The 144,179-nt window shown below is 39.5% G+C and overlaps 2 protein-coding genes across 12 annotated transcripts; one reads left to right on the forward strand and one right to left on the reverse strand.

Annotated features, from left to right (window-relative positions):
• Positions 7,976-77,366, forward strand: FN1 (fibronectin 1). 11 transcript variants are annotated; one of them, XM_005676508.3, is made up of 46 exons: positions 7,976-8,356; positions 9,273-9,401; positions 10,350-10,487; positions 11,957-12,088; positions 13,308-13,445; positions 16,154-16,312; positions 18,592-18,783; positions 19,657-19,836; positions 20,451-20,627; positions 21,692-21,844; positions 23,224-23,352; positions 24,374-24,517; positions 29,514-29,635; positions 32,465-32,645; positions 33,111-33,287; positions 34,076-34,204; positions 34,298-34,387; positions 35,181-35,375; positions 36,100-36,372; positions 37,621-37,887; positions 42,870-42,964; positions 44,478-44,646; positions 45,349-45,435; positions 47,597-47,788; positions 49,053-49,325; positions 50,433-50,615; positions 52,956-53,045; positions 55,040-55,309; positions 56,027-56,143; positions 57,255-57,419; positions 57,944-58,099; positions 58,760-58,873; positions 59,640-59,909; positions 61,102-61,289; positions 62,133-62,220; positions 63,095-63,271; positions 64,061-64,150; positions 64,377-64,556; positions 65,652-65,741; positions 66,693-67,159; positions 68,242-68,380; positions 71,053-71,217; positions 73,046-73,171; positions 73,688-73,794; positions 76,174-76,284; positions 76,605-77,366. In XM_005676508.3, the coding sequence occupies exons 1-46, from the start codon at positions 8,206-8,208 to the stop codon at positions 76,674-76,676; spliced, it is 7,437 nt and encodes a 2,478-aa protein (XP_005676565.2). In that variant the 5' UTR covers positions 7,976-8,205; the 3' UTR covers positions 76,677-77,366. The 11 variants fall into 11 exon arrangements, with proteins under 11 accessions (XP_005676565.2, XP_017915274.1, XP_017915299.1 ...); XM_018059785.1 differs by having other exon boundaries at positions 66,768-67,159; XM_018059810.1 differs by having other exon boundaries at positions 67,053-67,159.
• ATIC (5-aminoimidazole-4-carboxamide ribonucleotide formyltransferase/IMP cyclohydrolase) lies at positions 86,329-113,452 on the reverse strand. The gene is made up of 16 exons (XM_018059855.1): positions 113,293-113,452; positions 112,843-112,969; positions 111,265-111,341; positions 110,507-110,573; positions 105,446-105,534; positions 104,611-104,762; positions 104,123-104,279; positions 101,155-101,280; positions 100,220-100,327; positions 99,358-99,443; positions 98,277-98,366; positions 96,862-96,990; positions 90,233-90,325; positions 88,617-88,799; positions 87,495-87,650; positions 86,329-87,171 (listed from the first exon to the last, which is right to left on the reverse strand). Exons 1-16 carry the CDS (start codon positions 113,309-113,311, stop codon positions 87,052-87,054), a joined length of 1,779 nt encoding a protein of 592 aa, XP_017915344.1. The 5' UTR covers positions 113,312-113,452; the 3' UTR covers positions 86,329-87,051.

Consider the following 144,179-nt stretch of genomic DNA (forward strand, 5'->3'; position numbering starts at 1 on the left):
GCATATTCAGGGTTGATTTCTTTTAGGACTGATTCCAGCTTGTAATTCATCCAGTCTGGCATTTTGCATGATGTACTCTGCACATAAGTTAAATAAGCAGGATGACAATATACAGTCATATCATACCTCCTTCCCAATTTTGAACCAGTCAGTTGTTCCATATAAGGTTCTTACTGTTGCTTCTTGATACACATACAGTTTTCTCTGGGGACAGGTAAGGTTTTCTGATTTTCTCATTCTTTTAGGAATGTTCCACAGTTTGTTGTGACCCACACATGAAAAAATGCATTAAGTATTTAGTACTGAGTCTGGCTCAGAGAAAGTGTTTAATAAAGTCTGGCAGTTTAAATGAACTTCTCGTAATTCTCTTCAGATACTCATATCTTTATGAACTTGTTCACCACGTGCTTAAGCTTGCCTTAGTTTTTCATGTTTACTATGAAACATTACTATTACTATGAAAACATAGCAATAATTTGAAATATCCATTTCATCTCAGTAAAATTTTCACAACTAATGAGAGAATATATTAAATTTATCAAGAAAATGGTTCAGCACAAATTTAGGAATAGTTATACTTATACTTATTATAATTAGACTTAAATTCAGAGTTAAATTGAAGAAAGTAGGAAAAACCACTAGACCATTCAGGTATGACCTAAATCAAATTCCTTATGATTATATAGTTGGAAATGAGAAATAGATTTAAGGGACTAGATCTGATAGACAGAGTGCCTGATGAACTATGGAATGAGGTTCATGACACTGTACAGGTGACAGGGATCAAGACCATCCCCATGGAAAAGAAATGCAAAAAAGCAAAATGGCTGTCTGGGGAGGCCTTACAAATAGCTGTGAAAAGAAGAGAGGCAAAAAGCAAAGGAGAAAAAGAAAGATATAAGCATCTGAATGCAGAGTTCCAAAGAATAGCAAGAAGAGATAAGAAAGCCTTCTTCAGTGATCAATGCAAAGAAATAGAGGAAAAGAACAGAACGGGAAAGACTAGGGATCTCTTCAAGAAAATTAGAGATACCAAGGGAACATTTCATGCAAAGGTGGGCTCGATAAAGGACAGAAATGGTCTGGACCTAACAGAAGCAGAAGATATTAAGAGGAGGTGGCAAGATTACACAGAAGAACTGTACAAAAAAGATCTTCACGACCCAGATAATCATGATGGTGTGATCACTCATCTAGAGCCAGATATCCTGGAACGTGAAGTCAAGTGGGCCTTAGAAAGCATCACTACGAACAAAGCTAGTGGAGGTGATAGAATTCCAGTGGAGCTATTTCAAATCCTAAAAGATGATGCTGTGAAAGTGCTGCACTCAATATGCCAGCACATTTGGAAAACTCAGCAGTGGCCACAGGACTGGAAAAGGTTAGTTTTCATTCCAATCCCAAAGAAAGGCAATGCCAAAGAATGCTCAAACTACCACACAATTGCACTCATCTCACATGCTAGCAAAGTCATGCTCAAAATTGTCCAAGCCAGGCTTCAGCAATACGTGAATCGTGAACTCCCTGACGTTCAAGCTGGTTTTAGAAAAGGCAGAGGAACCAGAGATCAAATTGCCAACATCCACTGGATCATGGAAAAAGCAAGAGAGTTTCAGAAAAACATCTATTTCTGCTTTATTGACTATGCCAAAGCCTTTGACTGTGTGGATCACAATAAACTGTGGAGAATTCTGAAAGAGATCGGAATACCAGACCACCTGACCTGCCCTTTGAGAAATCTGTGTGCAGGTCAGGAAGCAACAGTTAGAACTGGACATGGAACAACAGACTGGTTTCAAATAGGAAAAGGAGTACGTCAAGGCTGTATATTGTCACCCTGCTTATTTAACTTCTATGCAGAGTATATCATGAGAAACGCTGGACTGGAATAAACACAAGCTGGAATCAAGATTGCTGGGAAAAATATCAATCATCTCAGATATGCAGATGGCACCTCCCTTATGGTAGAAAGTGAAGAGGAACTAAAAAGCCTCTTGATGAAAGTGAAAGAGGAGAGTGAAAAAGTTGGCCTAAAGCTCAACATTCAGAAAATGAAGATCATGGCATCTGGTCCCATCACCTCATGGGATGGGGAAACAGTGGAAACAGTGTCAGACTTTATTTTGGGGGGCTCCCAAATCACTGCAGATGGTGACTGCAGCCATGAAATTAAAAGACACTTACTCCTTGGAAGAAAAGTTATGACCAACCTATATAGTATATTCAAAAGCAGAGACACTACTTTGCCGACTAAGGTCTATCTAGTCAAGGCTACGGTTTTTCCAGTGGTCATGTATGGATGTGCGAGTTGGACTGTGAAGAAGGCTGAGCACTGCAGTATTGATGCTTTTGAACTGTGGTGTTGGAGAAGACTCTTGAGAGTCCCTTGGACTGCAAGGAGATCCAACCAGTCCATTCTGAAGGAGATGAGCCCTGGGATTTCTTTGGACGGAATGATGCTAAAGCTGAGGCTCCAGTACTTTGGCCACCTCATGCGAAGAGTTGACTCATTGGAAAAGACTCTGATGCTGGGAGGGATTGGGGGCAGGAGGAGAAGGGGACAACCCAGGATGAGATGGCTGGATGGCATCACTGACTTGATGGGTGCGAGTCTGAGTGAACTCCCGGAGTTGGTGATGGACAGGGAGGCCTGGCGTGCTGGGATTCATGGGGTCGCAAAGAGTCGGACACGACTGAGCGACTGAACTGAACTGATTATTATACTTCTATTGCTGTAATTCAGGTGAATAAGTCCTTAATATTTTATAGCTAATTTAATCCATAGAAAGAGTGTCTATTGACCACCTATATCACAAAAGTCTATTGTTGGTATAAAAATTTATCCAAGAGATAACGTTTATGGTTGTTTTTAAGCATCTGAGGCAACTTTCAAAATTAGCTGCACAAAGCTTCCCTGGTGGTAGAGTGGTTAAGAATACATCTTGCAAGGCAAGGGATGCTGATTTAATCCCTGGTCTGGGAAGATACCACATGCCACGAAGCAGCTAAGGTGTGTGCCACAACTACTGAGCCCATGTGCTACAACTACTGAAGCCGGTGCACTTAGAGCCTGTGCTCCACAGCAAGGGAAGCCAACGCAACGAGGAGCCCACACACCACCATGCAGAGTAGCCCCCGCTTGCCGCAACCAGAGAAAGCCCATGTGCAGCAATGCAGACCCACTAGGGCCAAAGAATAAATGAATGAATGAATGAATAAACAAAATTAGCTTCATTTAAGATGCTTAGGAGACTTCCCCGGGTGGCGCTAGTGGTAAAGAACCTGCCTGCCAATGCAGGAGACAAGAGGTGCAGGTTGATCCCTGGATCGGGAAGATCCCCTGGAGGAGGGCATGGCAGTAGTCTTGCCTGGAGAATCTCATGGACAGAGAAGCCTGGTGGGCTACAGTCCATAGGGGTGCAAAGAGTTGGACACAACTGAAGTGACTTAGCATGCAAGATACTTAAAGTATGTGAATGTAAGAAAGATAAAAAATAATTTAAATACCGAAAATCTTTCTAAAATTTTTTTCAGCCTTTCAAAACAAATCTTTAAAGCCACCTACATAAAATAAAGCAGAACTGAAATAAGGAGCAACAGCACACAAAAATAAATATTTTCCAAGAAGCTGCTACCTATCCTGGAAAGCTGAAATGTTCTGCAATAGAGTTCTGGGTGAGTGGTCTAGCTACCCAGTAGTTGGCTCCATGCTACTGATTGAATAAGACACCTTTGCAAAGCCTTTTGGGAGGTACATCACTCTAGTGAGAAAAAGGGCGCTCCTGTTAAGCAACAAAGGGCACTGATTAAGGCTGTTAAAAGTGCTGATTAAATAATAAAGTAACTTAAAATACAAACAAAATGCTAAGTGAAAACCGACTAGGTTTCAAGGCATAAATTAATGTCCTTATCAAGTATTCCACGTCCCACCCCCCCACCCCCCAAGCCCACCAGTTGCAAGGCCCTGTCAGTTCTAGACAAACTGTCCAGACATTCCACCCATGGGGCTGCCCATGGGGCAGTTTATTTTTCCTTCTCACACCTGTGCTTAATGAGCAGTTTTGCAAACTCAACTGTTTTCAAGGGAAGATGTGAAGGACTTATGCCCCCAAAAATAAAATCAAGGTAAGAAACAAAACTACTGTAATTTGTCTCCAGTCAACCTACCCGGAGAAGACTGTGAAACAGTAAAAGACACTACAGGCTCTTAAGGCAGAAAATTCCAAAGGTCACCTAATCAATGGCCTCCCCTCTAACAGAACTGAAAGAGATTAAGACCAGGATAAAAGGCAAAGGTTTTCGGGAAAAACAGCCCACCTTCATTTAAACGTAACCCTTGGGGTCAAGAAGTTATTTCTTATCGGGGATAAGACTTTGGTTTTCAGCAGGAAAGGGATTTGACTAGGAAGGGCATTGTCTGCCCTGTGCGTGTTCCTGTTAAAGAAAAGTCATTTCCACTTAGGGAAACACTGCCTTTTAAAACTATTCCTTAAATTGCTTTAATTTCAGTCTTCTCTAAATGACTGGCTCTGATCAATTCCTTTTGTGCTTAACCATAATGTTCAGCTCAAATGAAGTCAATTCACTTCAGATTTCCATAATTGCCCATGTTCCTCATTAGCCTTCTTCAATAATAAAACATCCAAATGATACCCCCAACACACAAATATTTGTGTTCCTTTATGTTACTGACCATTTAATTTGACCTAAGTTCTGAAAATCTTATCTCTACAGCAAGTCCAAGAAGAAGCCAAGCACAGTTGTCAATGAATATATGCCCTGTCTCTACCACACACATTGACATCACACAAGTACTAGGTTTGGTAAGAGGCTACTTAATGGCAAATTTCCTGTTAGAAAAACGAAGAAATGAGGCTACCCTGTATATGCTGCTGCCACTTGAGTGCATGTCCTTGAACAAAATCAGAAGATGGTACAAGTAAAAATGATTAAAGATATCCTATGCTTTAATCGATACTTTAAAAACAACTTTGTTGGGGTATAATTTATATACCAGGGCTTCCCAGGTGACTCAGTGGTAGAGTCCACCTGCCAATGCAGGAGATGAGGGTTTGATCACTGGGTCGGGAAGAATCCCTGAGGAAGGAAAAGGCAATTCACTCCAGTGTTCTTGCCTGGGAAATCCTATGGACAGAGGAGCCTGGAAGGCGCCAGTATAATGGGTCACGAAAGAGTCAGACATGACTTAGCAACAAAACAATAACAGTCAACTCACATATCATAAAATTCACCCATTTTAAGTTTACAACGTGGTGAATTTCAGTAACTTCATCAAGTTGTGCAGCCATCACTACATTCTAGTTTTAGAACATTCCTTTCCATCACCCCTTCAAGATTCCTTATGCTCATTTACAGCTAATTCCCATTCCCAACCCAGTGCCAGCCACCTACCAATCTACTTTCTATCTCTTTTGTCACATTTCCCTCTCCAATTTGAGATGAGAAAAAGAAATCCAAAGATATGTTCAATAAATAGGAGGACACTGTTTGCTGAAGAAGCGATCCTTGTCAAAATAAACTTCAGAATTCTTACAGGAGTGCAAGAGAACCTTGGACACCAGGCATGGATAGTTTGAGCAGGGTTAGAATGGAGAGATTCAATTATCTCTCCAGTTAGAGATAACAGACTTACACAATTACAAGGAACTTTGATAATGAAAGAATACTACAGCAAGCCTTGCTGTCTTAACTAAGAAAATGCTTCTGTCTCCAAAGTTGAAAAAAAAAAAAATCCACTTTTAAGTAAAAGGGTAAACTGTCATGATTTCTATAACAGTCAGAATATTGTATATTTTTGCTTGTAAGACTTTACAAATATACCATATCCTTAAGCAAATTATATTTCAACAGACTCAAATATCAGTTTCTTCTGAAATGTAAGTCACTTAGGCTATTTCCTGCAAGCTCTCATGTGTATATTATTCTTATGTATTTTGAGTACAGTAAATATGTCAAACTATTATGGTTTTGGTTGGCAAAATACTTTTTAACCACCGATTTCCTTCCCCCAGAATCTGTATATTTTAAGAAAGCATTAGCTTCAAGTTTATCTTATTTACATCCTGATTTCCAGGTACCCTTCCCTCTGGAAGGAACATCAGCTTCCCAGAAACTTATGAAGAATTTTACAGGGGCCCTTTTATGTGTGAAAGAGAAAACTGGTTTGTCAAGTGATGATGAGAAATTGAAAAAACAAACAAACAAACAAAAAAACTCTAACCCAGACAGGACTCTAAATTTGGGGAAATTTGTGGCACTCTTTCAACTTGCAAAATTGGTCACAAAGATGCCTTAGGAAGTTATTTTACACTTCTTGCAGGAAACTGATATTTGCTGTGTTTTTTCCTCTTTAAATCCCTGTGTTAATGAAAAGAAATGTTAGTTTTGTGCCTTTGATGTTGGGCATTTTATAGACCAGAGTTCGAATTACCCATGGCAGTTACCAAAGGCAGAACTTTTTCTTTAAGTATGTGCAGAAAAAGACAAACCTGCTTGCAGCCTTCATAGATTCTCAAAACCAATGCGAGGTCTGCACTACTAACAAAACTAGCGAGGCAAAACTTTGAGTTTAGATCTTTCAGGAGTTGCTGAAGAAAGTTGAGGACTCCTTTTGAAGATCTTTAAAAACCAAGTGTGACTTGTGTTTCTCTGTAAAAAGAACTGATGTGATGAGTTGCTAAATGCTAGCGACTTCTCAGATTCCCTTTCTACCCATGCATTTAGAGGGAAAGACTGGGAAATCTTAAATGGGAACTTTCCACATTTCTTAGAGTATTACTTACTTGAAAAATAAAAAAAAAGTCTGGCAGCGGGGCTGGGGGAGGGGAATTCTATGATGAAACCGATGTCTACCAAATGAAAATGCCAAATAAACGCAAGGAAGCTACCGTAAGAAGGAAAGACTGGAAATGGTCTTTTCTCAACTTTTAATGACTCAACGATCTCTGTTCTGTGTAACGGTGAACATGGGCAAGGACATGACGATCTTTCTCTCTCCAAGGTCGGTCCAACTTTCCAGTTTTCAGCGGTATCAGGCATCCCATCCCCAGGACAAGAAGACTTTCTTGCATATTTGGGCGGGGTGGGGGGCGGGGGCGGGAAGCAAACGGCTGCTCTGTCCTTTCCAACGAAACCTCGTTCACCGAGTTTCCGTCTAGATCCGCCCCGCGGAATCCCTGGTACTTAGTAGAAGCTCATTAAAGGGATCCTTTCTCCCTTCCGCCCTCCGTCGCCTTCCTCCCTTCCCACCCCCTACCCTCAGTTAAAACGTCCTCAGAACCAGCAGGTACTGCGTTTAGAAAGGCAGAAGACTTGAACAGGAAGCTGTGAAGGCAAAGTGAGTCCCCAGTCATTGCACAGACCCAAGAGAGGGAACCGCAGGAAAGCCAGCCGCTCCCCGGGACGGCAGTCTACATTCCGACGGCTGCAAGGTGGTGGCTGCTTTATGGTTTTTCCTCCCCGTCGAAGTACACTCCAGTGAGCGGAGGTTTCTTCCCCCCACCCCCATCGGTGACGCAATCTGAACTCTTCCCCCCCCTCCGCCTCACCCCAATAAAATATTTAAAAAGGGAAGCGGGGGTGGGGAGGGAGGATGGACTTGCGACCCCTTGGCTACACGGCACTCCAGCCCCTCCCTTTCCTCCCAGTCTACCCATTTCCAGACGCTTCCCATCCCTCCCCTTCTACCCCCCAAAAGTTTGACGACCGCAAAGGAAACCGAAAAAAGTTCTCTTGTCCCAATCCTGGCGGGCGATCAGCATCTCTTTTGTTCAAGGCGAACCCACAGTTCCCCTGACGTCACCCGGAGCCTGGGCCAATGGGCGCGCGGTCGGCGGCGGCTGCGGCCGGAGGAGGGTGGGAGGGGGTCCGGCCGGTCCCTCCTCCCCGGCGCCCAGGGCCTCGCGGGGGGCGGGAAGGGACCGTCCCATATAAACCCTGGTTCTCTGGGCTCGGCCGCTCGCGCCGGCTGCGCTTTGCACGGGGAAGAGGGGCACCCCTAATCGCGAGCGGGGGCGAGGGGACCTGCAGCCACAACTTCTTTCGTCCTCTCCTTCCCTCTGTCCCTCTACCCTGCCCTTTCCCCATCCTCCAGCCCTGACTCTCTTGGTGGTACTGGAAGGGGACTCCGTCCGCAGGTTGCGAAGGGAGCCAAACTTAAGTGGCAAGTTGCCTCACCGTCTCAAGATGCTCGGGGGTCCGGGGCCCGGGCTGCTGCTGCTGCTGGCCGTCCTGTCCCTGGGGACAGCGGTACCCTCCGCGGGAGCCTCGAAGAGCAGGAGACAGGCGCAGCAGATCGTTCAGCCCCAGTCCCCGCTGACTGTCAGTCAGAGCAAACGTGAGTACTGACCGTGGGCTGGAACAGGCTGCCTCAGGACGGGGCCAGAAAGCCAACCAAAGTTGTGAGTGAAGTTTTGTGCGCGCGCGCGCGTGGAGTGTGTGTACTCCTGAATGAGAGGGGGACATAAAAGACTGGCTTTGAGCAAGCTGGTTTTGTGGGCTTAGGTAAATAAGGCGCTGGAAGGCGGAGCTCAGCGATGTCCAGCAGGGCTGGTACAGACTCAGGTCATCCTCCTTTGAATTAACCAGAACTCGTCTTTAAAGAGAAAAATGATGCACCCCTTTAAAATTTTATTTTTGGGATTAGTGTGGTCCTTACGCTTATTTTCTTTGTTGCTAAGTAATCGGTTAAATACTGTCAAAATGGGGATGAGGGGAGAGTAGCTGAATAATTATGCTGTTCCAACTTTGAATGAGATGTAATTGCTTCAAAATGCTTTCTCAGGATGCTTCTCCAAGAACAGAGATTGGAATTCCTCTTCCAGTTTCTCAAAGACACACCCTCCCTTTTCCTTGGCTAATGGAAACTGCTTAGCATTACCCTTCTTGACTTATTACCCCCAAAGAGCGCTGAAATTCCTTGCACGTTTTAAAATGTAATTCCCAGTTATCTGCTTTTCAAAATGTTTCCATTCCTTTGGTGCAGACCCCTGGCCAGATGGAAATGACATCATTGTATAACATTTAACTAAGTCAAAAGAAAAACAAAAGGAATACCTAAATATCTACATGTGCAAATGTGTGGTTAACTCGTTAGATATCTAGTTGCTTTTAATTCTTCTGATGCTTTGATGATTAACTTTTTTCCTGTTCGTTTGTTGCTTAGGCTTATCAATTTAGTTGTGCAAGAAAATTCCATACTTTGGAAAAAGGAAGGATCCAAATTTAATGACTTTTTTCTTCATTTCTTACAGCTGGTTGTTATGACAATGGAAAGCACTATCAGATAAACCAACAGTGGGAGCGCACCTACCTGGGCAGTGCCTTGGTCTGTACCTGTTATGGAGGGAGCCGGGGCTTTAATTGTGAGAGCAAGCCTGAACGTAAGTGATGGGGAGCCTGCCTAGTTCTTAGTATCTTCTGATTATTATAGTTATTAGAATCTAATAGAGAAGTAGTGCTTGTTGATTAAATTTAGGATTAGTAGTAAAATTACATATCCCATTTCCCTAATAAAATTATCTTTAAAAATGTTTAATAACTGTTTATATTTGCTTTTCAAATTATATTGTTCTATTTACTTTTCAAACAAAAGAACAAATATATCCCAAAGTAGTTTCTAGGGTCTTCTTTCTGTTTTACTTTCCCAAAACATGAATGATATGTGTTCTTTCTCCCTTCAAAAAGAAAGAATTGCTTATAAAATTCTAATTTATTAGAAAGTAATTCCAAATCTTAGACTGTAAGAGTATGGGGCAGAAAGCACTTTGGGCAGTACATTGTCAAGCGATTTGTCAGCTGCATTTCAACGTAAAACCACTGACCACTTCAAAGTTCTCATTCCTTTATGACCCTTGATCTATTTCTTATAAATTATGGCAACTCCTGCAGAGAACCACTGATGAGACTAAAATGGAAATAGTAGGATTAACAAGGGCCAGTGCTGGGGTGGGGGTGGGAGCTCTTCAGACTGTTTATTTTTAAGTGGACCTTGGTTTGATTCTCTGAGCCAGAGAGAGGAATCTAAAGTCCTTCCTTCACAATCTAGCTGGTTCTAAGGTTGTGCTTTATAGCTTTTTCCTAAGCGCCTGAGAATCCTTTCCAATGGAAATTCATCACCAGAAAATTAGAAAACTTGTCAAAGGTTGAAAACTGAGGCTTTGTTAGACCCTAGGGTAAAATTGAGATCTGCTACTTCAGGTTTTAAAAACTTTCCACTTGTCCCTTGCTACTCACAGAATAGAAACGTAGGTTTTCCCTTGGATGAGAGTAGTGGAATAGAAAAGTTTTTCCCTATGTAAGGTTCATATGGACTTTCCTTCTTCCCTCAGCTGAAGAGACTTGCTTTGACAAGTATACTGGGAACACCTACCGGGTGGGCGACACTTATGAGCGCCCGAAGGACTCCATGATCTGGGACTGTACCTGCATCGGGGCTGGGCGAGGGAGAATAAGCTGCACCATTGCAAGTAAGAACGGCCTCTGTCCAGGAACGCTGAGATAACACAGTGTGAACTTTTCCATTCCCATCTCTGTCATTTTCTGTTACCCATGACTGGATATTCCTAATGTGGGGATTTATCCCAGGTGAGCAGACACCCTTCTATGGCCACACAGCTGATTCCTGTGCCTCTGAAAGGTGGCTCTGAGCACAGATGGAGGCAGTGTTCAGTCTGTTTGCATTTATAAGAGAGAGAGAGTGTGTGTGTGTGTGTGTGTACACATACGTACGTAGCCTAACCAGGCAAATCTCTTGGGTTCCATCCCATTCTTAGAGGAGTTGCCCATTTTATGTTATCTGGGCATCTTCAAGCCAGACTGCTCATGTGGTGATCCGCAGTGATCGGAAAGATGGTCACGAAGAATGAATTAGCCGTTGTGTGCTCTTCTAATCTTGTTAGCAGTGTACACACTGCTTGGATCTCACAGAAACAGTCTGGTTTCTTTGTAACCAATAGTTTATAACCAGGAAGCAGAGCTCTCTATTCCTAGGAATAATGTGGAATGAATTTTCCAAGGTACTTAGGGATCTGGACTTACTCTCAGCAATTCTAGTTTAGCTAAGTCAAACTTTCCAGTATGATTCATTGGGTTACCAATAGCTTCTATTAACACAGCACTTAGTGTATTTTAATCCATCGTTGTATAAGTCTCTTAAAGGCTCAGTCTAAAAGACAAATCAGACTTCCCTGGCGGTCTAGTGGTAAAGACTCTGAGCTTCCACTGCAGGGGGTGGAGGTTCAATCTCTGGTCAGGGAAGTAAGTGGCACCCCCGCCAAAAAGCATGATGTACAGCCTTCTGGAAAAGACAAATCAGTCTCTTGTGAATAAGCCCAATCAGCCTGTCCTATATTTAATGTTAGAATTTATCCAAGATTATCGGTATATGTTAAGAGTCAGTGTTCTATAGTGTTTACATACCGTTTACACAGTGGACAGTTTAACCTTTGTATGTGCCCTTGTGTTTAACCAGATTTCCACACTTGCGATGTATACATCTATTTGCTTTCCATCAAAAAGACATTTCTATCCTAGGGTGAAGTACGGACTCTCCACATCCTGAAAGCTGGAATTCTAGGTCTAGTGTGCCTTTTGCATTGAATTAGTCTCAGGCTAAACCCACTATGTGTGTGTGGAGGCCATGCCTGGCAGCCTTTCTTTTCTGCTTTAGAACTCAATTTCCTGTGATCTCTCTGGGGATCCAGGATTTATGACTCCTTTCTTTGCTATTCAGATTTCCTCTGTGGTTTCCCATTGTGCTTAAACCAGACATTCAATTGAAGGACCCCAAATGACCAGACCTGTTAACTTTTCCCCTGTCCCCGATGGGAACGCTGCTCTCTTTGGCCAGCCGAAGGGGTTGGAATATGAGACTTTTTCTGCTTTAAAACTATTTTCTGTCCCACTGTCTGTAACATTTGCTTTTTATCTTGAACAGACCGCTGCCATGAAGGGGGGCAGTCCTACAAGATTGGTGACACCTGGAGGAGACCACACGAGACTGGTGGTTACATGTTAGAGTGTGTGTGTCTGGGTAACGGGAAAGGAGAATGGACCTGCAAGCCCATAGGTGTGTGACTTGGGGATAAATGGGGGTGGGATACACAGTCAAAATGTTGGGTTGAGTCAAAATTGACATGACAAGATACCTGTCTTCCAATAAAAAAGATAAGAGACTGAGAATTCTATTTAAAATAATGAAATGTTGTGTAATCCATAGTCTTCTTTAAGGAATCGGTTCAAATTCCCAACCGTGTATAGAAGTCTTAGGGATTCCCAGGTGGCGCCCTGGTAAAGAATCCGCATGACAGTGTAGGAGATGCAAGAGATCTGGGTTCCGTTCCTGGATCTGGAAGTAGGAAACGGCAACTCAAACAGTATCCATTATCCTTGCCTGGAAAATTCTGGGAACAGAGAACGCTGGTAGACTGCATACCGTGCATGGGCTGGCAAAAAGTCGGCCGTGACTGACTATACACGTATCAATGGAAGTCTTAATTTTTTTTCAAAGCTTAAGATAGAGTTGAAAGATTTAGGAAGAAGTCATTTGTTTTCTCTAAGATCTGTTCTCAGATTTCTCCTTGGTCAAGATGTAAGTTTTTTTAAAGGAAAAAAAAAAATGAGACTTTTAACATCTTTCTTTATTGGAACACGGCAGATAGAAACACCGCGTGTTTGTATGTGGTGTGTGTTCTATCATCTCTTGCTCATTTTTTGTCAAAAATTGCTGTTTCCTTTGGTGTCAATGTTTAGCTGAACTCTATAGATAGAAATCTAAGAGTTTCTGGCTATAAATTTTATTCTGATTGATCTCTAAGACAGAGGTTTTTATTTTCTTTGTGTTGCCTCTATTTTTACAGAAATCCAGATTTTAAATAGCTTTCTTGTCATTTTATGCAGGCATTCATAATTGGTCATTTTTAATTAAGATTGGAATTTTGCATATTTAGTCTCACTATTCAAGAGATTCATAGATCCACAGGAGGCACATAGATCCTTTTTGCTCAAAATACTGGTGTGAGGAACGGTGCTAGCTGAAGATGTACAACCCGTGTACTTGTTAGGAGAACAGAATTTCTGCCTGCCAACTTGGCTAGAGCTTCCTTTCACTTTGGTTACTTGCTCTGTGCTTAGTTACAGGGCGTGCCTTTCTATTTGAACAGAGTGCCACTTAAAAAAATGTGGTTGGGTTTTTGCTTACACAATATACTTTAAATTACAGGGAGACAGCACAGTTTGAAATAACTTCTTTCTTTTTCTTTCTGTTTTTCCTTCCAATTTCCCCGCAGCTGAGAAATGTTTTGATCAGGCTGCTGGTACTTCCTACGTTGTCGGGGAGACCTGGGAAAAGCCTTATCAGGGCTGGATGATGGTGGACTGTACTTGCCTGGGAGAAGGCAGTGGACGTATCACTTGCACCTCCAGAAGTACGTTTTAGATCTGTATGTTAAAGATGAAGTCAGGCATTGTTCTCTGGATTCCTAGAGAGAATTGTCATATGATATCACGTACAACATCCATTCCATCAGCATGCTAACCTTTGGATGTCTAGAAAAATTTTGTAACCAACTTATTCTACTGCTTCAAAGAAGACTAAATTAAAATAAAACAGCTTATTTCAATAAGGTCCTAGGTTATCAGCTACTGAGAAAAAAACTTAATGTTCATTTCAGTGCCAAATGTGTCGCAGACCTGAAGATAAGTTGCCAGTGTTTCATCTACGTGATCGCTGAGATATTTTCTAAGTAGCAAGGAAATCTTTAAAATAACAGGCACATGCATCTTTGGGCATGTGAGTGCTCTTGACAAAGAGAGGAGCAAAGCTCTAAAGTTTTGGGTTTCCATCTATGCTTGACATTTAAGTAAGGCACATACATTAGCAAAATTGATGAAAATAAAAGGTACTTATCCCATATGTTAAATTATGTTTAACCCCAATTCTGAGGTCAAGGACAGTGTCTCTGTAGGTTTATAAGTGCTGTGAAGAAGCTAAACTTTGAAAGTTTCTGAAAGAAACACTGGTATCTCTGTAGCTCCTTCTAAGATTGCCCCGAGGCCTTACTTTTTGCCTTAGGGATTCAATGCTCCTTTTTTGAAGTGTCAAACTATAAAGTTTGTGGAAGCAATACAGCTATCAACTATCAGTGTTATATGTTTAAAATCAAATTAAATATTTTGAACATGTCTTATCTAGCTGGAAGTTTTAACCATCTCATCATGTTCACCATCCAAATTTGAATTCTTTCAAACAAAAAATAATCTCTTTTAAATAGTGATAGCAATTTAAACTAAATGTTTTTGAGCATCTTACCAGTTCTCTTACATTTAACATTTTATTACGATTATCAGACTTCCAAGACCTCGGCGGCAGTGTTTTAGTTTAAGACAAGTTAGATGTTTGACTCAAACTCTTATCTATTATTTAAAGCCCTTCTAATAACAAGTTGGGAAAAGCTTCTCAAAGAAAAGTCATTTCTTCCATGAAATTTTTTAAGTCCCTACTTCATTCAGGATGGTGTAGGGATGCAAAAATGAACTGGACATTAGCCAACTCGTCAAAGAGAACTTAGTAAGTAGGTCAGGATGATGAGAAAGGCTTATATATATCATCTTCTACAAAGCACAGAATTAAACACTTTGAGACAGATACTGAAATAGTACTATGGAGGTTCAGGGGAAGACAACACTTGGTTGGAGATTTGGGAAAAAGTGTCACCAGCAATGCTATCTTTATTCAGACTTCTGCTGTGGTGGGAGATCAATATGTGTCTGTATGTGTCTGAACTTAACATCAACTAATTATTTTTTATCTAACCCAGTGTAGTTCTGTTTCACAAACCAATCAAATCCTCTCACATTGCAGCATATGGGCAAAGCTGGATTATAATTAAAACAGTTTATTTGCCAGATAATCATAGACTGATGGTAATTTAGTTACAAATTATTATTTTATTTTCTTGTCTGTCTAATCCCGTGGACAGAGGAGCCTAGTGGGCTACAGTCCATAGGGTCATAAGAGTCAGATGTGACTAAATGAACATTAAACAAACATTATTTTATATTAATAATCTCACTTTCCCATCAAAGAGTTAACACCATGAGCAATTCAAAAGATGCCATTTTATTAGTAATGTTAAAATAGGTTTGTGTTTGGTAGGGGGTGGGGTGGGACCAGGGGAGAGAATATTTTAGTCAGAGAAGTTGGTGGTGCCTTGAATTGTTTTACATAACAAATGAAAAAACAGATGCTGCTTTCTTTTAATAGTTCCTTTGGGGCAGTTGGTTGAGATCCTATGAGACCTACTTGCCTCCCTATTGTTTCTAGTTTTCTAAAGAAAAACCCTTATGATAAGGCAGGTTGTGAATAGTCATGACTCAAAGCCAGGAGAGCCAGAGGATACAGAGGGAAGACTAGAAAGCAGAGGGGATGAATTTAATCAAATAAACAATGTGAAAAAGTGTAATGAATGAAAGATTTTCATCAAATTTAATGAACTGAATGACTAAATGAAAATTTAATGAGTGAAAAATAGCATTCTGGCAAACAGATGAGTGGAAATAGACTACATCGTATAGCTTCCTTCACACTGTTTTAAATGCAATCACATCTTTCAGAAGTTTACCACCCATGGCACCACAGCTGAATATAAAGGTATCATCCAAAAACAGCTTACCAAACTTGAAGTACTGTATTCTCCTTTCTTTTTTTAAACTTATTGGAGTATAGTTAACAGTATTGTGTTAGTTTTGGGTGTACAGCAAAGTGAATCAGTTTTAGATTGTTTATTTAGATCATTTAGCTCAGTCGAAAGAATCTGCCTTCATTGCAGAAGACACAGGTTTGATTCCTGGTTTGGGGAGATTGGAGAAGGGTATGGCTGTCCCCTCTATTATTCTTGCTTGGAGAATCCCATGGACAGAAGAGCCTGGCAGGCTACAGTCCTTGCGGTCGCAAGAGTTGGACGCAACATAGCGACTAAACCACCACCATTACAGGCTTATTACAGAGTACTGAGTGGAGTTCCCTGTGCTGTATGCTAGGTCCTTATTAGAAACAACTCTGTTGTTATTTTAGGTTTGCATCAAGCCCAAGCTCAAACTGATTTACATGTTTTAACGCTTCTTTCTGCCACAGACAGATGCAACGATCAGGACACTAGGACATCCTATAGAATTGGGGATACCTGGAGCAAGAAGGACAACCGGGGGAACCTGCTCCAGTGCATCTGCACGGGCAACGGCCGTGGCGAGTGGAAGTGTGAGAGGCATACCTCCCTGCAGACCACATCTGCAGGTGAGGCACGGGGCCCCAGGGACCCAAACGGGGCACCTTGCACAAAGCATTCCGCAAAACCATCTTTCCCTTGGTGTGCCCTTGAAGGATGATGTGGCTATGAAGCTGAGTTCCTTTGCAGACTGTTAGTTAAAACTTTGTTTACTATCAAGTTTTCTAAACTTAAATAAAATGAAACTAAAATGGATCTGGGGGGGGGGCGGAAACTAATTTTAGTTCCAAGAGGTTAAACTGATGGCCAAGAAATATTACTAATATCATGAAACCTACATGATTTATATACAAAGATATCAATAAATATATTGAGATCTGTAGATCAGTACACATGTGGATATTCATATACATACCCTTGTGTATGTATGTTGAATATCTAAAGTACATTTTAATGGAAATGAGAAAATTTGCTGAGTTACATGATCCCTTGATTCTTCTGCTGGGAAAAGTGGGGAAAAGTACATTTGTTCTTTTTCAGAATGGCATATATCTCCTTACCCTGACATTCTATTCTTTTTGTTGTGGAAACAATCCTTTATGTGTGGTTTCCATGCTCCAGCAAACTCTGTTGCATTCCATAAAATAATGCACAGTCATTTTCTTCATGTATTGGCTTTCACATTTGAAAAATTCAGAGGAGTCCTAGACATGGGAAGGAATGACATAATATTTAAGCTTTTTTAAAAAAATAGGTTTTAATTATTTCTAGTATAAGACTAGGATCTTTGCATTATAGCTTGTTTTGTAAGAATCCAAAGAAAGAAAGGGTGGTCAAGAATGTGTACTTCTGTTGTTATCCTTGCTCTGTTTTATCAAGTTTTCACTATACAGTGCACTAGCCTTATGGTTTAGTCTTTCATCTAGGTCATTTAGCAAAAAGTATTAATTACTTACTTGGATTTTCCTCCTTTTGATGAGTTTTCATCTTGCCATGAGCACTTAGGAAGGAGAACAAGATTGGACTTGATAACATTTTTTGAGTTATTTGATTACTTTCAGTAAAATTGCTGCTAACCTAAAAAAGAAACAATTACTAATCTCAGCCTACTGAAGCAGTTTAAATTAAAAAGAGTAGAGGTTAATTAGGAGTAAGCATTCAATGATTGCTATCTATTTTTATTAGTATTACTAATATTAATACTGAAATGGCTCTGTTCAAAAAAGTTTGAGAGCCATGGAGTTAAACCAATAAAAACTTTCTTCTACAGGAGCTTAATATTCCTTTGCGTTGTGACTCTCCCAAGTGGGGTGTATGAAAACAGATGCCATGTTCCCCCGATATGTGTGACCTTGGGACCATTGTCTATGAAGTATTTGGGTTCCAATGTTGCTCAGAAAGGAAAGCTGTCTTAAGGGGCCTGTCTTAGAGAGATGCTAAATTCAGTCTACCAGCATTCTAGCTTCAGTTCTAATTCTGTTCCTCCTTGGGCCTGACCCCCAAGAGAACAGATTTCTATGTTTAAAGAAAAGATCAGCATATTCTGTTGTCTTACTCTGAAATGAAAGCTGTCTTAAGAGGATTGATTGATTTTAGGGAAAAAACCATGACAGAGTTCCCAAATAATCTTTGGAGAAATGAAATGTAGGAGGAGGAGGGGTAGTGAATAGAAAATCCAATATGGCTGCCCAGGGCACGGTCTGAGGAGCTCAGAGTTACGTCGATGGCGAGAGGTCTGCTGCAGAGCTGCAGAGACTTCTCAAAATAATATCAGGAAGAGAGATGCCCAGATATATTGGGCTAGTGGGAGCTGCTAAGAGATGGTGAGACAGACCATTACCGGCCAAGGGAAAAGCCTGGGGACAGCTCAGGGTACAGGAAGGGATAATGAGAAGATCAGTGCAGATGAGGCATAGAACAAAGGATAAAGTGATCTGAACTGAATGAAATGGAAAGAATGAAGTCAGCTGATCAGGTGTAGAGGACTGTAAAGTCATGGGCTTTGGCTTGCTGAAATGAGTAAGCAGTCGTTGGAGGTACCTGCTCTGTGGAGTGGCAGAGTGATGTTGGTGATTTGGAAATACACTCTTGGTGATTTGGAAATACACTCTTGGCACCTCCAGGTAAGCTGGAAGGAAGAGAACACTGGGTAGCCTCTTGTGGTTTATTTCTTAGGCTGAGTGCCAAAGCTAATGCAAAGAGGGAGGGGCATTTCTTTCCAATCCCAGCTCAGTAACAAGACGGATTGTAGAGTCATCTGGATGAGACCTTGAAGATCCCAGAAAACTTCTCCAGGAAGTAGTTTTCCCTTAACCAGCTCTGTGACTTTTCTTTCTCATGTCCTCAGGATCTGGCTCCTTCACTGATATCCGACCAGCCATCTACCAGCCCCAGCCTCATCCTCAGCCGCCTCCGTATGGTCACTGTGTCACAGACAGCGGTGTGGTTTACTCTGTGGGGATGCAGTGGCTGAAGACACAAGGGAATAAGCAAATGCTGTGCACTTGCCTGGGCAACGGAGTCAGCTGCCAAGAGACAGGTCTGTGTTATCTTTTTTAAAAAGAGGACCGATAAGTTTCTTATTATTTAGACTTTGAAAGGCAATACATTCATTTACCAAAAAATGTAAAACAATAAAACAAGAAACGTTTATAACCTTACCAGCCTATGATAACAGCCATGGTTGGCGTTTGATATATATTTTTTCAGTCTTTTTAATCTATGTGTTTTCTTTCCTGTAGTGAGTATTAAGCTACTGTGTATTTTTATCTGTCTAAAATGTTAAAAGAGGTTACTTTCTGAGTAAACGAATCCATCCCTATTTAGTACTCTAAATCCCAAAGTTCTGAACCTTTGTGATGTAAACTTCTTTCAACAACCTGATGAAACTCTTCTAGGGTATAAAAGTGGTGATAATTGTAGCAATAATAATTGGTGCACTTGACTTTTCCCCTAGTACAGCCTCTTGTGTTAATTCTGACAGCACCAACAGAACCATATATACCCCTCCAGGATCACTTGAGCAGCATCCTTAATTAACCTGTAGTAATATATTGGGTTGGCCAAAAGTTCATTTGAGTTTTTCAGTAACACCTTAGAGAAAAACCCGCATGAACTTTTTGGCCAACCTGATAGCTTTGCAAATGGGAAACAGGCATGGCGGCTGAGGTGGTAACAATGGATGTCAGAAGAAGAACTCAGGTGTTGTTCTACCCACAAAAAACATGTGGCTTTCTGAGTAAGGTATTTTGATAACAGTATGATCTGGTCAATACTTATAGCTGGTCATATTCATAGTATTTTTCCCCCCTTTGAGGACACAAGGTCAGCCTCAGTTAAGCTGAAAATAAGGAACAATAGTGGGAGACAAGTGCAACTATGTTTACTGAGACCCTTTTGGTTATGCTTGTAGCTATAACCCAGACTTACGGTGGCAACTCCAACGGAGAGCCGTGCGTCCTCCCGTTCACCTACAATGGCAGGACTTTCTACTCCTGCACGACCGAAGGGCGGCAGGATGGACACCTCTGGTGCAGCACAACTTCCAATTATGAGCAAGACCAGAAATATTCTTTCTGTACAGACCATACTGGTGAGTATCCCAGGGGGAAACACAAGTGAGAAAACCCCATTTCTCATGCTCTGTTTTTATTGGCTGGCAAGCTGGGCATTCCTTTCAAGGCTACACTTGAGAAGTACTACCTTTGTGTCATCTGGACCCAGGGGACATGGGACTAACTTCACAGTTAAAGATACTCCCAAGTTTCCCAGTCGTCTTGGGAAATGACACCAAAGGAAAAGCCCTCCAGTGCATTTATTTTTGACACATTGGGATCGTTAAGTGATTAAAGATGCTTGTATGGGAAAATCAGTAGGCAATCCCACAGGCTGAAGACTACATAGGAGGCAGGCCTGAGTGCTCTTGCTTTTGTTTTGGCTAAAACCATGATTTATTCAAAGCGACCATTTAATCTTTTTCTTTTTGGCTGGAAAAATGAGAGCAAAAATTGGATTTCAATCTGCTTGAGAGGTGAAGGTGAATACACTAAGTAGGCTTAGAACTGTATTATTAGACATCTTTTATTCTGAGACACACTCTGAATTAGTTGCAGAAACTTGGCTAGTTTAGTCGCAGTAATTCCTCACTGTACATTGGAAAGCTCGGTTGTAATCTTTTTCTTCTGACATGTGTGTTGTTTTGGACAGTTTTGGTTCAGACTCGAGGTGGAAATTCCAATGGTGCCTTGTGCCACTTTCCCTTCCTGTACAACAACCACAACTACACGGACTGTACTTCTGAGGGCAGGAGGGACAACATGAAATGGTGTGGAACCACACAGAACTATGACGCTGACCAGAAGTTTGGATTCTGCCCCATGGCTGGTAAGACGAAGCCCTTGTAGGCAGCTGTCTTGGTGTAAGACAGGCTTACTTCTGTTTCACGCATTAAGGCTTAATTTTTAGACAGCAGAAAACTTCATGATCTATATGTAATCAAATATTTAAGAATTATAGAATTGTTCATATGATTTATAAGAATTATACAATTATTTAAAAGTATAAGAATTATAGAATTGTTTATATGATTTAAAAATCCCACTGTTATAAAGTCCAAAACATGTAAATACAATAAAAATACTTTTTAAAAGTCTGGAAATACACTTTTTTTTTAAACAGATGTGTCTTTTGTAAAAAGCACACAACTGAGTGGCTTAAAACATTGACATGACTGCTGCAGGTACAGACCTGCAGTATTTGCATACAGCTTTAGAATAAGGTCTATCACTTATTAAACAACAAAATGACCCAGACTCTGTATTTTCCAATCAATAGGGATATTGTTTTAAAAGGCTGTGCTCCAGTTTGTGTGAATGAAGAAAGGAGAACCAATACCTTTTGTTTTCAAATTTCGAGAGCCACTAGACTACAGTTGACTTTCTGAGAGTAGAATTAAGAATCCATGTGCTGCTGTCAAGTGTGAATATGAGGCAATGAAACATCAGAAGGAAACTATTAATACTTAGGCTTACTTTCATTCCTCTCATTTCAGCAAAAGAAAATTTGGATTTAGAAGGAAAACACGTATTAACTTACAATTCTATACCCATACACATTGTTTCCCTTTGATCTAGAATAAACTGAAACTAGAAAATGTTATGGGACAGTAGTCAAATCCAGACTTCTAGAACATTATAAACCCCTTGAATGGGTAGGCATAATTGTGGTTTACATCCCTTAACCATACTGTAATTTTTCCTTAAAACAAACCTCATCTTCAGACTATGTTTTCTCTCTCTGGTAGTCAGAGCTCAGTGAATTTTTGAGGCACAGAAGACTTCCTTCCAAGAGAGTTCTTAGGATCACCAAACCAGCCTGATGATATAGCATACATTTTATCCCTTGTGATCATTTATGCAGTAATGCATTTCCCTTCTGTTTCCAAACAGCCCACGAGGAAATCTGTACAACCAATGAAGGGGTCATGTATCGCATTGGAGACCAGTGGGACAAACAGCATGATATGGGCCACATGATGAGATGCACATGTGTTGGAAATGGTCGGGGAGAATGGACGTGTGTCGCCTACTCTCAGCTCCGAGGTATGCTCACTTGTTAATGAAAATAGTTGAGAGGACAGAGAATACAGAGAAGCAGACTTCTTCGTGAAAATTTGTGCTTTACCAAAAGCAGGAGAAGAAGTATGCAATGCCACTCCATTAGTCTACTGTGTTGGATAGATTTTGCATGTTAGACAGCCAGTTAAGAAAATCTGGTAGAGCATTTCTAAGATTCTGAAACATTCGCAGGATGTAAATACTTAGGCTGAGCCAAAAAGATGACTTCAAAGAACAGAAAATGATCACTTGATATCACTTGATCCTTTTAGCTTAAGGAAATGGCAGCCCACTCCAGTACTATTGCCTGGAAAATCCCATGTATGGGAAAATCCCATGTATAGCCTGGTAGGCTACAGTCCACGGGATCGCAAAGAATCAGACACAACTGAGCGACTCTACTTTCTTTCTTTATGCTGTTGGATTCTTGTCTAGGAAAGACTGGGCAATTTTTGTAAAGAAAAGAGACCGTGCTATTCTAAAATTAGATCTTGGCAGAGTTCCTTTAATTCAAGGAGAAAAAGACATAGAGACCAATTTCTTTTGTTCACTCTAGTTTTTCCCCTTTGGACCCTGGTGTATGATATAAGGGTTGTTGATCTATTAAAACTATTTCAGTGTTTCTATTTCTTTGGTTTGAAAAATAAGACTTAGGTAGAGCTCTGGGCTGATAAATAGTCCGTGTAGCCTCTGTGTTGACATTGGCCTGGACTCATTCTCCTTTTACGGGGCCCGATGGATGACACAATCCAGGTCTAATACATATGATGTTGCGGAGCTGAAAAGGACACTCGGAAGGCATCCAGACCAACTCCTCATTTTACAGAGGAAGGAACTGAGGCCCAGAGAGGGAAGTAATTTCTTAGGATTGCAGCAAGTTAACAACAGAGTTGGCCTGATTTTGTTGTTGTTGTTAACTTTTCAAATGTCACTTATGGTATTCTATTTACACATTCCAAGAATCTCCCTAGCCCTGCTATTCTAGAGATGAGACCATTGCATCATGCTGGGTATCCTATTAGAATGTTTAATCTGCCTCCTATTTATTGTAACAAGCAGAGATCTAAAGGTCATTTTGAACCCAGCAAGAACTTGTTCTGAAAGTTAAAATGTGTTGTATATACTTAGATCTCTAATCTGTACAATTTTATAACAGAGAAATGTTTTGTTTTTTTTTTTGCAAGAAGTATAGTACTGACTAAGCTTTGGAAAAAAAAGTTTGTTCTATGCCAGTAGAAAAGTTATTTTAGTGAAAGATGTTGCTAATTAAGTGGAAGGAATTGTATGCTTCGAAAAGTATAGCTTCTTTTATTTCATCAGTGAAACAGAAAAATTCTCCACCCATCCCACTGTTTCCTAAACAGATCAGTGCATCGTCGATGGCATCACTTACAACGTGAATGACACATTCCACAAACGTCACGAAGAGGGACACATGCTGAATTGTACCTGTTTCGGTCAGGGCCGGGGTCGGTGGAAGTGCGATCCTGTTGGTAAGTAGCCTCGTGTCCCTAGCTGGATTTGAACACTGAGTATAGCTAGCAAGTTTCAGATAAGGAGAGTTCTTTGATATTACTTGATTGAAACTGGCTCTAGACTTTGATCATGGCCTGCAGAGAGCTTGGCAAAGTCTTTTCTCTAATCATGGACCAATATCTAAACTTGAGGGTGGTAATCATTTATTTTTGCTGAATTTGGTAACACATGAAGGTTTACTTTAATTGAAACAAATTTGTTTTTTGGTTCTGAGTCATAAAGATAATTCATGTCTGAAAGAGAACTTTCCTTTGCTGACTGTGCAATAATGTGGACAAATGATTATGCCAATAAATATCTCCCTCCCAAATTCCTTATTTTTCTTGGCTGCTCTTTTAATAGATCTAAGCAAATAGTGAGGGTTGGGCCTTAAAAGAGCTGTGTTACCAGCTTTGAGGTAATCCATTAATATTCCTTTACTCAAAGAGACATGTTGCTCACCCAGAAAACAAACCGATCAGATGAGTATTTTTGACCTACGATTGCCAAAGCTGTGAGAGGCCTGAGAGACTTTCTTAGAAGCTGCTCAGCAAGTTATTAACTAGTTGAAATTTATCTCAGTTCATTTATATGTAAAATTAAATCATCCACATTTTGAAGACATGTATAAAGTGATATTTCATCTTTGCTCTTCAAATGGTAAACTGTTTGCATTAAGATGGGTAAAATATAAAATTAATTTATTTTTCTCAAATTAAGATTCAGATTGTCAATATATACTGAAATCTAAATCTTAACATTTTTATTTAGAAATGTTATTCTTTTAGAAAGCTCATTATTCCTCCCAATGGGTACTTGTTGATCATTAACTGTCCAGTAAGGCACAAGATATGAATAAAACATTTTTGAACTGCTATATTTGTAAGGACAGTTGCAAGTTTTTGTTAAAACTAAGAATCTGTGCACTAGCACACCAAATTTAAATTTGTCACTTTAAGTTTTCAAGACTGCTTAATATTTTATTTGTGTATGTTTTAGATCAATGTCAGGATTCAGAAACCCGCACGTTTTATCAAATTGGAGACTCATGGGAGAAGTATTTGCAGGGGGTCAGATACCAGTGCTACTGCTATGGCCGCGGCATTGGGGAGTGGGCCTGCCAGCCCTTACAGACCTACCCAGGTAAGTAGCTTTATTCCACTGTGTGATAAAATACACGGTAACATCAGTGTTTATTAACACTCTGAAGCCTAAATTGGTATCTCCTCCTTTTCCTATCTTTTTCTCATTTCACTAATCATTAATCGAATATTTTTTACTTAAATGGTTTTCCTTTTTTCTCAGTCAAGTAGGAGTAGAAGGCTGTGGAAAAGTGCCTGCATATAAATTTGTTTCTTAACATTGTAGAACATTCCATTAGGTTAAAACACTGGCTAAATTTCATTTCTGATCTGTACCTGTAAATAGAAACCATGGAGTAACTGATGCTGGGAGTAAATGTCAGGATTTTATGTTATGTTTCTTAACAGAAAGATTGCATGGAGAAATTGCATGAAATGTATACACATTCATTCATGTGTATCATACAGATGATATGTATTCATTCCGTGTTTCATCCAGGCCCTCTTTTTGTCAGAATGTTCATGTGTTTGATCTTTTGGAGTCTGGAACAAAATATCCTGGGTCCAGAGTTGAGTAACTTGGTCAGTTCTCTGCCCATGCTGTTCAAATACTCCAAAATGTTTATTGCTGGAGTTCTTTCAGGTCATGGGACATAATGCCTAGCTGGAAGTGTTATTCATTTCTTAAAAAATTGAATTTAATTTTTGCTGAATGATGAGTCAACAGTAAGATGGGTTGAATTCTGAAACTAATTTTTAGGCATTGTGGACTTCCCTGGTAGCCCAGCGACTAAGATTCTGCCCTTCCACTGCAGTGGGCATGGGTTTGATTCCTAGACAGAGAAGTTCCACTTGCCTTGTGGTGTGACCAAAAAACAAAATTAATTTTTAGGCATCAGTTACTTGAGCAATTACTGAGATCAAAGTCTCTTGACTCTCTGCTAAGTTAAGGTGTGGCCTATATTCAGAAATAGAAAGAGAGATTGTCGGGACATTAGAACCTGCCTATGACAGAAATCAGGATTCAGTTAACTAAGTCCCTTTTTAATGTGATAAGAGATTTACTGTCATAAAGAAGAAGGTATGGAACAACTTGGCCAAAAACAGTGTTTGCCAAGACATGGGTCCAGGTTTGTACATGCTGCTAAGTAAATACAAGTCAAGCTTCATTCATTATTTCCTCATCTGTAAAACGGGGAGAGTTTAGCTGATTACCTTTAAGTTCCGTAAACTAATAATTTATGATCCTGAAAACCATTCATATATACCCTTTCTGAACTTAGAAGAGACTCTCCTCTCCCCTGGCTTCAGAGGCTGTCTGGGCTGCTGAAGATGACTTTGCTTAACAGGTTCTCAGCACAGATTGATCTGGCTCTTAAACTGTATTTTGTGGTAGATTTGTGTATAGGAATCACTTAAAATAATTTTTTTTTTCTTCAATAATTTTTAAAGCTCTGCAGAATTACCGTAAGTTCAGAAGGTATTTAACTGAAGCTTTTTTCTTTAACGATACAACCAAAAGATAGACATTTCTAAAAACTCTCTTACTGTCTATTTATGGTTCTTACTGGTGTGGTGGTCTTGAAAGTGATTTCCTTCTCGGTGAATTAGAGAGAACTTTTTTCGCTATCTCTTTTAAAGTAAGCCTGTTCACATAACAACGTGCTGGAAGCCTGTAGGTTGACACGCCAGAGATGAAATCTAAATGGGAGGGAATCCTCCTGTGTTGGATTTTTATGTGTTGACCTTGTTTCTACTCTTCATAACAGAAGAGCCCATTGAGTGTAGAGGCGATTTCAGCGGAGAGGGGATTGGCCTCAGTACACAGTCTGGGTCTTATCTGTGTATTTGGTTTACTCAGTGGTTCCTGCCTGGCTTGTGGGGCTTTCAGAGTGTGGGCAGGATGACGGAACAACAGTTCACCAGTCTGTTGTCTCTGAGCCTTGCCCTGTTTGTTCCTCCTACAGAGGATTCAGTAGAGTTGTTCAAACTAACAGAAGATAAGAGGCATTTGGTTTGTCAATAAACAACCAGGAAAGCACAGATCTCAGCAAACTAAATAAACAAAAAAAGGGCTGAGTTGCAAATGCATCAATGTTTAACTTCTCCAGGGTCACCATTACTGGAAATTATTCATTTGGGCCTTATTTCAAACTGGTTTTGAAAGTATAGACATTTTGTCATATCTCCTCATAACTATTTCATAGTTAGTATGATTATATTGAATAAGAGAGGGAGTCAAGTTTTCACAATGGTGTGAGTCATTGCTCAGGTTACTTTACAAAGTTTTACCGATTAACCGCTATCAAAAGGATTATCAAAATGCTAAGTCTAAATAATGTAAATAATGTCAGAATTTTCAAATTTCTTCTCTTCTAATCATATGTAGAAAAAGTGGCGTAGAGTGATAGCTGGAATTTAATTGACCTTACAAATCATGGATAGTTGTTTACTCTCTGAACAAAATTGTGCTAAATGCAAGATATCTTATTATTGTTTAGGGTAGTTCCCCTAAAGGTGACATATGATACAAGCCTAACATTGAAAACATAGGGTTTCAAACCAGCACTTGAAATTTTAGAGGAAACCTTATGTTCTTTTGCTCCATCACTGAGTAAAAACCTCTGAGTTGCCTGTTTCTTTTTCCTCCCGTTTTCTTTACTATCCTCCTCCTTGTGGACACAGCAGCATGATTAAGCTTAAAGGTAGGCAGTAAAGGTCACTTATGTTATGTAAAACTTAATCTTGATAAACATGTAACCATCATAATTTTTTTAAGATTTATTTATTTTTAATTGGAGGATAATTGCTTTATAGTATTGTTTCTGCCATACATCAACATGAATCAGCCATAATCATCATGATCTTTTTTTAAAATTTAAGACTAATTTTAAGCAGTTTTAGGTTCACAGTAAGATCAAAAGGAAGGTACAGAGATTTCCCATGTTGCCTTTGCTCCCACGCAGCACAACATCCGCTAATATCAACATCCCCACCAGAGTGGTATATTTGTTACAATCAATGAACCTACATTGGCATTTAATCATCCGAAGTCTAGGTTAGCTTTAGGAATGACTCTTGGTGGTGTACATTCATGGCATCATAAACTTTTTTCTCTCAAAGTCATGGTTGTTAAACTAAGATACATATCAGGCATCTCTTTATATGAGGAACTTATGGTAGGATTTCTTTTAAGGATCAATATTTAAACAGCCTTATACCAATAATTGTAATATAAAAATGTGATAGTTCTATATTTACTGATTATGGGAGTACTTTAAATAATCACATCTCTAAAATTTTACCTCAATGTTTGTTTTTTAAAATGTATTTATATTCATATATATATATAATGGTGAAGGAGTGATTCAAAGAGGGTTGTGGAATTGACTTCTGCCAGTTAATTAAAACAAACACCCTGCCATGGTCTATGAAATATACACTTTAGAATTAAAAATTGAGAATTTTATTTATTAATTTTGGTTTTTGTACAGCTTACAAATATGTGTATTAGATGAAATTAAGATTTAAAGAATGTTTATTAGTCTTTAGCCAAACTTTGAATTATTCTCATCATGGAAGTGAGTATATTATTCTAGAACTTTTGAGTCTATCCAGATATGTAAGTTGTATATTTGTTCTGCTAGAGAAAACTTTATTTTCAAATAAAATTTAATAGTGAAGATAATAATTGTCTGAAAATCAATATATTTTCTACAACCTTATGGAAAATTTAAATCTGTTAATAATCTGCTGAACTGCTCTAGCTAACATGCAAAATTTTGCTCTGTTTAACAGAATGTCAGTTAGAAATTCTTAGAAACGTTATTACAAGGAACTTTATTTTTATTTCTATTAAGTTGAACATTGATTGACATCATAAAAAAGACAGTATTTACTGTTCTGTTCTGCAGGCATAAAATTTCCATTTATTTAATAATTATCCTAAATAGAATCTACCCTATTAAGAAATTCATTCAACTTCTCTTGTTTTGCCTTAAAAAAAAAGCAGAAGAACCAAAACCACACACTAAATTTGTTGATAATAGTTTTACACATTAAGATGTGGGAATATTAAATTTAGTATACACTTCAGAATGTCATTTTGTTGATAACTACTTTTGAAAAAATATAATTTTGATCTCAGCAATTTGACCAATCAATGGAATGATTTTAGAGCAAACTTCTTGAATAAAAATAAAACATTTTCCCAAACTGATGGGATCTTAGACTGAGAGGATGAAAAATAAAATTGAGTCTTTAATTATTACCTTTGTCTGTTTGTCTAAGATTCTACCGCATTTAGAAATGTGTTTGTTTTACCTCATGTCATATGGCCTTTGGAATGTTTTTTCTTGATGGTAGATTTGTCCTTGATGAAAAGCTCCACAAGCTAGAATTTCCTTCAAAGAAGTTTAGTATAAGTAAATGAAAGTTTGTATTCTGTATTACATTATTTGTGTTAGAGTGGTTCCACAGTTTTCTCCCAATTCTTTGAAAATGGAGAAGAAAGCAAACTAAGTGGCATTTAAAAATTGTTTTATTTGCTTATAAATAAGTTTGAGTTGCATTTTTCATGTGAAAGACAAGAATCTATCTGCTAAAAAAGGATTTGTCTCATAGAGAACAGACCTGTGGTTGGCAAAAGGAAGAGCATGGGGAAGGCATGGAGTGGGAGTGAAGGGTTAGCAGGCGCAAACTATCATACACGGAATACATGAGCAGCAAGATCCTACTGTTTAGCACAGGGTACTATATTCAATATCCTGTAATAAACCATATATGTGTGTGTGTGTGTATGTGTGTGTATAACTGAATCACATTGCTGTACAGCAGAAATTAACACAATATTGTTATTTGACAGTGATTAATTAAGAAAAAAAGGATTTGTCTCATTGATTTCCAATGTCAATATGTAAAAAATTAACTCCAGATAATTTTTATTGTGCTCGCATTTACTGATAAGCAAAACTGTCTTTACTGATGGCCATGTGCACTAAATTTTAAGTTGAAGTAAGGGAATGCTCAAGATCACCAACTCATATTGTCATTTTCAGATGCAAGTGGTCCTGTCCAAGTAATCATCACTGAGACCCCAAGTCAACCCAACTCTCACCCCATCCAATGGAATGCACCAGAATCATCTCACATTTCCAAGTACATTCTTAGATGGAAACCTGTGAGTATCCTGCTCAAAAACCTTGGATATTGAAGCTCTTGATTAACAGATTCTGGGGACTTCCTGGTGGTCCAGTGACTAAGACTTCCTGCTCCCAATTCAGGAGACTCCTGTTCAATCCCTGGGCAGGGAACTAGATACTGCATGTAGTATATAAGTTTCTGTGTGCCGCAACTAAAAGATGCCATGTGCTGCAACTAAGACTAGGTACAGCGAAATAAAGAAAAGTAAATAATCGAATTTTTTTTTAAAAGGAGAAGGAAATGAACAGATTCTGAAAATGTGTTTCAGTTTTTGAGCCAGTAGATCACTTGGCACTGTATTTGTTTCGTGACCAAACAATATGTGGTCATCTAATTGACATATAGACTTAGCTGTCTTTTGGTATTTAGGAGAACTTAACTCTTCATGTTAGAAACATCTTGTTTGTGAGGACTTAGAAATGATAACGCTTAAAATTATTCTTACCCAGCATGGGAAGAGAATCTAAAGTTTGTAAAAGTCTTGCAACTCCATCAAAGAGAAAGAAAACTACTGGCATCATTCTCCATGATTTGTAAAACAAAATAGCTAAGTTAATATCTTTCTTTTGTGGTTCACTTTTTAAGTGATTGTTTCTTCTTTTTTTTCCGACCACGCCACATGGCCTGAGGGATCGTAGTTCGCCAGCGAGGTGTTGAACCCAGGCCATGACAGTGAAGACCCCAAGTCTTAACCACTAGACCTCCAGTGAATGTCCATGATCATTTCATAAAACCTTACTTTCTAATCTTTGCAGTTATTTGGATAGAAGGGAGAGATGATGAGAGAAAAGTGTAGATGAAGGATAGTTAGTGTATTTAATGAAAGACTTTGTGACTTCCTACTAGTCATCTAGAAATTGAAGAAACCTCACTAAGGAGGATATTGATCTATTAAGTCTCACTAAGGAGGATATTGATCTATTAAGTTGTAGTTTCTCTTACCCTCTCAAGCCTGCCCTTATATCTCTCCAAAATGTATGACATTAATTTGAGAAACTATTTACGCACAGGAGAAAAATGCCCATTTTAAATCACAGCTATTGGTTTCTAGGAACTAAAAAAGCAAAGCAAAATAAAACATTTGACCAACTCATGCAATTGTATTCAATTCTTTTTGAAAAATTCAAGCTGTTGAAATCATTCTTTTTCTTCTCTCACCCTTTTTTTAATGACCACAGTATATGTAGTAGCCCATTTGCAGAACTTTTTGTCTATTGATGTTAGTCGATGGGATGAATATATTTCCCCTCTAACACTTTCTTGTCTCTCATTTCTCTTCACTGATTTTATTTACTTTAAACTTAAGTATCTGTGAGACCACAGTAATAAGGGATAATTGCACATAGGTATAAAATGTGTATCAGGGCTTCCCAGGTGATGCTAGTGGTAAAGAACCCACCTGCCAATAAAGGAGACTTAAGAGATGTGGGTTCGATCCCTGGGTCGGGAAGATCCCCTGGAGGAGGGCATGACAACCCACTCCAGTATTCTTGTCTGAAGAATACCATGGACAGAGGAGCCTGGTGTGCTACAGTTCATAGGGTCACACAGAGTCAGACATGACTGAAGCGACTTAGCACACACATAAAATGTAAATAAGTTAGAAAGTCTCCAAAGAGTGGAGGTTATTTCTTTGACATTTTTAGCACTTTTGGGTTTTTCTTTAATATTTATCACCTGAGCGTTTATTCTTGAGTATTTTCTTCTAATAACAAACCAAAAAAGTTCACATTGAATGAAAGGCTTACTATTAAATCTGAGCTAATTATAATGACTAATGTAATGTTTTTCACAAGGTGTTTAAATTTAGAGAGTATTAGAATCACTTTCATTTATTTAAAAATTATAAAGGGGCTCTTAAGTATCTGAATTATTGAGGAACTGGTTGATTGGATAATATTATAAAATTACTGGGTATTAAAAATGTATTTTGACTTATACTAGTGTAGAATATTTATACTTAAAATGATCTCAACTTGTTTGAAGTAAGGATGTTTCTTTTTTACACATTTTATTGCCATACATTTTGTGATCCATGATATATTAATAAATACGAACAGAATGTGAAAATATAAACTGGAGACAAAGATTAAATAAACTGAGATCACATTATTCTGCAGTCTACCCGAAGTTGGCTAACCACTTTTGACAGAGTAGTTCATATCCAAGAATGAGTCATAAAACCAGAGCAGCATTAAGCCTCGTATGTGATGGTCCCAGGAACTGAGTCATGAAGGAATATTATGCCTTTGCTCTGTAATAAACTTGGTTTGTAACCCACTAAATAAATATAGACTATAAAGCCTTTTCCCACTTCAGAGAGGAATATATCCCAGTTCATTGTGGAAACTGAAAAATTGGGAACGGCAAAACTTGGGTTATCACCTTAGGGTGCTGTTATTAAACTGAATAGTTAATCTGGCAAAAAGGAAGGAGCCGAGGGCCTCCCTTTGTGTAATCTTGGGCATGTCACATAACTCTGTTTCTTCATCTGTAAAATCAGGATGATAATACCACTAACTTGGAGAAGGTAAGAGATAAACCTTAAATAAGAGAATGGAAGGAAAACAGCACGGAGCATGGTACATAGTAAACCGTCAGTAAATATTAGCTGTAATAACCATTATTATTAACATTAACAAATTCTGCTACAGGTTTCTATTCTGATCCCAGTTTTCCATGATACCCCCTCAAATGGAGCATCATAGACTCCTCGTTCTTCTTTGAAGAATGCTCCACATCATCTCCCAGTGATCATCTTTGTAAAGTCTTGTGTGATTTTTTTTTTTTTCACTTAAATTTTTAGAAAAATTCTCCAAACCGCTGGAAGGAAGCTACCATTCCTGGCCACTTAAACTCCTACACCATCAAAGGCCTGAGGCCAGGTGTGGTATACGAGGGCCAGCTTATCAGCGTCCAGCACTATGGCCAAAGAGAGGTGACGCGCTTTGACTTTACCACCACCAGCACGAGCCCAGCGGTGACCAGTATGTACCCCAGCGGCCCGTCCATCTGTGCCTGCCTTTCTCAGACCTGGCCTCCCCACAGGGAGTGCTTTCCTTCTTGATGCATATTCTTCCGCAGATGAATATGGATGCCCACGTTGTATTTTTCTCGTTGCGCTGGTCTTCACTGCTGCCCGGGCTTTCTCTAGTTGCAGTGACCTGGGGCTGCTCTTTGGGCTTCTCATTGCGGTGGCTTCTCTTGTGGAGCATGGGTGCATGGGCTTCCGTAGTGTGGTGCGTGGGCTTAGTTGCCCTGTAACATGTGGCATCTTAGTTCCTGGACACAGGGATCAAGCCTGTGTCCCCTGCATTGGCAGGTGGATTCTTAACCACTGGGACTAATGGGGAAGTCCAGCACCTACGTTTTTTTTTTTAATGGTATTTTCCAGATGATAGTAGTAAGTTTTATCGGTGGCTGAAGGCTCTTTGTCCTCTCTGTGACTCTAGGCAACACTGTGACGGGAGAGACCACACCCTTGACTCCTGTTGTGGCCACCTCTGAGTCAGTGACTGAAATCACAGCCAGCAGCTTTGTGGTTTCCTGGGTCTCGGCTTCGGACACTGTGTCTGGATTCCGGGTGGAGTATGAGCTGAGTGAAGAGGGAGATGAACCACAGTACCTGGGTGAGCTCGATATGTTGATGACCAGCTGCTGGGAGACTCTGTTGGGGATGGGACTGGGCAGGGGGGGCATCCACGCAGGTGGCCTGGGAAGTTTGGAACTAGTTGACCCTTCAGTGTGAGGACGACAAACAACTGACCCTTTTTAGAACTGAACTGGGTTTTTCCTGAACCGTGCTCACTTTCCTGGTCCCTGGTGGGAGCTGTGTTATGTGTTAGCCTGGGCACAGGTCCACATAACAATAGTGTGTTCTTCCTGGAAGTAATTGCCAGCATGGGGACTGTTAGCTTTGGGAGAGACACAGTACCCTTATTCATGCTTTTCAGATTCTCATGTTTAACAAACTTTTAAAAACTTTATTGTGGAGAAATATACACACTGAAAAGTACACAAATCATAAACATAGAACTCAGTGAATTTTTATAAAAAGAACACACCCACGTGACCAGGACCCAGTTCAAGAAAAAGAACATCCCTCCTCCCCTATCCCCCATCATTCCTCACCCATAACCGCTGCTTGGACTTCCAACTACAGAGGACAGTGCTTACAAATTTGGGGGTGGTTTAAAATTATATATCCTTAGAGAAGATATTTGGGAAAAGGGGAAAAATTATCTCATAGTGCATTGATAATTACTGACTATACATTAGTATATTTCTTTATAGTTTTCTTTCTTCATTCCCCCCACCCCCATGAATATATAGTGTTAAAACTATCCTTCTCAAAGGTTATGGAGTCATTAGAGGGATTGATATGCTCTGATAGTAACCTTTCCCTTTTATTTCAAAGATCTTCCCAGCACAGCCACTTCCGTGAACATCCCTGACCTGCTTCCTGGCCGAAAATACACTGTGAATGTTTATGAGATATCTGAGGAAGGAGAGCAGAATTTGATCCTGTCTACCTCACAGACAACAGGTATGTGTGGTGTGAAAAGACTTTTTTTTTCCCCTGTGAAACAGACCTGTAGCAGTATTTCCTGTTTTTCTCATTTCTTCCTTTCTTTGTTAGCACCTGATGCCCCTCCTGACCCTACCGTGGACCAAGTTGATGACACTTCTATTGTTGTTCGCTGGAGCAGACCCAGGGCGCCCATCACAGGTCAGCTTAGCTGCCTCTTCCTGGCTCCTATGTTAATCTTGATGCCGTAAGAGGTGAGGGAGTGGATTCTGATCTATGAGCAGGCAAATCACTTATATATCTCTATTGTAATTACTGGACCAGAGTATAGATATATGTGTGTCTGTGTGTGGTATTAATTAAGTCTTACAGCCTTACCTTCTTATGATTAACTTCCTCTTAAATATGTCTTAATTAATCTTTTTCACACAAACATGCGCACACACAATCACACAGGCACAAACCTTGAAATCCAGCTCATGGATTTATTAAACCAGGCATTCCTGTGATAGAAGAGGGGTAATTCTTCTGAAAACCTCACTCTGAGACTTATTCTTAGAGGGATCTGAGGTGCCTTATTAGCTCATTAGGTGACTTAACTGTTTCTGAGGTTCTTAAAAGACACAGACAGGCTAGACAACTCTGGCTCAGAGTGGTTCCTTGATTGCTCCCATCATCTAGAGCTCAAAGAAAAAGAAATCAATTTAACATGAATAATTTCACCTCCTGGCTTCTCTAATAGACATTTATTAAGGATCTTGGTCTTCGAGGATGATATTTATTATTAAAGAGCTTTGCATGACTATTCTTATTTTATCTTTGGACTGAATAGTCCTTATAAGAAGTAGCACTATTGGATGAGTCCAAAAGAATTGCTCACTCTTCAAGAGTGATCCACCAAGATGCTAAGGGCTATTAGGAAAGGAGAATTTATGCCTTTTGAAGCCTGTGTTTCATCAGTGTGTTTTATACTGGTTTTCTCCTGAATCTGCAGGATACAGAATCGTCTATTCCCCATCCGTAGAGGGTAGTAGCACAGAGCTCAATCTTCCTGAAACTGCCAACTCTGTCACTCTCAGTGACTTGCAGCCTGGCGTTCAGTATAACATCACCATCTATGCTGTGGAAGAAAATCAAGAAAGTACTCCTGTCTTCATCCAGCAAGAAACCACTGGAGTCCCACGTTCAGGTAACCTAAAGACGCTTCCTGTGCTGTCTTATCTCTTAAGGCTTAAGAAAGTCACATCTTGAACCTCCTTTTTGCCAGAGGAACTTGGCTTGTGTTCACTCCATGAGCCTACTAGGGACAACCAGACATGTGAGATCAAAGAATAATTGTCTCTTTGGGGGGTTTATTTAGTCTCTGTCTACGGTTCCTATATGGAAGTTGTCCTGTAGATGACTCTATCCCTGAACTTATGAAATTCAGCTGAAATGTCCTCACTGTAATTAACTAATAAAAGCTGGCTATTGGCTTTCCTGATTAAAAATTGACAGCATAAAGCCTTCATATTTTCCCCAAGAAACCCAAGGGATAGTTCATCTGTTGTTCTTAAGTATTAAGAAAAGATTCATTAAAGTAAAAACCACATTTTTTTCTGTTGTCACAAGAGTTTGCTGAGGGGTTTTGAGAGGTATGTTTATTTTAACCCCCACAATAGGACTCTTCACTTGATGGAAACTCATCTGCTTACATTCACATTTTACGTAATAGTTTTAAATGTCAAATGTAAACAAGATGACTAAACCATGAAAATATAACCCCAAAAATGTGTTCTTAGATTTAAAGAGAAAACAGCTTTGCTCTGAAGAGAGGGGCTCTATGAATTGCCTTATTCACATCTGGCAAACTGGTTTTTTAAAAATAATCCTCAGCAGGAATTGTGAATGACTGCTTGGCTCTTGTCTGTTAGATAAAGTTCCCCCTCCCAGGGACCTGCAGTTTGTGGAGGTGACAGATGTGAAGATCACCATCATGTGGACACCCCCACAGAGTCCAGTAACCGGTTACCGCGTGGATGTGATTCCCGTCAACCTGCCCGGGGAGCATGGGCAGAGGCTGCCCGTCAGCAGGAACACCTTTGCAGAAGTCACCGGGCTGTCCCCTGGGGTCACTTATCACTTCAAAGTCTTCGCCGTGAACCAGGGGAGGGAGAGCAAGCCCCTAACGGCACAGCAGGCAACCAGTAGGTTTGGGGTCCTTTATCTCCACCCTCCCTTTCTACTTGTGGTGAATGGGCAGCATTCCATTCACTCCTGGGTTCACAATTAGAAATAGGAACATACTCAGAGAACAGGAAATGTATAGCCTCCATAGAGGCTAAATGGTAATCCATTTCCCAAATACATGGGGACATGACACTAAAGGAGCAAAACTTAGCCTAATTTTCCTTGCTAATGGAGACATGGATTGAAAATTTGAGTACTATTTGTGTAACTAAATATACCTAAGTCAGACTTCAAGTGTAATCTTCTAATCCTTTTATAGCAGAATTATTTATAAATAGTAATTGCTAAAACATTCAGTGAGTATTAAGCACCAGGTCATATGCTCAGTTCTTTATTATCCTCATGTTTAATCCTTATTTTGAGTTAATAAGGAAGGTCTTATTATTATCCCTATGGGATATGTGAAGAGACTGAAGCTTATAAAAAATTCTGCAACTTGTAAAGTAACAGGGCTGAGAAATGATGGAGTGGGGATCCACATAGACCTATGTCTTTTTGACCCCAAAGCCCATGCTTTGTTGTTATACTTGACTACCTCTTAAACATTTCCTCCCTCTGAAAAGTGTTTTAAATTATTGCAGGGAAATTGCCAGTTATCACACTCAAGAAGAAAACCAACAATTTATGTGATTCTTTGTGCTAGGGCAAACAGACCAGGGTCTTGCCATGAGTCTGAGGTTCTGAGTATATGTTATCATTTTTGTCTAATCTGAATCATGTGAAAGTTACTTTTATTATTCAAGCAAAGGATTAGTCATTGAATAAATGCAGAAAACGTCGCTGTGCTCCACGTGGAACTTTCTTCTTACCCTCATTTTAATGGGTTTATTTCTCTTTTCTTCACCTGTTTGGCTCAGAGCAGAACAAACTATAGCTTCACAAGTCCTGGCTTTTGTTTTTAAATACCATCTCTGCCATGTTAGTGTAATTTCTGAGGGTAATGGGAAAATCATGCTGAAAAATCATAGACTTCCACAGGATCAAAGTCAGCCAAACACAGCGAGTAATTTCTCTTGAATGACAAGAGTTCTGTGAAGTTCTCCGTAGCACTCAAGCTCTTCTTCATGGCTCAGTATTTCCAAGGTTTTGACCTTTGTTTCAACCTTGAGAAGAAAGAACTTAGACAATTCAGTCAAGCTTTAGGATTTCAGTATGATAATTCTGAAGTGCAGCTATTTCTTGACGTGTTTCATCTCTTTTTCTAGAATTGGATGCTCCTACCAACCTCCAGTTTATCAATGAAACTGATACCACGGTCATAGTGACCTGGACTCCACCTCGCGCCCGGATAGTCGGGTACCGACTGACTGTGGGCCTGACCCGGGGAGGCCAGCCCAAGCAGTACAATGTGGGGCCCGCAGCCTCGCAGTACCCACTGAGGAACCTGCAGCCTGGCTCTGAGTATGCTGTAAGCCTCGTAGCCGTGAAGGGCAATCAGCAGAGCCCCAGAGTCACCGGAGTCTTCACCACTTGTAAGTCAAAATTTAAATGTCTCTTTTTGGTGATGTCTCATCTGTATTTACATTCTCTCTCCTTCATCCATTTTTTAAGAAGTTAACTTAGGGAATTTCATGGCGGTCCAGTGGTTAAGACTCTGTGCTGTCCCTTCCCAGTTCCCTGGTCGGGGAGCTAAGGTCCCACAAGCTGTGCCATGTGGCCAAAAAAGAACAACGTTAACTTAAAAAACTTGGTACAAGTTTTAAATAATCATTTTTAATTTGAAACAGAGATATTTACAGTGGTCCTGCTCAAAGTGTGATCCATGGATCCACTGCTGTTCTGTGAGTTGTTTGTTACGTGGACTAATGAGCTTATGCCAGAATGGATCAGGGAGCACACGGTTCAATTTAGTTCATACTTTTTTGAAGCAAAGTTTTCTTGATGAAGGAAGCAGTGGGTTATATGACATATGTTACCAAGATCCTTATTTCCTCCCAAACCAGTACTTTGAGTAGCATGGTTTAAGACACCCAAGTTATTCAAAAATTGAATGCTACTGAATTAAATGAATTTACTCAATACTAGTTAAGGCAAGAAAAAAATCAGCCACTGTGTCTACATCCTGATACTCTGAGCATCGAATGACAGCCTTAAATGTGGAAGAAAAACATCTACCAGTTGAATAGAAACCAACAGAACAAGAAGCTAAGGAAGTGATGAGTGTTGACAACAGCAGATTAAAGTACTTCTGCAGAACAGGATAGCCTTTTTTTTTGTTTTTAACTTTTCTTAAATCACTCTTGAAATTCCACAGAAGGAAAAATACTGACTAATTTTTGGTCATGTCTGTCTTTTGCTCAACACTTTACAGGAAGTGACCTTAAATCTCTTTCATATCTATATCACAATAGAGGACTGTATTCATGAGTTGATTTCTATTAAATGCATATTCATGAATTGATTTCTATTAATGCATCTCATTTACATTACAAAGAAATATGAGACCTATAATTTCTAGATAAGCATTAATTGCTGTTTTTAGCTCATTTTGAATTATAGAAGGACTTAACACTTTTTTAGCATATATTGCAACTGTGAACTAGCTTGCAATTTCCTAAAAGCTTTCCATAAATCTTAACTCTAACTTGAAAAATAGATGTTAAAAAGCATTCAAAAAGTGAATGTAAGTTTAGTTTATAAATTACTGTGAAATTTATTTCACACAGAAAAGTGTCTATAAATTTCCTTTGTAGGAATTAATAATTTACTAAAAATTTATTTCCATTTAAATTGCATGTATAAAGCTTGGCAGTAAACGCTTTTTCCTAAGTAGCTACTAGTCATAAACAAGTAAAATCTATTTTTTATCTATAAGCTGACCTTTGAATTTTGCTATTTTATGTGACATGTTACTAAGACTCTAAAATCTATTAACATGAAATCAGTATCTTTGTATTTCTTATAAATACCTGTTTTTATAGATGACATTCATTGCATTAGAACGGAGAGTTTAGTAGTAGTCTTTTTCTGACCACATGTTATCTTTTTTACTTTTTAACATGAAACATATTTTACATAGTTTCTTTTGTTGGATAAAATGCCAGTAAAAGAATAAGCATCTTGTTTATTTTATTGAAAAAATAGTTGATTTACAATGTTGTGTTAATATCTGCTGAACAGCGAAATGACTCAGTTATACATATGAATATATTCATTTTCATATTCTTTTCAATTATGATTTATCACAGGATATTGTATATAGCTTTGTGTGCTATACAGTAGGACCTATTGTATATCCATCCTGTATATACTAGTTTGAACCTTTTAATCCCAAACTCCCAATCTTTCCTCCCCCACCTCCTCTTCCTTTGGCAGCCACAAGGCTGTTCTCTGCATTTGTGAGACTTTTTTTCTGTAGATATGTTCCTTTGTGTTGTGTTTTAGATTCCACAGGTAAGTGATATATGGTATTTGTCCTTCTTTCTGACTTCACTTAGTATGAAAATCTCTAGGTCCATCCATGCTATTTGCTACAAATGGCATTCATTTTTTTTAATGGCTGAGTAGTAGTCTATTTTAATGTATGGACCACATCTTTATTCGTTCATACGTTGATGGACATTTAGGTTGCTTCTGTGTCTTGGCTATTGTAAATAGTGCTGCTGTGAATCTAGGGATGCATGTATCTTTTAGAATTATAATTTGTCTGTGTGTATGTGGAATTGCTGGATCATATGGCAACTCTATTTTGAGTTCTTTTGAAAAACCTCCATACTGTTCTCCATAGTGACTGCACCAATTTACATTTCCACCAGCAGCGTAGGAGTGGGTCCCTTTTCTCCACACCCTCTCCAATGTTTTTTATTTGTAGACTTTATAATGATGGCCGTTCTGATAGGTGTGAGGTGGTATCTTATTGTAGTTTTATTTATATTTCTCTAAGAAAAAGCATTTTTAATGATACGATAATAAGTGGAATGGGTGGGGCAACTATTGGCTATTTCAAGTACTTTTGGAGACTTTGATATACTGGACATGTTACTTTATTGTGTACACAATATTGTGTACACAATTTATTGTGTACATTTATAAAAATAAAATTTTATTTAAGTGACAAAACTTCTTTTATTAGATAAAAGTGATGCCTTGCACATAGTATGCTTTCAAAAAATATTTGTTGACTAGATTGTGAAAGCAGCTCAATCAAAGTTAGGTTTAACATTTTTTTCTTTGGCCACACTGTGCAGCATGCAGCATCTTAGTTCCCTGACCAGGGGTAGACTCCATGCCTGCTAACCACTGGACCACCTGGGAAGCCCCCCCACACTTTAGATTTAAATAAGCTTCTGTTAGCAGGGAGTTCTGAGGTTGTGAACATCAGCTGGACTTGCATATTTTTGGAATTGCTCTAAGTTTCTGTAGTTTTTTTACTGTTACCAAACTAAATTCTGGAATAACTTTTCTGGGTTTTATAACTTGTACTAAATTCTTAAGAGCATATCGTGGGGGTAGGAGAGCTCTTTCTGGGGGGAAACCAGCCTACTCCTTTATAAATAGGGCAAATTTTATTTTTTTTAACATCCAGGCTGTCCTTCACCTAACAAGACCTGCCAGAATCCATAGCTCATACTTACAGTCACATTCTTTGTTTGCCATCAGTTTGTGGGTTTGTGGTTTGGAGGGTTTCCCATAATGGTGTTCCCAGGCAGACAGCATCATCTTAAACTTGGGAACCTTTTAGCTGCCTGGCTCAAGCAATAGAAAACACCCAATCGTAAAGCCCAAGACAGTTGAGAATGTTTTTTTTTTTTAAATTGTGGCTTTCCCAGATGTTCAGTGAAAGAAACTGACTGCTCCCTGAATTGTTTCTTGTGGTCATTAAATGGTCACTCAGGGATGGCCATGGCATTTTGGCAAAGTCAGTGGCAACCAAATAGTGTATGATTTCAGTGGCTCTGGGAAGGCATCATGGATCACCCATCCTAATTCTCCTGCAAACATCATCAAAATAATAACATACTCATGAAACATGCCTCTAAACCAGTAGAACTTCAGTCCAGCCATTAGAGCAGTCATTACAAAGGAGCCCACACACATATTTTGTTTTTTCAGACAACAGGATTTTAAAAGTAAGTTTTTAAAAGTTGCACATGAAAATCTAGATTGGAAGACAGTTGCAGTGCTGGGCCTGAATTTTCCCATGACTGGAGCTGAGTAATAATAGAGTAGTCTTAAAGACTCTTAATATTCATTTGTCTAAGTCTGCAGGATGTCTTTGTCAAATCAGCCATTCATAAATGCATAAAAATGCATTCACTAGGTTTTTCTCGGTGGGTACAAAAATTTGGTTGGGATGCAAAGAGGAAGAAATTATGAAGGCCATGTGCCATGGCCACATGCTTGAAAACCTGGAATTTGATTCACCTGATACAAATGCCTTGACGTCTAAGACCTCACCTTTCCCGTAGCAGCCAGTTATTGAAATGCTTGTTCCCCGTATTACAAGATTTAGTTCTGCCAATTATATTTTAAAGAGTTTAAGTTTATGATAAGGTCTGTAAGACTGTTGCAAATGTGTATCTCAACTTTGTACACACATACTCTTCCTTTTTTTTTAAGTATTATTTTCACTAAGAAATAAAAGTGATGTCAGGATCTAGGAGATTTGAAATCAACTTTTCTTATAATACCTAATTCCAGTGGCAGAGTGCTAAATTTCTGTAGTGTGATTATTCTGAATGAATAATTATATATTTAAAGAAAGACTATTTAGAATTTATAAGTTCATCCATGGTGGCAGATTTTGTTTAACTTTCATATGGCATCTCTTTTTGCAACCAAAAATAATTGGCCATCAGCTTGAAGGGGAAGGGAGTTTGGGGGACAATGGATGCATGTATATGTATGGCTGAGTCCCTTTGCTTTCCACCTGAAACTATCACAATATTGTTTGTTAGTTATTCCTCTATGAAATAAAAAATAATAATTGGCCATCATTATGGAATGACTCAGCATAATTGTCTATAATTTAGCCATTGTTCACAAAATAATGATTAAGAAGCAGAGTGATAATCAGTCTGTGAAGACCAATTTTACATTTTAAATGGGATTTTATACTGATGATAGGGAAAGTTGTTGTCATCAAACTCAAATCCCAAACATGTTGAAAATACACAGATTACAGAATCCAAGGAGTTGAAAGGGTCCTCTGTGGTCATCCAGCTCCTCGTTATTCAAATATGATTCATGGACCTACGGCATTGGTGTTACGGAAATGCAAACTACCCAGCCACATACGCACCTATAGAATCAGATCCTGCATTTAAGCCTGGTCTCAGATGATTTGCATGGTACATGAAAGATTGAAAGGCACTCATCTACTCCAAATTTTCATGTATGTTACATTTTGGATCGTTAGTTGACTGAACTGAGGTACTGGATAAAAAATACTGATCTGCATTCTCTGTGATTTCGAGGTTTGAACACATGCTTTTTTTTTTATTCCATTTCACAGTGCAGCCTCTGGGCTCCATCCCACCTTACAACACAGAGGTGACTGAGACCACCATTGTGATTACATGGACACCTGCCCCAAGGATTGGCTTTAAGGTAAATTGCAGATGTTCCTAATCTCTTGTGATACAGCCCCCTGGTGCCGTCATGTTTCTGGATCTGGCTAAAACAGGACGTTTCAAGAATCGGGTGACTTGGGTTTTGTCGTTTCTGTTCGTACCTCACTGGCCACATTGTCAGGGCATCACAATACTTCTGCCTCCCTGAATTGCTGGAAAGATGGATTGAGGCTGTAAAAGTGCTTTGCAAAGAAGAAAACATTAGTGTGAAGCTGTTAGTTGTTGTTGTCTTATTTTCTCTATCCTTTCCCCCAGGGAATTACATTTAAAGATATATATAGGGAAACCACATTTGTTGTGTTGTTCTAAATAGGTATCATGTTCACAAAAACCAATTTAGGGAGGCCAATTAAACTCAGAATAGCTCAAAAATCACATTTTCATCCAATCAGTTTCATCTCAACTTGTTCAAAGCCCTTGGGTGAATCTCTTAATAGAAGTTTCAGATTAAGCTCTTCCCTATAGATCTGGATACTTGTTTTTTTAAAGTAATGGTATTAGGGAAGTGAGGAATACAAATGAATGTGTTTAAAAGATTTCCTTTCTTTGGAATTTAGAGTGTGGAGAGAGAAATATTTATTATACTTGAAAATTAAGACTAAATCCTAATGATTGTTTGTTTTAAAATATATACCAAAGACCACTTCTGTTTTGAAATATGTAATAGCATATTGATAATTACACTACTTAAATACAGAGAATCCCTTTTTGAAGATTGTCAATGTATCTTTTAAATTTCCCTTATTGCCTGGAGAATCCCAGGGAAGGGTGAGCCTAGTGGGCTGCCATCTATGGGGCTCACAGAGTTGGACACGACTGAAGCGACTTAGCAGCAGCAACAGCAGCAGTGTCATTTGGCCTTATACTTTACTAAGGCTGCCTCCAGAGTTGAACCCTGATGACACAATATTACCTAGGTTTTTTTAAATAAAATACTAAAAGGGTTGAAAATTCTGGGCATAGTAATCTTAATTCTTCTTTTGTAACATACCAATCTTGCATTTGAAGCTGTGAATATACTTCTTCAAAAGGAGTGTTTTTGGAGTACAAAGTGTTACAGGGGCTGGTACCTAAGTTGAATGTTAGTAACTCATTAAAGGGAGAACTCGAGGATTTCTTCCAGCAAAAGGGAAATAAGAAACAAACAGACATGTAGCCGAAAGCCTTTGTGTACTTCTGGTTTGTACCAGGAGGTTATTTATCAAGCGAAACAATATGTAATGATGTTTCTCTAGAACCTTCCATTATAAACTACCTTAACTTAGTTTTGGAAGATACTTGCCCTAACTGGCACCCTCCCCCCAATTCTGGGGAATTTCCAGTGAAATTGTTTAATAGGGCTAAAGTAAGGTCCCAACTCATTCCCAACTAAAAGCAGAGTACAGTTCCTGAGGAGTCTACATTATGCGAAGCATAACCACAACTTCTCAGCAGTAACGCAGCTCTGGAAATATTTGTCCTTGGTGTTTATTTCGTGTTCTTTCTCCTAGCTGGGTGTACGACCAAGCCAGGGAGGAGAAGCACCACGAGAAGTGACTTCAGAGTCAGGAAGCATCGTTGTGTCTGGCCTGACTCCAGGTGTGGAATACGTTTACACCATCTCTGTCCTCAGGGATGGGCAAGAGAGAGATGCACCAATTGTGAAGAAAGTGGTGACACGTAAGAGTTCTTTGCTTCTTTTCATATTTTAAACTGTTGCACTTTTTAAAGGTCACTTATAGCGGTATTGCTTTTTTACTTACGATAATGACACAAGGGAAAGATTTCATTCGTACTTATATTATTAGCTATTCTCTAAGTCTGGAGTAGCCAGTTTAACTGATGTCATATAATTCATGACATCAGAAGTGTTCTTTCCATATCAAAAATTATCTGTGAATTGACAACACAGAAAAAGATTTCAGCAGTGTTGCAAAATTTAAAATTGTAACAAAAAAAAAGTGCTTTCAGAGAATTGCTATCCATCATGGTTTTACAGTACAACTTCTTTATTTTTACTGATAATTGAAGGAAGGGAGAGAGGGTGGGATTGGGGAGGAAGGGAGAGAAACATTCTATAGCTCAAACACTTTATGCTAGTTTTGTGTGCATGTGTGTGTGCATGCTAAGTCACTTGAGTCGTGTCCAACTCTTTGTGACCCCATGGACTGTAGCCTTCCAGGCTCCTCTGTCCATGGGATTCTCCAGGCAAGAATACTGGAGTGGGTTTCCATACCCTCCTCCAGGGGATCTTCCTGACCTAGGAGATGAACCCACATCTCTTACAACAACTGCATTGGCAGGCAGGGTCTTTCCTGCTAGCACCACCTGGGAAGCCCCATCCAAACGTTAACTGTTAATTAAAATTTTTTTTCTGTGTAGCACTGTCCCCACCAACGAACTTGCACCTGGAGGCAAACCCTGACACTGGAGTGCTTACCGTTTCCTGGGAGAGGAGTACCACTCCTGGTAAGCCTGCAATGTATCAGAGGACAGAATTCTAAGGGTAATGAAAGGTAGAAATGACCTCACTTTTACAGAATGAAAAAACTTGGAAAAAATTAACTTATATCCATTGTCACAAATGTTACAGAACTGGGATTGAAACTTAAGTGTTCAGACTCACTCTCACACTCAGCATCATGTATTTGGATCTTAATTGTCAGTTTTACTTATACTCAATACTGAGAAATTTGGCTAAATGGCATTCCATGATTGTTTGATTGTTTTTTTAAAGCTTTACATAAAGCTTTTATCTAAACTCATTCACACATATTTATACCCATGGACTGTAGCCTGCCAAGTTCCTCTGTTCATGGAATTTTCCAGGCAAGAAGAATACTGGAGTGGGTTGGCATTTCCTCCAGGAGATCTTCCCGACCCAGGGATTGAACCTGTGTCTCCTGCATTTAAGGCTGTTTCTTTACCTGCTGAGCCATCAGGGAAGCCCCATACAATCATAATATGTGTAGAGATATCTATGACAATATTCAAGTATCATTATGGGCAATGGCAAGAGAAATTTTAGATATTCCTGATCTTTGTCAAGTCCATGAGAAATGTTAACTAAAATATTTATCATTGGTTATATTGGGGAAATTACTATCGAAATATCAGGATATTCCTTATTGGGAAAATTCTAAATAAGAAACAAATGCCAACTAATGTTGGTGGCATCCGTAACTACTATATGTACTTATTAGATGGCTTTGTTTTGCTTATTATTTCACTATTCTGATTTGTACTTTCATTTTTTAAAAATAGTCCTTACCTTTGCTGGGGTACACAATTGAGGCAATTATCTCTAAATCAGATCAATATGTGCTGTCACACACAATAAAGCTAGCTCAAAATATCCTTTTTAATTCCCTCTGAAGTAAGGTGATTTTGGTGAAGTTTTCGTTACCTGTAGAAGCATCATTTAAGCCCAAATTACACCATTTCCAGTTGAATCACTCTAAAGTGAAAAAAGTTGAAACTTTTAGGTTGGCGAGTTTCATGCTTGTCAGCAGCTAGATCACTAATATTTAGTCTTAATGGATGGGTTAGTCTGTCCATCTGAATGGTCATTAGCACATGTAATGACCCATTTATTTCCCATCCAGTTGGAAATCCTTGTATATACTACTTTAGTGGTCACCTTATTCCTAATTATAAAATGTACCATCATTTTCTCCCTTTTTAGTAAGTTTGACTTAAACATACTTTCTCATTTTCTCCCTTTTTAGTAAGTTTAACTTAAACATACTTTCTCACTTTACTCTCAGTCTGTCCCTGTGACTCTCTGGCCATTGCTATTTTAATTCGAATGTCTCTCTCCTCCCCGCAACCCTCTCACTGCCCCACTTAGATGATTTCTGAAGTCTTCAGCAGTTAATACAATATTTTTTTTTAATTTGGCCATGCCATGCAGCATATGGGATTTTAATTCCCTGACCAGGTATCAAACCCAAGGCCCCTATATTGAAGGCGTACAGTCTTAACCACTGAACCACCAGGGAAATCCCAACACACTTTTCCTAGAATAAATAGAGTCACTTTTGTTTTTCACTTTTTCTCCTTTCCTTATTGTTGAATAGTATTAGTCACTCAGTCATGTCTGACTCTTTGCAACCTCATAGACTGTAGCCCGCCAGGCTCCTCTGTCCATGGAATTCTCCAGGCAAGAATACTGGAGTGGGTAGCCATTCCCTTCTCCAGGGGATCTTCCCCACCCCTGTAAATCCCCTAGGTTCAGACCTTATTTTAATAAATGAGGAGAACCTATTTTGGGGAGTATGCCTAAGGGTGAGAGCCAGTTCCGTGCTAAGCAGGTATAATAGAATATCCTTCAGCTGTCCTGCAAATGATCCACTAAGTAAAATCAGGGTACATATGGTAGGAGGAACATGGAATTTAAGACAGAAGAGCCTTTGGTAATCATTTTCCCTTTCTAAGATTTTCTTTAAACTGAGGATATTAGTATCTTCTTCAAAGGGTTGTTGTAAGCACTGAATGACAGTAGGTTGAGTCTTCAGCACGTAAATAAAGAGTCGTTTCCCTGTTCCCCTTCGAGGGTGCATCAGTCTAGTAATTGGTTCTAGGTGGCAAAGGTTCTGGGCAGTAACTTTCTCCTTTCTGTTTTCTGCAGACATTACTGGCTACAGAATCACCACCACCCCCACAAACGGCCAGCAGGGATACTCTCTTGAGGAAGTGGTCCATGCTGATCAGAGTTCCTGCACCTTTGAAAACCTGAGTCCGGGCCTGGAGTACAATGTCAGTGTTTACACTGTCAAAGATGACAAGGAAAGTGTCCCTATCTCTGATACCATCATCCCAGGTAATGGAAAAATCAGCTGTTATCTTCAGAGAGGCAGTTCTAATAAGAGTGGGGATTAACCTCTTCATCCCCAGATGATTGAGTGTGTCAAAATATGTTTGGGATTTAATTCTGACCTCCCAACCACACTCTCTAGAACCATGACGTCAAAGCCACTGTTTGGACAAATGCTTGCTGTTAACCCTGCTTGACTGTCTGTGCTTCACTGGGATGCTCTTTGTCGCAATGGTATGCAGTGGAGTGGCAACCATGGCATTAACTCTGTACTGTCCGCTCATGTGGAAATATTACTAAAACGATGTCATATGTCTGTATTCAGTACCAACAGGCAAAAAGTAATATGGTAAATGCATCCCATCCGTACATTTTTGCCTGATCTTACAGTCTCTATATGTGAGCACTGAAATAGCTCTTGGTTGACACACACATTCAGTTCTTCATCTTGCTATTTCAAATCCCTCTTTTTTTTTAATTGAAAAAAAAAAAAGGAAAAAGAAAGGCCACACTTTTAGGGTGTACTTTCTTGTGGATTGAATGACAACATTGAAGAGACCTACCTTGGGATAGGTCTATTGTTCGTCCAAAATTGAATCATGACAGAATGAAAGTGTTGGACAGATTGTGTTCTTTGCACGATTTGATAGAATGCTTTTACTAATTAAATAACTTTGATTATGAAATGAACAAATATTAACAGTGGCCTTGGACTCAGGCCTGTCTTTCACCTGAATGTGCTTTTTAATGGCACATTTTATACCATACATTCATAATGCTGTAGCATTATGGCCCTGATGTTGTCATGAGTTTTTCTATGGGAAAAAACAGAAGAACTCATCAGTCAATTTTTTTGACCTTTTTCGTGCAAGCTTTATTCTCCTACTAAAAAGTTTTAGATTATTTTTTAGACTTTGCTGTTACTTACTATAGATATTATATCTAGGTTCTAAGAATGGTTTTGATATCCCAAACAGGACTGTAATCTTTAGAACCTGAGAGGTTCAGACTTTACTGTTTTGGGGATTTTCAAAAAAGAAACAAACCAAAATCTCTAAAGGAATATTGTAGCCTGTTTTATTCTCCCAGAGAAGCAAACTATTCATGGTGCTTAAAAGTCTTTTCAGATAATTTGGAACAGATTGCATATTACCATCATTGCTTTAACACTATCAATTTTACCACTAGTAACCTGATGTACACTGCTTTATTTTTTCCTCTTTTTTGCCTCTGTTTTCCTTTTGCCCTCCTTTGCTTTGTAACTCAATAGAGGTGCCCCAACTCACTGACCTAAGCTTTGTTGATATAACTGATTCAAGCATCGGCCTGAGGTGGACCCCGCTAAACTCTTCCACCATTATTGGGTACCGCATCACAGTAGTTGCGGCAGGAGAAGGTATCCCTATTTTTGAAGATTTTGTGGACTCCTCAGTAGGATACTACACAGTCACAGGGCTGGAGCCCGGCATTGACTATGACATCAGCGTTATCACTCTCATTAATGGCGGAGAGAGTGCCCCTACTACACTGACACAACAAACGGGTGAATTTTGAAAACTTCTGTGTTTAAGACATGGATGGTGTTGCATGCTGTCCCCAGTCACTCTGGTTAAATGTGGATGTTTCAAGGGAAAACCCAGCAATTTCCCAAAGATTAAGAGAGGGTAAGGAGTGGAAGGCATATGCTTCACTGATTGAATGAAGACATATGCAGTAGTCTTAAGTACATTTTCACCGAAGCCATGAATATGAATTTGTATAAAGCTAGAGAAATATAGATATCTGATCTATCAAATAAAAAATACCAATGGTTCATTGAATTTGCAGACCTGGAATTTTTTTTCAAATCTAACATTTATACCAAACTGTATCAAGAGCACCAGTTAATAAGAAGAAATGTACTTCCAAAATGTACCATTAGACTCTTCCTTCTACTGTTTCATAAACTCTACCATCTTTTTTGTGAGTGTCTAAAAACTAATTGAAATTTAGGTTAGAGTGGAAGGAGGGTTTTTTGGTGGTAGGAGAAAAAGAGACTTTGGTACATTCTAGGTTTTATTGCCATGATAAGGTGAAGAAACTCCTCTTTAACCACAGACTGGGGACCAGCATGCAACATTATAAAGGTTCTCTGCCCTGCATGGTAAGAAACATGCTGAGAACCCATTTGCATGAGCCCTTCTCACTTGTAAGTAGAATTCACTGATGGAACTGTAGCTGTGGCGTAGCTGTAGCCACTCCTGTCAGGGGGACATTGAGGACCTCCTGTCTTGTTGTTTGTGTGCATGTGTTTCTTTGGAAAGTATCGCTATGTTTCTCTTTGCTGTGTGGCAACTTAAGCCTCTTCAGCCTGGGATCAAATAATCATCAGTGGTATTAATCATGTACCTTGATTTTATGTATTTGAAAGTGGATTAAAATTTTTCTTTAAAATATATGGATGGCAGAAAGGTTAAAGGGGCCTAACAGTACTGGGTGTAGTGTTTTATTTTTAACAATAGTTCACTATGACTTAGATTAGTTGAGACTATTTGCATGATGACTTGTTTCCTTTATGCATGAAATACTGGTTTTTACCTTTCCAGCTATCCTTGTGAAGCTTTATTTTTTAAGTGACATTAACTGAGTCTTCCTTCTTACTTGAAACCAGCTGTCCCTCCTCCCACTGATCTGCGATTTACCAATGTCGGTCCCGACACAATGCGTGTCACCTGGGCTCCACCTTCATCCATTGAACTGACCAACCTTCTGGTACGCTACTCGCCTGTGAAAAATGAGGAGGATGTTGCCGAGCTGTCAATTTCTCCTTCAGACAACGCAGTGGTCTTAACAAGTAAGCATTCAAGTGTATTTGTTCAATAAATACTAGGCTAGCACATAAGGAAAAGAATTTTGTGTTCTCGGGTAGGGGCAGCAGAGATTAAGACAGAAACAACAGAACTACAGACTAGATTCCAAATCTAATGCACAGCTCTGTAATTTTAAAAGATGTTATATTTGTTGTTTTTTTTTAACATATCTTTGATATCTACAACTTTTTAAAAATCAGTGGAAAAACACCAACTGTGAAGTTCAAAGACTTCAAACACGTTCTGTTTCCAAATAAGCACATTAAAAACAAATGTGTGCCAAGAGACGTTGCATGACTAAATCTCAGTGTTTAGCGAGAGAAAAAAATGAGGATTGAAGCTGGTGTCGTGGCATCTGTTTTATTCTCATATAAGTGTCAGCAGGTAATCTGTTTGGTATTTGAAACTTAGAAACAGTGACTGGTCACTCAGGATAGATCAGGATTTTATTTTGAAGACAGAGCCAGAAGTTTAATTTGTACTTCAAAAAGAATCTGTTAGCAGGATTTCTCTGAAGGCGGAGGACTTTTGAAAATAACTGACACTAAAATAAACAGCCCCAGTTTATGGAAATCGTTTCTTTCTAGTTCCTACCCTTTTGAAATTGATATTTTTTATTAAAGAAAATAAAAGGAGACTACTACATGTTGCTTTTCACATAAATATTGCTTCTTATTATTTTTGCTGTAATAGTAAAATACACATATAAGAGCAGCAAACATTTTTACGTAAGGGAAAACTAGCTCACACTTAGGTACACTACCTAATGATGGTCTGAAGACATCTTCCATCTTTCAGATGTATTTTAGAGAATGAAATACAAAGAAAAAGCAACTCAGCATGACCATAGTCCTGGTTTCTCATTTTGTGGCTGAGGGTGAGAAATCTTTATGTCTGCCTTTCAGTGGGACTATGATTCTGTTCTGGAGCATTCTGGAATCAGTAGTTACAGCATTACCCACTACACAAGGCTCTGCTTCAGGACCACTGTCTGCCCCACATTAGCCACAGACCTGTCACGTGTTCGAATGTTCTAAGGTCTTATTCTAGATCCAATTCTAGATCTCAAGGTAGCCATTTTCCCCCAGAGAAGCCATTAATTATCCTGATTATACAGTTGAAGCAACTGAGGTCTCCAGTGGCTAATCCATTGCCCCTGGCCAAGCAGGAAGGAGGAAACAGGAGTCCAAACATCCTGTTCCCCAGTCTCGTGATTTTATAAAACTTTCAGGGGCCCCTGCAGAAGGGGAGATGGTGTAGTGGGAAAAGGGTCTTGGGAATAGGAATTCAAAGGTTAGAAACCTTACTGTGTATCTTTTTCATACCTCAGAATGAAAGGAGACCCAGGAATGTATATTCAACTCAAGTATTCTGTGTGTGTGTGCTTTCACTTGCTCAGTTACGTTTGGCTTTGTAACTCCATGGTCTGTAGCCCTCCAGACTCCTCTGTCCATGGGATTTTCCCAGGCAAGAATTCTGGAGTGGGTTGCCATTTCCTCCTCCAGGGGATCTTCCTGATGCAGAGATCAAATCCATGTCTGGTCCATCTCCTGCACAGCAGGCAGATTCTTTACCAGTGAGCCACCTGGGAAGCCCCTTAAATTTTCTGTTCTTATCTTAATATGGCAGAATCCATCACTCTCAATAATAAGTATGACTCTTTTCAAGTAAAGGTTAATTGTTAAGACGATTGGTCTTGGCTTGGGTCATCTCCTGCATCATCTTGGGCACATATATCAGAAAAAATAACTTCTCTGTGCCTTATTTTCTCATTTGTGAGCTGGGGATAATTTTAAACCAAACTTTTGGAGGTAATGGATATGTTCATTGTCTTGAATGTGGTGATGGTTTCAGAAGTCTACAGATTGTCAAAATCTGTCAAATTAGACCTTTTAAATATTGGCAGTTTATTGTTTGGTAACCAACCAGTTTTAAAAAGCTGCAGTCTACCTCCTTGTGTTGCTGCAAGGAGTATAAATGATAGCTGCTGTGCCGTAGTCTCGATCACGTGCCCTCAACAGACATGCTGTTAAGTGAATGACAGAAGTATTACTGTGCTGCAGAAGCTCCAGCTTATTTCAGATGCAGCTGAGTCACACCCGCAGAAGTGGAGTTGAGGGAAAGGCTTAAAGATGCTACAGAGTAGGGCGGCCCTTCCTCATCACTGCCGACAGCCCCTCTCCAGGTAGCAACGTTCACTTCAGTGTAAATAGGCTGTAGAACTGGACTCTTGGATATTTTATTAGCTGAAATAGTACCGAGGGTGCTTCGGTTTTTCATTCTTTCAAGCACATTATAAAAATAATTCTCACTTGTCTTTTCAGATCTCCTGCCTGGGACCGAATATTTAGTCAGTGTCTCCAGTGTTTACGAGCAGCATGAGAGTATACCTCTTAGAGGAAGACAGAAAACCGGTGAGTCATGTGGGTGACACGCTTATAGAGTGGCTTTCACCTACCAATTCTGAAGAGCAAAATTTGGTGCTGCTTCTAAAAATACATCTCCATTTTTGGGGGGAGCGGTCATTATCTTTAACCACTAGTCTTAAAAATTAAGACACCTTATGGGGATGTAAATGGGTACAGCCACTGTGGAAAACAGTGAGGTGATTCCTTAGAAAACTGAAAATTAAGTTACCATATGATCCAGTAATCCCACTCCTGAGCGTATACACAGCCAAATGATAATTCAAAAGGTCACACACAACCCTCTGTTCATAGTAGCACTGTTTACAATAGCCAAGATATGGAAATAGCCTAAATGACCATCAGCAGATGAATGGCTAAAGAAGAAGTGGTACATATATACAATGGAATACTACTCAGTCATTCTAAAACAATGAAATCATAATGCCATTTGCAGCAACATGGTGCAACTAGAGATTATCATAGTAAGTGAAGTAAGTCAGAAAGAGACACATACCATGTCACTTATATATGGAATCTAAGGTATGACACAGGTGAACATATTTATGAAACAAAAACAGACTTACAGATATAGAAAACAGATTTGTGGTTGCCAGACAGAAAGGGGTTGGGGAGGAAAGGACTGAGAGTTTGGGGATTAGCAGATTCAACCTATTACATATGGATGGATAAATAATCAGGTCCTACTCTATAGCACAGGGAGCTATATTCAATACCCTATCATAAACCATAATGGAAAAGAATATTAAAAAATAGAATGTATATATATGTATAGCTGGATCACTTTGCTGTATAGCAGAGATTAACAAAACATTGTAAATCAGTTATACTTCAATTAAAAAAAAATTGATTTTTTAAAAAATTAAAACATCTTACTCAACTGTTACTCTGACTTCCAATCACTAAGATTGTACTCTCTGCCTCCAGGGAAGATTGAAAATAGTTCAGAAACTTTGTTGTCTGTCTTTTTAAAACTATCTCCCAAGAATAATATTTTATAGTTTCCATTACTGAGACATAGTGAAATTCCTTTTTATTAGACAGCTCTAATGGCTGACCCAACACTTGTCATTGTCATCTAAGTATTTTCCCTCCTTACTAAGCCACTATTTCTTTTATTCTTATTTGATGGAATATTCATTTACTATATAAAGGGAGTAGAACAGAATCCCATAATATTATGCCCTTCTTAAATATGAGTGTTTCTGTTAATTTTTCCCTTTAAAAAAGTACACTTTAATATAACCACTTACTTATTTTTTATAGTCCACTTGCTTCCAAGAAGAAGTTGTGGTATCTCAATTTGATTTGAGTATGTTATTGAAGTAAATGTTACAAGTAAAATGAAAATTGCTGGAAATCCCAGAGAAGTTAAGTGCTTTGAATTTGGGACCAGCCCTAAATTTTGTTAATTTTTCTTCAGTGCACTAAATTCTCAATTCATAAGGAGTCAGGTGAATTGTAATTTGTCCAGGATGAAGTCTTATTTTAGTTTTAGAAAGTTTTTTGTTTGGCATTGTTAGCACCGTGTTGCCATATCAGTTCCCTCTTGAGTGTAGAAAGCTTCTTTGAGAGCCAAACACTTGCCTTGAGAGTGGGCAGGTCTTGCCTTACTTTGAGAGATACACTTAGAGGATAGAAGCAGAATTCTGGAACACTGAAGCATTTGAAAACTAGCAGTTCCCAGAATATCTAAAACTCCTGTCTTCAAATGTGATGCAGAATTACCTGGATTACTTAGCCAAAGCAAAAAGAACAAAAAATGAGTTGAACAACTTGAGCAGAGTCAGTTTATTATTTTGAAATATATCTGTGCCTTAGAACCAGTGTGAACCTAAGGTTCATGACAATTCATTGTGTTAGTAGAAAAGGGTTGAAACATTGGATGGATATTACTTTCCCCACATTCTTCCTCAGTTCCTAAGTTGGTGCTATCTTTTTTTTTCCCCTTTATCTCTTCCTCCCCTGGATGGGAAAAACAGCTCTCGACTCCCCAAGTGGCATTGACTTTTCTGATATCACTGCCAACTCTTTCACTGTCCATTGGATTGCTCCGCGAGCCACCATCACTGGCTACAGGATCCGCCATCATCCTGAACACATGGGTGGAAGACCTCGGGAAGATCGAGTGCCCCCCTCTCGGAATTCCATCACCCTCACCAACCTAAACCCAGGCACAGAATATGTGGTCAGCATTGTCGCTCTTAATAGCAAAGAGGAAAGTCAGCCCTTGGTTGGCCAGCAATCAACAGGTAACTTGTTTTCCCATCTGCAAAGAAATTCAGAGGACTTTCCTATGCAGGCAGTAGCTTCTGTGACACAGCTTTGTGTTGTCTGAGTCATCATATCGTAAAAAAAATAGATTATGGTGATGAGATAACTTCTTTATTCCAAGAAATTTCTTACTTGAATTAGATGTATGTGCATTTTTAAGAACTAAAGTTTTATTCGAAAAGTTGAAAATGTTCTGTTTCAAAGTTCTCTTAAAAACAAAATCATTTTAATATAACATTGTAAATTGTTCTTAGGCTATAGATGCTTAAATACTTAGGGAAGAAGTATCATCATTTCTGTACTTCAGTCTCACATGGATTAACAAAAAGGCATAGAGGCAAGGAGATGCGGCAAATATCACCAATTAGCAAATACCTAAAGACAGGAAATATGGGTGTTCATTATATTATTTTTATAACTTTTACTTTGTTCCAAAATTTTTTCAGAATACTCTTAAGAAATACTTTTCAGAAAACTCTTCAATAAACTTGAAATAATCATCTTGCCACAATTTGAATTGTCTCCTTGACCCCTAATCTAGCGTTGTTCATAACTTTTAATTTTGCTGTGTTTGTATAGCATTTACATTATTATATGGAGGAAGCATAAAAGCAGTGTTCCAGAGAGTGAACAAAAGGTGGATCAGGGCATCCTTTGAGAGTTACGGATGTGAAAACTTTCCCTTGTGTTTCTAGTTTCTGATGTTCCAAGGGACCTGGAAGTCATTGCTGCAACCCCCACTAGCCTGCTGATCAGCTGGGATGCTCCTGCCGTCACAGTGAGATACTACAGGATCACCTATGGAGAAACAGGTGCGTTAGGGAAGGGCTTCTTCACACCCTGATCGAGTCTTCTGTCATGGGTAACCTTAAAGCCCAGTATTGGATGCCTAATTAAAGAAACTTTGGCAAGTCCATTCAGTGGAGCCTTGATTTTTTTTAAGAGTGTGTAGGAAATATGTTTTATATAACTGTTGGCAAAATCAAGATTAAAACATTGTTTGTATAATACTAGAGGGGAACTAAGCGACTTCACTTTCACTTTTCACCTTCATGCATTGGAGAAGGAAATGGCAACCCACTCCAGTGTTCTTGCCTGGAGGATCCCAGGGACAGGGGAGCCTGGTAGGCTGCCGTCTGTGGGGTCGCACAGAGTCGGACATGACTGAAGTGACTTAGCAGCAGCAGCAGAGGGGAACAGTAGAGCTGCGGAAGGAGGATTGTAAATTCACAACTGTATTATCAGTGGTGAAATGATAAGTAATTTGTATTTCTCTTCCTTTTACTTTCCTGTATTTTCAAGATTTTATTTAACATGAATGTATTCCATTAAGATTTTGGAAAAGGACCCCAGCATGTGAAACTGTGGCTGTGCTGGGCCTTTGTTGCTGCACAGGCCTTTTTCCAGTTGTACACGGGCTTCTCATCGCAATGGCTTCTCTTGTTGAAGAGTGCAAGCCCTAGAGCACAGGCTTAGAAGCTGTGGTGCACAGCATGTGGCCCATGGCGTGTGGGATTTTTCCAGGGATGTGGGTTCAGGGATTAAACCCACGTTTCCGGCCTTGGCAGGCAGATTTTTTTTTTTTTTTTTAACCACTGAGCCACCAGGGAAGCCCAATATGGGCAGTCTTGAGTTGAGGACTTACCTTCTTTCTCCTTCTAATTTTAACCTACCACATGTTAAAGCTGCAAGGTTAAAATAGCATTTTAACTGCAATTTTTCTCTCAATTTTTACACACTCAAAGCTTACTACATACATAAATAAATATACTTTTCTGTTCAGGATCTGTTAATAGCACTCTTTAAAAGTGAATAAGCAAAGGCGTAACTTACATGCTGCTCTCAGTATGTTAATTCAGCAACTCAGCAATCCCCAAGTGTCTGTCAGTCCCTCACACTTTTAACTAACCCCGTTTCAAACAGGAGGGAGTAGCCCTGTCCAGGACTTCACCGTGCCTGGGAGCAAGTCTACAGCTACCATCAATGGTCTTAAACCTGGAGTGGACTACACCATCACTGTCTATGCTGTCACCGGCCGTGGGGACAGCCCGGCAAGCAGCAAGCCCGTTTCCATCAATTACCGAACAGGTACTTATCTTCCTCTCAGATGACCCAGGCTCGTTTACTCAAAAAGTTTTTACAGTGTTCTGCCAAAGTATTTTCCTCATTGTGGAACTGATTTTCTTTTGTAAAAAGATGAAGCAACAGCTACAGAGTTTTGAGCCGGATATATAAGAAGCACCCCAAGGGCAGGGATTTTTGTCTGTTTTGTTGATTGCTGTGTTTCATGTGCCTGTAATACAGACAGGCACAGAGGATGCAGTAAATATTTGTTAATGAAATGAGTGGATGAGCTGATAAGATAAGGAGACGAGCCTCTATAGGAAATATAATTTCTTTGTGAATGAAACAGTCATATTGAAAATAGGCAATTTATCAAGATCCAAGCACCAGCTCTCAAAAGTTCTCTCTGCATCTTCAAAAAAACATCTAAGAGTCAGTAGTAGTAGTAAGAAATTATTCTGTCTATACCAGAACTGGAGACAAAGAGTAGTTTAGTCTTGTCCCTAGGAGCTGGGGCTTCATTGGTTTCTCTTGGTTTTTATTTGTAGAAATTGACAAACCATCCCAGATGCAAGTGACTGATGTCCAAGACAACAGCATCAGTGTCAGGTGGCTGCCTTCAAGTTCCCCTGTTACTGGTTACAGAGTGACCACTGCTCCTAAAAATGGCCCAGGACCATCGAAAACGAAAACTGTAGGTCCAGGTAAGAAGAGCCAACCTCTCACAACATCAGGATAAACAGTAGGACCACATGATATGTTTTTGTAAATAAATGACCAGCTGGCTCTGAGTACTATATAGTCCAAGTTTCCTCATTTGTGAATTCGGGGCTCAAAGTTGTTACCAACTCCCTATACAGTAGAAGTTTTAGGGGGAGTGCATTTCTGTTTTTATATGTGTAGTAGTGTTTGGTGTGCACATCTTAAATTACTAGATTCATCTTGGTGATTTTGTGTATCATGCACATTAAGAAGAGACAGATGGGCCTAGCTGACTTTTAAAGATTCTTTTAGCTCTTGTTTCTGTTTTCATATAAAACAATTGTTAAATTAGGATCCTCAGGTGATATCTTAAAGTCCAGTTAGTTTTCATTTTTTCAAGAGCAGCATCATTCATTGTTGGCCCCATCATATTCAATTTTAGAGTTTATCCTTTGGTGTACTTCACTCCAATATGGTAATTTGTATTAGCAATGAACATGTTTGTCCAAGAGGAAATCCATGTGTGAGTCCTCTAATATTTTCATGATAATTCCGCACATGAAAATTCCTGGCCACTGCACATTTATTACCGAATTCTGAAAGTCCTTGGTTGTCATAATGAATGACGTAGAAGGTGCATTTGCTTTTCACTCCCTTTGCAGATCAAACAGAAATGACAATTGAAGGCTTGCAGCCCACAGTGGAGTATGTGGTCAGTGTCTATGCTCAGAATCAAAATGGAGAGAGTCAGCCTCTGGTTCAGACAGCGGTAACCAGTACGTAACCAGTGTCTGTTTTCCATGTTCAAAGTCACACTTTGTTCTTAGGTGTCTGGATACCTAGTTTGTATCTTGAGCTGAGCCCATTGAAACATTTTTCCTTCTCAGTGATGAACACACAGGGAAAGAAGTTGGGGAACTACCATAGTTAGCTGTGCTATGCTTTGAATTGCTTTTGCTCAGATGGCCTCAGCAAAATCTTATTAGCCTATAGCAAATCTATAAAATGTTGTGCTTGCGCCTCCTTTTCGACAGCTGGATGGTAAAGTTGATTGAAGTTTGCCACATGAAGCTATTATGTTTGGAGCATTTGTGTGGCTGGACCAACGTTTAATTTAAATACTCAATGGGTGGGGGAGGGAGTTAAAGATTATAACAATCTGAATCTAACATTTAAAATCAACTTTACCACTTCCAAGTATAAAAAAAATCCAGGTCTGTGAGACTAACATCACATTGCCAAAACAAATCTTGGTAGAATATCCTAAAATGTATATAAATAAATCCTCGTTTGGGGACATTTTGCAGGGTATCTTCGCATCTCACGTACGCTTATGTTTTAGTAAGTGATGCGACATTAAATATTTTCTGAACCAAAAAGCCTTAAGCAAGGGTCAAGTAATTTTCTATTTAATAGTGGGTTAATTGGAATTTAATTCATCAAAGAAAAAATGGTATCTGTAGAACTGCTTTGCGTGTTATCAAAATGCTTATTTCACAACTTGCTTTTCACATAACCTCTTACCATTAATTTGCCTAACAGACATTGATCGCCCTAAAGGACTGGCATTCACTGATGTGGATGTCAGTTCCATCAAAATTGCTTGGGAAAGCCCACAGGGGCAAGTTTCCAGGTACAGGGTGACCTACTCGAGCCCTGAGGATGGAATCCATGAGCTATTCCCTGCACCTGATGGTGAAGAAGAGACTGCAGAGCTGCAAGGCCTCAGGCCAGGTTCTGAGTACACAGTCAGTGTGGTTGCCTTGCACAATGATATGGAGAGCCAGCCCCTGATTGGAACCCAGTCCACAGGTATATCGTTCATCGCACCACTGGGTGCTCGTGGGAGCAGTGGCTTTATGCCCTGCTGAGTGCATTACACTTTTATCAGGCTATTGATTCCAATGTAATGGGGTACCCAGAAACACAGCCTCTCTATTAAGAAAGCCCCTCTTTAAAGGAGAACAGTAATAAGCAGTGAAGTGTAGGTGACATAGAGAAATTCTAATAATAGGAAATTTTGGAGTGGCTTGGCTTACTACCAAGGCCATAAAGCAAGACATTTGAAGTTAACATGAAAATTGTCGATTATTTCTTGTCTCCCTGTGGTTATGCTCACTGTGTATAAAAGAAAGAAATCTGGCATCTTAGAGCCTACTCTCAGAAAGGAACTCAAACTGAGCCATTTCATAGTAGCAAGATTCTGAGAAAACATGGGTGAGCCCTTCCTTCTCTGGTTAGAGATCACATGCTCAGTGTATAATTTTGCTCGATGGCCTAAGAATCAGATGCATAGGAAAGAGTTGGTAGGGCAGATGCTTTCCACCATGCCTTATCTTCTTGTGCTTTGTCTCTGAAGCAGCGTGGAATGCTAAAGATGTCCCGTTGCGACAGCATAAAACCTGGAGGTGACAATCTGTATTATTGCTCTCTGCTTCTCCTTTCTGCTTCTGTTGTGAGCCAATTTTCTTCCTATGCTGCACCACGGAGAATACTTCAGATTTAGCAGTGATATCTTCCATGGGGTCCAAATAAAGGGAATAAAAACATAATTCTCTCTTTGGAATGGAATACTCTGTGAAATGGTTTTCTGCACAAAGATAATTTTTGTCAGAAAGGGGCTGCTGCTCATCTTCCCTTAGAAATGGAAAATCAATCCTAATGGTCAATAAACCAATGTGACTTTTTTTTTTTTTTAATTCGTTAAGGGAAAGAAAAAAAAAAAAAACCAAGCTACTAAAACCTAAATTCTCTTAGACTGTTGGCATTTACCCAGATGTTTTCAGTGATCCTGAGCATTGCTGGATTAAAAAGCACTTGATTTTTCAGCAAGCCTTTTCTTCATTTTGCATCCCCTTTTGTACTTTTCTATACTGAATCTTTGCTTGACTAGGGTACCTACCAAACCAAACAAGCACAACCTATGTACTCGTTGGAATTCACTTTATTTCCCCCCTTCCCCCATTTACGTAAGATAAACTCTAATCGATAACCATCCCAACAGCCATTCCTGCACCAACCAACCTGAAGTTCACTCAGGTGACACCAACCAGCCTGACCGCCCAGTGGACGGCACCCAATGTTCAGCTCACTGGGTATCGAGTGCGGGTGACCCCGAAGGAGAAGACCGGACCGATGAAAGAAATCAACCTTGCTCCCGATAGCTCATCTGTGGTTGTGTCAGGACTCATGGTAAGAAGTGTCTGTTTTTCACTGGAGTAAAGAAGTAGCTCATCTCTTACACAGTTGACAGTGGTGGAAATAAAATGTCATAAGAAATCTGTGTTCTTTGCTGTCAGATTAATTTTGTCATAATTTTGTGTCAAGTAGAATGAAGCTTTTCCAGATGACTCATAGGGACAGGATTTTATGAGGAGCACTGGATGTTGCATAGCTCTTACATGTATTCTATTTATTTTAAAATATTGTGTGTGTGTGTAGTGGGGGGAGCAATTTAGATAGCCATAGGCTGAATGCATAAATCCATTTTATTTATGGCTTTTCTGAGTGTTATTACCCTTGCAAGAAATATTCTCCAATTTTTACCAATGCAGCCTAATACCACCTTCTTGAAGTCATTTTTTAACCTCTAGAGGTACATGCAAAGAGCTAGCCAGGTACCTAGGAAACTAGTGTACTTCTTAACATAAGGCCAATTTCAGGAGAAACTACAGAAAGAGGGTTCAGAGATAAGACTATTCTCTTCCTCTCTATGATCAGACAAATTCATGATCTGCACCTTTCAAGTCACAAAAGAGAAAACAGGCTAATAGCATTTCCCTCATTTTGTGTCAGCTGAGTGGAAATATCTAAATTATAGCTTACTTGAGCTTAACCCTAAATACATTTTTAAATTCATGTAGTTAAATATGTTGTTGATCATCTGCAAATTAAGCTAAGAGTATACAGTTCTGTGGTTTTCGCTAGCTTTGTCTTTTTCTTTTCTAACCATTGCATTTTTTTTGAATGCTAGAGTGAAAATTCCCAGGCTTCAGAATAGCTCATTGCTGAAGCTTACCGTGCCCTTCTTTCTAGGTTGCCACCAAATATGAAGTGAGTGTCTATGCTCTTAAGGACACTTTGACAAGCAGACCGGCTCAGGGAGTCATTACAACTCTGGAGAGTGAGTAATCAAACTTTTTAGTGTTGATTAACTTTCTTTATAAACAAAAATTAAATGCTTTCTAGATCACTAAGTTAACAATGGAATGATTCCCGGTTTGGAAATTGATTGGCTTGCCTATCTTTTTGAGTTACTTCTGTGGCCCTCTCCAGAAAGTGGTGTACTGGCACATATATAGAACCACTTCACGGTGTGATAGTGTTAGTGCAGTGAACTAGGACTTACACTTAGGTTATGTTCTACTGGTTAGAATTTGTTTTCATAGAGTGAAGGTTGGGGAGGGCATGCTGGCTTCTGTTGTATCTTTAACAGTGTAGTAAGTATTAGACAATGGTGGCCCAGATTCTAGTTTTCTGCCATATCAATAACCCACAGTTATTCTCTTTCAGAAATCAAATAAAATGTCAAAGTTTTATGATCTACAAAACAGGGATGGCATACCTGTTGAGAAAAAATATGAATCCTTATAAGAATGACAAAATACTAGCAATATATTATTATATATATTATATACACACATATATAATTTATATGCCTTCCTTATGTTACTACATATATTTTATATTGTGATAACAATAATTTTAACACTTGCTGAGGTATTTATAGATATCTAAAGCCAGCCCTGAAAAACACTGGCCATATCTGTAAAGCTTTTCATTTCTCAAAAAAAAAAAAGATACACGAGGTGAATATTTTCTTTTTTCCTGATTACTGGCAGCTTTTCTCTCTGGTTGCCACAGGAGAAAATCTACACATTATTAGTAATATATAAAAATGGATATATTTGGTATATAAAAAATAATTTAATATCAAAACCTTAACTATATGAGCCAGGCAGGCACTAATACTAATCTGTGGCCATCACCCCATGCAGATATCAGCCCTCCAAGAAGGGCCCGGGTGACAGATGCTACCGAGACCACCATCACCATTAGCTGGAGAACTAAGACTGAGACGATCACCGGCTTCCAAGTTGATGCTATCCCAGCAAACGGCCAGACTCCAATTCAGAGAACCATCAGGCCAGATGTCAGAAGTTACACCATCACAGGTCTGAGAACCCACTCTTCTGACCGCATCTGTTAACTGCAATTCACAACATAAATTAGCTTATTAGTTTTTCTACCACTTACACTGATTAAATTTATCTTCAGTGTTTTATGATAACCCAGCTCTATTGTTTACAACCTGTTTTCATCCTGTGATCAAAAATTTTGTCCTGCAAATGCCTGGTTTTGCTAATGTTTGCCAGAGAAATGGCATAAGTCCCATTCAACAAATTTGATCTTTCACCAATGAACCCTTTCTTATGGAAAAAAAAATTATACATAATGTTTGACATCCAAAAGAAACTCAGAAAGAATGTATAGTTCTTAACATTTATGTAGATTTTAAAGCAAAATTAAATTTAAAAAGGAAACAGTACTATTTCACAGAGATCGAAGTTATTGTCAGAGAATGTTTAATATCTGGGTCAGTTTAGAACTTTTTGAGATTTAAAGTTCTGATCTCAGTTACCAACCAGTGGCCATCAGATTAAAACACAGATAATAGGTCCTCACCCCTATTTATCACCAAAATGGCCACTTTTAACACAGCATTTTTGTATTTTTAATTTTATTTTAGGAAGTGTCTTTGTGTGCATCAGTGCCTTTCTTTTGAGATATATTTCTCACGGACAGTTAACACCCATACCATGCTCTAATTTATTCAATTTGAACCACTTTAGTGGTTTGTATAAATAGGCAACGATAGGAGGAATCATGAAAATCACAGATGAGTTTGAAAATTTTCCTAGTAAATGGAGATCAGATAAAAATCATCTCTTTACCAATTTCAGGTTTACAACCTGGTACTGACTACAAGATCCACTTGTACACCTTGAATGACAATGCCCGGAGCTCCCCTGTGGTCATTGATGCCTCCACTGGTAACTACACTTTCTACTGAAGAAATGTCCCTTTATATGTATGTGTGATCAGTCATGTGGATCTGAGCAACAAAAATGAGGTTGATACTTCTGTATTAAGATCACAGTGAATCATTTTCACAGTTTGTAGAATTCTTAGATCCTCTCAAGTCCATTTTTAAAGGCTAGGAAAATGGATAAATGGTTATTCATTTTCTTAAAGAGACCTAATTTTGTTTTCTTTTAGCCATTGATGCACCATCCAACCTGCGTTTCTTGGCCACCACACCCAACTCCCTGCTGGTATCATGGCAGCCACCCCGTGCCAGGATTACTGGTTACATCATCAAGTATGAGAAGCCTGGGTCCCCGCCTAGAGAAGTGGTCCCTCGGCCCCGCCCTGGTGTCACAGAAGCTACTATTACTGGTATTGCTGCATCCATTCTACCGTTTTCCTTTTTACTCTTTGGGACACACAAAGTGCTTAGCAGACTGCAACTGTGTCTTTGGTGCTCTACCATCAGATCAAGAAGCCCATTTCTGATCACTTCAGAGGGCATTGTCTACACAGGAGCTGTTAAGCACAATACATCTCAGAAGTCATGAGTTCATGAAAATGCAATAACTTCAGTACTGTCATATTCTGGAATCCTTTTATGTCCTGTATGTTTGCCAAACACATATCAGTTCTTCCTAGAAAAAGACATTTTTTCAACGCAAACTACCAAATGCTGATACTGTTCTCTTACTCAGCAACCTAAAGAAAGATAAGCTGGAAGATTTGCCAGAGTGCCACCTCTCATGGCTTTCATTATCCAGTTTCCCAGGACAGGTCTCGAGGCAAATTGATTCTTATACTGGAGAGTGTGCTTGGGATGGGAATAAGAGATCATAGGCCTCTGGTATCATTTTTGTCTAAGAAATTAAAACTATATGTGTATAGGGTATCATCTTGACTTAAAATATCCTATAGAACACACAGGTACCAGGAGACACTGCTTTTTTAGAAACTTTGGAGTTAGGAAAACAGAATCAGATATGGAAGGTGTTGATTTGGATACTTCCTACCAGGACCACACAAAGAGTGATCATTCTTTCTTGCAGAGCACGTTCTGTAGTCTGACTTTTCATTGATCCTGCCACTGAGAGTGGTCTGGCCTAGGCACTAAGTAGATTCATGTATGCAGTCTGCACTGATCGCTCCTAAATGTGTATTTCGCTGGCAGTGTACAATGCTGATAGGTTTTCTTGAATTCAAAGAGCAGATGAGACAACATGTTAAAAGTATACCCCAGAGAAGTTAAAGTGCTTATTCGGGTATCAGATTTGATAGGAAGATAATTAATTTGCTAAGTGCCCATTGTATACAGAGTATTTGAGTGTTTACAGAAGCAAAGCAAAGTCTCCGTTGCCTTTCAAGAGGCCAGCAACCAGCTGAAGAGAGGATGCTTGCTTCAGATATCAACTTCCATTTGATGAGCTGAGCCCACAGATGTAATGTGATGATTTGTCCTTCCATCAGGTCTGGAACCAGGAACAGAGTACACAATCCAAGTCATTGCCCTCAAGAACAATCAGAAGAGTGAGCCTTTGATTGGGAGGAAAAAGACAGGTAACAAGCACCTTCTGGGTAATGGGGAGCTGGCCATGACAAAACTAATTACAGACGATTTATCTTGCAGTGCAAAAATGCTCCAGGTTTTGATGTATTTCTCATGGAACTTTTTTTTCTCTAACAGCCTAGCATGTATGTTGTGCTTTTTGATAGCGAGAATGACCTGACCATCTGCAGAGTTCAGTTTCATTTTTTTCCTAGCCAGTCAATATAAAGACCTTTTATTCATCTTTAGAAAGTTCAAACCAGATATTAGAATGTAAAAGCCAAGTTTCAATCATTGCTGTTCGTCTGTATATTCTTTTGAAGTTAAAAGTGTTATTATAAAAAGTGGGGAGGGAAGAGAAAACTCTTTCTCATTTGTCTTTATTTACTATTTGATTTCTGAGGCTTGAACTAAATAATGTCTTACTTTTTATCCAATTTCAGTTTAATTTGAAGAAAATGCTTTATTTATGCTGATAGAATTTTTAAATGAATTTTATGTTATGTGTTTTAACCTATTCTAAACATTTCAGACGATGAAAAACTACTGCACCAAACCTCTGATATTCTCATACTTCAGATGCTGAAATTAGTATAGATTCTAGTCATTATAACATGATTCTCAAGTGAGAAAGAGGGGAAAAAAGCCTGCATATTTCAGTTCCATTAGGCTTAATTCGAGCAGAGGCAGCTTTTATGTGGCTTAGCATTTCAAAGCTTTGTATGATAAATTCATACTAACACTTTTTTTCCTTCTAAACTATAAAGAAAACTTTGAGGAAAATCATAAAGATTTCTTTCTGGGGAAAAAAAGTGTTTTGTGATTTAAGAACTGCTAATTTTTCAGGAGCTTTGATCAGATTGTAAAATAGTCGTTGTTGCCTGAATTGATAATGACTTCCTGAGGCTACTTCTGGGAGCTTAACACGCTTTGCTTTTTTGGCTCTAACCTCTCTTGGCTAGATGAGCTCCCCCAGCTGGTAACCCTTCCACACCCCAATCTTCACGGACCAGAGATCTTGGATGTTCCCTCCACAGTTCAAAAGACCCCTTTCATCACCAACCCTGGGTATGACACTGGAAACGGTATTCAGCTTCCCGGCACTTCTGGTCAGCAGCCCAGTCTTGGGCAACAAATGATCTTTGAGGAGCATGGTTTTAGGCGAACCACACCGCCCACAACGGCCACCCCCGTAAGGCATAGGCCAAGACCGTATCCGCCGAGTGTAAATGAGGAGATCCAAATTGGTCATGTCCCCAGGGGAGACGTAGACCATCATCTCTACCCTCATGCTGTGGGACTCAATCCAAATGCTTCTACAGGACAAGAAGCTCTCTCTCAGACAACCATCTCATGGACCCCATTCCAGGAAAGCTCTGAATATATCATTTCATGTCATCCAGTTGGCATTGATGAAGAACCCTTACAGGTAACTCATGTTTCCTTTTACTTCTGGGACACTTGGGGAAAAAGTAAGCTAGGCTACTGAAATGACCAGCTCTGATGTCCAGTGACCCTACTTCTAGGACCTCTTAGAAATGTGATTAAGTCTTGATATTTTTTTGATTGGAGTTTAATTGCTATACAGTGTTGTATTAGTTTCTGCTGTACAGCAAAGTGAATCAGCTATATGTATACAGTTATCCCTTTAAGTCCTGATTTTTTTTTTAATCTCAAGATGACTCTACTTTAAGAGATGTACCAGAGTATCATTAGCTTTCGTTTAGTGGAGAGAATAAAATCACTTCTGTTACTCTCAATTGTTTGAGGTTCCACAGTAATATAGACAAAGAAATGATCTTAGAAGAGAGAGAGAGATCCTGCCTGAATTGACTTTTGTTTAGGAAGGGCTCAAATGCTATCATTATGGTTTGTCCTTTGAAGAATCAAATCCCATTTTCTACCATATGTCAAAGGAGAAAGACTTTGGCTGAAGCTGTGCCTATAAGTGATTGATTTGCTGACTAAAATTTCTCTTGTTTTGCTGATATCAGTTTTTACTGTTTTCTTAGTTTTAGAAAGTGGCAGAATTTTAAAAATTGAAGACTTTTGAGCTTAGAAATAGGAGTTTGAGGATTTGCCCCTCAGACAAAGTGTTTGAAGGACCCCATGTTGGAGTCAGATGCCACTTGGGTAGGATGAATGTCTCCCAGAGAGCACAGTGTCCCCCTTTTATGTGAGGGGGGATGGCCAGGGCTTCCACTGGGCTTGCCCAGACTTGCAACTAAAGTAGAACGAAGAGGAGGCTGTCTCTAGAATTAGTGAGGGTTCCTGGTAACTATGGAGCATGCAGCATAGATTTGGGGCAGGAAAATCTGGCAGGTAGAAACAACCCCTCACTTAAATTCCATTTCTCTCCTTGGTTAGTTGGGACCTTTGCACTCTCCATTTTTATTTGTCTCCCTTTGCTTGTTTACACAGTAGGAGTTATTGAGAAAAGAACAGGGGAAGTCATGTCAATTCCTCACTGTAACACTTTGTCCCCCACTTTGGATATGCTAATCATTGCAGTTCCGAGTTCCTGGAACCTCTGCCAGTGCCACCTTGACGGGCCTTACCAGGGGGGCCACCTACAACATCATAGTGGAAGCAGTAAAAGACCAGCAGAGGCAGAAGGTTCGCGAGGAGGTGGTCACCGTGGGCAATTCTGGTATGTGAATGTCCGGGTTATTGGGGCACACTGTGGACCAGCCCAGTGATGCTTCTTCAAGTGACTGTTCTTTTCCTCTTTTTGTCTTTTGACTTTGGGAAATAATTCCATGAAGAAAATGAGCAACTTTAAATTCCATCCTTTTTCCCTCAAAGTATCCTAGTATGTTTGAAAATACATAAGAATAAGAAAGAGAGTCTCAAACATGATGTGGTGATAGGCCTGGAAGGGACTTCAATTATTGTTTAGTCCAACACTCTGAGTTCCAGCCGGGTGTGATACAGGACACAAGTCTCCAGTTCTCTGTTCCCAGACCCTCTTCATCTTACTAGGTTGCTGCTCCTGAGTCATGTTTAAGTACTGAAAGGATTGAAGGTGAAAGGGTTACTTGCTTTAGTCATGTCTGACTCTTTGCAAGTCCATGGGCTATAGCCCACCTGGCTCCTCTGTCCATGGAATTCACCAGGCAAGCATACTGGAGTGGGTTGCCATTCCCCTCTCCAGGGAATCTTCCCAACCCAGGGATTGAACCTGGGACCCAGGTCTCCCATATTGCAGGCAGATTCTTTACCATCTGAGCCACCAGGGAAGTCCTGGTGATTACCTGTAAAGGAAATTCCTTATCTGCATATATCAGTGCCTGCTGGGTTTTGTTCCTGATGTAAAATGCTACCTTATTCCCACATTATTTCATGATTGTATGTATATGCTTGGTCGCTCACCTGTTTCTCACTCTTAGTGACCCCATGGACTGTAGTCCATCAAGCTCCTCTGTCCATGGGATTTTCCAGGCAAGAATACTCCAGTGGGCGGCCATTTCCTCCACCAGGGGCCCTGACTCAGGGATTGGTTGAACCTGCATCTCATGTGTTGGCAGGCAGATTCTAGCCCATATTTCAAGACTATAGAAGCCCAAAACTGCAATAGAGTTTAAATGGTCATTGACTCTTCTTTATAGCACCTGGATATTTGTTTGTTTTTGTTTTTTGGCCATGCCTTGTGGCTTGCAGGATCTTAGTTCCCTGACCAGGGATTGAACCCAGGCCATGGCAGTGAAAGTGCCAAGGCCTAACTACTGGACCACTGGGGAATTCCCGAGAAAGTCCTTTTAAACCAGTAGTGTATCAGCTGGCTTTTCAAACTGCAACAGCTAAAGATTCACCAGAAACATGAAATAGAGAATAATCAGAACCATGAATCTTCCCACCAGAGAGTTCTCTATTCCCTATTAACAGGGAGTGCTAAATTCTATCCGCCCAGTGATAGGTTTTATTTCTATGGCCAGATACTTAACCTCAACCTCAGCCTTCTTTCTCATTTTACAGATGATTGTGTTGTTTTACATATAAACTCCTATGAATTGCAGTTGAGTTTTTTTTTGGTGGGGGGGGTGGATCATTTTATGCTTATTGAGTTATATATCCATTTAATGTGCACCTTTGCTTCTTGTGGTTTTGCTAGTAGAATGCCATGTGAAAGGAATTTTCAAGAGCACAAAGGACTTTGTGCTTTTTCCTCCTCATTTTTTTAAAAGATTCCATCTCCAAAACTTTACTCCTGGTTATTTTTAGGAGGGTTATTGAAACCCTCCTAGCAGTTTAAATTCCTTCCATTTTTCCTTCCGACTCATTACCAACAGCAATATTCTGCATTCTAACCAGGTTCTCCCAGCTCTGAGATGTTTCAGATGTCTTAGTTTTGACAAAACTCTTATTTTCTTCTAGTTTGATCCCTTTCAAAATATTAGGCACTTCAAATATTATTGCTTTTGAGTTTTTTATTTTTGCACTGTGAGAAGAAATGTACGCAGTGGGATTCAAAGTCACAGAAGTTAGTTTATTTAATTTTTAGAGACTGAATTGAAGCATGCTTTATTTGTATAGATTATTTTAAAATCAGCTTTCACAAAACATAAAAGACCAGATCTTAGACAACATGAAGAGATTCCATTAGTGATTCCTAAGTCACTGATATTCCACTACTTCCTCTTACTTGGAACAGTTGGGTTTATTGATAAAGTAAAGCAGTCTGACCATTATGACAATAATGTACAAAATCTAGGCTTTTTGCATTATGCAAAACATTCAGTGAAAGTGAGTATCACATTTATGTGGTTACATTTTAATGGTATATAAAATTGCTATGACTTTTGCATTAAAAGCAAAAGGCGCCCTCTAATAATTACTCTTTATTTGGTGAGAATGTTCTAAGTGTTGGCAATAGGCCAATACCTGGAATTCATGATCGCATGTGATCTTCACAAGATCCTCAGCAGGAGGAAGTATTTTTATTATTATCCTCACAAGCTTAAGGTCACTCAGATACTGATGGAGAGGAATTTCCAGCCTTTGCACCCCATGAAGTCCTTAACTGCCTCACGATCTGTTCCATGTTCTATGAATTATATTTACCAGAAATGATGTGGTTTTTTTGTTTTTAGAACTGAGGGCAAAAATGAAGATGGGCTCCTTTTAAGAGGCTGTGGCAAGTGTTCACCAGCACAATCTAAGCATTGTTCATTAGAGGAGCTGATTCACTGATGGAAACATGAGTGCTTCTTAATGCTACTGGGATTTTGGGTTTAGAATAGTCATCATATACGATAATCTGGTTTTCTTCTTATGGTCCAAAGCTATAATAAAATGTCTTCCCTTCTCTCTTTCTTCACGCAGTTGACCAGGGCCTGAGTCAGCCCACAGATGACTCCTGCTTCGACCCCTACACGGTTTCCCATTATGCCGTTGGAGAGGAGTGGGAGCGATTGTCTGATTCTGGCTTTAAACTCTCGTGCCAGTGCTTAGGCTTTGGCAGTGGTCATTTCAGATGCGATTCATCTAGTGAGTAGCTTGCTTTGTCCATCTCTTGCAGTTCCATGCAATCGCACAGGGTGCCAGGAAGCATGTTTGGCAGACAAGGCTCTTCCAAACATGAAGCAAATGAAGGGAGATTGCTTGACTCAAAGTAACATTTTGCATCATATAAAAATGATGGGAAATTTTACTTGTTGAATATGGCTTCATCTCAAAGATTGTATTTCAATGACTATTAAACATTAATTTGCAATGGTAATATGATTTTTAAAGTTTTCTTGTTAAATGAATAAAGTCAGGTTTAATGAGTCAAGTCTAATGAAGAGTAGCAGAGACACAAAGAAACCTCAAATCTCTTTTAATCTTTGGTGTTTAGCATGGTAAGAGATGAACATTTATACTCACAAACACTGTTTCAGTTCAAACCAGATATACACATATCATAGTATATAAACACATTTAACTCTTCCACGTCTCCCATACACAGATATCATACACACACATACACACACTGGATAGCTTGAACCTTGCCAAGTAATCTAGAGAGTAAAGGTGATCCATTTGTAGATAGTCAAGAATCAACTTCAGTTGAAAAATATTTTTAATTAAAAGAGATTTTAATATTTTAAATTATGTTTTAGTTAAAATAATTCTAGGAATTGCTTATCATGCTTTGAGATTTAGTATTAGCATTTATGTCTTTGTTTTTAGGAGATGTGATTACTATTGAAAACTGGTTTATTTTTATAGGTGTTAACCATTATGCCTTATAACAAGCCTCCTACATACATAAACAAAAATTGTATTCAGAAAAATACAACATAATAGACTTTTTAAAGATTTTCAGAGGATTTTACTTATGTATTTGAAATGGTTTAATTCAAACAAATATAAAAACAACTGATTTTTTCAATGCAGAACTACTATGCTTGACTGTTTGAAAATGGAAAGAGCAGTATAAGTGTTGTACTGCTGTTTAGGAGTTGGAAGTTTTAACACTTGGTATCAATTAGGTGGTTTTTAATTTCTGAAACTGAATTGTTTTTAAGTCTATGTATTTATTACCTATGTAAGTACTTAGGCGCAGTTATGAGAGCAGAGCTATAAGTTGATTTATGTGATTCTTTGGCTCAACTTACATAGTTTTTTCCTTGATGTCATAATTATTGAATAATATTTTTAAAGTTTTAGGAATGACTGATTTGTTGATAAAATAGAAGTCATGTATGTTACGCAAACTTCTGAAGTTTGTTTTTAGTATAAACTTTGAAGATTAAAAAGTTATCTTTTATGTATAGAAGTTAAAGAATATATAACTGTGAATTTGAGATATTCCTTGGAACCAGTTTTACTTGTAAGAATGACAACCATTGATTTATCATTATTTTTGTTTTTATTTTGATATTTAGGCTTATTCTTTCACTTTTCATATTTACAAGAAGCCAACTGATCTTTGTTTTTTGGTTAACTGAACTTTGTACCCAGGATCTCTGCGAAAGTGACTTTTCATCTATGATCTATTCCTAAAAATCTACTCAAATCCTAGTTTAGCCTTCCTAATGTTCAATCTTAATAGGGAGAAGTCAAATGAAGGTCATTGTCTATTCTTGTGAAATGATTATGATGGAATAAATTCGTTCTTAAAATGTCCGAGAAAATGCTAAGCTGCAAAGATAATAATTGTAAAATCCAACCAAAAAAGTGGCTTGTCAGAGGAATCGTGACCTTCAACTTTCCTTACTACTCCTTCCAGATACTGGGCTTTGAAAATCCGGGGGCATGTCCCATTTCACTCAGCATCGTGTGAGTCAGAAATGCCAATAACTCCTTGCCTCTGATTTTCCCCACCCCCCAGAATGGTGCCATGACAACGGAGTGAACTACAAGATTGGAGAGAAGTGGGATCGTCAGGGGGAGAATGGCCAGATGATGAGCTGCACGTGTCTTGGAAATGGAAAAGGAGAATTCAAGTGTGATCCTCGTACGTTGCCACAGATCACCTTTAGTGCCTATTGAACACTCCCGCTTTTCATTACTAAGCTGTAACTCTCATCCCTGGAAATGACTGACTTTAGATCTTCTTGAGGAGTGGGTTTGTTAATTTTCTGATTTGGGAAAGCAGAGACAGGCTTCAAAAATGAGCCATGATTTAATGTTATTGTAGGGCACTTTAGCACTTCTCCGACCTGAGTATTTTGACTATAATCTGCAGTGAAATGTTACAGGAAAGCTTTATAAGTCTTTGGATTCAACTTTTGAAATATGATCTCTGTCTTGGCATTGAACTTTTTCTAGTTCATTATATCTGGTCTTTGGAAATACTGCCCTAAGATCTGTATAGCAGTACCTCTTGTACGGATGATTCCTATTAACACGTGGAAGGTGGGCTGTGATGATACAAACTTAGGAAAGAAACAGAACCCACCCTCACAGAGGGATCAAGTCTGTATTATTGTTACCGGTCTTGTAAACACTTCTGACTTGTGTGTCTGTGTAGATGAGGCCACGTGCTATGACGATGGGAAGACTTACCACGTGGGAGAACAGTGGCAGAAGGAATATCTTGGTGCCATTTGCTCCTGCACATGCTTTGGAGGCCAGCGGGTAAGACCAGATAGTCCAGGCTCCTTGCTATTTAGATAAGGGGGGAGGCTTCTGTGCTAATGATTAATAAGAGTTACACTTCCTATGGGTACCCATTTCCTGTTGGCACGTAAGACTACTGCATACCCCTTTCCAGTTCTCCCCTTTCTTGGCAACCTCAGCCTCTCCCCCACACCTTCTATTCTCAGACTGCCTCCATTCTTCAGCAGCTAAAGTGTTAAATGTTTGGGGAGCACTAGGCCTCCTGCTCCATTCTGATGGGCAGGTGCCCCGTGACACTGCTGTTAAATATTCTGAGTAATACCCAGATATTAGAAAATATCACTTCTTTATATTCTCTCTTAATCCCAAATAGATGCCTACCATAGGTCTGGTGTTGTGCTCAGGAATATGGGACAAATAAAAAGAGTGAAAGATGGTCCTGGATCTTAACAATACAGTTGAGGCATTAAATTAGCATACACTGCAAGTCAGGCTGAGTAAGTCAGGTTCTGAGTGGGTCTGACAAATCCAGCTCCCAGGTAGGCTGATGTCAGCAGGCAAGTTTTGGTGGAAAAGAGAATCATGAACTGGCTGGGCTTTAGGATGAGCAAATTGTGGTCGAGGCAGCAGGGAAGCAGAGAGAGCACACCTCCTGGGATGGCAAGGAGCTGGCACAGGTGGGCTCTGGGGAAATCACCCTCTGCCTGTTGTCAGTGGTAAGACATTAAATGGGAAGAAGTGGGGGCCACTTATGGAGGGCCTTGCAAGACCATTATTTATGCCAGTACTTCTCAACCATTTCTAATCTGTGTCTTACTTCAGTATAACCAAAGAGTCCTGTTCTTTCCTCTAATCCAAAGTCCTGTTCTTTCCTCTCATCTTTGAAATCTCAAAATAAAATGCCTTTGTAACTTACATAAAAGCAACGGAACATAACATTCCTTTATTTTTAATGAAAACATACCCTCCCCAACAGCTTTTTCAAATTCTGGTACCTTAAGAACATGCTCACACTCCTGGGTAGGACTCAGCAGTTGATGCCTTTGGTATTAGCCAGTTGCAGGTACCCAAGAAGAAAGGGAACGTGATGGAAGATGGGTTTTTTTTTTAGGAAAATTAAACTGGCAGCAGGGAAGGTTCATCAGGAGTCTGGCTGAGGGCAGCCCCAGAAGCTGCTCTGATCTTATCCCACCACTTGTAGTTGGGTAGGGGGGGATGTCTTGGTCTCTCATTAACATGTATAAAGATCACAGAACCTAGTCGTTTCTAGTCATGTGCTCAGTGAATAAATGGGTAAGTGAATTTGTTGCACAGTCAGTTTTGGTCTCACTTTAGACTCTCTGCCTCTTGATTTATGCACATAAAATCTTTCATGTATGACACCTGTTCTAAAGCAAAGTGCTAAATGAAACACTAGAGACAGGAGTAGGTATTATTACATCATTTATATGAAAGCAAGATTCGTTGATTCTATAATATGTATTTACCTGTATTGTCTCAGTAATGTATTATGGGAATATTCTTTTAAATGGAGAAATATGTCTGAAATATTTAACTGAAATATTTTATATATAAAAAAGAAAGTGATCGTATTATTTAGGTTTGTTCGGGTCATAAGAAAAAAAGGCCCAACTCAGGTTAATTTAGGGCAAAAGGAAGCTCACTTGACTGGAAAGTCCCAGGACCTCCCAGTGAAAGACCATGACGACTGGTATTCGCCCAGCTGGGTGGCAGGTCACTGTGTGATTTTCAGGCTCCTCACAGCCAGTTAGTTCTCTGGGTCTCTTTACCCTTACATGTAAAATAAGGGTGTCTGTCCAAGTGATCTTACGTCCTTTTTAAATGCCCTAGGATTCTAGGAAAACCTCTCCCTTCATCTAGTGTGGAAAGCTTATTAAGAAAGTTAGGAGTGGAATGAGCCTTGCCAGATGGTTCCCAGGTGGTGCTAGTGGTAAAGAACCCACCTACCAGCGCAGGAGACTTGAGAGACACGGATTCGACCTCTGGGTTGGGAAGATCCCCTGGAGAAGGACATGGCAGTCCTCTCCAGTATTCTTGCCTGGAGAATCCCATGGACAGAGGAGCCTGGCGGCTGTAGTCCATAGGGCCGCAAAGAGCCAGACACGACTGAAGCGACCTAGCATACATGGGAGTTTATGGGACATTTCAGGAAAAAGGAAAAGCATAAACAAAGGCAGTTGTACAATGGTGAGAAACCAGCCAGAATGTATTCTCTGAGTTATAAATGCATGAAATCATCATCAGTGCTTCCTTTATGGTTAACTGCGTGTATTCTGCCAGCTTGAGTGCTGAAATTCTTCTTTGACACAAGCACTAAATTGCGATGTTCTTGTGTCATCCTAAACCTCTTCTAACTTAATGCCTCTGCTCTCTCAGGGCTGGCGTTGTGACAACTGCCGCAGACCAGGGGCTGAACCGGGTAACGAAGGCTCCACTGCCCACTCCTACAACCAGTATTCTCAGAGATACCATCAGAGAACAAACACTGTAAGTTCATTGGTGCCCTGCATGTTTCTCCTTAAAAGGCGATTGGGCACATAGTAGGCAATCTCTTTTTATAGGTACCTTTCTTCTGAATGAACATTTTTAAAAACTTAAATGACCTAAGAGGAGAATACTGTATCTTGTAACATAATGTGGGTTCTCTTGAGCATCTCCTGTTGCCCAGTGTATAGCTAAGTGCTTAAAGCTACAAGTATTCTCCCATCTATAAGTAATTGTCAGAGAAGCCACCCTTCCCCTTTTTTTCTTCTGTAGGCTTTACAGTATTTGCTGTTGATTTTTTCTTCTCTCTTCTATTTTTACAGAATGTCAACTGCCCAATTGAGTGCTTCATGCCTTTGGATGTACAGGCTGACACAGAAGATTCCCGAGAGTAATATTTCCAACCCAGAGAAACAAGCGTGGATCTCTGCCAAGGTCCATCCAAACTGGAGTGGTGTTAGCAGACCCCATGTTAGTGTGTTTCTTTCTTAAGCCCTTTGCTCTGGAGTAACTTCTCCAGCTTCAGCTCAACTCACAGCTTCTCCAAGCATCACCCTGGGAGTGTTTTGAGACTTTTCTCATACATGGGAGCAGTAGGTTATCTATTCTCCAAAATATTTGATGCCGCTCAGTATTTTAAATGAAGTGATTCTAACTTGTGATTTGGATTGGGATCCATAGGGAAGCACATGCACCAACCAAGATACAAAATGTCTTGAAATGATATTACCAAAATTTTAAGTAGGAAAGTTACTTGAACACTTCTGCTTCCACTTAACTGTCTGGCCCGCAATATTGTAGGAACAGCATGTCCTTTTTACTGTGGTATTCAGAACAGCCACAGTACTCACTTTTTCCAAATGATTCTAGTAATTGCCTAGAAATATCTTTTTCTTACCTGTTATTTATCAATTTTTCCCAGTATTTTTATATGGAAAAAAATTGTATTGAAGACACTTAGTATGCAGTTGATAAGAGGAATTTGGTCTAATTATGGTTGGTGATTATTTTTTATACTGTATGTGCCAAAGCTTTACTACTGTGGAAAGACAACCGTTTAATAAAAGATTTACATTCCATAACTTTAATATTGTGTCTTCTTTTTTACACAGAGAAATTGGTGGGGGGTGGGCGGCAGGGGCGGATTTCCCTGGTGGTCTAGTGGCTAAGAATCTGCCTTCCAATGCAAGGGAAACAGGTTTGATCCCTGGTTGGGAAACTAAGAGGCCACATGCCACGGGGCAACTAAGCCCATGTGCCGAAACAGAAGATCCTGCATGCTGCAACTAAGACCCGATGCAGCCAAAAAGAAAGAAAAGAAAGAACTTCAGGGGGAAGATAAAGAATCCGCCTGCATGTTTTTTTTTTCCTTTGTTACTCAGCAAACATTTGAAAACCTATGTACATGGCTCTAAATTTTGGTGATTTAAGGTGCCTCGTTAGCACAGTAGGTAGTGCTTCAGTCTCATACATTCTGGTGATTTAAATACAAGCTTTGCTAAGTCTGTCAGTCCCTAAACCTAGATTCGGTCTTATCCTTTTGTCTCTTCCAGTGTTGGAAATAATTTTATATTTTCCACTTTATCAGATTTAGGTGGATTCAAATACTTATTTAACTTGCTAGCTAGCTCTTCAGAAGTATAATCGAAATAATCTTTTCACTGTTATTTTCTAACCATTATAATTCTCTCCTCTTTCCCACTTCCTTTCTGTCCTTCATTAAATACACATCTATTCAGAGGGAATATAAGGGAAAGAAAAAGATGACTGAGGTATTCAATTAGGGAAGCACTGTGGTGTAATAACCTCAATCCAACTTGCCTTAATAAATACCAGCTGACCCTGAAGTGCCCAGATGAAGAAAGTTTGCGTAGTCCTGGTCTGGAAAGGCTGTTTCTTTTCATTTTAACTTTGAGGAACCCACAAAACTTTGAGATTATATCTAGCATTTAGAATAGTAAAACAGCAGCACTGGAAATAAATTAGTAAACCGTAAAAGATTAGTAATTCATAATATATAAGACATGGAAAATACTTTTTAATATACCATTGTGCAATGAAAGAAAGTATTTCAAGAAACACCTGGCAATGAATATTAAGACTAAATACAGAAAGAGATTTTTCTCAGGGTTTATTTGTTCAGAAAACCAAAACCTCATGTTGGAACAGGTTTATAGTACAAAGTTCCTTGCCATTTAGCATCTCATTTGGGAGAGGTCTTATGGTCTTATAGAGACTACAGCCCAGATGAGTCCTAAGCAGGACCCAGACCCCACACTTCTGTTAACATCACTAAATGTACAGCTTTATCAAGCCAGTAGTTGCCAAGATAGCTGAACTGTACATGTGAAAGATAGGAAAAATCATTCAGGAAGAACAGATCACAGTGATACTAAGTGACTGTCTCACATAACGTGAGTCATCAGTGCTTATGGAGAGAGAATGTGACCCAGTACAAATCTCACAGTGTAAGGGGAAACCCTACTGTAGACTTGCTAAAGAGAAAGTGGCTGTTACCTCCATCTTTAAGGTAAAGAGGCCCAGGAATTACACTAGTGAAAGTCTGCACCCCAGCTCCATCCTGTTGAAAAGTCTTTGCATTTAAAAACGTAAGGAGGAGGCCTCCCTCATCCAGTGGCTGAGAATCTGCCTTGCAATGCAGGGTACATGGGCTCGATTCCTGGTCTGGGAAGATCCCACATACTGCAGAGCAAGGAAGTCCCCACGCCACAACTATTGAGCCTGTGAGCCACAAACTGCTGAAGCCCATGCACCCTGAAGTCCGTGCTCCACAAGGGAAGCCACCACAGAAAGAAGCCCAAGCACCTCAGCTAGAGAGTAGCCCCCCACTCTCTGCAACTAGAAAGACTGAGTGCACCCAAAAATAAATAAATAAATTACTTTAAAAAAAAAAAAAAACAGGTGGAACTTCCCCAGCTGTGCAGTGGTTAAGACCCCACATTCCCACTGCAGAAGGTGCAGGTTCAGTCCCTGGCTGGGGAATTAAGATCTGATATGCCTCTTGGCATGGTCAAAAAAAAAAAAAAAAAACAACGAGTTGAGACTGATTTGGCTTTAAACTACTTATCTAATGACAAGCCTAAAACTATTTTCCCCAATGTGCATGTAAGTAAATCCAACTGGACTATATTAAACACATAGTGAGCCTGTCAACAACTTGCACACTGAACTGTAAAACCTGCAAGTTCCGCATTTAAAATTTAAAAAAAGTACCACCTTTCCAAAATGCCTGCTAGATTCTCAAAAGCAATATACCAAACTTACAAACAAAGCTATTTCAATAGTGAGTCAGTAACTACATTTAGATAATTAGAACAAATTAAACAAAATTAGTGGCCTTTTTTTACGTGTTGGTATCACAATGCAAAGTGGTAAAACTTTCTCGTTTACTGCTTCTCAGCAAAATCATTCAAACACGAGCATTTCCAAAGATCTTTTACAGTTTTTACTAACTCATGTTACTGTTGTCCCTGAGAACATTCTTAAGCAGGCCAGACTGAAAAGGCATAATTAAAATACCGATCTGGATATAGGCAAGACATTGGCAATTCAAGCAAAATCAGATAAAAGTCGTAAACATATCAGACTTAGAAAAATTGCAGTTTTGAAGTTATACTTTGTCTTGCTGCACTTGATTTGTAGGAAAACTTATTATGTATTTTTGTTGTTTTCAGCTTTAATGACCTGAGTGAATTATACAAGTTAATGGGTATTAAAATATCACTACATTCCTTGGTGGCTCAGACAGAAAATAACCTGCCTGCAATGCAGGAGACCTGGGTTCAAACCCTGCGTTAGGAAGATCCCCTGGAGAAGGAAATGGCAACCCATTCCAGTATTCTTGCCTGGAAATTGCATGGACAGAGGAGCCTGGTGGGCTACGTCCTTGAGGACGCAAAAATTCAGATATGACTGACTGACTGACACTGATGACAGAAGCCTGTAAGGCAGATATTCTGTGGAGGTGAATAAAGAAATGATCAGGTGGGAATTACAAGTATAGGAAATGACTTTTCCATTTAATTATACTTCCACTGAAAATTCTACTCCATTTCTAGTTGTATGAAACTCATTAAAGTGATTAAGAAACAACACATCAGCACATTTAAGGCTGAAACTGCTTCCCATTCAGTAAACTCCCATTACTGTGGTAGGAAAAGTGGCAAGTTCCAATTAAAAAAACCCATTTTCAGTAGATAGATTTCAACCATTAAAAAAAAAATCACTCTTGGGACTTCTCACGTTTGGGGACATTTAAAGATAACCACATAGGTTGACAAAGCAGGTACAGCACAAAAATGACATTGCCCTAGATTTTTCAGACTAAGAAATTTATTTTTAAAGAGTATATATGGCAGTAATATTGGAGATGGAAGTTATTATCATTGCCATATCATGCTATTTCATATCCTCATTAAAATTAAAGAGATTCAATTTAAATTGCAAACAAAAATCTATATAAATTACAGAGGAAGTGAAGAGAATACTGTAAGTAATAAAATAGCAAGAGAAATGATGCTTCAGCTGAAAGCCCCAAATGGGAAATTCATTTTTTAACATTCTTCAGTAATGTTAGGTATGAGATATTAAAGCATGTTTTACATTTCCTTGAATCCTCTTTACTTACTCTTTAGAGACTAAAAGTTTTAGCAATCTTAGGAGCCAACTTTTTCTTAAAATGGCTCTTGTGTGGGGCCTCCAAAGGCCTGAAGTTACTTTGTTTGGTGATGGTCAGCACCCTGTGTGGGCTGGGGCTGGAATCACCCATCCTGCAGCCTGACCATCTCAGCAGACTGCCCTTAGGGAAAAAACATTGCAGGCCAAGGATGTGCCCAGGGAGCTCTTTGCATCACATTACTTTGGAAACCATCGGTTAGTTCCAGAAAGAAACACTGTCTCTGCCAGGAGACTGCTGGACAGGATTTTACAATGAAACCTGCTGTGCTGTATAATTCTGCATTAGCTGTAACATGTGGAGCCAAGTGCTGATCGTGTCACTTTGGTGGAGAAATTGGAACCCTAACATACACTGCTCATAGAAAAGTAAAAAGAGTGCAGCTGCTGTGGAAAACAGTTTGGTGGTTCCTAGCTAAGCATCGGACTTTTCTGATGGTCCAGTGGTTCAGAATCCTCCTGCCAATGCAGGGGACACGAGTGTGATCCCTGGTCTGGAAGGATTCCATATGCTGCGGAGCAACTAAAGCCAGGCACCGCAACCACTGAGCCTTCGTGCCCTAGAGCCTGTGCTCTGCAACAAGAGAAGCCTCCATGATGAGAAGCTCGTGCCCTGTGACTAGAGGAAGCCCTCACAGAGGAATGAGGACCCAGCCAAAAATAAATAAATAAATTTGAAAAAAAGCTAACCTTTGGGTTATCACATGACCCAGCATTTCTACTCCTATGTATATACCCAAGAGAATTGAAAACATGTGTTCAAATAAAAACTTGTACTCAAATGTTCATACCGCCATTTTTCTTCCAAACAGTGAAAACAACTCATATGTCTATCAACTGATGAATGAATAATGATGTGGTATATTCAAATAATGGAATATTATTTGATCATAAAAAAGGAATGAAGTACTCATATATGCTATGTCGTGAACCTTAAAAACACGCTAAATGAAAGAAGTCAGGCACAAAAGACCACACAATGTATGTTTCCATTTCTACACGATGTCCAGAATAGGCAAACTAATAGAGACAGAGAATATACTAATGGTTACCAGAGAGAGAGAACAGAAAATAGCTGGCAATCAGAATGTGCCTTCTTTTCGGGGTGAGGGAAATGTTCTAGAATTAAATAGTGGTTGATGGCTCTACAACTTTATGAATATACTAAAAATCACTGATTTGCACAATTTTAAAAGTTTAAGATAATAAATTTTATATGTGCATTTTGTTTCAATGGAAAAAATGGCACTTTAGTTACAGAAAGCCTCCTTAATATCCTGTTGCTTACTGGTAATGTTATCAAGGCTGTTACCCCAGAATTACAGCCCTGCCCCACCCTCAAATGGAGACCGATTACTCTTATCTAAGTTTCAGAAGGAAGCTGCAGAGAGAAGAAACAAGAACTGTTTAGAATCACCTAGGCCCAAGATGGCGACATACCTGACTTCCACTAGCCCTGGAGTCTCGTAATATGCTCACTGTAATATATTAGTATATGCTGACACACCCACCAGCACCCATATGGATTGAGAAGTGGTGTTACATTGGGCTCCAGATCCAAACCACAGCCTTTTCCTTGGATCAGTTCAGTTCTGTCACTCAGTCGTGTCCAACTCTTTGTGAACCTGTGGACTGCAGCACACCAGGCCTCCCTGTCTATCATCAACTCCCAGAGTTTACTCAACCTCATGTCCATTGAGTTGGTGATGCTATCCAACCATTTCATCCTCTGTCATCCCCTTCTCCTTCCGCCTTCAATCTTTCCCAGCATCAGGGTCTTTTCCAATGAGTCAGTTCTCTGCATCAGGTGGCAAAAGTATTGGAGTTTCAGCTTCAACATCAGTCCCTCCAATTAATATTAGGAATGACTGGTTGGATCTCCTTGTAGTCCAAGGGACTCCCAAGAGTCTTCTCCAACACTGTAGTTCAAAAGCCTCAGTTGTTCGGGGCTCAGCTTTCTTTATAGTCACTCTCACATCCATACATGACCACAGGAAAAACCATAGCTTTGACAAGACAGACCTTTATTGGCAAAGTAATGTCTCTGCTTTTTAACATGCTATCTAGGTTGGTCATAACTTTTCTTCCAAGGAGTAAGTATCTTTTAATTTCATGGCTGCAATCACCATCTGCAGTGATTTTGGAGCCCCCAAAAATAAAGTCTGACACTGTTTCTCCATCTATTTGCCATGAAGTGATGGGACCAGATGCCATGATCTTAGTTTTCTGAATGCTGAGTTTTAAGCCAACTTTTTCACTTTCTTCTTTCACTTTCATCAAGGGGCTCTTTAGTTCTTCACTTTCTGCCATAAGGGTGATATCATCTGCATATCTGAGGTTACTGATATTTCTCCTGGCAATCTTGATTCCAGCTTGTGCTTCATCCAGCCCAGTACTTCTCTTGATGTACTCTGCATATAAGTTAAATAAGCAGAGTGACAATATACAGCCTTGACATACTCCTTTCCCTATTTGGAACCAGTCTGTTGTTCTGCGTCCAGTTCTAACCTTTGCTTCCTGACCTGCATACAGAATTCTCAAGAGGCAGATCAGGAGGTCAGGTGGCTCAGCTGGTAAAGAATCTGCCTGCAATGTGGGAGACCTGGGTTCGATCCCTTGGTTGGGAGGATCCCCTGGGGAATGGAATGGTTATCCATTCCAGTATTTGGGCCTGGAGAATTCCATAAACCAATGCTGTCCTTGGATAACTCACAAATATTCCTCCCCCACTTTCCAATTCCCCCCCTTTCACCTTGAACCTTCTATATATTTGGTGTCTCCACTCAAACTGGATCGAGAAGTTGATCTGCAAACTAGATTCCTACTTCTCCATTCTTTGGCCACTGAATCAAGTTTCTGCTGTTTTAATCTCAGCATCAGTTTGTGCTACTCACTGCATGAATCCCATCAGAGAAAGAACATCTCTGACCCAGATGAGGGGTCACAGCCTGGGCTAGGACCCTGGTGCAGGTCCAGCCAACCAATTTGGTAGCTGTAAGAAGTGGGGTTTGGGAAAACAGAGTAGATGAAAGATTGAAGGAACTCAGAAACTTTCTGGCTACCAGTTCAAAAACTGAGGCAAAATCCAATTTCCATACACTAATATCATCTTCCGATACCTTTTATGCCCCATACACACAAAAGCATTATGAAAGCAACACATAGCTTTTTTTATGAATAGTATTTATCTATCACACCCCAGGTGGTGTTCTAAGTGCTCTTAAACAGTTTATTCCACTTACTCCTTAGGGCAACCCTAAGAGTTGTGTACTGCAACATCACTTTACAAGTAGGAAGTGAGGGAAAGTCTAGGTGAATCACCTAACATCACACAGCTTGTTAGTAACAAAGCTGGAACTTGAACCTGATAAACCAGCCCTGGATTGCATGCTAACAATCAGGAGCTACTCAGCCTCTCTGAGAGCAAATCCAACTCCATTTTGTAGATGAGAAAACAAAATTCCAAGAGGCTGGTGACTTAGTGGTAAAGAATCTGCCTGCTAATGTAGGAGACGTGGGGTTGACCGCTGGGTTGGGAAGATCTCCTGGAGAAGGAAATGGCAACCCACTCCAGTATTCTTGCCTGGAAAACCCCATGGACAGAAGAGTCTGCTGGGTCACAGTCCTTGGGATCACAAAGAGTCAGACACAACTGAGCAACTAACACAAGGCATGTGCCCAAGATCACCACAAACTGATGAGTATCAAAACTGCCTAAAGGTAGTTTCCTAGAAGGAAAGCAAGGAACCTAATCAAGAACAGGTGTGGTGAGGAGGGAGCATGGCAGGGGAACTGCTGGCAAAACTCTTTTTCACCTCATTGATGGTGATAAATGTGTTTATTTAAAAATGATTCTTGGGAATTCCCTGGTGATCCAGGAGTTAAGAGAACATTTTGCTTTCACTGCTGGAGTCCATATTCAATTCCTAGCCAGGGCACTAAGATCTTGCAAGCCACACAGCATGGCTGAAAAAAAAAAAAAGATTCTTCAAGCTACAGATATTTAATGCACTTTCCACACAGGCATGGTTTATTACATTTATTTTTTAAAGTAAATTTGTTGGGTCATAAGGCAGCTCTATTTGCAATTTTTTAAGGAATCTCCACACTGTTTTCCATAGTGGCTGTACTAGTTTGCATTCCCACCAACAGTGTAAGAGGGTTCCCTTTTCTCCACATCCTCTCCAGCATTTATTGCTTGTAGACTTTTGGATCGCAGCCATTCTGACTGGTGTGAAATGGTACCTCATTGTGGTCTTGATTTGCATTTCTCTGATGAGTGACGTTGAGCATCTTTTCATGTGTTTGTTAACCATCCATATGTCTTCTTTGGAGAAATGCCTATTTAGTTCTTTGGCCCATTTTTTGATTAAAAACACCAATACAGTATACTGACACATATATACGGAATTTAGAAAGATGGTAATGATGACCCTGTATGCGAGACAGCAAAAGAGACACAGATGTATAGAATGGACTTTTGGACTCTGAGGGAGAGGGAGAGGGTGGGATGATTTGGGAGAACGGCATTGAAACATGTATAGTATCATGTAAGAAACGAAGTGCCAGTCTATGTTCGATACAGGATACAGGATGCTTGGGGCTGGTGCATGGGGATGATCCAGAGAGATGATATGGGGTGGGAGGTGGGAGGGGGATTCAGGATTGGGAGCTTGTATACACCCATGGTGGATTCATGTCAATGTATTGCAAAACCAATATAGCATTGTAAAGTAAAAATAAATAAATAAATAAAATAAAATATTGCAAGGAAAAAAAATTAAAGTAAATTTGTGCCTAGCAAAAATGAGCTTTAAGAGTATCCAAGAATGGAAGCACTGGAAACTTGAAGACCTACAGGAACTCATGCTCTCAGGAAGGGACAAAGACTGGGCTTTAGTAAGAAGGTGCCCCTAGAGGTATCAGGATGGTACAAGCTACCCTCAGGGGACGGTTCATAAATGAGTGAGGGCTGATGTTTTTCTTCCTGGGCCCTAGGCGCTCCCCCAACTTAAGTACACTGTTCACTGATCCAGATGTTTTGTTATGGGTTTTCTGCTCAGACTGCAGTAAGCTGGAAGTCCTGGCTCCTTTTAGATAGTGGTATTAGAAACCACGACCTTAGTATTAGTTATGTCCATTGCCCCTGGGGTGTCACACTTCTTGGTGCTCTCAGTTGATAGAAATAGTCGTGCATTTTCTAAAGTGTGAGAATATTCCTTTAAAAAATTTTCTACTTTATTTTTATATTAACTGATTGAAATATTTACAAATGAAATATATAGACTTTGCTTCAAAATAGTGTTTAGGCATTGCAAGTAGGGTAGATAAAACTTAAGAAGTCATGAAATATTATAGATACGTAGAATTTTACTATTTTGTGTTCATCCCAAAACATCCATAATAAAGATCTTTCAAAAATTCAGAAAACTGCTTACAACTATATGCTAATTAACAATTTTGAAAACTTAAAACAGTCAAATTCCTAGAGGGGAAAAAAATACTTTGCTAGAAATTACTTAGAAATATAAAAGCTATTTAAGCTAAACCAATTATTAGAAATTATTATATTTATTGGTGTAAATTTTTGGACTAATCCTCCTGCAGGTAATTATGAACACTGGCCGAAAATATTTAAAAGGTCTATTTGAAGCTCCTGTAAAGCAACTAAAAGCTGGTGGGAACCAAAGGGGATCAATCTTCAAAGAGAGAGAAGATGGTACGTCAGTTCTCCATAAATTGATCTACAGATTCAATGCAATGCCAATTAAAATCTCAAGAGGTTTTTTCCTGTAAAAACAGAGACTAACTGATTCTAAAATTTATATGGAAATGCCAAGGACCTGGACATAGCCAAGAAATCTTTCCAAAAGACTACTGTGAAGGACTCACACTACCCAATTTCACAATTTACTATTAAGTTACAATAATAAAGACAGTGCCTATAACTAAGACAGTGTAGACTGAAGATTATGAAAACTTTATGCTTTAGTTTTAAAAAAGGTTATTTTCAAAATTCCACACATGATTTTTCACCTACACACAAGCAGGGTATAAAATAATGTATTGATGAAGTCAGTGATGGAAGAGCCGGAGATTCGTGTGAGCAAGGATTATTCCCAGCTCATCGCAAGCCTCGATCACAACTTTGTCAGCGGCAGAACCGGAAGGGGCAGCGATGTAGGCCACGCCACTCTGGGAGGGGAAGACAGAGACCGACTCTCAAAATACAACCTCATGCCCAAACATGCCAGAATCAACCACTACCACTGCCAGCTCCAGTAAAGAGAGTAAGCTAACAACAATTCACATTGCATACTGACTCATTGTCAAAGAGGCAAAATGACAGAATTCGGGCTATCCACAGAGCAAATAATTCTCTAGCCATTATACTGATAAATCGTATCATCACAACTTACATGTAACTCAAGAGAACTGAAAAAATCAGAAGCACTATTTCAAAACAGTTAGTACGTAATAACCAAATCTATGCAAACACACACCAACTTCATACTTACCCTTTTAGCTCTGTCTATATTGTCCCGGAAAGGAAAGAAGGCATCAGAGCTGACGGAAACTTCATTAAGTTTGTCAACCCATTCCTTTTTTTCTGTCTCGGTTAACAGCTCAGGGACCTCCTCAAACAGGGCCTTCCACTTGATCAAATCTTCACCCTGTAAGTGGGGACAGGGAGGAAAGACAAGTATTACACCATTTTCAGTACTATCTGATACAAATCAGATAGTACTCTACAATCTTCTTTTATTCTTATTCATATATGTTAAGTCCTCTTCCAGGACTTAGAGCCCAATCTGTTGTGTAATGATCAAGCAGAAATATCAAGTATTAACGTCGTTTTTAAAAAAGACTGTTTGAAGCACCTCCTGGTTACAAGGCATGTTCTCCAGCAACACTTGCTGATTGTATTGTGGCTTCCTGTCTCTGGCTGGACAACCTAGTGGAGCCGACTCACCCCCTCAGAAGACCAGAACTTAATTTTTATTTTGTAACCACTACCCATTACGCACTTGTATTTCCAGAAACTGGGCTAAGTCCTACATTTTTTAGCAGGCTACCTAATATCTGCAATTTTAATGCTCCCTCATACCTTCTTTAAGGTAGAAAACATTAAAGAACATGAACCATAACACAAATACACTGAGTTGTTAATGGAGTTTCTGGAGAATGTGGGGGGCATTTGCTACCTGCTGTCAAGTAACCTGTATGCAATGCTGAATACACATCCATCACACAGCAAGCAACATGCCTGGCACTGTGACAGACATCCAAGATGGGTGAAGAACAGTCCTTGCCATCAAAACTCAGTACCAGCAGGGGGTACAAGCATAAAAAACTAAATCAGGAGCTATAATCTAAGAAGACAGATGATCTGTGGTGTCAGAAAGGGATAAAGAATGCCAAAGAAAGGTAAATGAGACAAAGGTTGTTTAGATTAGTAATTTTAGACAATTTAAAGCTTCAAGAAAAATATGATGGCCAAAAGTTCTTTCAAGTTTTTCCATAACATCTTACAGAAAAACCCAAACAAACTTTTTGGCAACCTGATACCTTTTCTCTTTGTAGTGATGATGACAGTTAACCAGGAAAGGGTAAACCCCACTCAATAACAGCCCTTTTACCTCGCCGATAGTTCCAGTAACATACTGATCGATGGCATTGGAGATTTCTGCTCTCTTCACGCCAGGTTTAAACTTCATGGAAAGCACTTGTGGGTGATGTCTAAGCCACCAATAATTTGCCTTATCACCTGCGAGGCGTGTGCAGTGTATACGAGACTGCTGTCCTGCTCCGATGCCAATAACCTGAAGGACATGGGCATTAAAATGAATACTTCTCCAACAACATGTTTCTTAATGGATTTCTCTGTGCATAGTCCCCTCAAATCTATCAATTTTGTGGGGAGAAAAAAAAAAAAAATCAGGCCAAATGAAGTACAAATAGTTTTAAAAGGTAGGGTAACATGTTTTATAAATACTATTCATATTTTACTCCTCAGTGACATTTGAGGCATGCTATTAATATTACAGAAGTTTCTAGAACTTTTGGATATCAGCAGTAAAGTATGGTCTTACTGGAACTTATTAGACCAGCAGCCACAATCTTCCAGATTTTTGTTACTACAGGTTAGCAATCTTTCAACAGTTTTTAGTCACTAAGTCGTGTCTAGCTCTTCTCAGACAGTAGGCAATCACTAAAATGCTGAATTTGAAAGGGTCTTCCAGGTTATTAATATTAATTAATTCTGATTAATATCCACTATCCCCTCTCACTTATGGGCTAAATAATTTAACAAACGTCTAGAGAGGAGCTCAAGACACCATGAGAAGAAACAGTGCTAAAGTTATTATGGTAAATCCAGGTTCACCCCAGAGCTAGCAGAGTTCTGGTGATGAGCCACCTTGGTTCTGTACTCCGTGGGCTGAGGTGAGGTGAGGTGAAGTCACTCAGTCATGTCCGACTCTTTGTGACCCCATAGATTGTAGCCTACCAGGCTCCTCCGTCCATGGGATTTTCCAGGCAAGAGTACTGGAGTGGGTTGCCATTGCCTTCTCCAGAGGATCTTCCCAACCCAGGGATCAAACCTGGGTCTCCCACATTGTAGGCAGACGCTTTACTGTCTGAGCCACCAGGGAAGCCTACTCTGTGGGCTGGTGCACTAAGAAAGAAGGTCTCTAGCTTAACATCAGTTCAGAAGAGACGTTCAACATCTTGACTGTGGTAGTGGTCAAATAATCATATAATCTGTGCAAAGTGTTAAACTTTTTAAAAAAGGGTACATTTTACTGTATATAAATTTATACCTCAATAAAGTTGATTTTAAAAGATGATGCTAACTCCCAGCTTGCAGAGTCTTAGCAAAATGACTTACAGAAATATAAATAAAAATACCCTTCAAGCTGCAAAATAATGGGCTAGTACTTTCTACCTCCTCTTCACTGGAAATACTACTGACAGGGAGGAGGTGAGCAAATAAACTAGTTCCATAGGAGCTATTAACAGTCTGCTAATCCAAAATGTGCCAACTCATTCCAGGTAAAGAACAAGAGGACCATTCTAACCCTTAATGCCAACAATACTTTGTAGTCATCACCGAGTAAATACTGACAAACCCAAAGAGAAAAACTTGGCAACATCTTCCTTTTCAAGCCAGTCTAGTTCCCAAGGCAGATGGATTTTTGAGTATCGTTTTGTAAAACCACAGTTTCCCTCCAGGTGAGCCTGGCAGCTTGGTTACCTGCCCATTCTTGGCATAGCACACAGAGTTAGACTGAGTGTACTTGACAGCAACAGTGGCCACAATGAGGTCCCTGAATGCAGATTCCGGCAACTAGAAAAAACACAGAATAGTAAGTAAGTGGTGTTTCTTTCAAACTTTGCTTAACTTTTAGCATCCTTTGCGTCATTTATTATAACAGGCCTATAATGCAGGTCTATCCTTCAGGATAGAACGAAAGTAACTGTTCATTCAGTTCAGCTGCTCAGTCGTGTCCAACTCTTTGTGACCCCACGGACTGCAGCACACCAGGCCTCCCTGTCCATCATCAACTCCTGAAGATTACTCAAACTCACGTCCATTGAGTTGGTGATGCCATCCCACCATCTCATCCTCTTTCATCCCTTTCTTCTCCCGCCTTCAATCTTTCCCAGCATCAAAGTCTTTACAAATGAATTAGTTCTTCACATCAGGTGGCCAAAGTGTTGGAGTTTCAGCTTCAGCATCAGTCCTTCCAATGAATAATCAGGACTGATCTCCTTTAGGATGGACTGGTTTGATCTCCTTGCAGTCCAAGGGACTCGCAAGAGTCTTCTCTGACACCACAGTTCAAAAGCATCAATTCTTCAGCACTCAGCTTTCTTTATAGTCTTTATAACTGCTCATAGGAGACACTATCATGTTTTACTGAAAGGATCATATTTAACATATTTGTCATGGAACTCTGTGCAATGCCTAATACATCACAGACTCAAACTGACACCATTTTTACAGCAATTTTGGCTTAAGCCTGTTTACATATCACACTAGACATGAAAACTATATCCACTCCAACACTGACAAACAGTATTTTCTCTATCACAGGATCAACAAATAACTGGAGATGCTATTAAAATTTATGTTCAGAAACAACACTGAGAATAATTTGTACCGACACTACAATCAACTGTGATGCACACACATCCAAGGCTCTTCAGGCAAAATCATATTAGGATCATTTTTTGGTTTGCCTAGAATATTCTAAGTAGAAGGTATTATGTATTATGAACTAAATACTGGTTTAAATAGAAAGAGACAAATATGATAACTAAAAATGTCACTATCTTTACTATAAAGAGCAAATAAAATTGAAAAGAAGGATAATGATCTATGTTGGTATGCTAAGTGGACAGAATATATAAGCACCTAACTGAAAAACTGACAAATCAAACTTCATCAAAATTAATACTTCTGCTCTTTGAAAGGTACTGTATTAAGGATAAAAAGATAAGCTACAGACTATAAGAAAATATTTGTAAACTACATATCCAGCAAAGAACTAGTATTCAAAACATGTAAAAACCTCTTAAAACTCAGTCACAAATCTAATTAGAAAATGGGCAAAAGACATGAAGAGACATTTCAAGAAAAAGGACATACACATAAAAATGAACACATGAAAAAGGGAGAAGAATATAAAGGAAGATAAATCCACCATTCTCAGCTGTAGGTTTCCAAATTTCTATTAAAAATACATGTGAACAAGTACAGAAGAACTTAGATAAATGATTAAAATCACAGACTGGTAAAAATATCCAAGATAGCACAGCCAGAAGCACAAAACCTCTCAAGTTCCACTAAATTATTAATCAGTCCAATACCTATAAACCTATAAGGAAAACTTACAAAAATTAAGATTCTCAGTAAATAGGCATGGTTGTCAGCATGGGTACCATGGAATTTGGCTCAGTGCCCTTTCAGTATTTTTAAAAATATGTTAACCAACAAGGTTAAAAAAAAAAGTGGAAAAAAAAAATCCAGAACCTCATTTTACTGTTCAGTTCAGTCGCTCAATCGTGTCCGACTCTTTGCGACCCCATGAATAGCAGCACGCCAGGCCTCCTTGTCCATCACCATCTCCCGGAGTTCACTCAGACTCACGTCCATCGAGTCAGTGATGCCATCCAGCCATCTCATCCTCTGTCGTCCCCTTCTCCTCCTGCCCCCAATCCCTCCCAGCATCAGAGTCTTTTCCAATGAGTCAACTCTTTGCATGAGGTGGCCAAAGTACTGGACTTCCACTTAACAAACACTAAATCAGCCACATTCTTCCTAGGAATTCATAGTTATGGTAAAATATTTTTATAGATAGAACAGAAGAATTAAAAGTGAAACATTTTTATCTTCTTGTGGTTCTTTTGAGCTGAGTTGCTCTGGGCTTCTGAAAGGGTCTGATCTCACTATATCTGAATATTTTTTATTGTGGCAATAACTCCACTCATGTTTTTAAAAAATTTCTTCTCCCACTTCTTCTCTTTCTCTTCATCTTCTTTCTCTCCCCTCTCCCCCTTCTTTCTCCATCTCTATGTCTTGGTCTTTCTCTCGCTCAACAAAGACCTATGGTAATTTACAACATATAAAAAGAATAATACCTGTTTTGATAACATTCCAGTTACTTCATCGAGACAATAAACTTTTGACTTGATCTCAAGATAAATCTATAAATCTTTAATGCAGAGCTTCAGGAAAACTGTAAGGATAGTTGAGAAAAATTGCTAATCTGCACTCAAGACTTTCACATTATTTTCATCCAATTGACTATAATAATGTAAAATTGTGTTGTTTAATTTCCAAATGCTAGAAGATTTTCCAGATATCATTCTGTTACTGATTTCTAACTTGAATTTCTTGTGGTTAAAGAAATTTAAATTGATTGAGATGTATTTTATAGCTCAGAATATGTTCTACCTTGGCGATCATCCCATGAGAACTCAAAAGAATTATATTCTGCTTTTGTTGGCTGAACTGTTCTATAAATGGTAATTAGGTCAACTTGGTTGACAGTGTTGTTGAAATTTTCTATGCTCGCTCTATCATTTGTTCTATCAACTATTAAGTGACACCTTGAAATCTCAATCAAAAGGAGACTTGTCTACCTACTGTTATTATTTCTATCAGTTTTTGCTTCATATATCTTTAAACTTTGCTGTTAGGTACATCACATTTAGAATTATCATGTCCACTTGATGAATTGACTTTTATTTTAAAATGTCCCTCTTTTCCCTAGTAATATTCCTTACTCTTAAATCAACTTTGCATAATATTATATACTTGTGCCTTTTTTTTAATTAGTGTTTTATGGTATATCTTGTTGTATGCTTTTACTTTTAACCTATACACTTTTTTTTCACATTTAAAATGAGTTTTGGACTCTGTGGGAGAGGGAGGGGGTGGGATGATTTGGGAGAATGGCATTGAAAATGTATAATATCATGTAAGAAACAAATCGCCAGTCTAGGTTTGATGCAGGATACAGGATTCTTGGGGCTGGCGCACTGGGATGACCCAGAGGGATGGTATGGGGAGGGAGGTAAGAGGGGGATTCAGGATTGGGAACACGTGTACACCTGTGATGGATTCATGTTGATGTACGGCAAAACCAATACAATATTATTGTAAAGTAAGAAATAAGAAAAAAAAAAAAGAATAAAATGTAATTTTAAATTGCCCCCCAAAATAAATAAATAAAAAAATAAAATGAGTTTCTTATATATGGTATATAGTTGAATCTTACTTTTTATCCAGTCTAATAATCTTAGTTTTTTATTGTAGTGTCTGGGCCATTTTCATTTAATGTGATTATCAGTGTGTCTGGGTTTACATCTACCATTTTGCTGTTTATTTTCTAATTGCCTATACATTCTTTTTCCTTAAGATTAATTTTTAAAGTGATTCCACTTTATCTCTACCATTGGTTTATTAGCCATTTTATTGTATGCATATGTACAACTTAATCACTTTGCTCTACAGCAGAAGGTAACACAGCATTCTAAATCAACTACACTTCAATACAATTTTTTTAGAAAGGAATGAAGACCACTAGGAATGGCATCTATGTAGGTAAATATGAGATAATGGCAGGTATGGTTGGTTAGATAGTGAATATGTGAGTAAATATAGAAAACAGATTTCCAGAAGAATCTCTCTACCATGTAACTGACTAATTTAAAGGACCACTATCAATGCATTTGAGGTTTAAAACATATGAAAATGTCTGACAATAGTACAAAGGGTGTAAGGGAGGAGATAAGACATACGTTGTAACCTCCTTACAGTATACTTTAAGTGGTATATAGACCATACACTGTAGAGAAGCTATTGTAAAAAAAAAAATGGCTAATAAAGCAATGGTAGAGATAAAGTAGAATCACTTTTTAAAAATTAATCTGAAGGAAAAAGAACATATAGGCAATTAGAAAATAAACAGCTAAATGGTAGATGTAAACCCATTTTACTGTGAGCTGCTTCAAGTAACACTGTTAACCCAGGACCTCAGGGTCTTTACCAAAGGAGCGGATTCCCAAACCTGCAAGATGTGTTTACTTATGATTCCTACATGTTCTTTTACTTTAGGGCACCATTAACTTTCAACAATACAAATGAAATACCCAGTAAATCAACAAAGATCATGCCTCAATCACTACATGCTTATTAACAGAACTATCCCCATAAAGATTTTAAAGCCTATTTTCAGCGTTCTACTTAAAGCCTCAGAACTCAGACCGGGGAATAATAGCCAACTAACTCATTGTCCACATCTGTTACAAAATGTCTTGTTAAGAGACTAATCCTTTTCTAAGAACTAACAGAAATACTGAATACAGAGCTCATAAAATACCCAGTACCTAGAAGCAAGAAGCAAACACCCTGGTGATAAAAGAAGCAACAGTGTGACTGTTTTCCCCGCCAGGCCTTTTCCTAGTTGCAAGGTGGAAACTAAGAGGTGAGCCCTATGCTCAGCTCTATGGAAGGAAAATAACACTAACCAGATGCTCAAAGTATTTTTATGAAGTATCTTTATGGTTTTTTCATATTATGGACAAAAAAACTGATCAACAGTCAACCTACAAAAGAAATGGAAAATTTTGAGTCAACTTAAGGATTATAAACCCAGGAGAAAGCCTCTCAGAGAGCCTGGAGAACAGTTCCAAACAGGTAAGGGTGTGGCAAGCATGTATTTGATGTTGATGAAGGGGTATATGCAACCAAGCACACATTTTAGTAGCAGGTCACTGCTATCCTTGAAGACCCACCTTAGTCGATGGTTTCAGTGCTCTTCCAAGGGTGGGATGATCTTCTGTGACACAAGAAACTCGGTTTCATAAAATCTCCTGAAAATATCTAAACTATCTGAGGGCCAGTTCTGTCAAGTTTCTCTAGAGCACAAAGTCCCTCATCCTGAATTCCTTTCAGTGACTACAGTGGCTAAAGACTTGATTCTTACAGAAGTGGATGGTAGGTAAGCCTGTTAATTTTATGATCCACTCCCTCTCTGTCTTAATTTCAACCAGCGTTTGAGAGGCATTTCTTGACTAGTTTGTTCCACGGTGCTAGGAATGCTCCCTTAGTTCAGGCAAGAATTTTATTGCTCGGCCACCTGATGTGTTATTACTGGGCTGGTCCCTTGTAATAGTAACCAAAAGCCTCTGGGCCACATGTCTTACTTGTCTGTTATGGTACAAGAAATGGTTCCCTTTTTTTGCTTCTTCCCGGATCTACAGTTACACTGTCACAATCATTGACTTTATAGGAAGATATATTTGGTCAATCATTTCAACTCACTGCAAAGTCATCATTATTTTTATCGAACGTTCAGTCACACATCTGCAAGGCAGAATGATGATGGAGCAGGTAGTTCTATCATTGGGGAGGTATGGTAGGTATGGTTGGTTAGCACATAAGACAGAGGCACAGTGCACACTCAGGGGCAGACAGGAGGCCAAAGGGCAGAGAGTAAGTTTTATGTTTAAATTTTTCCTGTCTTGCCTTAAAAATATGAATTTTTAGTTCATCTGTATCTCACATCAAGCATTCAGTCAAAAATGCCAGGCATACCAGCAGACAAGACCAGGTAACGATGAAGTTAGTTACACATCCAAAGTAATGAAAAAAAAAAAAAGTACAGCCAACATCAGATCCGGAGAAAATATCCTTTAAAACTGAAGGCCCAATCAGGAGATCTCAGAAAAACAAGTACCAGCTCAACCATTTCCTTACTGTGTAGCCAAATCTCTTAATTGTTCTCTATGTCACAATTTTGTGATCTTTACAATACAGATGACAGTGGTCATGCTCCACCCAGAGGCAGCTGTGCATATTAAATGATATAAAACATGTAAATAAAAAAAAACACCACCACCCAATCCAGTATTATCCTAGGAACATGTCCTTCGAAAATATGACAACAGGACAAAAGCAAAATCATTACTACATGTAAACATGGACCACAGCCCTGAACGTGGAAACAACCTAGATACCCATCACAGTACACAGACTGCCATGGGCCTTTCTGATGACGATGTGGACCTATGCTTATTGATACAGAAACAGAGTTGTAGCTTAATGCACGGGAAAAAGTCAAGTGATAAAAAACATAATCCCATTTATGCAGAACTGAAGATAACTAACCATATACACACAGATACACAAAAGTTTCTAACATGGTTGGTCTTCTGCTCACTTTTCTCAAACTTACTTGACAAATCAAAGAAGGACCAGCTCTTTGCATATTGATCAGTTTTAAGATATGGGCCTTCATAAATGCATAAGCATATAAATATTAGAAAACTGACCTACTGAATTACTGGTATTCAGTTATTTTTCAGACTTACATCTTTATTCTTGGTAACAATGTTGCTAAACAGTGACCTGTTAACAACACTATTATTTCTCTTCTGGCTTAAACGAAGACCAAAGAGAGTTCGAACTTCATTTTCATCTGGATTGTAAGACTGGTCCATCTAAATAAAACACAGATTTTAAAAGTTAAGAGTAAAAAAATCTACATCTCTCAAAATCATTTACTTAATTTATGTTCAAAGTATATTATTACAAGCAAGGTTATATGCATTTTTTTTCCCCCCTGACTTAAGCAGGTACAAGATCGTTTCAGGATGGATGTAATAGAATGGCCAGGCACCAATATTTTGCTCCAAAACTTTATAGGCTTTATAACCTCACAGGATTTTGTAACTTACACCAACATAATAGAAGCAATGATTCCAACAGAGAATTTCTGGTTTTAGTAACTGAAAGCACTACCCACATAGTTTTGTTTTTTTTAAAAAAAAAAAAACAAAACAAATCAGTAGATAAAACAGATTAGCTACAAAACAGGCAGTGTCACAAAAATTAACCACTAGTTTTCTTTCTAACAATTTATTACAAATACTCAGCCAAGATTAAAAAGTTCAATGGAGAATAGCATTTGTAGTATGTGTCTTTGTCATTTGGAAAGGGGTATGTCATTCATGGCTCTCTTGACCTCTTCCAGATTTTGATCTGAAATGATGGGACATGGGAATAACCTATGTCATAATACTACTCTCTCCCCAGACATTTTCCTATACTTAAACAATACAGAAAGCACTGATAACCTGTAACTCAGAAGCAAGCCCTCATAGTAATTTTACTTAATTTGCATTTTCATGAATTCTAAAATGGTCCTTTTTTTTTCTATTATAAAATTTCTAAAACTGAGATGTGCCCACCTATAACTGATATCAAATAACTTGCCTCTGGTCAGGCAGAGGAAACAGGCTTTTCATGGTTGTAATTATGTGTTTAGGTGAAAACTTAGCCAAATTCCCAAACAAAATATTGAGGAAGCCCTGGTATTCTTCTGACACCCTGAAACATGATACTGTCTTGTGCTGAATATCAATCGAGTATTTGCTGAATATGCACAGAATATGTATTTCAGGAAAGATGAGCAAGAAATTGAAAATATTACTTAAAAAAAAGGTAACAGAGTGGCAGAAGGAAAGGAAAGATTTCAAATAACCTTTAAGACCTTTTGAATAGGAAACCATTTTAAATAAATTATTTTTTAAAAAATTAAAAGGATGGGAAAGCTATCTTGATCTGAAACTCAAAAAATTAGTAGGAAGAAAAAATCTGCAGGATTAAGGATAAAGAAATCATAGTAAAGAAGGATAAATTAGAACAGTTATCAGTATAAAGGAAAGATTAAATATGGGGAAAAATAAAAGAGCAAATTACTACTGCAAATATGAATTGCACTAACCTGAAGAACACAGTAATTCCCGTTTTTCTTTTTGGAAAGTATTTTCAAAGCTTCATTTTCATATCCCGGGGCAATAATACCATCAGATACCTATACATGTATCAACATTAGATATTAATTTCTATTTTAAAAAATCAGAGAATACCTCCTAAACAATCTAGACATACTTATGTGTCATAAATAATGCAGCGGCAGTTTCTGGTTTCTACCTCCGCTAGATAAGACAAACACTACACTTGGAAAAGGTAAGTCTGTGCTAGAAGACAACTTTTTACAGCTGATCTTATCTCATTAGTGCCCCTTTGGTTGTCTGTTTCAATTTTAATGAAGAATATATGAATGATTTGCTGTGATACATGTATCTTAGGAAGACACATGACTTTTTTTACTATTCTGTTCAGGGCTTGTTTTGTACTAATTAGAGCATGTTCTTCCAGTTCTGGCTCTTCTAGAACTTGGCTAAATGATCCGAGGCAAGGCAGGCTCCTCAAGAGCAAGAGAAGGGGTTCAGAGGAAATCCGAGATTAACACAGTATAGCTTAAGACTGAAAAGGTACAAAAGTCACAGCTCACACCCCAAGCCTCATGCTATATATAACGTATAATGCAGCACGCCAGCTCCACTGCAGCTGGGGATGTGTAGGGGTGATGGTAAGAAGCCCTGCGATGAAACTAAGTATCGTCAGGCCACTGGCCCTGTTAGTTTTAATGCTAACTGTTTCCTTCCAAGCTACCTGAGCTAACCTCATTCTTCTCTGTTTCCCCAATCCCCAACACCACCTCCCCACCTTTCTGGAATGCTTGCTTGGTACTCAATTGATGGGGGTTACTTTTTCAGAATAGGTTATAATTTCCCCCACTATACAGTCTCTTTCATTACAGACCTAAGGTATACAGTCAGCTTCAGCAATAATAATTCTGGCATTAAAATAATGACTAGAAAATTTAAAAGAATTAAATATGTAAAACTTTACATCACAAGAGCCAAATACAGACATTATACATTATGGTTTCAATAAACACTACGTAAAATTTGGCTCTACTTAGTTATATATAGATCAAGATACAGAATTCCACTAACCTCTCTGGAGATAATCTTGGCAGTAGGGACATCACAAACATCAGATAATGCAACAAAGTCACCAAACGAAGACATCCTATCAGCCCCTGTAAATAAAAACTAAAACGTCGTATTTATCACAGATTATCCTTATACAGAAAAAAATAACATTCAAAAATCCCCAAAGTGACCACATAAAATCTAACTTGAGATTTAAACAATAGATTAGTAAGTTGTTTAATTGAAATAATCATGAAATATTCTTTAATTTTACCTTCTAGAGCAACATTCAGCAAAGGGCCTGACAGTAAACATTTTTTAAGCTTTGTGATCCCTTCATGTTCCAACTCAGGTTGGAACAGTCACCGACATACTATATCACCCTACTCCAACTGAACTATATTGACAAAGATGGGTGGTGGGCTGGATTAACCTGTTGAATAATAGCTTGCTAACCCTTGCTGTAGAAGGTAAACTATGATAAAGTATCTCAATAACCTCCTATTAATGTTGTTATAATATTCATAGGCTATTAAACTTATGAATTAGACATCTGTGAATCATATAAAATATTAACTTTAACCAAATTCAGTGTACTTAAATAACCACAATTTAAGCAAAACAAATACATTCAATAGCCTAATCTGAAATTTTGTGCACCAAATCCCAAGTGTGTTCCCCTTTATTACATTAAAATACTAAAACACACATTTTTATAAACAAATTTATTCCAAGGCTCTCATATAGTTATTCTGAAGTACTAATAAAAAATGAATTAAAATAACTTGAAATCTTGTAACAAAAAGGACATTTAAGATATTACCTTTCCTCCAAAAAAAAAAAGAAAAAAAAAAGACAAACTACATGCTATTATTCGTCTGACCTCTTGCTCTTGCATATGCAGTGGCTATGGGTGTGAGGGTTTTGTGCAGATCATAGACCATGCAGACTTTGGCTTCATCTTCACTGAGTGGAATTCCAACAGCAGCACCTGGTATAGAGACCCATTAATAAACCCAAAATCTCAGTTACCACTTTTCAATTCCTACATTAGGACAACATTTTTCCAAACGTCTGGTCTATGCAGGGTACTTTCTAGTGCTTATGCCAAATTAAACAAAAACCTACTCGGCCAGATAATTAAATGCCAAAATAGAACTGCAGGGGAGGGTGAAGCAGGGGAGCATCTCTCCTCTCTGGCCTCTGAGATAGAGCTACTGAGTCTGCCAGCACGAGGCGTGTGTATGGAGCGACTTCACTTCACCACTGACGCTTTCTCTGTCCTGCCTGATATCACACACTGTTTTCCTGCTGCTCCCATTGTTTGAATATCCAAACAATATCTGAGAGCTAATTATGTGGTGAATTGTCAGAGGGAGTTATAAATAAGTTGTAAAGTTGACCAAGACACAGAAGCAAAAAGATCCCTCAGACAATGGCCATAGAAAGTTAAAAGTTGTAACAAATTCTTGATGTCTGCTCAGTTAAATTTTCAGCCATGTGGAAAAATTTTAGTCATACTGCATTAGGCAACATCATTTTTATTTTCTAAAACATGCTTCCACTACAAATAAAACTATTTCCTGACCTTCCTATCTTATAACAATGTTACACATTATTTTTATGTAAATAATATGTGTGCATGTTATTGTTATCTGATTTTATCCCGTTACTACGTTGACATCATTATTAATCAAAAGTGGTTTCGGACTTCCCAGACTGTTCACATTTGCTTTAGAGTCTTGTCAAATTTCTAAAAACTTTAAAAAGAAGTTCATTTTGAACAGTTCCAGAGAATCCCAGAGTGCAATGCTTTACCTGCTGGGCTAACATGTTTGAAAGATGCAGCGGCTGGAAGGTCTAAAGCTTCTTTGAGCTCCTTCACCAGCTGCCAGGCGTTCAAAGCATCACACAAGTTTATAAATCCAGGGGCTCCATTCAGAACTACACATAAAAATACACATGAACAAGCAACGTCAATAAGATGTATACATTTCCTAGAAAAGATGTAAAACACATAAAGACTGCACAAAAATGCTTCACAAGAAGTATAATGAAGAGGCGAATGGATATACATGAACATATAAGAACTCAGTGAGATGAGTGACTAGAGCACCAGAGTCTGAACCCATGTTACCAAACACACACACACACACACACACACACACACACACACGGAAATGCATGAACATAAATACGAGCACGCACCATGGGGACCAAAGCCAGCCAACCCATAAATAAATCAGCAGAGAATTCAGGAACAGGAAAAAGTATAACTAGACTAGCCATCATCAGGGATCCACTTCAGTACAGAACTAAGATAAAATAATTGTGGCGACTTTACTGTACAATTTAGAGTATTTATAATATAACATTGGAGAAGGAAATGGCAACCCACTCCAGTATTCTTGCCTGGAGACTCCCCTGGACGGAGGAGCCTGGGGAGCTACAGTCCATGGGGTTGCAGAGTTGGACACGACTAAGCAACTTAGCATAATATTTTAAAGTTGAAAGTCGTGTAAGTTTAAGAAATAGCGTTATAAACTAAAGCAGGAGTTTAGTGGGTGGGAGAGATGGAGAGAAAAACTCATTTGATGGACAGGGGAGGAGGTCCTCTTCTTTTAATTGGACTCAGCAGGCTTGGCTTCAAGCTGAAGTGCAGTTCAAAAGGAGCCTACAAGTTTTTTGCTGCCTATTTTCTTAACAGTGGCAGGATTTTGAACAGCCAAAATCTTATGAATAAATATTTATAAGAAGTTTAGCATACACACACAAAGTAATGGGCCACCAATTAAAAACAACTTAACAATTTCATTTCCTCTGTGTTATCTTCAATAGCAGATACTTTCATAAGCAAAACCTTGCCAAATATCTACTGAGTGCCTACTACAATGTTAGGCACTGTTCTAGGAGCTTGGGATATTATCAGTGAATAAAACAGTCCCTCCCAAATTACTGTCATCATGAAGATTATGAGGGGAGTCAGAAAGGAAACTAAACATGAAATAAAATTATACAACAGAAAATTAGTTATTTACCCAAATGAATTGAAGGCTTGGGTCTATACAAAAGCATGTACAAAAATCTTTATAACAGCTTTATTCATAAACTGCCAAACAGCATCCATCTATTTTTGATGTCTTTCAATAGGTGAATGAATAAACTGGTACATTCACACACAGTAAAATATTATTCCGTAATAAGAGGAAATGAGCTACCAAAAGACATGGAGGAACCTTAAATACAGATTGTTAAGTGAAAGAAGTCAGTCTGAAAAGACTACATACTGTTTGTTTCCAACTATACGATATCTGGAAACAGCAAAAGTATACAGTGAGAAGATCAGTGGTTGCCTGTGGTTAGTTAGAAGGCTGAAGGGGAGGAGTTTTTAGGGTGGAGAAACTATTATGCAAGATAATATCAGGCTTCCCTAGTGGCTCAGTGGTAAAGAACATGCCTGCCAATGCAGGAGATGTGGGTTCAATTCCTGGGTCGGGAAGATCCCCTGGAGAAGGAAGGAAATAGCAACCCACTCCAGTATTTTTGCCTGGGAAATTCCATGGACAGAGGCGCTTGTCAGGCTACAGTCCATGGGTCCCAAAAGAGTTAGACACAATTTAGCAACTGAACAACAGGATAATTTTCATAAGATGAATAAATTATGTTTGCTCAAACTTATAGAATGTACAATACATTCTGAATCTAAACTATGGATCTTAGTTAGATATGTGGTATGGGCAAAAAAAACAACAAAAAAAAACCTGCTCTTTTTAATAAAATTACTTGGAAATAAAGTTCCCTTAAACAAACAAAAAAAGGACTATTTCCACAGAGCTCATGCGAGAGGCACCGAAGAAGCAAAATAGGCAACAGTAAACAACAGAAGTTGTCCCCCGCAACACTTCACCCTCAAAGTCTTTACACCTACAACTCTCTCTTCTGCCCGCTGGACCCACCCTTCCCTTGTACCAGGCAGTAGGATGTGCTTGCTCACTAAACAACCCACCTTAACAACAAGTCAGGGCTTCCCTGGTGGCTCAGATGGTAAAGAACCTGCCTGCAATGTGGGAGACCTGGGTTCGATCCCTGGGTTAGAAAGATCCCCTGGAGGAGGGCATGGCAACCCACTTCAGTATTCTTGCCTGGGGATTCCCCATCGACAGAGGAGCCTGGTGCGCTACAGTCCATGGAGTTGCAGAGTCGGACATGACTGAGCGATGAAGCACAACGAAACAGAACCAAACAACTATAACTGTAAAACTCTCTTATTACTCTACAAATCCTTAAGCCCTGACTAATTTCAAAGAATTATCTTTATCATTCTTAGTTCCTAACCTCTCATTACTATTTTGGCTCATTTCAACCGGGCTGCCAGATCGATCCATCATTCCAAGGAAATCGCTTTTCTTTAACATTCTCAAATCAAACAGCCACTGCTCTCAGCAGCCCTGTTTCCTCTGAAGGTTCCTCTACTGCCACCTCAAGGTTTGGTCCTAACCATCTTACTATGAAATCCAGACCATCTCATCCTGTCCCAACATCTTCAAAGCCAATATCCACACAAAGATCCTTCAATCTGTATTTTCAACTTGACTTCTCTTCAAAACCCTGGATTATCGCAGTATTTTTTGTTTACAAGGCCCACTGGCAACTCACATTTCAGACAACTATAAGAGGTACCATGCAATTCATTTTCTAAAAAGTGAATCACGTCTCACACAATAGAAAGAAAGACACATACACACTCAGACATGGCAAACCATGCCACATAACACTCAGCCTTTACCTGTGATAGGGAGCTTGGGCTTCAGGGTATACAGCTGGGCAGGAGTCTGATGAGGGTTCATTCCATACCTCAGGGGCATCTGAGATACCCCTTTACTGTACTCTTTCCTGAAGTAATCTGAGATGGCTTCATCATACTGTGCTGTATGAGTAAAAGCCTGAAAAAAGAGTCAAGGTTTGTGAAATACCCACAGTATTTCCCAAAGTGAGGTTAAAAACGGTTTTCAAGTGCTATATATCCAACTACACCCACAAGCCCACACACACACTCATGCAGGAAAGACGCCAACTAATACTAACAGCACCAAGAATTACGCCCTGCCACTTCTCTTTCAATTCTTAGACAGAAGACCTCTCTGAATGTTGGTCTCTCCATTTCTAATAAAAGGATAACGGCTCCAAGCAGAGCCCCGGGAGGTGATGTGATGTGGTGAGAACGGAATACTGCTGGTTTTGCAAACACCACACCAGATAAAAGCGTCTTCCCACCTTCAAGGCTAATTGGCGTCTTGTCTCCAAGGACGTGTCTTTGCTGTCAGAGTCCCGCATCTCTGAGGCTACAGCTGCATAGTCCTCCGGCTCACACACTACTGTCACTCGAGCGTGGTTTTTGGCTGCAGCTCTTAGCAGAGTCACTCCTCCTTTGAAGAACAAAAGATGATTTGCATTTTCATCAGTTTAACCTCTTTCAAATCAAGTGACTGTACATGCTGTGCGTTCGTGAAAACATGCTCAGTCATTTCTGATTCTTTGTGACCCCAAGGACTTTAGCCTGCTTGGCTCCTCTGCTCGTGGGATTTTCCAGGCAAGAACACTAGAGTGGGTTGTCATTTCCATCTCCAAGGGATCTGTCCAATGCAAGGATTGAACCCGCGTCTCCTGCTTGGCAGGCGGATTCTTTACCACTGAGCCACCTGGGAAGCCCCAAAATTAAGAAAAATAATATGTGCATGCTAAGTCATATTCGAAAAATTAGCCAGATCAATCTCTACATCAAGAGCTCTGAAAACATCAATGAATTAATCACCAGAGAAACAGGAGACGCTGGTTTGATCCCCGGGTGGGTAAGATCCCCTAGAGGAGGAAATGGCAAACCCACTCCAGTATTCTTGCTTGGAGAATCCCATGGACAGAAGAGTCTGGTGGGCCACAGTCCATGGGGTCACAAAGAGATGGACACAACTTAGTGACTAAACAACAACAATCCCAGAGACTATCTTCTACTCCTTCAACAGTGCACACTGGGACTTCCCAGGTGGCTCAGACGGTAGAGTCATTTCATTTACAGTGTAAACAGTCTGCAAAAACGGTTTTTTAAACTTACCAATATCAATATGTTCAATAGCCTCTTCAACAGTTACACCTGGAGAAGCCACTGTCTTCCCAAAGGGATACAGATTACAAACAACAACTCTGAAATAAAGAGGAATTCAGCTATCCTTAAAAACTGGAAACTTTCACCATTTACATTTCAGTAACTGCTAACATTAAAACATTAAAAAGAAATTTAAAAAAGCAGCAAAATGGTTGTCTGAGGAGGCCTTACAAATAGCTGTGAAAAGAGAAGCAAAAAGCAAAGGAGAAAAAGAAAGATATAAGTATCTGAATGCAGAGTTCCAAAGAACAGCAAGAAGAGATAAGAAAGCCTTCCTCAGCGATCAATGCAAAGAAATAGAAGAAAACAACAGAATGGGAAAGACTAGAGATCGCCTCAAGAAAATCAGAGACACCAAGGCAACATTTCATGCAAAGATGGGCTTGATAAAGGACAGAAATGGCGTGGGCCTAACAGAAGCAGAGGATATTAAGAAGAGGTAGCACGAATACATAGAAAAACTGTACAAAAAAGAGCTTCACAACTCAGATAATCACGATGCTGTGATCACTCACCTGGAGCCAGACATCCTGGAATGTGAAGTCAAGTGGGCCTTAGGAAGCATCACTATGAACAAAGCTAGTGGAGGTGATGGAATTCCAGTTGAGCTATTTCAAATCCTGAGAGATGATGCTGTGAAAGTGCTGCACTCAATATGTCAGCAAATTTGGAAAACTCAGCAGTGGCCACAGGACTGGAAAAAGTCCGTTTTCATTCCAATCCCAAAGAAAGGCAATGCCAAAGAATGCTCAAACTACTGCATAATTGCATTCATCTCACATGCTAATAAAGTAATGCTCAAAATTCTCCAAGCCAGGCTTCAGCAATACATGAACTGTGAACTTCCAAATGTTCAAGGTAGTTTTAGAAAACTCAGAGCAACCAGAGATCAAATTGCCAACATCCGCTGGATCATGGAAAAAGCAAGAGAGTTCCAGAAAAACATCTATTTCTGCCTTATTGACTATGCCAAAGCCTTTGACTGTGTGGACGACAATAAATTGTGGAAAATTCTGAAAGAGATGGGAATACCAGACCACCTGACCTGCCTCTTGAGAAACCTATATGCAGGTCAGGAAGCAACAGTTAGAACTGGACACAGAACAACAGATTGGTTCCAAATGGGAAAAGGAGTACGTCAAGGCTGTATATTGTCACCCTGCTTATTTAACTTCTATGCACAGTACATCATGAGAAACGCTGGGCTGGAAGAAGCACAGATTGCCTGGAATCAAGATTGCCGGGAGAAATATCAATAAACTCAGATATGCAGATAACACCACTCTTACAGCAGAAAGTGAAGAACAACTAAAGAGCCTCTTGATAAAAGTGAAAGAGGAGAGCGAAAAAGTTGGCTTAAAGCTCAACATTCAGAAAACGAAGATCATGGCATCTGGCCCATCACTTCATGGGAAATAGATGGGGAAACAGTGGAATCAGTGACAGACTTTATTTTTTGGGGCTCCAAAATCACTGCAGATGGTGACCGCAGACATGAAATTAAAAGATGCTTCCTCCTTGGAAGGAAAGTTATGATCAACCTAGAAAGAATATTGAAAAGCAGAGACATTACTTTGCCAACAAAGGTCTGTCTAGTCAAGGCTATAGTTTTTCCAGGGGTCATGTATGGATGTGAGAGTTGGACTATGAAGAAAGCTGAGAGGCAAAGAATTGATGCTTTTGAACTGTAGTGTTGGAGAAGACTCTTGAGAGTCCCTTGGACTGCAAGGAGATCCAACCAGTCCATCCTAAAGGAGATCAGTCCTTGGTGTTCTTTGGAAGGACTAATGCTGAAGCTGAAACTTTAATACTTCGGCCACCTCATGAGAAGAGTTGACTCACTGGAAAAGACCCTGATGCTGGGAGGGAATGGGGGCAGGAGGAGAAGGGGATGACAGAGGATGAGATGGTTGGATGGCATCACCGACTAGATGGATTTGAGTTTGAGTGAACTCTAGGAGTTGGTGATGGACAGGGCGGCCTGGCGTGCTGTGATTCATGGGGTCGCATGCTGTGATTCATGGGGTCGCAAAGAGTTGGACATGACTGAGCGACTGAACTGAACTGCTAACATGACCAAAACCCCTAATGACTGAAAATATGAACTCTGAGTTTGACACTTTAAAGTTCTAAGAAGTTACAATGAAACATCAGGACTTCTCATGCTTGCAAGAGCACAGGGAAACAGAAGGGGCCAGAGTCAGCAAATGCTCTCAATACACATTATTCCCACCAAATCATAATGAAATGTTGCTGCCTGGGTAACCTTAGCTAGCCACTGTACTATCAAGCCCTAAAATTTAAAAAAAAAAAAATATATATATATATATATATATATAGGCATAAATCTTCATTATATTTTAAAAAGGATCCTTAGAAATAACATCTAAAGCATAAGTATAAGTTGGATATTACCACAATTTAAAGCTTTTATGATGGTCAAATGATACCATTAAGATTATGAAAACAGTCTACAGAATGGGATAAAATGGATTCTTACAACTCAATAATAGACAAATAACTCAATATAGCAAATACACAACATTGTAAAGCAATTATATTTCAATTTTTTAAAAATGGGCAAAACGTCTGAACAGACATTTCTCTGAAGGTACGCACATGAAAAGATTAGGAAATACAAATCATAATTACAAGAAACCCATGTTATACCCACTAAAAATGTTAAAAGGAAAAAAAAAATGTTGGTGATGATGCAGAGAAAGAACCTCTGTATACTGCCAGTGGGAATATAAACTGATGAGGCCTGGAAAATAAGTCTGGCAGCTCCTGCAAAGGTTAAAGAGTCACCAGATAACCATGAAATAAACATTCCCAGGTATATGCCCAAGAGAAAAGAAAATATAGGTCCACGCAAAAACTTGTACACAAATGTACAGTTTCTTTAGTCAGTATATCCCAAAGTGGAAACAATCCAAATATCCATCAACTGATGAATAAATGAGAGTATATCTATATGTGATGTGATTAGTCACACAGTCGTGTCTGACTCTTTGCGACCCCATGGACTGTAGCCTACCAGGCTCCTCTGTCCATGGGATTTTCCAGGCAATAGTACTGGAGTGGATTGCCATTTCCTTCTCCAGGGGGTCTTCCCGACCCAGGGATTGAACCCGGGTCTCCTGCATTGTAGACAGACGCTTTACCATCTGAGCCACCAGGGAAGTCCGATAAGTGATTACTTTTCAGCAATAAAAAATGAATCAATGATATATGCTGTAACACAGATGAACTCTGAAAACATGCTAAGAAGCTAGTCACAAAGGACCATGTATTATACAAATCTACTGACGGGCAGTGCTCACAGAAATCCACAGAGACGGAAAATAGGCTGGTGGTGGTCTAGGCTGTTGGGGAATATGGAGATTGAAAGTTAATGGGCAAAGTTTGGGGCAGGAGGGAGAGTGCCAGAGGGAAGGGCAGGGATGAATATATTCTAATATTAACTGTGGTGGTAACTGTGCAACTCTAAATATACTAAAAACTACTGAATTATCTACTTTAAATTGAGGAATTATATGGTATGTGAATTATATCTGAATAAAGCTAAAAAGCAAGAGAGTTCCAGAAAAACATCTATTTCTGCTCTATTGACTATGCCAAAGCCTTTGATTGTGTGGACCACAATAAACTGGAAAATTCTGAAAGAGATGGGAATACCAGACCACCTGACCTGCCTCTTGAGACACCTATATGCAGGTCAGGAAGCAACAGTTAGAACTGGACATGGAACAACAGACTGGTTCCAAACAGGAAAAGGTGTATGTCAAGGCTGTATATTGTCACCCTGCTTATTTAACTTCTATGCAGAGTACATCATGAGAAACGCTGGACTGGAAGAAGCACAAGCTGGAATCAAGATTGCCGGGAGAAATATCAATAACCTCAGATATGCAGATGATACCACTCTTATGGCAGAAAGTGAAGAGGAACTAAAAAGCCTCTTGATGAAAGTGAAAGAGGAGAGTGAAAAAGCTGGCTTAAAGCTCAACATTCAGAAAACGAAGATCATGGCATCCGGTCCCATCACTTCATGGGAAATAGATGGGGAAACAGTGGAAACAGTGTCAGACTTATTTTTTTGGGCTCCAAAATCACTGCAGATGGTGACTGAAGCCATGAAATTAAAAGACGCTTACTCCTTGAAAGAAAAGTTATGATCAACCTAGGAAGAATATTGAAAAGCAGAGACATTACTTTGCCAAAAAAGGTCCGTCTCATCAAGGCTATGGTTTTTCCAGTGGTCATGTATGGACGTGAGAGCTGGACTGTGAAGAAAGCTGAGCGCCAAAGAATTGATGCTTTTGAACTGTGGTGTTGGAGAAGACTCTTGAGAGTCCCTTGGACTGCAAGGAGATCCAACAAGTCCATTCTAAAGGAGATCAGCCTTGGGATTTCTTTGGAAGGAATGATGCTAAAGCTGAAACTCCAGTACTTTGGCCACCTCATGCGAAGAGTTGACTCAGTCGAAAAGGCTCTGATGCTGGGAGGGATTGGGGGCAGAAGAGGACGACAGGACAAGATGGTTGGATGGCATCACTGACTCGATGGATGTGAGTCTGAGTGAACTCTGGGAGTTGGTGATGGACAGGGAGGCCTGGCGTGCTGCGATTCACGGAGTCGCAAAGAGTCAGACACGACTGAACAACTGAACTGAACTGAACTGAAAGCTATTATACATATGCAACAAAAAGAAACTATGAGTATCATTATGCAAATAACTAAATTACTTATATGTACCACAATTAGATAATAATTTTTAAAAAAGCAAAGGCTGTTTAAGCATAATTATGTTTGAGTAATATGAATTTGGCAAAATCAAAATGCTTACCCACATACAATGTCACAAACAATGTCCTCAATAAACGTTTACAGTAAGTGATCAGAAAGCTAAACCTAATGTTAACCTTGATATTTAAAAAGAGATACCAGATTTGGCTTTTTGGTCTTTGATCCTTAATGTACTAAAAGTTCAACTCTGAAAATTTTTACCTTATAAGATTGAAATCAAGTTTGGCCATGTCAGCACTATCTTCTGGGATATTACGAGCCAAAATTCCTAATTCAACAAAGTTAAAGTATTAGGTTCAAAAAACAAGTCAGAATAAGGCACTTCTTTCCAACATGACTGCATCAATCATGTTAAAGCCCCCAGCACTGCCTAATTAAGAATACCAGACAGTACAAAATTAGGATTAGTGAGTACACTTGAAAACTGTCTGCATCAGTTCCCTATTCCCTTTTCCTTAAGCAACACAATGTAAAAGGAATTTCACCTAACTGTTGTCAGTTCCATCAGTGCATATACTCTCATAAGTAGTAAAGCATTTTAAAAGATTCCTTTGAAAGTCAGTTACCATGTGATGCTTTATTCCAAGCTTGAACCATGGCAAGAGTTTTTTCAGATTCTAAAACCTAAGTATTTTCATTAACTCCAGCAGGAAATAACAAACTCTAAATTATTTATCAGGCCAGGACTAACAGCTACCAGAAGAATCCATCAGGTAATAAAGCAAGCTAGATTGTATTTTAAACATTCTTATATAGTATGAACTTTAGCAGCAGATGTGACAAAAACAACGTAACCTCACAGATTTTTTTTTTTTAGCTATGATCTGCCTTTTTCCTTATTCCTGCTTATTCTATTAACCATAAGATGATATGGGAAAACCCCAACAAACTTTGTGGCCAACCCATTGCAAAGTTTATTGAAAACCACTATTTAAAATTGAAGATATCCAACCACTTACCAGCATGGACTGCAGGATGCAAGGTTTTTACACGCCCCCCTAGCATTTCGGGAAATCCAGTTAGCTCAGATACATCTCTGAAAACAGATAAACAGAATATTGCTATTGTTTCTGTGAGTTTCATTTTACACTTTATACCATTTCAAAGCATCTTCCAACATTTTTTCAGAGCCTGGATTTTCAGAATTCAGAAAATGAATCATAAGCCATACTAATGAAATATTAAGAAATAAATTCAACTCACAAGTAGTTTGACAATATACAACAAAATTATTAGTATCTTTATCTCAGTAATAGATTAAAAGGGATAGCAAGGATTTAGCCTTTTGGATTGACCTACATAAGTTAAAAACCTTTACACTGAAAAAAGAAAAAAAATTAAGTAAAAATGTAAGCTGGAAAAGATATTCACAAAGTATGACCCAGGGTCAAATAAAAGACAGCATTTAAGTATCAATCCATATCCCCAAATTGACCTGAAAACTTTTTCTGGCTGAATTTACAAGCAAATTTTTATTTTTCTTAAAGATTTATTCATTTATTTTGGGCTGTGCTTGCTGGGTTTTCCTCGCTTCCCACAGGCTTTCTCTAGTTGCAGCAAGTGGAGGCTATTCTCCATTTGTGGTAGGCTTCTCATTGCCATGGCTTATGTTGCAGAGCCACGGGCTCTTAGACACCTGGGCTTCAGTAGTTGTGGCACAGGGGCTCAGGTGCTACACGGCATGTGGAATCTTCCTGGAGCAGGGATTAAACCTGTGTCCCCTGCACTGCCAGGCGGATTCTTCACCACTGTACCACCAGTGAAGCCCGCCAAGGTTTTGAAAACCCACAACATGTGGGGGGAAAAGCAAAAAGCAAAACTATCTGTTCTCTGTATGGGCTATGAAATAAAGACCACACTTATAAAAACCCTGGAAGAAAAGACACCAACATGTTGTACACGGTTACCAGATACTGGGGGAAGAGAGGGTGAATCTTAAGAGATGAATTTTAATGATGCGAACAGTTTCACTAAAGAGCCAGTCAAAACAGATCATGTGGGGCAAATAAGCCCCAAAGCTACAACTTTCAGTGAAGCTTGTGAGCCCTAGAGCCCAAGGCTTCTTTTGTGAGTCCAAGAAAAGACAGGGTGATGAGAAGCCCCTGCAGTATAACTAGAGATTAGGCCCCCCACTCACTGCAACTAGAGAAAGCTTGCTGGCAGCAACAAAAGGCCAGCACAGCCAAAAATAAATCATTTCTTAAAAAAAAAAAAAAAAAGATCATAGGCATCCTGAAACTCAACTCCCTTCTTGCACAACAAACAATGAACCTAATATGCGCTGTGTTTTAACATTAATGTGTTATAAGATTCGGCTGAGCGGGGAGGGGCTCTGAATGTTCCAAATCCTTACTCTGTAAACTTGAAAATAAGTTTAAGCTTCCTGCAAAAGGTGATTTAACTTACCAATCTCACAGCACTGTTGGGAGGAGTAAATAACGTTATTTCATGCAGTGAATGGAATACCGTACTTTCTGGTCAACGTCACCAAACTACGTTTGGCTTGGACTTAACTTAAAAAGCAAGTTGTGCCTTACCTGACTGCCAAACCAGCATCTCTGAGGGCTTTTGCAGTCCCTCCAGAGGCGATCAGATTCAAACCAACAGAAGCTAAGTTCCTGGCAAACTCCACAAGGCCAGTTTTGTCAGAGACACTAAATAAAGCTGAAACAAAAGACATTTCGCATCACTCTCGGTTCAAGACATTCTGTGCTTCAAAGCCCAGGGGGTCCAGGGGAGGGGGAGCAGTTTGGAGAGGGCATTCGCGAATCTTATGGTCCCCACTACTCAGACTTTGACCCGGGGTCTGGTCCGCCGCCAGCGAGCCGCACTAGAGCGCGCGGGCCCGGGCCTTGCTGACCGCAGCGCCGCCCCCCACCCAGCCAGGGCCCCACAGCTCCCATCTGGCCGCCGCCATCGGCAGCGTGAGAGAGCCGCGGGGCACGGAGGCCGATGGCGCGGCTCCACCAGGGCGCCGAGGAGCTCACCGAGCTGGCCGGGTGCCATGGCTGCAGGCGGCAGGGGTCCGCGGACAAGTTGGGAACAAACGCGGCAACAACACGTGCCGAAGGAGACGGTGCGACCAGAATTTATACCGGAAGGAAGCGGGGCGGGCCTGGTGATCACTTGATCCGTCACGTGATCCAACCCGCCTCTGTTCAGTTTCAGAATTGGAGCCTTAGGGCTGTAAGGGAAAGAGGCATTGGCGGCAGCTGGCTTTTAAACCCTTAACTTTAAGGGATCGCCGCCAGCAGTCTCATATTCTGAGAGTTTTTTATTACTGCCATCAAAATGTGGCCGCCCCAGGCCTCTGGAGCTGACTCTTGTTGCCCAGGGCAACCTGTCCTGGAAGCTGCTGCTGCTGCTGCTCAGTCGCGTCCGACTCTGTGCGACCCCATAGACGGAAGCCCACCAGGCTCCTTTGTCCCTGGGTTTCTCCAGGCAAGAACTCTGGAGTGGGTTGCCGTTTCCTTCTCCAATGCATGAAAGTGAAAAGTGAAAGTGAAGTCGCTCAGTCGTGTCCAGCTTTTAGCGACACCATGGACTGTAGCCTACGAGGCTCTTCTGTCCATGGGATTTCCCAGGCAAGAGTACTGGAGTGGGGTGCCATTGAGGCTGAAGTGTAGTTAAAAGTGTTGAAAGCTCTGACAGAAAAGTCAGTTCAGTTCAGTTTAGTCGCTCAGTCGTGTCCCACTGTTTGTGACCCGGTGGACTGCAGCACTCCAGGCTTCCCTGTCCATCACCAATTCCTGGAGTTTACTCAAACTCATGTCCATTGAGTTGGTGATGCTATCCAACCATCTCATCCTCTGTCATCCCCTTCTCGCGATTTCAATACTTCTCAGCACCAGGGTCTTTTCCAGTGAGTCAGTTCTTTGCATCAGGTATCAAAAGAAATGGAGTTTCAGCTTCAGCATCAGTGCTTCCATTGAATAGTGAGGACTGATTTCCTTTAAGATGGACTGGTTTGATCGCCTTGTAGTCCAAGGGACTCTCTAGAGTCTTCTCCAACATCACAGTTCAAAATTATCAGTTCTTCCCACTTAACTTTATTTATAGTCCAACTTCTACATCCAGACATGAGTACTTGAAAAACCATAGCTTTGAGTAGTCGGACCTAGTGGGCAAAGTAATGTCTCTGCTTTTTAGTATGCTGTCTAGGTTTGTCATAGCTTTTCGTCCAAGAAGCAGACATCTTTTAATTTTATGGCCACAGTCACTGTCCACAGGACTAAGAAAGATGTCACTATTATGTTGATGGACAGTGTATCTCATGGGATAAACAATGTTTCTAAACTACAGGATTTAATATATTTTTAAAATTATATTAAGGTGAAAAATACAGGTATTACTTGTGCAGTCAGGAAAAAAGAGTGGTGTCTTGAAACTTGGCAAATACTTGACTCAAGCCTGGATAAGAGGAATGATAATGGGTAAGGAGGTAAGGGGGACTACCTTTCCTTCATATTTTGGCTGTACCTTCTGGCATGAGGGACCTAGTTCCACCACCAGCGATCAAACTGGGCCCATGGCAGTGAAAGCCCAGAGTCCTAACCACTGGACCATCAGGGAATTACTGGGGATGCCTTTCTTAATCCATTAAAAAAGGGAAAACAAAACTGAACACATTCACTGCTTTTTGAAGTAACATTTTTGCCACAAAATATATACATGTTGCTGTCTAAATTTTTAAAAAATGTTCTTTATTATATTACAAAATAATAGTGCTGCCTATCTTATTCTTCTTAGTCGGGGGCTCACAGCTGCAGAAAAAAAAGTTCCTCTCTTACCAACATGCTATTTATTTCTGTTTTTCCTCTTCCCCCTCTAATTCTTCCACTCTCTTCTTTACTCCCCAAAGTGAATACCTATTGGCTAGAATTAAGCGCTGTCTTGTATAATCTCTGAGTATGTGAGCTCTTTGCTCTGAATATTACTCACATTTCTCAGAGAAATATATTATTATAGTGTCTTCAGAGTGTGTTTGCCAACTTTGAATTTAAAAATACAAGGTTCATTATAGTAATAAAGAAAATTTCTTTGGCCAGTCATTGTAGGTTTTTATAGGAAACAAAAAGCAGAAAATAATGCAGAGATTTAGTGATAAGAGGAAAACAAACAGTGCTTAAGCACTAAGCATTTTTCCTGCAAGTGAATTTCAAATATTCAATTTAATAAATATTTATTGAGCCCCATCTGCCTGAATGGCAGAAATATAGCGTCAGAAAGACAAACATGAATATCAACTAACCACTCTTCTCAAGAAGCTCATGATGGAATGAAAGTTTAAAAACAGTTAAGTACAACTAGAAAATACTAATAGAAAGAGAAAACATGGGATTAAACTGATTTTTGCAGCAGTCCATTGGAATAGTAGACTAAAATAGAATGAACTGTGGGTTTCAGACCAAGACATAACTCTTCTCATTTAAAGATGTTTGTTAACATTTCTAACTAATGCTGCTATGGTATTAAAGTTTAGACTTGGATAAGTATCTCATATGTTAATAGCAAGAAGAGTAAATGAAATTTTCACTAACTTTGTGCTACTGGCCATATCACTCCATCTTTGAGAACCTTAGTTGCCTTGAGCGTAATATGGACATAATATTTATTCTGTAGGCTTCAGATTGTAAGAAGCAAATTAATGTATTGAAGGTATAAACTGTGTGGTTTCCCACATGGCGCTAGTGGTAAAGAACCCATCTGCCAATGCTGGAGGAAGGCACAGCAACCTACTCCAGTATTCTTGCCTGGAGAATCCCATGGACAGTGGAGCCTGGTGGGCTACAGTCCATAGGGTCACAAAGAGTTGGGCATGACTGAAGCGACTTAGCACACATACACATACAAACTACAAAGTGACTAATAATGGTAATGTGCCTGGATATAGCGGAAGATAATTATCTCTGACTCCCTACCCAAATTATTCTCCCTTTAAAAACTTTCATGGTTGAGCAAAATCTTCGGAGTTGGTTTCTGGACACGAGTTCACCTTCTTTCCAGGTGGCTGGCCTCCTGAATAAAGAAACATTTTCTTTTCCAACCAACACTTGAGTATTGGCTTTCGAATAGTAAAGATGCTGAACCTGGGTTTGGTAATACACTCCATTCTCTACACTTTGTGTAGATAACTCATTTATCAGGTGTACTTTCTCAGAATTTATTCAGAAAAGTCAACTTTTAATATTACATCATATTTTCAGAACTTGAAATCAATATCCTGTGTTTGAAGAGAAAAGGTCACTCTATAAGTTTAACCTAAAATCTTCAATCTAACATCTGGAAAAGTTCCATATAAAAATCATTAGCAAAAGAAAAAATATTTTAGAGCATAATAAAACACTTAGATGCTTTTCTTGGAGCAACCCTTCAAGAGTAGGAACAAGACTCCATATACTTAATAATAAATGAAACACAATTGTCATCTGTCATATGTCTCATTTCCCCCAAAAGAATCAAGTTCAGGATTAGGATTAAATATGAGGCCGAAGAGACCCCACAGTACAGCTATTTATTATTGAACCTGAATGTCAAAACAACTCCCAAGCAGAAGAATTACTTCACCATAACATCAAAAAAATTTATTACCACTTTTTTTGTCATTAGTTGCTCAGTCGTGTGCGACTCTTTGAGACCCCATAGACTGTCGCCTGCCAGGCTCCTCTGTCCATGGGATTCTCCAGGTGTGAGATTGCTGGAGTGGGTTGCCATTCCCTTCTCCAGATGATCTTCCCAACACAGGGGTTGAAACCAGGTCTCCTGCATTGTGGGCGGATTCTTTATTCTCTGAACCACTTTATAGGTTTGCCTCTCCCCACTAAAAATTCATGTTTGCTAATACATTAAGGGCAAGGAGATTGTAATGGATGGATAAAAGTAGGGCAGGGATGCTGTGCTAAGTTGCTTCAGTCATGGCCAACTCTTTGCTACCCCATGGTCTATAGCTTGCCAGGTCCTCTGTCCATGGGATTCTCCAAGCAAGAATACTGGAGTAGGTTGCCATGCCCTTCTCTAGGGGATATTCCCAAACCAGGGATCAAACCAGAGTCTCATGCATCTCCTGCATTGGCATGCAGGTTCTTTACCACTCGTGTCACCTGGGAAGCCCACAAGGAGGGCACTTAGGACATTTAAGCTTAACAAGGGCTGAGAAATGGAAAAGTCCAAGAAAGTGCAGTCACAGAATAATTAAACCATTGCCTGCGTAGATTATTTTCTATGTATTATTTATGTAACGAGTTCATGCAGTCTACACAAAATATTAAGCATGTCAAAAGAAAAGCATGCCTCAAAGAGTAATTAAAGCAAAGATCATTTATTTCTAGAACAGTGTTCCCAGGAGAACATTGCTGCCACTAGGGAGCAGCAAAGGTTGTTCTCTGGGTCATCAACAACAAACGTGTAATTTCAAAGTCAAAGATGCTAAGTCCATCAGTTGTATTTGCATAATGTTTTCCTGTTAAAAAAGTGCTCCTGTATCTCATTTTCTTTATAACACACTAAGGGACATTCTATTATTACCCCCATTTTTCAGATGCAGGACATAAAGACCTTAAAAGCTCAAGGTCACAGTGCCAGAATGGAAACCCTGAGTGTCTTGTACTGGGCTTCACAGGTGGCTCAGTGATAAAGAATCTGCCTGCAGGTGCAGGACAGGTGGGTTCCATCCTTGAGTGGGGAAAATCCCCTGGAGTAGAATATGGCAACCCACTCCAGTATTCTTGCCTGGAAAATCCCATGAACAGAGGAGCCTGGCGGGCTACAAAGAGTCAGACAGGGCTGAGCACGCACACACATGTCTTGTACTAGATTAGTACCAGGAGCATTAAGGTAAAGAAACAGTTTTCAGACAAAAGAAAATTAAACAGAAAACTTTCCAGGGACACATGATAAGATCAAGACAGTGTCAACATTAAATGGAAAATGTGTGTGAGTAGCTTTGAAGAAAATTCTTTATCCCACCTTCCTTATGCAAGAAAATACAGTTGACCATCAACCCGGGTTTCATTTGCATAGATCCACTTCCACAAGGACTCCCTAGCCCGCGGTGTTCTTCGGTTGGCATTTGTATCCGCAGATTCGAAATTTCCACCCACAGTGGGTTGAATCTGCGAATGTGAAAACGTGTGTACAGAGGGCGGCGTATGGCACTGAGCATGCGCAGATTTTGGTGCGTGGGCCTTCTGGAAACAATTCGCCTCGTTTATTTGAGGGATGGCCATAATAGCAAAACACTGTTTAACAAATGCTGCGTTATCCATTCTCTTGACTGGATACAAAGTTGTGCCAGAAAACATGGGAATTGATAAAAACTGGCTTGCTGTTGTCAGCCTCCCACGTAGTCCCAGAAGATGCCCACCTTCTGGTCTCACCTTCGTGGGGTCCTCTCTCACACTAGCAAGGTTAGTCCGGTGACGGACATCGTGGCTGAAGTGAGGGGGCCGCTTTCAACTGGGACTGTATGGCTTCTTCCTTGAATGGCAAGCTGGGCGACGCAGGCTGCAGGGCAGCGAGCAGCCCTGTGGCTGGAAGCCAAGGTTGGGGTTTCTCCAGCTGAGGTGGCACCTTCAGAGAAGTGAAGCCTCCGTTTGAGACCCTAATGTCTTACCACCCAGGACAGCCATTGCCAGATATGAACCCACAAATGGTAATGAATGTTGTTTGAAGCTGCTCAATTTGGGAGTAATTTGTTATACAGTAACAGAGCGGGAGTGACTTTCTAGGCCCCGGATGGAGGCACTCCAGCCCCGGTGCCACAGGAGCAAATGGAAACGTTCAGGTCTCTGTCAGTGCCTGGCTTGACCGGAAACGCAGTCTAGGCGGTCAGCCAGTCCCCACGCCCAGGCAACCACCGGGCTCTGTCCTCACGTCCTCGTTCTCTCACCTCAAACTGGCTTGACTGTGTGGCCCCAGCCAGATATTTTCTATTTGTCTCTTTCTAGTTCTTTATTCTTTGTCCTAGAAAAGCTGCCCGCCTTTCACCTCATTTTGCAGTTCTCTAAGGGGAGAATATCAGCTTCATGAAGTGGTAAATAAGGATGTTATATTACCTCAGTTGTCTTCTTTCTTTTTTTTTTTTTAATTTTTTAAAACAGTTTTCGGCAACGGGAAATGAGATCCGAAGCTGACTGCTAACGATCTATGGGACAGCGAGACACAGGTGATGTGCATGCTGTACCCTTTGAGGTCACTGTCCCATGCTTACAGGCGGACTGTGGGTAAGTCACTCTCAAATTGGAGCTCCATAGCCTGAGTGAATATCTCCAACACAAACTGTATTTAAAACAAACAACAACTATATATATGCATATATGGGGCTTCCCAGGGGGCACAGAGGTAACGAATCCACCTGCCAGTGCAGGAGAAGCAAGAGATGTGGATTTGATCCCTGGGTCAAGAGTGAGAAGATGCCCTGGCGTAGGAAATGGGCAACCCACCCCAGTGTTCTTGCCTGGAGTATTCCATGGCCAGAGGAGCCTGGCGAGTTACAGCCCATAGGGTTGCAAAGAATCGGACACGACTGAAGCACCTTAGCACACATGCAATCCCAGAAAGTTCCTGGGTTTCTGGAAAGGCTCCAGGGTAGTAATATTGGAAGCCCCCAAAAGTAGCAGTCATTGAGGGTCTCTGTGAAGCCTTAAGATAAGTCCACAGCATAAACTACCGCAGAACTTGGGAAAATAAATTAAGGCAAGAAATGTGAATTGTTTTGACCATCAGAATCAGTACTTAGCAGAAAAAAACTGGTTTTCAGCACTTTTTTCCACCCTCCCCTCCCCCACCAATAATGCCTCATAAAGTCTTTACATCTCATCACTGCATGTGTATCCAACCACTTTTTGTGGTCAAACACCTTGAAGTTGCTGTGAATTTCTTTCTCTCATACCCAACATCCAGTCTGTCAGTAAATCCCATCAGCTTTGTCTTAAAATGTGTGCAGAATCTAGCCACTTTTTACAACCACCTATTTGGCCAAGTAACTGTCATCTCCTTCCTGGACTATTGCAACATCCTGGTAACTGGTTTTCCCACTTTCTGCCCTTCCCCCTGTAGCCTGTTCTCAACAGTGTGACCAGCTGGAGAAATCCTTTCAAAAGCATGTACAATTGTCATTCAGCTCTGCCCTAATCTTTCCAAAGGCTTCTCTCACTCTCAGTAAAAGCAGAGGTATTTATAATGAGCCACAGACTATACAATCCTGTCTCTTAACTTCCCTTCTTCTTCCACTGTTCTCATTCTTGTCTCTTCCACTGCAAGTGCAGTGGAATTGCTGCTGCTTCAACATTCCAGGCATGCATCTATTTTGAAGGCTCACTCCCTCTCCAGTCTCACATCTTTCCTCATTGTTAACTTTTTGGAGAAACCATCTCTGACTACACTTTTCATTCATTCCATAGATATTTATTGAGCACCTATTCTGTGTCATGCAATGTTCTAAAATCTTGGGATACAGTAGTGACTCAAATAGACAAAAATGCCTGCCTTCATGGAGTAAGAGGTTGCAGATAATAAGCAATGCACATAATAAAGACATAAATTCAGCCTTAAATCTTATAAAAAAGAAAGAAAACGTAGAATTCTTTATGGAGGATCAAAAATGACATGTTTCAGTGATCAAGGCAGGCCTCACTAAGAAGGTGATATTTAAGGAAAGACAAAGAAGAGGGAGTAAGCTACTCCAGTTCGTTCAGTCGCTCAGTTGTGTCCAACTCTTTGCGACCCCATGAACCGCAGCACGCCAGGCCTCCCTGTCCATCACCAACTCCCAGAGTTTACTCAAACTCATGTCCATTGAGTCGGTGATGCCATCCAGCCATCTCATTTTCTGTCATCCATCCCATTCTCCTCTTCCCCTCAATCTTTCCCAGCATCAGGAGCTTTTGCAATGAGTCAGCTCTATGCATCAGATGGCCAAAGTATTGGAGTTTCAGCTTCAGCATCAGTCCTTCCAATGCACACCCAGGACTGACCTCCTTTAGGATGGACTGGTTGGATCTCCTTGTAGTCCAAGGGACTCTCAAGAGTCCTCTCCAACACCACAGTTCAAAAGCATCAATTCTTTGGCGATCAGCTTTCTTTATAGTCCAACTCTCACGTCCATACATGACTATTGGAAAAACCAGAGCCTTGACTAGATGGACCTTTGTTGACAAAGTAATGTCTCTGCTTTTTAATATGCTGTCTTGGTTGGTCATAACTTTTCTTCCAATGAGTAAGCATCTTTTAATTTAATGGCTGCAATCACCATTTGCAGTGATTTTGGAGCCCTAAAAAAATAAAATCAGCCACTGTTTTCACTGTTTCCCCATCTATTTGCCATGAAGTGATGGGACCGGGTGCCATGATCTTTATTTTCTGAATGTTGAGCTTTAAGCCAACTTTTTCACTCTCCTCTTTCACTTTCATCAAGAGGCCCTTTAGTTCTTCTTCACTTTCTGCCATAAGGGTGGTGTCATCTGCATATCTGAGATTATTGATATTTCTCCCGGCAATCTTGATTCCAGCTTGTGCTTCTTCCAGCCCAGTGTTTCTCATGATGTACTCTGCATAGAAGTTAAATAAGCAGGTGACAATATACAGCCCTGACATACTCCTTTTCCTATTTGGAACCAGTCTGTTGTTCCATGTCCAGTTCTAACTGTTGCTTCCTGACCTGCATATAGGTTTCTCAGGTGGTCTGGCATTCCTATCGCTTTCAGAATTTTCCGCAGTTTATTGTGATCCACACACTCAAAGGCTTTGGCATAGTCAATAAAGCAGAAATAGATGTTTTTCTGGAACTCTCTTGCTTTTTCATGATCCAGCGGATGTTGGCAATTTGATCTCTGGTTCCTCTGCCTTTTCTAAAACCAGCTTGAACATCTGGAAGTTCACGGTTCATGTATTGCTGAAGCCTGGCTTGGAGAATTTTGAGCATTACTTTACTAGCGTGTGAGATGAATGCAATTATGCAGTAGTTTGAGCATTCTTTGGCATTGCCTTTCTTTGGGGTTGGAATGAAAACTGACCTTTTCCAGTCCTGTGGCCACCGCTGAGTTTTCCAAATGTGCTGGCATATTGAGTGCAGCACTTTCACAGCGTCATCTTTTAGGATTTGAAAAAGCTCAGCTACTCAGGTATTTGCAAAACCCTTCACATCCTTCCATACTTCCTTTCCCTCCCAATTTTCTGTATACATAGTCTTATTACCATCTAATATACTATAAACTTTACAAAGAAATAAGATGATTTTATTATCATATTATATCTTCCATAATTAAATAATGGAATAAAATTGGCTTCTGAGAAGCCTCTGAGAGAAGCCATCTTCATTTGAATCTGTGTAAAATGTTGCTTGAAAAAATATGATCTTTTAGATCATACTTTTTAGAACAGATAGAGTTTGGCAAAAACCAAGTATCAAATACTGCTACTTTTGATATGAAATCCTGTTGGACCTGGTGTAGGAAATCAGTCAATAAAAATACTTGATAAGATGTAAGAATATTTCATGACATCATGAAAGGACTCCCCCCCTCCCACATCTTTCTCTCTCAAGTTTTGTCACATGGAACAGAAAAACCAATTTCTTCTTTATGTACAGAAACTAAGGAAAATTGAGTCCTTAGGTAGAGAGAGGACTCCATTCTTTTTAAAAAAAAACCATGAAAAGCCTCTGGCAAAGAAAGAACAGCTGTAGGGGTTTTTATCACTGTTAGAATTGGTTTGGCGAAAGGGAAAACACATCCCTGAATAAGCCAGATAAGTCAGAGTGAGCTAAATGTAAGCTGAGGATAAGTCAGCCTCCAATAAAGCTCCAGTATAACAACTGATAGTTAAAGCAAAATCAATTTTTCTATGCAAGAGAACTCCTATTAATATTTTGGAAAATGAACTATTAAAACTAAGAATGATCAATATTTTATAATTAATATTATTCTTGACTTTCATTAGTTAAACAGTCATTGGCTAAAGTTGGCTCTAGGTTTGATGTGTTTCTGAGTCCCACATCATGATAAAGAATGCTGTCAAACTGAAATTTGGGGTGTACAACTGGAGTTACTTGGAGGCTGATGGATTGATGCTGCTTCATCCAGATTCTTACACATCAGTAAATCCTCTTGCAACTAATAACCCAGAATGAATTTGCAAGACTTGTTCGATCATCTGGGGACCATAGCTGAGGCCTTGGCCTCATTAGCATAACTAACAAGCTGTACGAATTGGTCACACACCACAGTAACTTACATGTTTATATATGGATGTCAAAGATAAAATCTTAAAGTATATTTCTGTCAAGTACATTTTAGTTTATTTATAAAATTGAAAAGTAATAGCAATAGTAAATGGAATAGTATCACATACATCCAGGACATAAAGTTTATAATACTGTACAATTTCCTAAAGGAATGTTTTCTTACTTGTTTCAAATCTATAACCCCCTTTTTAATAAACATAAAATTATCGTGCTTCATTTGTAAATCATTGCTATGTTTACATATTCCCATTAGCCAAAATACATTCATGAAGCTTTATTTATTGTGGTCAGATATAAAATATTATAATATTGTTTACTTTGACAAACTACAAATATACTTCCTGAAATGTCTGACACATTCTTTCCTCTTCTTCCTCTTCTGTCTGTTTTATCTGTAAACAGTGAAAGCATATATCTTTTGATATGATTTTCTGCAAATGTATGCAGATTTAATGTATAATTTCAAAATGTAAATATAATTTGTATATAAGTAGATAGCATGGATCAAACTTTTATTTAGTTAGTAGGTTAAAAAAGGGCTAAATAAGAATATGAGATTGATACGTATATTAAGTAAAAAAGTAAATAAGGAATCATGAAATTAGATTGCTAAATTATATGTAAATCTGGCTAATGTCCTACATACATGGCAATAAACTGTAACCTTCAGGTTACAAATCATTTGCAATTGATTTGTTTCCATAAATTAAACATCTGACTTCACAGAACTTAGACCCAAATGAGTATTGATGTTAAAAGACAACAGAATCATGTTTTCTTGAAGTTTCTGGTAACTTTAAAAAATACAAGTTATAAAAATGCAAGTATATGATACAGATAGTAAATGATGAAGTTTTGGGGACAAGCTTTACAGTGATTATGCAATATCACACTACCTTTCCCTATCCATCTTCCCAAATCACTTTTTCCTGGAATATTTTGAAAATTTTGTTTTATCCTACACCAATTCCTAAGCAATCTTCTTAACTCTTGGCCTTTCTTGGCTTACTGTCCTTTCTATCTCCTTTTGTTCTGCCTTAGGACTGATCACTATTCTTTTTGGTGCTAACAATGCTTATATATTCTGGAAAATAGACCTCCTATGATTGGATGCAGAGGGATAGATAAGCACTAACTATACTTCTCCTTATAACTCCTTTCCTTAATTTCATACCTTGCCACACTAGGCTATGCGAATGGATCTGATTCATCTATTGTGTTGGGAGGAAAGGGAAATTAGGACATAGAGAAAAATTTTAAACTGTCTGCTGCTTGTTCTTATTGCCATTCCCCAGGGTAAAGCTCCCAGTCTTGAACCTCTGTGAAGTTGCCTTTGTGGACAGAACTCCTTCCTTGATCTCCTCTCAGTTCCACTTTTCTTGGCAACTGCTTTCTTCTTCATACCTATACTCTGTGAACCTCTAATTCCCCTTTGGGAAACCCTCTCTGTTAATCACCAGGACGTGTCTGATCTTCCTCTAGCATGTAATCTCTAGGCATAACATTCCACAGCATGACTTGTCTGAATATTTGAGTTATTCAAACTAGAAAATCCCCCCTGGAGCTTCACCATGACAGTCAAAGATGGGCACTACACTCCAAGTTAACCCGCATTCTCCCTTCCCTCTTTCCCACCCCTCCTCCAGTGCTAAATAGAGATACACTCTTTATTTGGAAGCTTCCCATTATCAAATCTAATATACACAGACACACCTGGTTCCCAAGGCCAAAAGCACTTTGTAGAGAGGTAGAGAAACGTTTAGCTAAATATAACAATTTTCCAGTATCCCTGCTCTTTTTTTTTGTATGTATCACTTTATATGTATTACACTGAGTGGTAATTGGTCCCTTTATCAGTTTCTCCCAAACTCTGCTTTTTCCTGGCACTCTTGGGCCATCTGCCCTTGGTTTTGTACCTTTTAATATAGAAGGAACGGAATAAACTTTGAAATGAGTGTGTTAGTGAGAACAGAATGGTGCATTTCCATTTTGCTTTTTTTAAGCAGAAGGAAGAGTCATAGAGGATTTCTTTTCCTCATGTCCAGGCACCATTTCTACTGTGCCCTGGTATTGGCAAGGGAGTTCTTCTAGTTAAATTCACTCTCTTTGGCAAGAACATGGCAGAAAGTAAGCATTTTAAAGCATTGTTATGGGTTGAACTATGTTCCTCTAAAATAAATTTTGAGGACCTAACTCCTGGTACATGTTAACATGACCTTGTTTTGAAAGAGAATCTTTGTAGATGTAATCAAATTAAGATGAGATAGGGACCTAGTCCAACGTGACTGGTATCCTTATGATAAGAAGTGGAAAAGACACATGGATAGGTAGCGCGCCCAGGATGGAGAAAGGAGTGGGGGCGGGGGGCGGGCTGTGACCGCGCCACCCGGCCCGCCGGGCCTGAGGGGATGAACCAGGACGATCCCCACACCAAGGGGGCGGCAGTGGTCGCCACGGCCGGGGAAGCGCTGCAGGCCCCGTGCCAGGAGCTGAACCTGGACGAGGGGAGGGGAGCGCGGCCGAAGCCCTGGACGACTTCACTGCCATCCGGGGCAACTACAGCCTAGAGGGAGAAGTTATACACTGGTTGGCGTGTTCGTTGTATGTTGCTTGCTGCAAAAGCATCATTCCCACAGTTGGAAAGGGTATCATGGAAGGAAATTGCGTTTCCCTTACCAGAATACTACGTTCAGCTAAACTAAGATCTGAAAAAACTGCTGCATGACCCGGAGCCATCTCTGCGCACCATCACCTCCCAGGCTCTATTCCGAATCCAGAAGGCGGGGGCTGAACTACATTCCAGGCAGACACTGTATCGGTTGAGGAAGCTCATAGGTTGTTTGCCTATCTAGAAGCCCAAGGCAAGCAGCACTAGGTAAAAACAAAACAAAACAAAACAAAAACAAACAAACAAACAAAACCCTACTAATCCCTTCAGAAGCCCCAGAAGCACCTGGTGCTCCATTAGCAAGAAACTTCTTCCACCCACTTCATCACCTCACAACGGTTTTTTTTTTTTTGGCTGTCAAAACCTTTAAAGAATGGCAATATAGAAGAGAGAGCAGCTTCTGGTGTACCTTTGCAGAAACAGTGAAAATCCACTGAGATTCTGAGGCATGCCAGAACACCCATAAAGTTCTAGTCTTGATAAACAGGTCGAGGGAAGCTTTGAGAGATTTTCAGTATTCATATTGCAGTGTTGGCTCTTTTTTCGAAGCTCAGTCTGCTTGTCAACCATCTTAAGAATAAAGTAACGATCAGTTCTTATAAAAAAAAAAAAAGACACATGGATACTACACAGAGGGATGACCAGGTGAAGATGGAGTCAGAGAACTGAGTTATGCTGCCACAAGCTAAGGAGTTTCTCGGACTACCATAAGGTGGGAGAGGCAAGTAAGGATCCTTCACTGGAGGCTTCAGAGGGATCATGGCCCTGCCAGCACCTTGATTTTGGACTTCTAGCCTCCAGAAATGTGGGGCAGTACATTTATGTGTTTGTTTGTTTGTTGGCCTTGCCATGTGGCTTGTGGGATCTTAGTTTCCTCACCAGAATTTGAACTCAGGCCCTTGGCAGTAAGAGTGCAGAGTCCTAGCCTAGACTGCAGGGGAATTTCCAATTTCTGTCGTTTTAAATCTCTCATTTTGTGTTACTTTGTCTGGTAACTAGCAAACGAACGGAAGAACCATCGTCGTCATCAGTTGTAGGTACCGTTGATGACATCTGCTATGTGTCAGTTACTGTGTCATTTGCTTGACTGAGTCGTGTGCCAGATGGAAATGTAAGTTCTAGAGTCAGTGTCTGGGTTCAAATTCTGGCTCACACTAAGGTAAGTTATGTAACTATTACTTATTATTTCTATTATTTTCTCAAATCATTATAATTGTTTTGAAAGGTAGAAATTAATAACTCCATGTAATATTAGACCCTTCTGAGGCATAGAGAAATTCATTCTTTACCCATGGAAACTTAGTTGGATATATTTGGAATATTTCTTTAACTTTTTACTTTGAAATGATTTCAAGTCATAGAAAAATTATAAAATACTTTATTAACACAAAGTACTCTCATATACCCTTCACTCAGACTCCCCAGCTGTTAACATTTTTACCACATTTGCCTCATTGTTGATTTTGTCTCTCTATGTAACTTATATATTTTATGTTTTATTCTCTTGAGAAGTACAGACATGTGCCCCATTTCCTCTTAATACTTCAATATTCAGTTCCTAACAAGACCACTGTCCTGTCTAATGTCCCTTCATGTTCAGCCATGAACATCAGGAAATTAAGGATGATATATTACCATGTAAGGTATTGTTTTCTAAGTGAATATTTTTTATGTAATGCCGGAGTCCAGCCCCGGTAGATCCAGGGTGATTCGAAGGTCGGGGGACGGCGTTGGCGTCTTTGGAAAAATACATATTTAATTACAGATATATAGAGAGATTAGAAACGGATAGTGTAGTAGGAATATTAGTGGAGAAAAAGAGGCTGAATAACTTGGTCTACGTGGAATAGCATCCATGCTCCAGATGGGAATTCAGCCAGAAAAACAAGGAGCAAGAAAGAACGACATGGGGGTATCAGTCTTTCCGGAAACTGATCCAATTTCTTTATTTTGGGGTTTGCTTATATACCTTTTGTTACATATAGGGATGAATACAGAGTCACGCGGGGGTCAGCAATCCTGACCTTTATCAAAATCAGGTGCTTCACATAAATGTAAAAAAAAGGGTCTTAGGAATATTACATCATCTTCTGGCCATGAGACCTGCTGACATTTTATGATCCTTTCTTTCTGATAACCAAAAAACTTATTTTTTCCAAGGGTGTTTTTTCTTAAACCAGGCACCACCCTCCAAATAAAGTTACATTCCTATAGGGTGAGGGTGTAGTGAGTTACAATCAAGAAAGGAATCTATTTAACCCAAGGTTAACAGGATTAATCTTAAAGGTTAATACTTATTTCTCCTATATGTTAGTTATATTCATTATAAGGGCAGGGAATATGGAGATTTAGCAGCAAACATCAGCCCAACAAATGAAAATCCTTTCACCAATGTTCCCCTTAAGATCTATTTAGTCTTAAGATAGTGATAAAGTTACATTTTTACATAGCAAGGACACAGTGATTTATAACAAAGCACAGTGATCTATTACAAAAGAGAAAATCCATTAACTCAAAAAGTCTAGTATTGCTAACCTTAAAAACTGCTATATTTCCTTTTCTATAGTCCAAATACGTTGATTAATATATTCCCAGGTGCCTAAGGATATGGAGGCCTGGCAGCAATCATTGACTCAACAAGAAGAAAAAGCCCTATGCTAATTAAGACTCTCAAAATACTCCAAAACTCTCTGTGCTGTTTATGGTTGAGAGGTAGTAAACAGTCATGTGCCAAGTCTAAAACATCTCATGCCTCTCAGGTTGGGAGGCTGTAAACAATCACATGTGGCCAGATGAACCTATACAGGCAGGCTAGATAAACTTCAGAGGAGTCAGTAAGCTGAAACACTCTTGTCACGCCCAGGAATTTTTATTGCCTTGGAGCTGCACGTTAACTCCTTCTCCGAGAGAAATGGTTATGGGGGAGAGCCCCCCATAAAGTCAGAGGTGCAGGTGAGAGCATAAAACAGACTCTGGTTTTGGGGTAGATGCTCGGGAACAGGGGGTTTCCTGAGGCTTGATCATGCCTTTGCCAAGCCTCCTTCCTCATGACCTTTGCCATGGGCGGAGTTCCTCACGCTGGCCCCCAGCAATGTAAGAATAACCGGCATATAGAAAAGTGCAAAAACCATAGATATACCACTTAATGAATTTCCACCAAATGAATATATCTGTGTAACTATTAATGAATTTCCACCAAATAAATACATCTGTGTAACTACCAGACAGGTCAAGGAATAGGTTATTATTAGTACCCAAAAGGTCTCCACCCTCCGTCCCTTCTCAGTCACTTCCTCCTTCTCCTCCCCAAAGGAAACCATTATTCTGAATTTTATCACCATGGATTAGTTTTGCCTGCTTCTGAACTTTACATTACTAGAATTACATTGATGTCTTTTTTTTTTTGGTCTTTAAAAGACTGGTTTCTTTCACTGTGTTATATATGCGAGGTTCATTCTTGTTGGTGTGTAGCTCTGTAATTTATTTTTTATTGCTGTATAGTATTTCCTTGTATGGATACATCCAAGTTTACCCATTCTACTGCTATTGGACATGTGAATTGTTCTTAGTATTTGACTGTTAACATTTTTAACAGTCTTTTGGCATTTTTAACAGTCTTTTCTACATGTCTTTTGGTGCATATATGGGTACATTTCTGTTGGTTTTATTACCAGGAGTGGAATGGTTAGGTCATAGGATATGCATAAGTTCACCTTTAGTGCATACTACCAAATAGTTTACCAGTGTGGTTGTACCCTCTTCAGTAGTGTGTAAGAGTTACAGTTGCTTCATATCCTTACTAACACTGGGTGTTATCATTATTTTTAATTCTAGCCTCTCTAATGGGTATACAGTTGTATCTCTTTGTGTTTTAATTTGAATTACCCTGATGACTAGTGAATCTGAGGACTTTTTCATTTATTTACAGACCATTTGAATAACCACTTTTAGGATGTTGTTGGAAATTGCTAGAGTTTAATTTTTCCTACCTCATCTCAAAGTTTATTTTTTAGTTCTTATCCTAAATTCTTTTTGTACATCATGATGTAAAATTTAATTGGTCAATATGAACTAAATGAATACTGTAATACGGTAGTGCTGTAAGCACACCAGCTTTCGTTGTACCATCAATTTATCACTTCATCAGTGTGTCTCATTCATAAGGCTGATGAGCTGATGCTTACTGGTGGCAGGAGACCTCAGCCCCTCACAACATGTACCTTTTCACAGGGGAGATTGTCTCACTTAATGTTTGGTGACTGGCTTCTACCAGAGTGAATGATCCAAGAGAGAGCAAGGTGGAAGCTGCAGCATGTTTGATAACCTGGCCTCAGAAGTCACATTCTGAGGGTATCTTGTTGGGTGCCCATGTTAGCCTTGTTTGATGTGGCCATACCAGGGTCATCCTGGGGTTGGCGGCCACAGTTGTTCTTATAAACTAAATTTAAAAGCCTCAGGTCTTTTAAAAATGTAAATTTTTAGAAAAAATTACTTAACATGTGTATTCTTTTGACGAATGTAATAAATTGATTTATGGGTAACTAACTTCTCTTTCTTACAAGTGTTTTAGAGATTTGTGGGAGTGAATGGGTTTGGTTTTTTAAAAAATATAAATTTATTTATTTTAATTGGAGGCTAATTACTTTACAATATTGTATTGGTTTTGCCATACATCAACATGAATCTGCCACGGGTGTACACGTGTTCTCCATCTGAACCCCCCTCCCACCTCCCTCCCCATACCATCCCTCTGGGTCATCCCAGTGCACCAGCCCCAAGCATCCTGTATCTTGCATCGAACCTGAACTGGCGACTCGGATATTTTTGATAGGTTTTTTTTTTTTTTTTTTTTTACCATTTCATTCCTTTTCCCCTTTCTTATATTTCATAACTTATGGAGTAAAGAGACTGTGTGTGTATGAATGTATTTTGTGGTGAAGTCAGCATCTCTGTAGAAGATCAGCAGTCAGCAGCTGCTTCTCTAGGTTGGTTGTGGGATGAGGAATGAGAAAGGAAGGAAGGGAAGGTTAAGACAGATGATGAACTTAGGCAAGTGAGGATTATTGCCCATTAAAGTTTTTATTTTTTGGAAAATATGTGCAAATTATTGTATGCTTCCTATCTACCATCTATTTTTAACATCTTTTACTGAGTGTGCCAGTCACATGTTCATTTTCAAAGTTATCTGAGGAATGTATGAATAATTCCAAGTGAAGTAGGCATTCACAAAATGTTTTTGGTCTTTTAAAATTTAGATACATTAACTTTTTCTATATTGTCTTATCAGTTTGCTTATAATAATGTAGCATATTATGACACAGTTTAGTCACTATCTATTAGCTTCTCTTGGTTGTACTCAAAGCTGAAAAGTACTCTTTAAAATGTACTTTTCTATTTCTAGTCTTCTTGACATATGTCTAAACTAAATTAAAAAAAAACCACTAGACCAAAGCTGTATGACCTAAGATGTTCACCTCAGCATCAAAATAATTAACGTTTGCTGAGAAAAGCCAGGGACTGTGCTTAGCTCTTTTATATACATCATCATATTTACTGTTGCAACTCTATACAATAACTTGTATTATTATCCTAATTTTTTATAACTGAGAAAATTGCTGTTTAGAGAGATTAAGTAGCTTGACTAAGGTCACGTAGCTAATAAATGAAAGAGCCAGTCAGGAATTGAATGAAGTCTGATTTTAAAACTTCTTAATCTCTATAAAAAATTGTGTTCAACAATAGAAGAATGCCCATGTGCATTATAACTTCAATACAACAGGACATTATGGCATTGGAAATTGTGTATCCAAATAATTTGTGTTAAGTTTGGAAAATATATTTTAATAGCAAACAGAAGAATAAAATACACACTGATATGTTATGATATTCATATTATTATCTTTGCTATATAGAAAATTAATTGTGTGTGAATATCTATAGAAAAGAAGGGCAGTAGTAAATACAAGCATTAATAATGTTTATTTCTAAATGTGATAAGACTATGAATGTTTTTTGCTTTCTTATTATGCATTTCTATAATGAACATTATTACTTTTATAATCAGGAAAAAGATAAAAATCTTTAATTCTTACAATATGAGAGAGAAAATATAATGACTTGGTTTTTATGATTAAAGAAATGAGTCCATTTAATAACTTCTGGATCCATTTAAAGGTGCAGTCATTCAATTTGAGATCTGTTTTTGCTGTTTATGTCTATCTGATGTTCATACACAATGTGATATTCTCCTGCTGTTGGATTCTTGTTTTTATTTCTGTCTTATGTTGGAGATAAAGCAGGAAGTGTGTGTTTCTCATTGGGAAACTAGCATTTGAATGAGACAGTTGCTTTTCTCAGTTTAGAGAAGATAAAAGGAGTTATCAAATAATGTTTTCTTTCACCTAAGGATGTTGGTCCCACTTCAACAATTGGAATTGATTGAACTCCAGTGCTTGCAAATTTAAAAGTCTAACACAGGGGATCTGCTCACTCTGAACTTTACAAATCAATGGATAAACTCAAAACAAAAACCCATTACAAAGCACCTTAATGTTTATCTGTTTGGCAAGATAAGCATTTGTAAACAAGTATTTTTAACTGTGAGCGTCAATAATAACACTATGAGATCTGTATTGGATGTTAAATTTGCATACAACTATAAAGATAGGACAAAGCCAAAGGAGAAAATTACTTTGTAAAAAGTGGTCTTCTAGTCCATATTCTCAAATTGTTTTTCATTTATCTAAACTAGTGTCATTTCTCTTGACTTTTGATAGCATTTTTCTTGTTGTCTCTGGAATGTAGCATCTCATGTGACGAGCATGCTTTTGGTAGTTGATTAAAGAGTATTGCTTCGTGGAAGCCTATAAACCAATTGAACCAGGCCAAATAAATGATACTAAATTGACTTGTATCTGATTAGTATGTGTGTGTGTGTGTGTTGTGTATAGTGATTGCTAATTAGTTTGCTATTTAGCTCTGAAATTGTCAAATCTAAATCTTGATGTTAAATTTGGAGTTCGTGTTTTACTTACTGAGGTTAACCAAACTGGAGGGAAATTTTTCAAAAAAATATTATCTGTGTGGAATCAGTACTTTTTCATAAAAAGATTAACTATTAGGTTTCAATCAATAGGTCTAAGGGCTCTGCCATCTAAATCAGTGTTTCATAGGTTGTCTTTGGATCAGACAATGGACCAGATCCCCTAGCGCCCTCCAATTTGTTGCTGACCATTACTTTTATAAAATACAATATTTGACATACTAGAACAATGGAACAGAGAAGGCAATAGCACCCCACTCCTGTACTCTTGCCTGGAAAATCCCATGGATGGAGGAGCCTGGTAGGCTGCAGTCCATGGGGTCGCTAAGAGTCGAACATGACTGACCGACTTCATTTTCGCTTTTCTCTTTCATGCATTGGAGAAGGAAATGGCAACCCACTCCAGTGTTCTTGCCTGGAGAATCCCAGGGATGGGGGAGCCTGGTGGGCTGCCGTCTATGGGGTCTCACAGAGTCAGAGACGACTGAAGTGACTTAGCAGCAGCAGCAGCAGCAGCAGCAGCAAAATGGAAAAGTGAAAAAAATAAAGACATACAAAATAGAAGCATATGTTTTAAATTATTAGTTTCAATAGATGTACAGTTATCAGCAAATTTTCCCAAAAATTTTAAATCCTTACTTTCAATTTCTATAGTTATCTTGTCATGAACCAGTAACAGATACTTCTCAGACCTGCAGCAGTGTACCAACCACACTTTAGCTCTTCTGTGGATTTCTCTGCTCGTTTCTCAGCCCCACACTGCTGCTTGGCTTGTGCTGGGAATCAGATTAGGGAGCGGAATGAAGCTGACTTTGTTATCCTCAGCGTCACCTCCCCTTGAGAAAGCCTGTAGACTGTAATTATATCTCTGTGATACTGGGGTCTATCAAGTGTGGTGTCTTGATTTTATCCATGTATTTATAAACACTGCGGCAGGTGTTCCCAAGGTTCAGCTGCCTGTGGTTTCACATGATCACTTCAACTAATAAATGGGCCAGTGTCGGGGGATCCCCCAAATTGAATACACAACTAGGGGAAAATATTACTGAGTGTTTTACATCTGTATGGATGAAATAGCTAATAGCCTCTGCAGTGTGCAGGACAATCATGGCCACAACAGTGAAGTTTTAAAACATTGTTAGAACTCAGTGTAATTGTTGACACTGAGTCCCTTGCTGTGGCTCATGTAGACAACTTAAGCTAATTTGTTTAATTTTCTCCCAGTTTAAAACTGAGTTTTCAGGTTACCTCAGGAGTTAGATGGGAGAAGGCAATGGCACCCCACTCCGGTACTCTTGCCTGGAAAATCCCATGGACGGAGAAGCCTGGAAGGCTGCAGTCCATGGGGTCGCTGAGGGTAGGACACGACTGAGTGACTTCACTTTCACTTTCATGCATAGGAGAAGGAAATGGCAACCCACTCCAGTGTTCTTGCCTGGAGAATCCTAGAGATGGGGGAGCCTGGTGGGCTGCCGTCTATGGGGCCGCACAGAGTCGGACACGACTGAAGCGACTTAACAGCAGCAGTAGCAAGAGTTAGAATCCATTCAGAATTTCAAAACTTCTTCCCCCTTCCTCACTACTTGATTCTAACCCCTCAGGGAATGAATGCAGCCTACAACCCAAGTCTGCAGGGGAGCAGGAAGGTGGAAGACGTTTCTCTTGCTTGATCTTTTCTACGAGACGTAGGTACACTGGCTGTCATGCTGCTCTCAGCACAGTCAGTGTGGCAGCTGCTTCATGAGATGGAGAATTGGCATTTCTGCAGTTGTTCTGCTTCTGTTGAATAATTCACTGGTCGTAAGAGATCAAGCCCATCCCCACGGAAAAGAAATGCAAAAAAGCAAAATGGCTGTCTGGGGAGGCCTTACAAATAGCTGTGAAAAGAAGAGAAGCAAAAAGCAAAGGAGAAAAGGAAAGATATAAGCATCTGAATGCAGAGTTCGAAAGAATACCAAGGAGAGATAAGAAAGCCTTCCTCGGTGGTCAATGCAAAGAAATAGAGGAAAACAACAGAATGGGAAAGACTAGAGATCTCTTCAAGAAAATTAGAGATACCAAGGGAGCACTTCATGCAAAGATGGTCTCGAAAAAGGACAGAAATGGTATGGACCTAACAGAAGCAGAAGATATTAAGGAGCGGTGGCAAGAATACACGGAAGAACTGTACAAAAAAGATCTTCAGGACCAAGATAATACGATGGTGTGATCACTCACCTAGAGCCAGACATCCTGGAATGTGAAGTCAAGTGGGCCTTAGAAAGCATCACTATGAACAAAGCTAGTAGAGGTGATGGAATTTCAGTTGAGCTATTTCAAATCCTGACAGATGGTGCTGTGAAAGCGTTGCACTCAATATGCCAGCAAATTTGGAAAACTCAGCAGTGGCCACAGGACTGGAAAAGGTCCGTTTTCATTCCAATCCCAAAGAAAGGCAATGCCAAAGAATGCTCAAACTACCGCACAGTTGCACTCATCTCACATGCTAGTAAAGTCATGCTCAAAATTCTCCAAGCCAGGCTTCAGCAATACATGAACCATGAACTTCCAGATGTTCAAGCTGGTATTAGAAAAGGCAGAGGAACCAGAGATCAAATTGCCAACATCTGCTGGATCATAGAAAAAGCAAGAGAGTTCCAGAAAAACATCTATTTTTGCCTTATTGACTATGCCAAAGCCTTCAACTGTGTGGATTACAATAAACTGTGGAAAATTCTGAAAGAGATGGGAATACCAGACCACCTGACCTGCCTCTTGAGAAACCTATATGCAGGTCAGGAAGCAACAGTTAGAACTGGATATGGAACAACAGGTTGGTTCCAAATAGGAAAAGGAGTATGTCAGGGCAGTATATTGTCACCTGCTTATTTAAATTATAAGCAGAGTACATCATGAGAAATGCTGGACTGGAAGAAACACAAGCTGGAAACAAGATTGCCGGGAGAAATATCAATCACCTCAGATATGCAGATGACACCACCCTTATGGCAGAAGGTGAAGAGGAACTAAAAAGCCTCTTGATGAAAGTGAAAGTGGAGAGTGCAAAAGTTGGCTTAAAGCTCAACATTCAGAAAACGAAGATCATGGCATCTGGTCCCATTACCTCATGGGAAATAGATGGGGAAACAGTGGAAACAGTGTCAGACTTTTTTTGGGGGGGCTCCAAAATCACTGCAGATGGTGACTGCAGCCATAAATTAAGAGACGCTTACTCCTTGGAAGAAAAGTTATGACCAACCTAGATAGCATATTCAAAAGCAGAGACATTACTTTGCCAACAAAGATCTGTCTAGTCAAGGCTATGGTTTTTCCAGTGGTCATGTATGGATGTGAGAGTTGGACTGTGAAGAAAGCTGAGCATCGAAGAATTGATGCTTTTGACCTGTGGTGTTGGAGAAGACTCTTGAGAGTCCCTTGGACTGCAAGGATATCCAACCAGTCCATTCTAAAGAAGATTAGCCCTGGGTGTTCTTTGGAAGGAATGATGCTAAAGCTGAAACTCCAGTACTTTGGCCACCTCATGTGAAGTGTTGACTCATTGGAAAAGACTCTGAGACTGGGAGGGATTGGGAGCAGGAGGAGAAGGGGACAACAAAGGATGAGATGGCTGGATGGCATCACTGACTCAATGGACATGAGTCTGGGTGAACTCTAGGAATTGGTGATGGACAGGGAGGCCTGGCGTGCTGCGATTCATGGGGTCGCAAAAAGTCGGACACAACTGAGCGACTGAACTGAACTGAACTGAAGATCCCCCCGGAGAAGGCAATGGGAACCCAGTCCAATACTCTTGCCTGGAAAATCCCATGGATAGAGGAGCCTGGTGGGCTGCTGTCTATGGGGTCTCGCACAGAGTTGGACACGACTGAAGTGACTTAGCAGTAGCAGCAACATCCCCCAGATGCAGTTGCATTCCCTCACCATGCTAGGGTCCAAGTACATTTCTCTGTGGGGCAAGAGCTTCTCTTAACTGACATCTAGGTTCTTGGGTAACTTTTGTCCTTCACTCAGAGGACCTATGGAGATGTCAAGACCAGGTTGTCAGACTTTGAAGCTTGGCCTTGACCCTTCACCTCTTCTTCTCCTTTATAAACCCTACCTTCATAAACACCAAGAAATAGGAAATCCATCTAGTGAAGCTCTAGCCATCAGGAGTCTCTTAGTCAGAAGTAGAGGTATATGGGTTGAGATGCCAGGGAGAGAGTGAGGGATGAGGGAAGGGAGGAGCCCTTCTATCCTAGTACTTGGGCCCCAGGGCCAGAATCTAGTTACCCTCATGGCTCTTTTCCCAAGGTAGGAATGACTTTCATTGAATCATCCAGCCAGGAAGCTTGGAATCATCCATGAAAGCCTCATGTGATGAAAATAATCTATGATGTTTAGAAATCAGAATAGTGAGTACCTTTGTCAAGGGTAGAATCTGGGGACTTCTGAAGATGCCGATAACATTGTTTCTTGATCAGCATGTTGTGTTCTATGAAATTTTAAATTTCATAATATCACGGAGCTCTATACATTTTTGTATTTATGCTCTACTTGCAATAAAATTAAGTTTTAAATTGTACTCCTTTTAATTTATATTAATAAATGTTGGCATTGACAGGTGGGAGACTAGTATGACTATGTAACAGTTGTATTTGTTTTTTACTTTGCTGTCATTGAACTCAATCAGAAAATGTTTGCGATTTGTCAGCATTTTGAGTCACTTGTTTTGAATTTAACACAATGGACTTCTTCATCTGTGACAGGGACTATACCACCTGAAATCTGTATTTTGTTCTCAAAAGACTTGAATCTTGGCATTTTTCAAGTGATGTATTCTAGAAAATAATTTCTTAAAATGTAGCCTAGGGATCCCTAAGACTCTTTTAGGGGGTCTGCAAGGTCAAAATTCTTTTCATAGTAATAATAAGATGTTGAAGAAGGAAATGACAACCCGCTCCAATATTCTTGCCCACAAAATTCCATGGACAGAGGAGCCCGGTGGGCTACAGTCCATGGTATCGCAAAAGAGTCAGACATGACTTAGCAACTAAACAATAAGATGTTACTTGCTTTCCCACTCTTATTCTTCCATGAGTTGAGTTTCCAGTGGCTCCATGACATGTGATGACATCATCTTTCTGACAACTACTGAGCTTGTACTTACGTATTCTCTGTGTATTCTTTATAAAGTGCTGAAAGTGTTAGTAGTTACTCTTTGTAACTCAAGTGAAAGTGAAAGTTGCTCAGTGGTGTCCAACTCTTTGTGACCCCATGGACTATACAGTCCATGGAATTCTCTAGGCCAGAATATTGGAGTGGGTAGCCTTTCCCTTCTCCAGGGGATCTTCCCAACCCAGGGATCAAATCCAGGTTTCCCATTTTGCAGGCGGTTTCTTTACCAGCTGAGCTACAGAGGAAGTCCAAGAATACTGAAGTGGGTAGACTATCCCTTCTATAGCAGATCTTCCCGACCAGGAATCAAACCAGGGTCTCCTGTGGATTCTTTACCAACTGAGCTATCCGGGAATCCCTTTGTAACTGAGCTTTACAGGGAACTGTTTGTAATCCCACCCTTAATTTTGGATATGATAAATATTATAGATACAGCCTCCATAAACTATAGTTGTTCAGAGTCTTCAATAATTATTTAGAGTGTAAAAACTTCTGAGACCAAAAAGTTTGGAAGCGCCACTCCGAAAGAATCAGGCAGTTAATTGTGTTTACAATGAAATGCAGAGACAATTTGACTATGAGAAATTTAGGAGTTTTTGCTATTTGATACTTGGTGTACAGTATGCCATAGTAGTAGTTGGGTAGTGTCCAGACAAAGAAATTCTTCCTTAGAACTTTCAGAAGAAACACAGCCTCGTCAACTCCTTGATTTTAGGACTTCTGACTTCCAGAATTACAGCAAAACTAATTTGTGTTGTTCTAAACGATGAAGCCTCTGGTAATTTGTTGAGGTCACAATAATAAACTAATATAGGCTTGTTTCAGAGGAAACTATGATTTGTTGAATTTCTCCTGTATACCAGGCCCCGAGCAAGATCACATAACCAGCAATTAGAAAAACTAAGGTTCAAATTCAGGCTTACCTACATTCGAAGAGTAAGCTCTTTTCACTGAACTACGTTTTCCACCAAAAATATAATGTTAACTTCGGTAGAATCAGTTCTGGAAACTTTTGAATTCCCTAAGGAGGATGATCTGTGTTACTATGTATCATTAACACAGTTAAGGTCCCGATGCCACATTGATCTTGCACCTTTACTTGGCTATTAATGATCCACTCGATATATATAGTGCCGTGAGTGGCTTTATTGCCATTCAGTATCTTCCAATTGGGAGTTATTTTCCTTTACATTCCTCCATTTATTCCTAAGTAGAAATTAACTCTCAGACTGCAGCATGTTCATTTACCTTTGAAAATGAAATGTGTAAGTGTTGAATGTCAGGCTCTGTCTCATGAGATGGATATTCTAGAATGAATTTGCATTCAACATGGGTAAGATAAGATTATTTGCTTTATCTTTTAAAAAATTTGTTGGCGAAATATGCTGATTCTTCTAGTCTCAAGCTGAATATTTACCTATTACATAGATATTCACCACCAGCTTATCTGGAGGAATATTTTAAAGGTGGGATGGGTTTTAAAACAAATCATTTAGGATAGATGGAGCTTGCTTTTTTTTAGGTAGCTTAACTGTAAGTGAAGAGGAGCTAAAAAGCCTGTTGATGAAAGTGAAAGAGGAGAGTGAAAAAGTTGGCTTAAAGCTCAACATTCAGAAAACGAAGATCATGGCGTCTGGTCCCATCACTTCATGGGAAATAGATGGGAAACAGTGGAAACAGTGTCAGACTTTATTTTTTGGGCTCCAAAATCACTGCAGATGGTGACTGCAGCCATGAAATTAAAAGATGCTTACTCCTTGGAAGAAAAGTTATGACCAATCTAGATAGTATATTCAAAAGCAGAAACATTACTTTGCCGACTAAGGTCCGTCTAGTCAAGGCTATGGTTTTTCCTGTGGTCATGTATGGTTGTGAAAGTTGGACTGTGAAGAAGGCTGAGCGCCGAAGAATTGGTGCTTTTGAACTGTGGTGTTGGAGAAGACTCTTGAGAGTCCGTTGAACTGCAAGGAAATCCAACCAGTCCATTCTAAAGGAGATCAGCCCTGGGATTTCTTTGGAAGGAATAATGCTAAAGCTGAAGCTCCAGTATTTTGGCCACCTTATGCGAAGAGTTGACTCATTGGAAAAGACTCTGATGCTGGGAGGGATTGGGGGCAGGAGGAGAAGGGGACGACTGAGGATGAGATGGCTGGATGGCATCACTGACTCGATGGACGTGAGTCTGAGTGAACTCCGGGAGATGGTGATGGACAGGGAGGCCTGGTGTGCTGTGATTCATGGAGTCGCAAAGAGTCGGACACGACTGAGCGACTGAACTGAACTGAACTGAACTAACTGTAAACATGTTTTAAAAAACAAAGACAGATGAAGATATCCAAATGTTCAGACATGCAACTTAAATGCTCCAGAAATACCACTTATTTGGGGAAAGTGAAAGTGAAAGTCGCTCAATCATGTCCAACTCTTTGCAACCCCATGGATAGTCCATGGAATTCTCCAGGCCAAAATACTGTTTGGAAAGTAGTATTTGGGGAAGCCACATTGATACGCCCATGTCTTAAGGTGGTGGTAGCAAACAGGATATTTTCATTTTGCCTTAATCTTTGCTTTTCCTCTATTCCTTTCCATACTGTTCCAAGAGTTATGATATTAATTTCTGAGTTGATATTAGACAGAACTCAAAATCACTAAATCCCTAAACAGCTACCTGTTGTGATTACAGCTACTTCTACTAGATTCCCCATGGGAGATCCTTTCACTGAGGATGAGGCCAAGCCCATGGGTACTGTTTATCACTTTATAGGTTTGGTGGCAGCATCTTATATGGAATTCCTAGGCCTGATGAGTTATGCTGGGCTACATAAGGGTTGAAACCATTCCTATGTGTCTTTTGTTTAAGGCCTAACTGAAAACAGTTCTGTCTGATCTTTTCACTTTAGTGGCAAAGGAAAAGGATAAACCCAAAGAAATAAGAGGGTGGAAGGGATGATTTTTCTCCCTCTAGGACCAAGAGTAAAGCGATCTAATGCTCTGCCCCAGGCCAGGCCTTCTTTTCACAAGACGGGAAGCAGAGTTTGGGTGGGTGGTCAGAGGAGGCAGTTGAGGGAGTTGACTAGTAGGTGGAAGCAGTCTTTCTAGAGCTGATGGAAAGTCATTTTAATGAGACAAGTCAGAAAGGACAGGACATCTGAGGAACCAAATCCAGCTGGAGAGCATCACCAGGAGATGTGGTGCCCTTGCCTTACCATAACACTGGGAGTTCTTCCCTCTGTCCCAACACCATGGCCCAACAATGATCCTCAGAAATTAACACTGCTTCTCCTTAAGAGTGGAGGGCAGGGGGACTGGAGCCTTGATCTGACCCCAGAGGACAAAAATGTATAGGTATTTTCCAACAGATGGTTAATGCCTGGTCAAGACTTACCTCCCCAGGCATGTCTAGGGTCTGTCAGGTCTGTAGAGAGGTGAGACAGAAGCTGGTGCTCTTCCCTACCAGCCTTCCACAGAGCCTGTGCTGCCTCATTCCTCCAGCACTCCATTTAAATCAAGGGAGGCAGTTTGCATTGTTAGGTGGTGTGTGTGATCGCAGCCTCTGAATGCTCTGGGATGCTCCATGGCAGCGCAGCAATAACATGGTTGGTTTAGTTGCTCAGTCGTGTCTGACTCTTGTGACCCCATGGACTATATCCTACCAGGCTCCTCTGTCCATGGGATTCTCCAGGCAAGAATACTGAAGTGGGTTGCCATTTCCTTCTCCAGGGGATCTTCTGTACCCAGGAATCAAACCCAGGTCTCCTGCACTGCAGCAGATTCATTGCCGACTGAGCTACAAAGGATTGCTGCTACAATTACTACTATTGCTACAAAGCAGCAATAAGTACGAATCAATTAAGTGGTTATTAGGTTCAGAGTTTCAGGCAATGGCACAGTTGGCTTCACACTGACTTTGTTATATGTGAAATCCCCATAGCTTTCACAAAATTCTCAACTCTATTTTTGACCTCCTAAATCTTTCTTCAAAATTTCGAGATACCATTAGTCTACAAAGCTTCTTTCTAACTGTGATGTGGGAATAATTTTCTTATTTTGTCCTATAGGTTCTATTGTGGTTCAGCATTTAAAAAAATTGATGACTCTATTGTGTGTGTGTATATATTGGAGAAGGAAATGGCAACCCACTCCAGTGTTCTTGCCTGGAAAATCCCAGGGATGGTGGAGCCTGGTGGGCTGCCGTCTATGGGGTCGCACAGGGTCAGACACGACTGAAGCGACTTAGATATATTATTTTTTCCCTACTCTTTTGGGTGGTCAAGCACGTTTTAAAGGCACCTATCATTACTGTTCAGTTGCCAAGTTGTGTCTGACTCTTTGCGACCTCATGAACTGCAGCACGCCAGGCTTCCCTGTCCTTCACCATCTCCCAGAGCTTGCTCAGACTCATGTCCATTGAGTCGGTAATGCCACCAAACCATCTTATCCTCTGACATCACTTTCTTCTCCTGCCTTCTATCTTTCCCAGTGTCAGGGTCTTTTCCAGTGAGTCGGTTCTTTGCATCACATGGCCAGAGTATTAGAGCTTCAGCTTCAGCATCAGTCTCTAAATTTTGAACCGGTTACAACCATCTGAAAGCAGGGAATGATTTAATAAAATGGCAAGTACCATACTGACCGCTGGAGGGCACTAGCATTACTGAAAAAACAAAGAAAGCATCTTTTTGGAGTAAAGAAATACAAATACCAGAGGAGCTACTTGCAAGATCTTCACATATTTATCTATCTCTATTTACAGATTTCTACACAGAGCTTCTAATGTGTTCTAAAACTTTCATGTTTAAACTATTTTAATGTTATCGGTCTCATAAAGCAAATTTAAAGCAGGCCTGAAAGCAGGACTTTAAATAAATGAAGAACATTACAGCTCGATTCTGGCTACTTATCTGGTCATTGCTGAATTTTGGGGATACCAATTACTGGTCAGTTAATTGCTGTCTTTATTAATAAAAATAAATAACATGATTTAGGAATTTACATAGAAAAAGCAGCTTTTTCATTTAAGACTTTACTAGAAATGCTTTGTCATCATTTATGTGATCTTTCTACATATTCATTCTTTGGAATAGTCTGTGTATTTCTTTTGCCAATTAAGAAGACGGCTGTGGCATTTTGCATCCTTAAGGCTGTACTGCTGGAACTCTAGCAGAAAACAGTTATTTCACCAGAGACCTGGCCTGTCCATTACCCACCATCTTTTCTTTGTCTTCACTGAAGAGCTAAGATAGGCAGGGACCAATTTTGCTTCTCCTAAATGAGAACTACTCAGGGATTTTTATGTTGTAACTGCCAATTGTCAATTAAGAGCCAAGAAAAGCCAGTCTAAGCAAGTATTTCAATACCAGAACATTAAAATAATTCATGTTTATGAAGTACTTTAAAATTTACGAGTATTTGCCTACAAGCCTGACAATAATTTCTTGAGATAAGAAAGTGATAAGTGGTTTTTCCCATTTTATGGATTAGGAAACATTGACTCAATGGACATGAGTTTGAGTAAAGTCCAGGAGTTGGCGATGGACAGGGAGGCCTGGTGTGCTGCAGTCCATGGCGTTGCAAAGAGTTGGACATGACTGAGCTACTGACTGAACTGATTCCTATAGTATTACATGCCATGAACCACTCCTGATGTTGGTTATCCTTACGGTTAGCAAGTGCAAGAGTACAGTCTTCTCTGGAGATCTTCTGATTTCTCGTCTTTTCTACTCAGGTATATAGAAGTCTTTTCTACTCAGGTATCTATTATTTTCCTTAC

The sequence above is a fragment of the Capra hircus genome, chromosome 2, assembly GCF_001704415.2.
Source record: "Capra hircus breed San Clemente chromosome 2, ASM170441v1, whole genome shotgun sequence".
In the NCBI taxonomy this organism is placed as follows: Eukaryota; Metazoa; Chordata; class Mammalia; order Artiodactyla; family Bovidae; genus Capra; species Capra hircus.

What these genes read in the sequence shown, in the direction of transcription:
- FN1 (XM_005676508.3), top strand. Translation starts at nt 8,206, where the DNA reads ATGCTCGGGGGTCCGGGGCCCGGGCTGCTGCTGCTGCTGGCCGTCCTG. An exon ending in TATCACTTGCACCTCCAGAA is followed by an intron (nt 13,446 to 16,153) that starts GTACGTTTTAGA and finishes TTTCTGCCACAG; the next exon opens with ACAGATGCAACGATCAGGAC. An exon ending in TGTGAAGAAAGTGGTGACAC is followed by an intron (nt 44,647 to 45,348) that starts GTAAGAGTTCTT and finishes TTTTCTGTGTAG; the next exon opens with CACTGTCCCCACCAACGAAC.
- ATIC (XM_018059855.1), bottom strand. An exon ending in GATGCTGGTTTGGCAGTCAG is followed by an intron (nt 111,342 to 112,842) that starts GTAAGGCACAAC and finishes ATCTGTTTTCAG; the next exon opens with AGATGTATCTGAGCTAACTG. An exon ending in ATATAGACAGAGCTAAAAGG is followed by an intron (nt 87,172 to 87,494) that starts GTAAGTATGAAG and finishes TTCCCCTCCCAG; the next exon opens with AGTGGCGTGGCCTACATCGC.